Genomic DNA, 110,281 nt, shown 5'->3' with positions numbered 1-110,281 from the left:
CACATGAACCTGAGCCTCTGTATAAAAAAGTACAAATACAGTTGATTAAACCAATGGCAGTTGCAACATCATTAATATCAAACAATGTGGAATCATTCCATCAATCAGTCTTTAAAAAAAGATAAGCTTTGCCACAGCTTTGATATGTACAGATAAAGAAAAATTATTTTGTCCACACTATAACACAAAAGGACTTCATGGACACTGAACCTGCAGGTGCAGAACCTTTAGTCTGTTATGAAGTAAAACAGCAATGACAAAAAAAATGTACAAGTATTCTTTAAATCCTACAGATTCTTCTACAAACACCAGAATATGTGGTGACCTCATTCTACTGCAGGTAAAAACACGGACTTAAACATCTGGGTGACCTTTAATTGATATTTCAGGTGTGTGTTCATTACACAAATTAGCAAAAGACTTGTTTTCTGATCCCTTTGTTTTCAAATACACAAAAATCTTTACTTTTGAAAACACTTTTAAAGGGCTCATATTTTGCTAAACCCACTTTTATTAGTCTTTAAAGGGCCATTCCATGGTTTCTTTTCTGTCTGTTTTAGTCACATGATACACACAGGAGTTATGCTGCATTCCAGGCAACCCGTAACTCGTGTTTTTTCATCCTTCTACTGGTGAAAATGCACTGGAATGTCAGTCAAACCTGTGACTTCCCACCGGTGAACTCGTTCTAGATCCATGTACTCCCAGTTCTGATGTCACATAGCAATGGCGGCCCCCATGAATGTGGTGTTTATGCAAATTGTTTATTAAAACAAGGTATTGCTCTGATATTATTTATCTGCGAACATTCTGCGTAATCAGCAGCAGCTCTAGCATTAGCTAGTTTTCAGTCCATTGAGTGCAAGAATAAATTAATACCAAATACGTATCCAAATATACAAATAACAGAACATGAAAGGTAGAACAGCTTCTCTTGCCTTATGCGCTGTTTTTCCTCCTCTGTTTCCCTCAAATAAGCAAAGAACAAACAGCTTTAGCGATAGAAATGATTGTAAATGAGCATAACGTACAGTCCACCATGCTGGTTTGTTTACATCTAACTACCACACTTCCTTGCGCTCAGGCAGTTTGGCGTGACTTTCCTGGAACGTTACAAAGTCATAACTTACGGGCTCAAAAAAACGGCCTGGAACGCATCATTAGAACTTGATTGCATAACCATTGTTTTGAGGACTTCTGATGGTCTAATCCAGGGCTCTCAAACTCATTTTCTTCAGGTTCCACATTCAGCCCGATTTGAACTCCAGTGGGCCGGACCAGTAAAATAATAACATAATAACCTATAAATAATGATAACTCCAAATTTCTGTCTTTGTTTTAGTGCAAAAAAAACCCCATTAAATTAAAATACTTACTTTTATAAACTATCCAAACAAAAAAGATGTGAGTAATCTGAAAAAACTAAAATTTCTTAAGAAAAATTAGTGCAATTTCAACAATATTAGGCCTCAACTTATCATTTCTACATGTGCATTATGGATCAGATCTACAAAGACACCAAACACTTAGTAACAGGCAGAAAATAGTTAAAATTGTGCTTAATTTTCTTTAGACATTTCAGGTTGTACATATTTGTTCAGGTTATTCACATTTTATTGTTACAGGGAAGTTTGTAAAAATAAATATTTTCATAATTTAATGTTATTTTTTGCACTAAAACAAAGACAAAAATTTGAAGTTGTCATTATTTATAGGCACAATGTAATTTATTTATTTTTTCTCACATCAACCCGAGAAGAAAATATGGAGTCATTATTTTTTGTCGGTTATCTGCTGTTATTATTTGACTGTAGATCATACTGGTCTGTATGTGGAACCTGAACTAAAATGAGTTCAACAGCCTTGATTGTGAAATTTTTGCACTTTGCAAATTCATCGCATTTGGCCCTTCACTGTAAGCCCGGAATTTGTATTTACTAAAATGCTTTAATTGCAATGCACTTAAATGATTTAAGTTTTATGATGTTACTATAAAATGTTCAGTATATTCTACTAATTTGTAGACATAGTTGAAAGTACAAAAAAGTTGAAGTTGAATGGAATTAAATCACTAAGTTTTAGTCATGACCACACCTTTTTATCTCTGCATTGCATTGTGGGTATTGGGCATGTTGTTGAAAATGTGTTATTTTTTTGTGCAGGGGTTCAGCGAGGTTGTGGTGTTAGTGTTAATTTGGATTTAATGTGTGTGTGGCAGTGTTTATTGGCCTTTTTGTGTTTGTTTCTGTATTTTTGTAGAGCTGCACCATGAGTCAGAGCCAGAGGAAGAACAATGGCTTTCCTGTTCATCTAGGACTGTTATTACCTCCACCAAGGAGGTTATGTTTTTGCCAGGGTTTGTTTGTCTGTTTGTTTGTCAGTCTGTCCGTCAGTTAGTGTGCAACATAACTCAAAAATATGGACAGATTTGGATGAAATTTTCAGGGTTTGTTGGAAATGGGATAAGGAAGAAATGATTACATTTTGGTGGTGATCGGGGATGGGGGGGCCACTGATCAGCCTTGGCGGAGGTCTGCGCTCTCCGAGTGCTTCTAGTTGTACAATGGAAATCTTAAAATCTCATCAAATTAAAAGTTCTTCCTGTACTGGCAAATGACATTGAGCTAACTTCCATTCATGCTACAATATATTAAGTTGATTAATTTCGTAACTATTTTGGTCAGGAGTAGGATTTTGAGTTTGACTAACTTGAACAAAGTTGTTTAATCAATGATAAATTAATCTGGCTGAAATTGAGAAAATGAGTCAGTGTAACCTAAAATGCTGAGTTGAATGGTTGGATAGTGGGGTTGATTTTACAACAGATTTAAAGTACAAATAACTTGTCTTTTAGTGTTTTCTACTTAATAGTTTAAGTTCAATACTTTTAGCATTAAAGTTTAACGTACTTAAACCAATTGATTAGTCGATCATTACTCAAATCATTTAAGTGCAATCACTTGCCTCAAATTTTTTGAGTAAACTCTACTTATCCAGGCTTACAGTGTTGGGCCGCTTATTTGAGACTCCTGGTCTAATCATTTTTTCCGTGACTGTATGTAGGATAAGAGTGGAATATTCATTTGCATATAATATACTATAAGGGTACGTTTACACGGCAACACTCCGCAAAGATTTCTCCTTTGCGTTATAAAATCATTCCGCATTAAGACGAAGCCGCTATGATAACGATCTGCGTTAACATGAGTCCGCGAGGACGGCTGAATACGCTGTAGTGGCCATGCCAGACCAGTAGCTGGCGATGTAGAGCTGTAGTGAAACAGCGACGGTAAAACATGCGCCTGCGCACAAACGATATCCGGTTTAGACAGCCTTTAAATGAGGAGAAGAAGAAGAAGAAGACAAAGAGGCAGACAACACTATTTACAAACAACAATGGCGAGTGGTCGTACAAAGACGCAGGACTTCTGTGTCTGGACAGACGAGCTGAGCACAGTTAGCAGCACGAATGTTGTTCTGAAACCGGCCATTGTTGTTGTGGTTGTTCCTTCTTTTTCTGCAGGTTTGTGTCATAGAGGCTGGCAAACCAGCTTGGAGGCGCATTACCGCCACCAACTGGCCTGGAGTGGGTTAACTGGCGGATCTTGGCTGCGCGCGCATGCGGTGACGTAATGTTTAACCCCGGAACGCTCCGATTCGCGTTAACACGGAGCTGAAATGCGGAGCGTATCGATAACATTCCACCCTGGACCCTGGTATCAAAAGTTTCCGGATTCAGGCACTCTAGGCACCGTTTCCATGTTAACAGAAGGCTAATCCGCCATGAAATCTTCCCGGAGTCGACTGAATCCTACGCCGTGTAAACGGCCCCTAAGATATGATATTGTATGTACTGGACGACACGGTGGTGCAGTGGTTAGCACTCGTGCCTCACAGCAAGAAGGTCGTGGGTTTGATTCCAACACCAGTTGACGGGGGGTGGGACCTTTCTGTGTGGAGTTTGCATGTTCTCCCTGTGTCTGCGTGGGTTCTCTCCAGGTACTCTGGCTCCTCCCACCATCCAAACACATGCACTAATAGGTTAACTGGTTAATCTAAATTGCCCATAGGTGTGAATGTGACAGTGATTGTTTGTCTCTATATGTTCAGCCCTGAGATGAACTGGCAAAATGTCCAGGGTGTACCCCGCCTTCGCCCGTAAGTACCTGGGATAGGCTCCAAGCGACCCCCGTGACCCTAGTGAGGATAAAGCAGGTTCAGAAAATGAATGACAATGAGACACAGTTGGTGTGTAATATATGAAACCTTTATTCAGTAGCAAATACACAAGAACACATTTCAGTCGACCTCAGCAGTTTTTAGAGCAAATAGAAATCGATCAAAGTAGCGATGGACACTATTGTCAGTATATGTAATAAAATGGAAACTCCATTTCCCACCAGTGTAAGTGAATCACTGCAAAACAGAAAAGCAGCGGTTTATTTACAGCCGACACGCAGTAGTTCTGGGTTTTGTTAGAAGGTGCTGGTGGTTGTTAATCCGTCAGAAATCGATGCTCGACTGTGACCCTGAGCTCTGATGAAAGGCAGACAAAGGCGGCTGCAGCCCACTTCACAAAGCAACTGGATCAGTTCGTTACGAAACCGCACCCCGACAAAGGCGTAGAGGAAAGGATTCAGGCAGCAGTGACAGAAAGCCAGAGTCTCCGTCACAATTTTGGCGGATTTCAGCGAGATTCTGAACGGACAGTTGATATCCTGAATGACGCTCAAGTCGTCCATGGTAATCATCAGCAGGGCGATGTTGTAGGGGAGCCAACAAAAGCAGAAGACCAGCGTGACCAGCAGCGCCAGACGAATGGCCCCTTGTTTGGATTGACTTTTCTGACTCTTGAACAAAGTCCCCACTATCGCCGTGTAGCAGTAGGTCATCACAACCAGGCAGGAAAAGAAGCAGGCGTGGATTAGGACTCTGTTGGTCAGAACCCAGTTGTTTGCGTGGATGTTTTCTTCGTGGTAGTAGCAGGAAACACGCGATAGAGACGAGTTCGGGGCCTCATCCTTGACCTTGAGGAACACGGCGTTGGGTATGGAAAACCCCAAACAAACCAACCACAGCAGAACACAGGTCAGGTGGACGGTTTGGGTGCGTCGACTCTGCATGCTGGGAATGGCGTGAACGATGGCCAAATACCGATCGAATCCGATGTAAGCGAGGAGGAAACTTCCGCAGAAGAGGTTGAGGTTCTGCACCAGGCCCATTAGCTTGCACAGGAAGTTCCCGAACAGCCACCCGTGGATAGTGTGGGCGACGTCGAAGGGGAGCGTGCACAGGAGCATGAGGTCAGCCACAGCCAGGTGCAGCAGGTAGATTTCGGTGATGCGCAGGCGGTGGCGGCGTCTCAGCAGGACCGTGACCATCAGGCCGTTTCCCGCGACGCCCAACACGAGGATCAAACTGTAAAAGACCGGCTTGAATATGTTCTGAAACACCTGCATGTCCAGCTCCTCGACATCGCAGGTGTCCGTTGTCAGGTTGTAGTCAAAGTACGAGTAGTTGTCGGATTCGTCCATGTCTGAATCCTGAAAAACAACCAGGGAACGTTCAAGGAATGGAATCATCAGCATTAAGACTGTAGAGCAGGGGAGTCAAACATGAGGCCCGGGGGCCAAATCCAGCTCGCCAAATGGTTCAATCCGGCCCGTGGGATGAATATGTGATACAAAAATTACACTTAAGATATTAACAATCAAGGATGTTAAAATAATTTTAGGTCATTTAATTCCAAAGTGGATCAGACTAGTAAAATATTATCATAATAAACTATAAATAATGAAAACTGCAAATTGTCTCTATTTTAGTGTAAAAAATGTAAAATTACACAAAAATGTTTACATTTACAAACTAGTCTTTTACAAAAAAAAAAAAAAAAGTGAATATCTGAAATGTCTTAAGAGAAGTACGTGGAATTTTAATAATATTCTCCCTGTTATTTAATGTTTGGTGTATTTGTAGATCCACTGTGATCTGTAAGTTGTGATTCACATGTAGAAATGATAAACAAAGGCATAATATTGCTAACACTGCACTTATTTTACTCAAGAATTTTCAGGTTCATATTTGTTCATGTTATGTTCAAGTACAATTTGTAGATGTAAACATTTTAATTACGGAATTTTAAGTGTATTTTTACGTGTATTGTAGGATATTTAAACATATTTAAGTGTATTTTTTATTTTATGGAATTTACTTTTTTCACTCAAAAGTTCTTATCCTATTGTTTATATTACTTCACTGGTCCGGCCCACTTTAGATCATATTAGGCTGAATGTGGCCCCTGAACTAAAATGAGTTTGACCCCCCTGGATTAATGGATCATCAGGTATTATACTGCTATATACTGCTGATCAGTAGATGATTGCGGTCAACAGTCGATGTTTGGGTTAACCCATAACGACCCAAAATCCACCAGTGATCAGATATGACCCATTTGGATGTTCAGAGGCTCAGTAGTTACCGTGGAAACACTGTCATCTTCTACAACATTGATTCACCAGTAAAACTCATGGAGTTGGATCAATGACAGTGGATGGACACACTGGGTTTATGTTCAATTAATGAGAGATTTGCTGAAAAAAGTCACTTTTTTTCCAGTTTTGTCTGTTTTTGATACAATAACCATCTGAGCTTTTATGAACATCTACATGATCAATAAATTAGATGTAAGACAACACATGATTTTTACTGAAAAATGCAAAATACAGAGAATAATATTATAATAAATGGTGATAAATGCCTTAGAAAGGTTAAAATCCTTCAATACTAAGTGTTTTTCCTCAGAAAAAGATAAAAAAAAGAGTTTCTTTTTGTATAATTCTATCTTTTCTTCTAATAATATTCCATTTTTCTCTTTATTATGCTCAGTGTGACCCTGTCGCTGCTTTAATCCTCTTGAATTAGTGAGTTTGAACAGTTTGAACAGACTATATTTAGTGCCGTTCTCAGTCTGATGGTTCAACAGGAACAACTGTGGAGACCAGATTGTTTTCACTTCCCTTTAACAGTCATCACCATGTGTTTCAGGGTACGTCGACCAAAATGAGTTTTCTGCTCAGTGTACAGTCAGACTGTGGTGTTAATGCTGTTTCTCCTGGATAGTTCAGTTTTTGAAACCTAAATTGTGATGTTAACTGAAAGATTCAATCAAGTAAAACTGAAGGAATGAGTTTCTAGTTTAATGAGTTAGGCTCATTTCATGACAAATAATACAATCATTTTAGACCAAGGCATGAATTATGACAATACAACGAAAGATTTTAATGTCTTTTTATACATATTTCAGCATTAAACATGACACAACATATACTGACTAGTGATCAGACGTGTGCATTATGTAAAATAACATGTAACAGTCATTTTTTAGACCATCTGGGCTTATGGAAAACTAACGTGGAAGGCCCCAAATCTGTGCTTTTAAGACAAGATAAGACTTTATTGATCCTGCAGTATCTCAGCATTTACAGAAAAGTCAGTCAAAACAGCAATAATATGAATAAAATATGAAAAATATAAAATAAAAGTCTAAAATAGTAACAAAAAATCAGCACATATAGATATCTACAGACCAGTGAGGAAAGCATACGGTGGAAGTTTCTGTTTCTTGCCTTAAAACTACACTTTAATTTTTTCATTTATTTATTTGTATCAGACATGTAAATAATTACAGTCCATAGAGTATGATAAATATAAAAAAAACAGAAAGAAAAGATATTAAAGAAAAGTTGAAAATTAAAATATTCTAAAACTACCTGAACTTATTATTGGTGTTTAGAATAAAGAGCGGCAGAATTCAGTCAAAGATGCCAGTGTATTGGATAATAGAGATATGACCTGAATTTATTTATGTGACCACTAGAGGGAGTAGTGAGTCACTCTTTCAGTCTCCTATGGCGAGGAAAAACTAACACCACAGCCGACTTGAGGATGAGAACCCTTAAGAAACAACTGTCAGAGTCACAGAAAAGAAGTGATAAAAATAGAAGCTGTTGTTTTCACCACTGGACATGGATCTACAGTCACGGAAAAAATTATTAGACCACCCCTTGTTTTCTTCAGTTTTTTGTTCATTTTAATGCCTGGTCCAACTAAAGGTACATTTGTTTGGACAAATATAATGATAACAACAAAAACAGCTCATAGTAGTTTAATTTCAGAGCTGATATCTATCCATTTAACATGTTTTCTTGATAATAACCAAAATCACTTCAGTTCTTACATCAGTATCTATGGCATTGTACTGACAAAAACAGTGCTTTTAGACATTCCATGTTTTCTTTTGTCTGTTTTAGTCACATGACACACACAGGAGTTAGGACTGGATTGCAGAACCATTGTTTTTGAGGACTTTTGATGGTCTAATAATTTTTCCATGACTGTAAATGAAAAGAATGGAGTTTGAAATGTCAGTGTTTCTTCTACACAGGTGAGTTTGATTATGATTCATATGCAGGTGTAAAGTTATTATGGGATGTTATTATCTTTGCAAAGTTGCTGTTTGTTGATCCACGGCTCAGACTAAACTGTGACAAGTTCTGACACTGTTTGTTCGATTCCAAACAGATGTTCAACCACAGACAACACAAACTGTGCAGAAAACAGGTGATAAGTGTTTTACTGTGGCTGTTTTCAGTCTAAAAACAGAGCTAAGCTAACAGAGCTAAGCTAACAGAGCTAAGCTAACAGAGCTATAATGTAAACCAGGGGTGTCAAACTCATTCTGGTTCAGGGGCCATATTTAGCCCAATTGGATCTAAAGCGGGCCAGACCAGTAAAATAATGACTTAATAACCTACAAATAATGACAAATCCAAGTTGTTTTTTTTTTATTAACCTGAACAAAACAGAAATTTCATTTGAAAAATTAGTGCAATTTTAACAATATTATGCCTCAACTTATTATTTATACATGTACATTACACACAATGTTCCATAAATATTTGGTAACAGGCAGAATATTGTTAAAATTTTGGAGTTTGGAACTAAAATTTGAACAATTTCTACAATATTCCATCTCTTATTATTAACACAACCACAGATCACAGTGAATCCATAAATGCACTAAACATTTAGTAACAGGCAGAATATTGTTCAAATTACACATTTCAGGTTGTTCATCTTTGTTTTTATTTATGTATTTATTTGCATTTTATTGTGAAAGAATAGTTTTGTAAATGTAAATATTTTCACAGTGTAATATTATTTTTTTCACTTCAATTTTTTCCACAGAATTTTTCACAAAGAAAATTTGTCGTTGTCATTATTTATGGGTGATGGTGTTGTTATTTTTACTGCAGATCACATTGCTCTGTATGTGGAACCTGAACCAAAATGATTTTGACGACATTGACTTTTCAGGTTAATTTTTGCACTTTCATCCGACGGGCTGGAATGGACTCTTTGGTGGGCCAGATTTGGCTCCTGGGCCGCATGTTTGACACCTGTGATGTACACTATCCTTGATGCAGCACATGAAGAGTATAAGACACAGCATTATTTTGAGAGTGGCTGGAATGACAACCTTCATTAGCAACTTTAACACATTAAACTTTTCAAAGAATATTATGTTGTACAATTTTAACTTGTAAGAGTTTTCTTTTATAGAAGATTTTGCAAAATAATGCTGCAATAACTCAGCTTGTTTGTAAGGATATTTGACAGTTACATTTCTATGCAGCTATTTTTATTTACATTTGGAAAAAACCCTGCATGGGAACACCAAAAATACTGCAAAAAATACCAAACTATGTGAATATATGCAATGGAAGTGTTCATTTCATTTAAAAAAAAAAAAAGCATCTGAAAAGGACTTTAATTTAGGAAAAATGTAAGGCTTTATATCATTTGATTTGTAGTTTTTTACTTTTTACTTTTAATTATTATTTCAGTTATGTTGTATTTTTATTCTTTATTTCTTTTTTGTGTATTATTTATTTCCAGGGAGATATTTATGTTATTTTTTTTGGGGGGGTTCTATCCTCTCATGCACAATGGTGCTAATTGCATGATAATTTATTTATTAATTTTTTCATGTTGTCTATAGTTGCTTTTCCGTTGACCCCAAAATTGCGTAAATATAACTTGCGCGTAAAAATTGACCTAATGGAAAAACTACAATTTCGCCAAAAGTCTCGTTTTCAATTAAAAGTTTTTGTGCTGGCAAGAGGTAGTTTTTCGTGCGTAGCGAAATGCCTTTATTTGCAACTAGAGTCAGGTGAATTCAAAAAAACGTATGCTGACGTATGTTACAACAAGCAAAGAAGAAGAGTTTTAAAAGAAACATGTCGCGGTATGTGTGGACACCAGGAAACCCGATCATTTTTTAATTTAGTACGAGATAGAGGGGTAATATATAATAATAATGAATATATCTGTAAATCAACACCATATTTACGTTTGTCACCATGTTTATGGAATGACTTCTTGCATCAATAATAAATAAACAAATCATCGCATTTGTGATTTAATGGAAAAACCGACATTACGCACTTCTGTTTTTTCGACATTTAGTAAATATCAGTAAAGTTTTGCGCAGATGTCCAATGGAAAAGCGACTTGTGATATGCAAATTATTTAATACTAAAATACTAAATACACTAATAGCTAATACAAGAAACAAACATAAGTGTCATAATAGACAGAAAACTGCAACAAAACACTGTGAAACTGAGACAAAAACAAAGTGCGGAAAGATTTTCTAGATGATCCGGATCTGAGGTTCAGTTCAGGACAGAAAACTTAAAACCGACTTCATGTTTTTGTTCAAATGAAAACCTGATGAACCACCTTTTCGTGGATGGAAACTTCACACTTTCTTCTACTTGGCTGTAAATGTGTGATGTGCATTTTTATTTTCCACCATATAAAAGGATTAAAACCGTGCCATACTCTTTTGTTTATTATTGGTGGCCCCGGTTAGAAAGTCAAAAATGAGTCACACGAGTTTCCTTTCTTTACCCAAACTGGAGGATGTGTTGCATCATGTGCAGGTTTGGTCGAACACAACACCCAACGTTGCATAATGTGTGTGTTTAATGCAACACAAATGACTAAAGAGGGTGTAGGACAACTGCAGCTACTTCTGATATGATGACCAGGACTCAGACTTACTTTAAAATAAAAAAAAACAAACAAAAAAACAGACTGACCATCTCCTAAACAGAAAAAGAAAACTATGTGTAGCAACACTGGTGCATTAGTAAGATAAGATAAGATAAGATAAGATAAGATAAGGTACATTTACATTTACGCATTCGGCACATGCTTTTTTCCAAAGCGACTTACAGGGGAAACACCAAAATAAAAGAATAAAATACAAGAATAGATTAAAGACATAAAACAGCTGTACAATTAAAAACAGTGTCGTACAGAAGAATAAAAAAGCAAAAAGGTTAAAAAAAAAAAAAAAAAAAAGGGGGGGGGGGGTAAGGTAAGATAAGATAAAATAAGATCAGTTAAGATAAGACAAATAAAGTTAAGATTAGATAAGATAAATTAAGATAAGATAAAACAAGACAAATTAAGATAAGATAAGATTTATTGTCTCTGCACTGGGGAAAGCAACCGTGTTACAGCAGTAAAAGCAAGAAAATATTAACAGCAAAAACTCTAAATCTCTATATTATAAATGATAATATATAGAGGTAAAGGCAGCAAAATAGCAAAAAAAAAAAAAAAAAAAAAAAAAAGAATAGAAAATAAGCATAATGCGTGTAAGGGAATTTAGCCCATAACTTCAACACAAGCTAACTCCCTTAAAAAAAAAAAAAAAAAAAAAATTAAAAGCATGAATTCTTCATAATAGTACAAATTGAAGATATGTATAATATATATAGTACAGTAATGTAGTAATATTAAAGACCCAGAACTATTTACAAATGAATTTAACTTACTAAATGATTTATTAACATTTATTATATATAATATTATTCTTTGCATTTTGCATTTTCACTGAAAATCAGGTATTTTCCTGTATTTCATTTATTGGTCATGTACTTTCATAAAAGTTCAGAGTAAATTCATTATTATGTCAAAGAAAACTGAAGAAAAAGTGAGTTTTTCCTCCAAAATATATCATTAACTAAACATAAAAACAAACGTCTACATCCACTGTCATTTATTAAACTCCTGTGGATCCACCATGAACTGCCATAGATCTATGTTTGATAAGATAAGATAAGATGAGATAAGATAAGACAAATTAACATAAGATCAATTAAGATAAATTATGGTAAGGTTAGATAAAATAAATTCAGATAAGACAAGTTTATACTGCCTCCTACTCCTTTTCGACCATGCAAAATTCAGACTTCTACGTACTTGAAGACAGATTCTGTTCATTTAAATGTTATTTTGTTTTAAATAAATAAATAGTTTGGATAAGATAAGATAAATTAAGATAAGACAAAATCAGTTAAAGATAAATTAAGATAAGATAAGCTAAGGTAAGGTAAAATAAGATAACATAAGATAGCATATATTAAGTAAAGATTAGATAAGATAAATTATGAAAAGACAAATTAAGTTAAGATAAGATAAGATCAATTAACATAAAATGGGATAAATTAAGGTAAGATTAGATCAGATAAATTAAGATAAGACAAGTTTATACTTCTTCCTACTTCTTTTCGACCATGCAAAATTTAGACTTGTACGTACTAGAAGATAGATTCTGTTCATTTAAATGTTATTTTGTTTTTGTCTTAATTTGCTTTGTTTTGTTTTTTTTCATTGCATGTTCGAAATAACTAACTAACTAACTAAATAAATAAATAAATAAACAAATTAAGTTCAGAAAAGAAAAATTAAGATAAGACAAAATAAGTTAAGATAAGATAAGATTTTATCCCACCGTGGGTAAATTTCACAGTTAACACAAACATACAACAAGCAAGTGCAGAGAAAAACACAGGTAGAAAAATCCCTTTTCTTTTCCTAATGACTCATATCATTTTTTTTTTTACTTTGCTTTCACTTTGTTGCATCTTGAAATGTTGTTTATATTATTCATTTGTTGCTAAAACCCTCCTTCTGCATTTCATGTCTCCAGAGAGGTTAAAAATGTTTGTTTCATCAGTAAAAATGCACTCGTATATCACCCTTCTACTGTATACTTTCCAGTAAAAACACCTCAGGTCTGACTCTGACTCTGGAAAACACAGTGTTAAAAAAATCAGTGATACTCGTTGTGGTATATTTACAGTCAGTATGGGTTTAAGAGCTGAAAGTACAGTCAGTGTGATGGTGCTGAGGACGTGTCCCCACCTTCTGTATGTAAATCTGTAGATCAGTGTTCACACCTTCTGAGCAAAAATGTGCCATGAGTAAACAGGAAAGAAGAAGAAGAAACCACATCTGATCCAGCTCACTAACTCACACCACTGGAGTTTATGCAAGTGGGTTTCTCAGCTGTAGTATTTATGTGTTTGACTCAGAGGAGGCAAATTCACAGGATGACAGATACAGTTTATTTATAATGGTTGAACTGGTTTTACTGGTTTAACTATTACAGTCCTAAAACATCTACTGATCTAAAATATATTTAAAAAAAATTGTTGATCCACTAATCCTATTAATACATGTAAATAATTGGTGTAAAATACAGTTTGTCGTCTTTTCACGGTCATCACATATGACCCATTTGGACGTTCAGAGGCTCCGTAGTTACCATGGAAACACCGTCATCTTCTACAACATTGATTCGCCAGTAAAACCCATGGAGTTGGATCAAGGACAGTGGATGGAGACACTGTTTTTATGCTCAGTTCATGATAAATTTGGCAGAAAAAAGCCCCTTTTTTAATCAGTTTTCTCTGTTTCTGATTTAATGACATTTGAATTTATGCTGAGCTTTTACAGACATCTGCACAATCAGTGAATTAAACATAGGAAAATACCTGATTTTAACTGAAAAATACAAAATGCAGAGGATAATATTGTAATAAATGGTTATAAATCAAACATAAATATGGAGCTTACAGACATTAGATTTTGCTGAAAAAGTCAGTTTTTACTCAAATTTTCTCTGTTTTTATATAATAACCTTTGGATTTACTTTGAGCTTTTACAAACATCTGCATGATTAGTAAATTAAATACAGGAAAATACCTGATATTTACCAAAAAATGCAAAATGCAGAGGATAATATTGTAATAAATCACTTAAGAAATGTGAAATGTAGAGTTAAATTCATTTGTAAATAGTTGTAGATCAACATTACTGTTCTATATACGCTGTACATATCTAATACTTACACTGTTTCTGTGTATTGTTGTAGTTTGTGTTAAAGTTCTGATCTAAATTCCCTTTTTTTGTGCTATTTTTCTGCTCTTACCTCTATCGCTTACTATGTTTAAACACACATTTTCACTTAAAATATGCAAAATGCAGAGGATAATATTATAATGAATGGTGATAAATCACATAAGAAAGGTTAAATGTAAATAAAGACTCATTCGGAAATCGCTGCAAAAATAGTTCTGGGGCTTAAAGGGTTAAAGAAAAATAACTAAATCAAGTCTAAACTGAGGTTGAAAATCATGTCTGTTCTTTTGAGGTTAATTAAAAACATGCAAAAATTTCAATATATGCAACAGAATAATAAGTAAATATGCAGAAAATATAAGGATTTAATCCTAAACAGTAAAGACAGAAGTATTAAATAGTCCTGGACTCTGGTTTATTTGATCAGATCTTACCCTCAAACCAGTGTCGATGTTCTTCGTGGGTGGATGTTCTCGATCAGTGACTGTAAAGTTGTCGGTGCTTGAACCTTCTTCACTGTGACTGAACTTCCTGTTAGTTCTGGTTCTCACTGACACTAAGGGTTTGTCTGGTACAAGTTTACACCTAGCCTCTACTGAGTCTATGATAACACAACAAACAGCAAAACAAGTTTATGTAGAAGCAGAAAGGTCAGTGTATCTGATGGTAACTGGATTTTCTCTTCAGAAACAAAAGAAAAACCGGCGGTTAATTGATTTTTGTTTTAAAATGCAAGAATTAAAGTTGAATTTCAAGGTGTTTTTTTCTTTTTCAGTGTCAAAACAAATAAACCAAATTTCAAAAACAAATGGATTTTCATTTTTTCTGTTTAATAATAAAAGGAAGTTAGTATCTGGCAGAAATGGAAAAACGGACCAAAAACACCTGTTTTTTTTTTCATTTTCTGAGACCGGATGTTGTCATTTTTAAGTAAAGAGCACTAATGCCATTGTACGAAATCTGGACATTGTAGACATGCTCCCCCCACGAATGTCTATGAGCTCCAGATTTTGTACAAATTGGAAGATTCGTACAAACCCATCATTTGTAAGAATCAGTGGTGGCTGCTCGTCTTTCAGACAGGGGAAGCTCATGGTCGGCTTGCATAAAAAATAAAAAATATAAAAAAAATTAAGAAAATGCTCAGTGACCTTATCGTACCAAGTAGGCGTCTTTTCCAGGGACTGGACCAGTGTCCTCTGAATGTCCAGCAGAGCTGGGCTGCTCAGACGGCCTTGGCCCAGTGTGTTGTGGGTGTAAGACTTCAGCCTTTTTAAACTACAGATGCTCCTTTCACTCCGACTTAGCCGACAGTTTGATTGATTTAACTATCTACAAAACGATATTAAACTCGAACAAGAAATGATTAAATGATGTAACTGAAACAAGAAAACGCTGAAATTATGTTAAATTGAAACAAGGAAGTACAATGAGTGTGTTTTATTTACAGTGCAAGAAATGAACGAGTAATTTCGTAGTGGTTTCTCTCTTGATTTCACAGCAGAATGCGCGACGGTATTAAACTGAACTGTGTCAGTGAAGGAGGAGGTCTGAAAACAGCTGTCAATCAAATGGGATTCAGCCTTTCGACTGATCCTCCAATCAGCATGTGGGATTCTGGCGTCCAGCCCGGCCGAGCTCCGCCCACAGCTCCATTCACCCCCAGAGACGCCCGGCGTCCGGGGGCGGGACAACATCGTGGTATTTATCCAATTACCGTCCAGTTTTGAGGCAATGAAAAAAACTGTTCCACTCAGTCCCATTGAAGTGCATGGACGCTGAGCGTCTACGGACAAATGCACTGAGCAGAGATCGAATGAGAAAACAGAGACATGGAATGGATGAGAAGTGAACAACATCACGTCCGTTGGTTTGTGATAAAGCTGATTCTGAACGAACTCGTCTGTGAGATGAACGTGTTCTAGCACATTTGTAGTCAATGAAATGTCAACACAACCGTACATATTTAACCATTTAATTTTCGTAATTTTAGGGGAAGCCGGGCTTCCCTTGCAGTCTATGAGAAATCGCCACTGGTAAGAATCTGTGTGACCTAAGCATTAGCGCTCTTTCCTTAAAAATGACAACATCTAGTCCCAGAAAATGAAAAAAACATCCATTTTTGGTTTGTTTTCCCATTTCTGTTAGGTAACAACTTTCTTTTTTGTTATTAGAAGGGAAAAATCAATCTGTTTTCTTCAAATTTGGTTTATCTGTTTTGACACTGAAAAAGAAAAACGCCGTGAAATTCAATTTTAATTCTTCTATTTTAAAACAAAAATCAATTAACCGCTAGTTTTTCTTTTGTTTCGCAAAAGAAAATCCAATTACCAACAGGTTCACTGACCAAAGAGCGCTAATGCTTAGGTCGCAAAGATTCTTACGAACAATGGGTTTGTGCAAATCTTCCAGTTCGTACGAAATCTGGAGTTCGTAGACATTCATGGAGGGAGGTTAATGTAATTTTTTGGTAACTGGATTTTATTTCAAATCTAGGGGTTAATTGATTTTAATTTTAAAATAGAAGAATTAAAATTTAATTCCAAGGCCTGTTTTCTTTTTCAGTGTCAAAACAGATAAACTGAATTTAAAAAACAAATTGATTTTCTTTTTCTTTTTCTAATAATGAAAAAGAAAGTTATCATCTGGCAGAAATGGAAAAACGCACCCAAAACAGCTGTTTTTTTTTTTTTTTTTTTTTTTTTTTTTCCATTTTCTGAGACTGAATGTTGTCATTTTTAAGGTAAGAGCACAAATGCAGAGGTCACAAAGGTTCTTATGAACAGTGGGTTTGTATGAATCTTCCAGTTCGTTCAAAATCTGGAGTTCGTAGACATTCATGGAGGGAGGTTAATGTATCTTTTGGAAACTGGATTTTATTTCAGAAACAGAAGAAAAACTAGTGGTTTATTGATTTTAACTTTAAAATGCAAGAATTAAAATTTAATTTCAAGGTGTTTTTTCTTTTTCAGTGTCAAAACAGATAAACCAAATTTAAAAAAACGGATTGATTTTCCTTTTCTCTTCCTAATAACAAAAAAGAAAGTTACTATCTGGCAAAAATGGAAAAACACACCAAAATCAGCTGTTTTTTTTTTTTTTTTCATTTTCTGAGACCGGATGTTGTCATTTTTAAGGAAAGAGCACTAATACTTAGGTCACAAAGATTCTTAGGAATGATGGGTTTGTATGAATCTTCCGGTTCATACAATATCTGGACATCGTAGACATGCTCCCTCCATGAATGTCTACGAACTCCAGATTTCTTATGAACTGGAAGATTCGTACAAACCCATCATTTGTAAGAATCTTTGAGACCTAAGTATTAGCACTTTTTCCTTAAAGGAGTGATATTTTGCTTTTTTAAATGGAATTCTTCATTTCCAAACATTTCCCTGTGGTCTACATAAACTGTAAATGCTCTGCTTGGGTCTGAATTCTTCATTAATTCAACTCCACAGCTCCATCTTCAACCCTGTTTCTGAGTAATGACACCAGAAAGGTGGTTTGGAGCGCTGGCCCTTTAAATGCACATGAGCCACTTCAGGCCCCGCCCCCTCCAGGTTGTTAGCTGTGCTACTCTGTCCTGTTCAACCAACAACTGAATATTTTAGGTAATCGGCTCAACATTTGGACATATTTCCAGTTTTTACTACAACCGCTGCTGCTGATAAACAATTATGTCGTACTCAGAGAAATGTTCGTCTGAAGTCTTGACCTTATATGTGCAAATATCGTGATGTAACTAGTTATAAAATGCAACAAATTAAGCAGGAATTAAAACAGGTTGTAGACATCCACTTGATTTTTGTTAGAATGAATATAAAGATAGCTTTGCAGCACCTGGAGGGTTCAAATTCAAACTGTATGAACTATTAGGGTCCAAATACACAAATAAATGAACCACAGACTAATAATAAAAGTGGGTTTAGAGAAATATGAGCCCTTTAAACACTTTATTGTTTATGGGACAAAAAAGAAACTTGGAGCTGTATGGTGATGTGGGTTTGTCACATGGTCCTAAACTAACCTAAAACAGGATAACTCTGAATGTGATTGAAACTGGTTTTGCTTTTTTGACGTGTGTGTTTTGTTCAGAGCTGTGGGAGGCACATCATTTATAGAGGAAAATTCCAGTTAATGACGTGCAGCTGTTGCACAGTGTTACAAACTGGACTGTGTTTGACTTCTAGTCTTTTCTGTTCTTATCTCACTGATCATGTCATTTCTGTCTGAAGAAATCCACTTGATTTTTGCCAAAATGAATATAAAGATAGCTTAGCAGCACCTGGAGGGTTCAAATTCAAGTTTTATCAACTATTAGGGTCCAAATACACAAATAAATGAACCAAAGACTAATATATGACCCCTTTAAAAATGACAACATCTGGTCTCAGAAAATGAAAAAGAAAAAAAAAAAAAAAACAGGTGTTTTTGGTGTTTTTTTCCCACTTCTGTCAGGTAGTAACTTTCTTTTTTGTTATTAAGAGGAGAAAAACAAAAATCAATCCTTTTTTTTTTGTTTATCTGTTTTGACACTGAAAAAGAAAAAACACCTTGTAATTAAATTTTAATTCTTGCATTTTAAAATGAAAATCAATAAACCGCTAGTTTTTCTTTTGTTTCTGAAAATAAAATCCAGTTACCAAAAGACACATTAACCTCCCTCCATGAATGTCTACAAACTCCAAATTTCGTACAAACTGGAAGATTCGTACAAACTCATTATTCATAAGAATCTTTGTGACCTAAACATTAGTGCTCTTCCCTTAAAAATGACAACATCTGGTGTCGGAAAATGAAAAAAACAGCTGTTTTTGGTCCATTTTTTCCATTTCTGTTAGGTAACAACTTTCTTTTTTGTTATTAGGAGGGAAAAATCAATCTGTTTTCTTTAAATTTGGTTTATCTGTTTTGACACTAAAAAAGAAAAACGCCTTGAAATTCAATTTTAATTCTTCTATTTTAAAATGAAAATCAATTAACCACTAGTTTTTCTTTTTTTTCTGAAGAGAAAATCCAATTACCAAAAGATACACGAACCCAAACCAATCACTGGTAAGAATCTTTGTGACCTAGACATTAGCACTCTTTGCTTCAACATGAAAACATCTGGTCTCAGAAAATGAAAAAAACAGGTGTTTTTAGTCTGTTTTTCCATTTCTATCAGGTAGTAACTTTCTTTTTTGTTATTGGAAAGAAAAAATGAAAATCAATGTTTTTTTGTTTTTTTTTTATTTGGTTTGTCTGTTCTGACACTGAAAAAGGGAAAGAAAAAAAAGGAGAATGCCTTGAAATTCAATTTTAATTATTGTATTATAAAACAAAAATCAATTAACCACTACTTATTCTTTTCTGTTGGATTTCTGCTGAAATTGGATTTTATTTTATTTTCTGAAAACAAAATCCAATTACCAAAAACACACTGACCCCTAAACGACTTGGTTCATTAATGATTATTAGTTTTTTTGCATCCAAATTGTGAAACCTGTGCATCTGGAGTCTTAGATGATGTCTGTGTGTTACCGTGGTGACAGGATGGTGCAGTTAAAGACCAGGCAAAACCCCATCATGTTCTGTTCTGTACTTTTATTAAACCATGGCTGATTGGACCCAAAATGCATGCACAGATTTATCTTTTTTCTTTTTTTGTTGTTGTTGAAGGTGAAGCATTAAAATCCTCCTATCCACATCCAGGAAAAGAAGGTGTGTAAAAGTCGACCTGAGTTCCAAGTTGCATGAATATGATCCGAGTATACGAGCATGACTAACACACTTTGCATTGCACTGCAGCCTGATAACCCTGCCTTTAGTTCTGCCCTCCCCTGGGTAGCAACACCGAACTTAGTCAGAGCCTCAGGGGAAGTCAAATATTTCCAGATCTGTTATATTTAAATGCATTCCCACGCATGTTTCTCAGATTTCAAAGCAGAGTCGACGTGTTCGAAACCAGCTGGGATTTAAACACAGTCAGAGTTTCAGAATGTGTTTGTTCCTGTTAGAGGGAGGAGACGGCAGACCAGTCCAAAAAAAAAAATTATTATTATTATTATTATTATTATGACCTTTATTTAACCAGGAAAAAAAATTATTGAGATTAAAAATATGTTTTTCGAGATAGAGTTTTATTAATACTTGTCTGTGACTAATATCTGAGTCTCTTTTTTAAAATTTATTTATCATTTAATTTTTGTATTTATATATGTATGTATAAATTTATATGTTTATTATTATTGTTATTTTTAATTAATTTATTTAATTTTTATGGTGCAGCAGGGTGGGAGTGTTCATGGGTTTGGGTATAAAAAAGTGATGACTGTATTATGCTTTTGTAGATGACTCAATGTGTAATAAAAACACTTTGAACAACTACAAAAAAATTATCTTTTTATTCTTTTTTTTTTTTTTTTAAATAATCTCTTTATTAGTTTTTCAGATTTTATGAAGATTAACAATAGACAGAGCAATGACTGACAAAACATACAACAAGAAAAAGAAAATCCCACCCCAAATTAACAACGACCATAAATTCAAAAAGTTAGATAAGAGAGAAAAAAGGTAGATAGATAGATAGATAGATAGATAGATAGATAGATAGATAGATAGATAGATAGATAGATAGATAGATAGATAGATAGATAGATAGATAGATAGATAGATAGATAGATAGATAGATAGATAGATAGATAGATAGATAGATAGATAGATAGATAGATAGATAAAATTAAAGGGGGAATCTCTTTTTAAACAGTGTCCTGACCAAAACAGCAGCAGCAGAACTTACACAAAATACAACTCCCACCCACATTAAAAACATACATAAAACACAATAAAAGTCCGTTTTAAAACCAGACATAAAACACCAACATAAGAACATACATATAAAACACCATCAATAATTTAAAAGGTACTAAAGTAAAACAACAGTGTTCCTTAAAAGCATCTCAAAGCAGAACTTCATTCATTCAATTAGAAAAACATCTACATCCACATTTAATCTGTTTCCCATTGATTTAAACTGTTTTTGAATATATTTAAACTAGACCAGTTCATTCAGTTTTATTTCCTCTAAGTTGTTCCAGGCAGTGGGAGCAGAACATTTACATGAACTCAACTCCGAAAGACCTGGATGGAATTTTTTACCAGCTTCCAAGTAAATTTTCTCTACATTTAACATTTCTTGATTGATTTATCACTATTTATTATAATATTATTCTCTGCATTTTACATTTTTTGGTGTAAATCAGGTATTTTTCTATATTTAATTCACTGATCATTTGGAAAAGCTCAGAGTAAATTCAAAGGTTATTACATCAAAACAGAGAAAACTGAAGAAAAAGGGGCTTTTTTCTGCAAAATCTATCATTAACTGAACATAAAACAAGTGTCTCCGTCCACTGTCATTGATCCAACTCCATGGGTTTTACCGGTGAATCAATGTTGTAGAAGATGACAGTGTTTCCATGGTAACTACAGAGCGTACAGACAGACAGACTTTATTGATCTTGAAGTGGGAAATTGTGCAGCAGCAGCAGCAGCAGCAGCAGCAGCATGACAGGCAGTAAAAACAGAATATAAGATTAACAATAGAATACATAAGCAAACACACTACACACAATAAATTAAAACAAAAAAAAAAACAGAAATGGTAGAAAATGTGGCCAATAAAACAGTAAGGCGTAACAATAAACTGTAATGTGCAAAGTAAAATGTAATTTTTCAGTAATATGTACATAATAGGTCATATCTGATGGCCATGAAAAAATGACCAACTGTATTTTACCTGAATTATTTACATGTATTGATAGGATTAGTGGATCAACAGGTATTAAACATATTAGATTAGTAGATGGTTTAGGTTGGCAGTGGATGTTTAGGTCTTTATGGATTAAAGGAACAACAAAGCTATTAACTTAATGAGTACAGTTGCTTTTTGTATAAAACAGTACCCAAATATTAAAGTTCTTTTCCCCCTAAAATGAACAAAAAATGCAAAAAAAAAAAATCAACTGTTTATATGGAAGGATGGAATTATTTTACATTGACAGAATGTGCAAAAGTCACCAAACCACTTTTTATATGAGAGTAGGACTTTACTGCAGCTTCAACTACATGTTAATCGCAAGAAAATATACTTTTTCTGCAAAACATATCATTAATTGAACATAAAACAAGTGTCTCCATCCACTGTCACTGATCCAACTCCATGGGTTTTACTGGTGAATCAATGTTGTAGAAGATGATGGTGTTTCCATGGTAACTACAGAGCCTCTGAACATCCAAATGGGTCATATCTGATGACCATGAAAAGATGACAAACTGTATTTTACACCAATTATTTACATATATTGATAGGATTAGTGGATCAACAGGTATTAAACAGTTTAAATCAGTAGATGTTTTAGGTCTTTAAGGGTTAAAGGAGGAAGGGTGTTTCTACATGGATGGAATGTGCAAATGTCACTAAATCACTTCTCTACATGTGAATATGATTTTACTTTAACCTCAACTACACATTAATCACAAGAAAGATTAATTTTTCTGTAAAATATAGTGTGGATGAAATAAATTTGTAAGAATAATAAAATCTTTCAGTCAGCAGAAGGCTGAACAGTGGGTTTACAAGGACATTTTCAATAGAGAAGAATCAGACACAGAACACAAAGTGTGAGCAGTGCACGTCCAAAACCCAGGAAAACCACAGTGGGAATGTCAGAAGGACCATTTTCACAGACTCGTCCCTTTCAGATTCTTTAAATTCTTGTCTGAAACACTAGAGGTTACACTCTGAGCTCAGTTTGGAGGGTTTGGTGATTTCCAACCTGTAACCTGCCTCTGAAAGGTATTTACACAAACACTGACTCGTGCATGTCGTAAACACAGCAGTACCCAGCAAGGTTATTATCGTTAACGAAAAGTAACGAAATGACGAAAACTAGAATTGTAAAAACATTTTCGTTAACTGAAATAAATAAAAACTATAATTAAAAGAAAAAAAAAACTATAACTAACTGAAACTGTATTGTGTGTTTACAAAACTAACTAAAACGTATAAAAATTCTGGATAAAATTCCCTTCGTTTTCGTCTTTGTCAATGTCAGATTGATATGAAATAGATTTATTTCCCTCAACCAATTTTAGCTGCTGGCACCATATGATATTTAACGGTCCGTCACTTGTGGTCACTTGTCGTTTCCAGTCGTCTTCTGGTCCCCACTCTACCTGGAAACATGGAGACTAAAGTTGGGAGAAAGCAGCAGAGTCCTGTCTGGGATTTATTTGAAAATGACAGTGAAGAAGAGAAAAGATATAAAGAAACTAAAACTAAACTAAAACTAAGCATTTAGAAAATAACAAAAACTAATAAAAACCAGAAAACCTGCTCTAAAAATGAATTAAAACTAACTGAATTAGAGGGGAAAAAAGTAAAAACTGAATAAAACTAAACTATAATGAAAAATCCAAAACTATTATAACCTTGGTACCCAGCATGCCCTCTGTTTTAAATCTATGTAGGTATTGACTTTACTCAACACTGCCACCTTGTGACCACAGTTTGTACCATTCAGTAAAGTCCAGACAGATTCAACATGTTTTACAGTTGGTTTTCAACACCTTAACTGGGTAAAGTGGGAATAAATGTATTAATATGTTTAACAACTTGAACATATGAAGGAACTGATGTTTACATTCTGTCAAATCCTGTTGCACTTTATCCACTTTATCCATACAGTTCAGTCTTTTTACATATATATTTATGGTACAGCTTTGTTATTTACTGTACATAGCTGTTCATATTATATTATATTATATTATTCATTCATTCATTTCCTGAACTCGCTTTATCCTCACTAGGGTCACAGGGGTCGTTTGGAGCCTATCCCAGCTACATAGGGGCGAAGGCGGGGTACACCCTGGACAAGTCACCAGTTCATCGCAGGGCTGAACATATAGAGACAAACAATCACTCTCACATTCACACCTATGGGCAATTTAGATTAACCAATTAACCTATCAGTGCATGTCTTTGGATGGTGGGAGGAAGCCGGAGTACCCGGAGAGAACCCACGCAGACACGGGGAGAACATGCAAACTCCACACAGAAAGGTCCCACCCCCCGTCGACTGGTGTTGGAATCAAACCCAGGACCTTCTTGCTGTGAGGCACGAGTGCTAACCACTGCACCACCGTGTCGCCCTATATTATATTATATTATATTATATTATATTATATTATATTATATTATATTATACTTTATTTTCTTAGATTTCTTAGATTTCTTTGGTTGTTTAAAGTATCATGTAATCATGCTGCTCATATGTGCCTTTAAATTGCCCCTGAGGACAAATAAATAATGATGTTTGAACTTAATTGAATTGTAATTCTACTGTTGAATGGATAAAAAATTGAAAAGAGTAAATCACGTCACATGTTTTCTGTGTTAATAGGAACAAACTGAAAAGCCAAAGCACCATGTTTACCATACTGGTATGTGTCATTTCCATTACCATTGTCGGTATGTAATTATTGTTGAAATATATTGTCTCATAAGTTATGCAGATTATCAGTTAGACAGTTACTATGTGTAATATATATGTTTTCCCAATCTGTTTTCTATCTTTAATTTACATTTTTAGGACTCTAAACAGATGTAACTTTATCATTAAGGAAACCAAAGTAATGTGTTATGTTGTATAAATGTGAGATGGGGGTGGGATTCAATACGTTTTCTTCTTCCCACTCTTTTTCAAGCAATACTGAACGTTTAAGTGTGTGACAAACTGCTACTGATAAAATACAAATTGTATTCTATTCTCTAGAACCCACATGGTCCCTTCTGTGACATAATCCCTCTTGAAACACATCCAGGACACGACATGTTGAAATTGTCGAGAATTTAGATCAGTTATTTTTTCTTGTTAATAGTAATTGACAAAATCAGTTGCTTTGCTTTATTTGTGTCTGTCTGATGCAAAAAAAAAAAAAAAAAAGGTTCTTCTGCAAATATTTCATGATAATATTTCAGTTTGTGTAAAATTCTAAGGGTCTATGGTAACATTTTTCTTCTACTGTAGAACTTTGATAAATCAGATGGTGCAGTGTGATACTTCATACTTTGGATTCTTTCTTAATGTTTAGTTGCATCTGTATGAGTGAAGCTGCAGCTGCTCACCTCAAAATACAACAAATGAGTCACTGTTTTTTTTATTGTCTGTTTTGTGCTTTTGATTAAATGTATATTAACTATGGCCAACATGTAAATATACTAGGTGACTGTTATGCACCTTAAAACCAAAAAAATGAAGTAGTACTGGAAACATGTTCATGACGTCAGCCTGCTCCTTCTGTAGATTTTTTTCTCGTTAACAGATTATGCTGATTTTTTACAGAGCTCTCTTAGACAGCCTCATCAGATATGACATCACAGCCTGGTATGGTAACCTATCAGTCCAACTGAAGAACAGGCTGGACAATATGCACAAAACAGCAATGAAGATTACAGGTATGAGTGAAGATCAGTCCAGAGATAATCTGTAGAACCAGTTGGTCATGAAACAAGCAACAAAAATCTCTTCAGACCCGACTCATCCATTGTCCTCTGAATACGATCTTCTTCCCTTAGGAAGAAGATTTCGTATGCCAAAGTGCAAAACTAACCGCCTCAAATTATCATTTGTCCCAACATCCATTAAGCTGCTGAACAATGTTAAGAACTAGTGTAAAAGAGCAACGTGCAACAAACACACAGCACTTTAGCACTTAGCACCCTTTACTCTTTTTTTTTCTCTCTGCACTTTAGGCGTCTCTGTATGTTCTGTATTGTGATTGTCAAATGTAGTCCATGTCTGTTTTATATGACAGACTAACTGTCACTGTTAGAGTGTGTCCATGTGATGATGTTTTTTATCTTGTCTTGTGAAGCAATGATATGTAGCACCGTGCCCAAGAGGAATTTCCCCCAGGGGACAATAAAGTTTATTTTACTTCACTTTTAACGCCCTCTCCATGTTTAAGACTAGGTTAAAAACGTTCTTTTTTGATGAATCTTATAGTTAGGGTGGCTCAGGCTGCTCTTAGTTCTGCTGCTATAGGCTTAGACTGATGGAGACTTATCTGGATACACTGAGCTCTTCTCTGCTCCTCTTTCTCCCTGACCTTTTCTCTCCTAATTTTCTTTTCTATTTACTCCCCAGTGAATACATGTTACTGACTTGACTTCTTCCCTGGAGTCTCTGTGCTTTATCACCTCACAGGTTTTCCCTGGATCATCTCTGGACCTGCTGCTGTGGTACTGCCTCTCTCCTCCTTCATAGTCATCACTCACTTATCCATGTAGTGATGATAGTGTTTATTATACAGTTCCATAGATGTTCTAGTTCAGTTTTCTGTGCATCAACTGCATCCGTGCCCCCCCCCCCCCCCCCCAGTCTCTCTCTATCTCTATCGCTCTCTCTTTTCTCCTCCTTTACTCTCTCTCTTTAACCCCAACTGGTCAAGGCAGACGTCCATCCTCCACAGTCTGGGTCTGCTCCAGGTTTCTGCTGTTAAAGGTAGTTTTTACTTCCACTGTCACCAGTCACTAGTGTTTGCTCCTGGAGGATTCTGTTAGGTTTCTGTAAATTGGCTTAGAGTCTGGTTCTGACCAACTCTATATGTAAAGTGTCATGAGATAACTTTTGTTATGATTTGGTGCTATATAAATAAAATTTGATTGATTGATTTTACTTTACTTTACTTTAAAAATAAATAAATCATTTGCATTTGTTTGTGTCTGTCTGATGCAGCCACTCGTATTCAAACACAAAAGACTTTTACCGTGATAGTAGTTGAGATTGTGTAAGATTATCTACATTATGACGTCACCTTTGTTTTCATTGTTTCATATGAACTGTTGTGCACAAAACAGTTTCTGTAAAGTGAATGTGAAAGTACATAGTTGATCCGTGAGTCAGATGAGAAGAAACAAAAACATGACAATATTATGTGTTGAATCATTCACTATGATTTGACAATAACAGGGAAAAAGAAAGTGATCTGGACAGATGTACTGACAGAAAACAGCTCTGACACTGGTGATCATCTGCTGCAGTGGGTGCACAAGGTAAATATTCTGTTTTAATGTGAAACTTGTGTGTGATTGAACTGGGATCAGCTGATGAGTGCTGGGGGGGGCGGGTTCAAATACGGGTGGGAGCCATCTTGAACGGCTGCTGGACCAGACTCTTTCGTAGTCAGCTAAAAACCGAATACACCTTCAAACACCTCAAAGGGAGCCGGTTATTTCACATGTCTAAGGTAACTGCCTCTACCTTTACGCACCCTCGTCTCATGGGTAGCTCTTTATCAGACATTTAACTGTTCTACATTGAACCTAAACCCGAAGCTGCTAATGTTATTTCGACATCGGTAGCCAAGGCTGTTAGCTAACTAGCTAGCAGCGTTAGCATGATTTCTCCAGAGCGGCTGGTTAACTGACGTTCACTAACATGATCCATATCCGGCTTTCCTATTAAGAAATCACACAAACATACATCGTCCATAACTCTTAGTGTAGTTATAGTCGACTTTGCGTCAATATGTAGGACCAAGTAAATCTGCGTAACAGTAGCGTGAGTTTAAGCTAGTTAGCGTTAGCCTGAGGTCGGTAGCTAGCTTTAGCTTATTCGAGCTAATTCTGTGTTGGTTGGATTACACATACGGCTCTGAAATCCATCGATTTTTCAAGTTAACACACGTTCATCCACTAGAAATAGTTGACGAAGGTTAATGTCAGACTAAATAAAGGTTATATTTTTGCTAGCGCTGGTAATAAACCTAACTTGTATACACTGACGACGTTCCCACATTGTTAGCAAGGGTTAACTAGCTTTAAATAACACTACGAACTACAGTCACCGCTAAAGGTGCTCACTAGCTAACACTGACTTTATAAAACTACTACGGTAACGTACAGATAAGCTTTGCCATATATGTATATTATCTCTACTGGTGTTTCTAACTCTGCTTCTCGTATTTTTCAGGGTTGGGAAAACCTGAGAGGACGCTACGGCTTGGTAAAGCTAAGCCAGATGGCTAGCTGAACAGTGAGCCTGTACTTGGAGCTAGCTGAGCCCTCCTGCTATATGGTTTTCCTCATAGCATCGGCGAGTGACACTTATGCTAATCCCCAACTTGCTAAATATATCCACGCTTAGCAATTTTCTGAAGATTGGAAAGAGGCATTTGTTTGTTGACACTTGATGACCCAGAACGAACAATACTGTTGTGGAGCCTGCTGAGAAGGATCAGCACAATTTACTTAAGAGATAGCTAATAGTCTGAAGAGGAGGACAATCTCTCAAACTTGGAGTGGTCCCAACAGAGAGGACTCATTCCATCAGGCGACTGTTAGAGGTTTCATTGTGACTGGTACAGAAAAGTTTTAAGTTTAGTAGTCATGAGCACCGCAGGAACAGAGAACCCAGTGATTCTGGGCCTGTCCAACCAGAATGGACAGGTTATATGTTCAGCGAAGACTGCTGGAGCACCAGGTGGGGGTGGAGGAGGTGGTGGTGGCGGCGGTGGCGGCCCACAAAAACCCCAGATAAACCAGATGAAAGGCACAATTAACATGGGCAATTCTGTGTCAGCCCCTACACCTAATGCTGTCATCAGGTAAGTTTTATGAAACCTGCATAATCGAAATGAAGTGTTGTCTGAATTAACCCATAAAGACCCAAACATCCACCTGTGACTAAAACCATCTACTGATCTAAACTGTTTAATAACTGTTGATCCACGAATCCTATCAATACATGTAAATAATGTAAAATACAGTTTGTCATCTTTTCATGGTCATCAGATATGACCCATTTGGATGTTCAGAAGCTTCATAGTTGCCAAGGAAACACCATTCATCGTCTTCTACAACATTAATTCACTAATGAAATCCATGGAGTTTCATAAATGACAGTGGATAGACACTTGTTTTTTATGTTCAGTTAATGATATATTTTACAGAAAGTCACTTTTTCTTTTGTCTGTTTTGATACAATAACCTTTGAATTAATTCTGAGCTTTTATGAACATCTACATGATTGGTGAATTAAACATAGGAAAATGGATGATTTCCACTGGAAAAAAATGCCAAATTCAAAGGATAATATTGTAATAAATTATGATAAATCACTTAGGAAACATTAAATGGAGAGAAAAATTCATTTGGGAACTGCCACTAAAGTCACACTGGGTCCCTATGGGTTAAAATATTTATTTAGCTCTATTTCTAAACAAGTTTTACCTTCTACAGGCCTGGAGATGACTGGAAGAAGAGCTTGAAATTGCCCCCAAAGGACATGAGGATGAAAACTTCGGTTTGTAACTTAAACAGAGATAATTTGGATGTAGAACATGTAGGATCAATGCAGTTGCTTAGTTAGTTTTTGTTAGAAGTATCTTTTTACTTGAATATGTAACGATGTAAGCAAGTACCTCTTCTGTTACTGTTATCACTCAGACTTTCCAGCCATGCAAAAAGGGACTAAGAAAATTCTCCTTAAACTTTTGTTTTTGGTGGGAGGGAATATAATTCAAATTTTTTGTATATTTCTTAGTAATATATTAACACATCGTTTTGTTGTCCATTAACAATTATGTAGTCATTTATTTCCACACTGATCTTAATGTTAACTACAATGTGAGTTATATAATATATAAAACTTGGAAGTCAAGTCCTGTAAATCTCATACTACTTAATTCTAGTGGGAAATCTACATTTTTCAGCAGCAGTGTTCTAACCACTAATGGTGTAATTGAGGTCAGTGTAGTTGAGAATTTACAGCTGCTCATTTTGTCATTGGTCTGACGTCAAGAGGATATGTTTGGATTAAGTATTTCAGAATTTCACAACACTGGGTGGTAATTTTCTTTCATGTATCTTTGTGCCCTTTAGGTTTGAAATGGATGATATTCATTAGTTTAAAAGCCCATAAGTTTACATCAAGGTTTATTCATTTTAACCTATATGATAAATTACAGGATGTGACTGCAACTAAAGGCAATGAATTTGAAGACTACTGCCTAAAGAGAGAGCTGCTCATGGGAATCTTTGAGATGGGCTGGGAAAAGCCATCTCCAATCCAGGTACACCTTTGTTTGCACAGCTTTCAAAGTCCATATCCAATCAGTCAGTGTATGTTTATTTTCTAAATTTTGGTAGCCGTAGTTTTCGTATCTGTGTGTTGTGGATATTTTTGGAAGGATGCAGCTTAAACCCGATCTATACTGAGATCAAGTTGTAGTGGTTTCTAGGTGAACTTGTTTACACGCTTCAGAAATCGATGAGCTGTAACTTCAGAAGTTTGTTTTTCCCATATGTTCACTCTGTTATTTTTAATGACTAAACCTTTAATGTAAATATCTGAGAAGTAACACTTCTTGTCAAACTGTTCCTGCTTCTTGTGCAGGAGGAAAGCATTCCCATTGCACTGTCAGGAAGGGATATCTTAGCCAGAGCCAAGAACGGCACGGGAAAGAGTGGAGCCTACCTCATTCCCTTACTTGAACGCATTGACCTGAAGAGGGACTGCATACAAGGTGAGAAAGATGCTCATTTATCAAGAGGATTATGGTGACATGGGAATGGATAAAGGAATATATATAGATTCTGTTTTTGTTTGAGTTCTTCCACAAAGTCTTTGGTTGAGTGCAAAGTCTGAGGCAGTTTTTGTTTTGGTCTATTTGTTAGCTTTAAAGACTAGAATCAAACACGCTCGTTGGCTCCTGTCTGTACATTAAAACATCGTAACTAGAGCTGCTGTTATCAAATATTTTTGTAAATGATGAATCAAACTAATTTTTGATAAATGATTATGTTAATAGGCAGAAAATGGTAATTGTGAAAGACATGTTTGAAAGTGACAAACTACTTTTCTTTTATTCCAGAACCAGCTGAAACAACCACAAAAAGTATGAAAGTAAAATCATATGTATATAAAATACGTATACAAATAACAATAACATAATTATGTATAAAATATTTTCTCGCTGTATGAATGACAAGTCAAATGACATCTACAAACAATATGTGGTCTTCAACAAATTTATGTGTAACTTACAAACAAGATGGAATTAACATACATTTAAAAAAAAATAAAGCCAAATATTTTTAATGTTAGTGTGAATACTGTAAAGTTTAAAGGAGTAAGTGATGGTTCCATTGAAGAAAAGTGAGAGATATTTCCTGCCTTTTATCCTTGTCTTTAGGTTGTTTGTATTGATCCTGGCGTCATTTGCGTCACAAAAAACATCTGTGTGAAACACAACAGCAGAACCATTGTTTAGCAGCAGCAAAACTTCAATTCAGGAAAATTGCAGTCGAATAATTTTTTTTAAAAAGTTTTGAGTCAATGATTTCAGCCTTAATTGTCATGCCAAACAGCTGATACTTAGCCTTGTTCCTGTCACAGTTGGACTAAGGTTTTCTAAGTTTGTGTGTACAATTCTAAAACCTTTATCTGCAAAAGAAAGTTCACACCATGGACGGACTCTGAACAGCTGTCGCCAGGCAGACGATACAGAACAATAAAGACAAGGACAAAGAGATTTAAGAACAGTTTCTACCCAACAGCAGTCACCACATTCAATACAGGAAAACACATCTGATGTGTAACATGTTTTAAAGGAGTCAGTGGCAAAACAGAATTTATGTTTGTGTGTGTGAGGGGTGGCTGCTGGTTATTTTACCTGAAACCTATTTAACTGTTGTAATTTGTATTTTATATGAGGTTTTATATATGATGTACAGATTGGATGGCCCTTTTTAAATTTTGTTGTACTTATTAAAATGACAAGAGATTCTATTCTAAATGTCACCTGCTTCTTTTTCCAGCTTTGGTCATTGTGCCCACCAGAGAACTGGCCCTGCAAGTAAGCCAAATATGTATCCAGGTCAGCAAACACATGGGCGGGGTGAAGGTAATGGCAACCACAGGTGGAACCAACCTACGTGATGACATCATGAGACTCGACGAAACAGGTAAACTTACAATTAACTGGAATCTGTGCAGACACAGCGTTTCTCTGCTTCGGGTCATTACTGTGTTAGGCTACGTTTAGACTGTAACGGTCTGAACCGAAATCACAAAAGTGGCGTTGCGTTCTAACTTTTAGTTCTGTGGATAAATCTGCATACAGACGGACACGCAAAAGTGTGGGAAATTTCTTATTTATGGTTGTAGTCGTATGTACACCAGGTGGCTAGATGACATCACCACCACCAAGACCAAGCACCTGTGTAGAACCTTTCTACTTCTCTTCCTGTTCCCTCCTAGCACGAAATACAATCACAAAACAGGAAACAAAACACTACTCTATGTAGATTTGTGTCAAGTGCTGAAACGACTCTTGGATGTAAATTACAGCGACTAGGGCAAATTGAAGGTCCGTCGCAGGGAAATAATCTGACATGTTTTCCTGTACTGGTGCGTGCCTGTGATGTCAACTTTACGTGATGAGAAAATGCAGCTTTACATTTTCAACCCTTTAGACCAGGGATGTCAAACATGTGGCCCACAAAAGGTTCCAATCCGGCCCGTGGGATGAATTTGCAAAGTGCGAAAATCCCACAGTCAAGGCTGTCAAACTCATTTTAGTGCAGGTTCCACATACAGACCAATATGATCTACAGTAAAATAATAGCATAATAACCTACAAGAAAAATTGACTTCATATTTTTGTTCTCAGTTTGATATGAATAAAATATTACCATATACCTATAAATAATGACAATTTCAAATTTTTGTCTTTGTGTTAGTGAAAAAAAACAGATTATGGAAGTATTTACATTTTCAAACTATTCTGTAACAATAAAATGCGAATAACCTGAACAAATGTGAACAACCTGAAATGTCTAAACAAAATTAAGCACAATTTTAACAATTTTCTGCCTGTTACTGTTTAGTGTCTTCGTAGATCCGATCCATAATGCACATAAGTTGAGGCATAGTATTGTTAAAATTGCACTTATTTATTTATTTATTTATTTTTTAAAGAAATTAAATTTTTTTCAGGTTATTCACAGCTTTTTGTTTGGATAGTTTATAAGTCAGCATTTTCATAATTTCATGTTTTTGGTTTGTTTTTTTTGCACTGAAACAAGACAAAAACTTGGAGTTGTCATTATTTATAGGTTATTATGCTAGTCTTTTACTGGTCCGGCCCACTTGAGATCAAATCAGGCTGAATGTGGCCCCTGAAAGAAAATGAGTTTGAGAGCCCTGCTTTAGATGGTGACACAAGAGTGGAGCGTTTTTAAGATCTCCACTCTGGAAGGTGGTTCACTTTTTTTGCGCTTTCAGCCCCCCAAAACGCCGTAGCCATCTAAATGAAAGGTACATCTGGTAAAATATTTTTTCACCCTAGAGCATTGTCGCATGAAGTGGATCTTAGTCATTCTTAACCATCCTATTCATCAGTCTGTGTTTTTGTTAGTTTTTTATTATATAACTAAGATGCGCAAGCCATCGGGAAAACCTGTTCACTCTTTTCACCAGAGGCATTCCTAGATCCTCATGTCATTGTTTATATTGGCCTTCTAAATTTGTCTCTTGAAAGATCAGAGCAGGTTTATATAAATGTATGTAGAACGTTTTGTTGAACAGATCTGTCAGTCTGGCTCATCTGTTCTGTCTGTATTGAACACGGATAAAATTCTTTACTTGGATACTGGAAATGACCCCCAAAATATTCTGTATATCTTCATGGCCACATCATTAAAACACGGTGGTTCTTGTCTTTTTATGGCAATAATTAGGATTCTGTTTCTGTACCAGTGAAATATATTCTGATATTTTATTTAGCATTCACATTAGTTTTGGTTTTTATGTCATTTTGATGCTGAATGGGAATAATTGTCAGTTGAAGGTCGGAGTTTCAAAACGGGTGAATATTCTGTGGCCTTGGGATAGTTTTTAGATGAAAAATGTTATCCATATATGCACTAAACTGGAGTCAGTGGTGTTTAAATCCCACCAATACATCCTCTACATGAATCATCTGTCTTAAAACCGTATGATCACTAGTCTAAGGCTGTAGTTGACCTCAACATGCTTCTAATTGTCTATAGTTTTGATTCTGGGCCCTGTGTGTTCATATGTGCTGATGATCTGATGTACTTTCTCTTTTATTTTTATTTTTTTAAACAGTTCATGTGGTCATTGCAACCCCTGGGCGTATTTTAGACCTCATCAAGAAAGGAGTGGCCAAAGTCAATCAAGTGCAGATGATCGTTCTAGATGAAGTGAGTTTGACTTGTTTTCTACATTCACCACAAACTGTTCCATTATGTTTATGGCTGAGAATATTTAGACTTTCCAAAACAAGTACTGATATTTGGCTCCACAGCCGTACTTTTATTTATGCCAATTCTTCATTTTAACAAACGGCTGCTTTACACATGATGGTACAAATCTGTAGTTTGAATATTCTGCTCATATATATTTTTCTTACACTTAAAGCACAAAACCTTTTCCAACAGTGTAGTTAAAGATCAGTTGTCATTGTCCTTTCTACAGTTTTATTTCTTTTTTTCATTGAAAGGAGTTTCCCAATAAAATGCCGTTGTCCACAACTTGAATTTGTTTAACCCTTTAACCCCTGAGACATTATTTCAATGAAATGAGCTGCTTGGAATTTGCAGCTGTAGAAGTGTCATAAAAGCTGCTGCAAGTATGTGCTTGTTCCTTTTCTTTGCTTTACCGTGTGTTTTAGGGTCAAAACAGGGCAGATTAACAGAAAAAGACAGAGAGGGAATTGAAGTTTGACAGGTTTTTACCAAATAAGGCACTCAGAATGTACATCAATAAGACATTTAGGATGTTGAACATGAACTGTGAACTGGAACACACTGAACAACAAAGATTTGAATTTTGGCCCAGTAGGTTTTGTTTTCGGAGGCGTTTTTTTCTTAATCAGTTCAGCTGCTTTTTGGCACCCGGTTGAACTTCAAAAACAATTACATGATTAAAACTCAGGGGCGTTTGGGAGAATCACAACACAGCAAACAGTAAAACCTAAAAACAAGGAAAACAGCGTTAACAAAAAGCCCAAACCGTCTATTTTTATAGTGAGTCGGTCCCACTCACTGCTCTGTTTTGCCCTCAATTCCACAAATGGCATGGGGTACACTGAGCATGCTCAAATGTCCATGGATAGAACATGGTCTATTTCATCTGCACATTTTGAGATTTCGGTTGAATTTTTAGGAATATTTAAAATCATACTCTACAATGCATCTCGAACAACAACACTTAATTCACTGTTTTTGTTTGTTTGTTTTATGGTAGTTTCATTCTACCCTACTTACATTTGTATATTCTAATTTAGATTCTTTTCTTTATTCTTTATGTTCTTATGCTAAAACCCAGACCTGGTTAACTACATTTCATTCTATCATGTACCATTGATCGAATGACAATAAAACTGAGTCAGTCTGAAATAAATCTCACATGCAGAATGAGCCCCGAAAGGGTTAAAGGATTAACTTAATACCATTAAATAAAAATGTGTTGACTCTGCGTACATATGTCAGTCTGATGACAAGACATTTTTCAGTATTTGCTGCTGTTGAAACCCTGTTGTTGGTGCCACAAACGTATTGAATTTAACTTTTTTGTGTTCAGCCCAGATTAAGTTACAGTTACGACCTCACTCGGGGTCAACTCTCACCCTGGCCTCTTTTCTTTTGTCCTCTACAGGCTGACAAACTCCTGTCTCAGGACTTCGTGCTTATGATGGAGGAGATCCTAGGCTTTCTCTCCAAACAGAGGCAGATTTTGCTGTATTCTGCCACCTTCCCTCTCAGTGTGCAGAAGTTTATGGTACTTAAATCAATCTGTCACCTGATAAATGAAACTGATGATCTGAAACTCGACCTGGATGTGACTCCTCTCATCTTTGTCTTCCAGACCTCGCACTTGCAGAAGCCCTACGAGATCAACCTAATGGAGGAGCTCACACTAAAGGGTGTGACTCAGTATTATGCTTATGTAACTGAAAGGCAAAAAGTCCATTGCCTTAACACCTTGTTCTCCAGGGTAAGTGCAGCGTTCCTGCTCTTGACGATCCTGTTCTAATTGGCCTTCAGCTGTATCATAAAAACACTCCTGTAAAAGCCCTGTTATTTGGCTCCTATACAAACTTTTAATAAGGTCTAACACATACTTTTTTGCAAAGGTATGTTTTGCATATTATTGTTTATTGGAAAAATTCAAAATTGGACACTCAAAACATAATCAGTGCCTTAACTATGAATCTTTTGGCTAAGGTTTGTTGTTGCTTCTTTTTCAGCTCCAGATCAACCAGTCTATAATCTTCTGCAACTCCTCTCAGAGAGTAGAGCTCCTTGCCAAGAAGATCTCTCAGCTCGGTTATTCATGTTTCTACATTCACGCTAAGATGAGACAGGTCAGCACTACACACACACCACCTTAGAATAACTTGTTTACAAGTCAAAGTGCAGTGGATCGATGCCAGATCAGATGCTACTGTTTCTTTGGCTGTGCATGTGATGCATTCACGTAGATGTGTACATGCCTCTGCTTGATGTGCTGCATAGCTGCCTCTGAAATGTCACTGCACCTTTTAATCCCAAAGAGGAACAACACAGTTACACATCTGAGTTCCCTCTGAACTGTATGAACACATGATTAACATCATTTGTTACTTTACAAATTCACATGGTACTAGGCTGTTGTCTTTAAACTGTTGGAATATTTGGCATGAAAGAGTGTACTTGATGTGCTGCTGTGATGGACCTTCTGTTTGTTTCCCTTTGCTGTTCCCTCCAGGGTTTCACAGGTGTTTTTTAGGACCACTGCAGTTTCCTAAAATGCTAGATTTTATGGCTGCTTATGTTAGAAACTGCAACACATGCAGCAATGTTTTAAGTGGTATCTGCACTGAAATTATAGGATTAAGTGAAACCTGCAAAATAAAAATAACCCAAGGCAAGTTTTTTCAGTGAGGAGGAAAAAATTTACTTTTTAGTGTTCTAACTCCAGTAAACTTATGGACAGGGTTTACAAACATCCTATTTGTAAATAAAGTGCATTGTAGGTTGTTTTTTTTTTATACTGGAAAGCAGTAAAATCTGTCTACAACTCAAACCCAAAATGGACAAAATATAAAATTTGCACAACACACTAGTGGCTTTTCCATTGGACATCTGTGCAAAACTTTACCGAGATTTACTAAATGTCAAACAGAAGTGTGTAATGTCAGTTTTTCCATTAAATCACAAATGTGATGATTTGTTTATTTATTGCCAGATGACACGAGAAGTCATTCCATAAACATGGCGACAAACATAAATATCACGCTGATTTACAGATATATTCATTATTATGAAATATTACCCCTCTCTCGTACTAAATTTAAAAAATGATCAGGTTTCCTGGTGTGTCCACACGTACTGCGCCATGTTTCTGTTAAAACTCTTCTTCTTTGCTTGTTGTAACATTTGTCAACATCGGGGTTTTTTTGTTATTCATGTGACTCTTGTCGAGGAAAAAGGTCTTTCATTGCAGTTTTGCGTAATATATCAATTTCACTATGCCCAAAAAACCACCTCTTGCCAGCACAAAAACTTTTCATTGAAAAATGAGAATTTTGGTGAAAATGTTGTTTTTACTTTAGGCTAATTTTTATGAGCAAGTTATATTTGCACAATTTGAGGGTCAGTGGAAAAGCGACTAATGATAGTCATTAACAGTGGCAAACGTTGCTCTTTTCACTCTTTATGACCACGTGAAAATACCAAAAAATGTCTGCATGAGGACATCTTTGGTGATTTATGGTCCATATTTTACAGAGGACAGTTCTTGTTAGTCAAACTACATTAGTTTAATGTGTGTAATTGCTTGATCATAACTTCCTGGGTGGACTGCTGTTATGTTTTTGGATTTCCCTGAGGGGAATTAATAGCTTCCCTGTTGTGATCGTAATAAATGTGTGTTCCAAAATATCGCTTACTGTGCCCTCCAATCAGTTTTTATGTTTATTTTGTTCAGGAGCATCGCAACCGTGTGTTCCACGACTTCAGAAACGGCCTCTGTCGGAATCTTGTCTGCACTGGTGAGTTGTAAAGGCTCATGTCGGAGGACTTGTGTTGTATGTTACTGACCCCGTACTGTGAGGCTGTTCAGTCATGATCACTGGTAAATATGTTTTGTAGCTAAAGCTTTGAGTTTCCTGTGGAGTGGCAAGGTACACCATCTGTTCAGTTTTGAGAAAGTTTGATCTTTTATTTTTATTTATTTATTTTGGACGACCATTTGAAGTATTAAAAATTTGCCTTCACTTTTAATGGTCCATATTTTAATGGTTTCAGATATTAGTATAGTTACTGTTGATCACTGATAGGAAGTCATAAAGCCACAATTATTAGCCCCCCCCCTTGTGAAATTAAACAAAACTCTTGATTTCTTCATGGAAATGCCAGGTAACAACAAGTGTTTGTAGTGTATTTGTAAAACTCATCTTAACTTTTCAAATGGTCATGGGTGCCATTGAAAGGTAATGATGAGTTTTGGAAGTCAGTGCTTTGGTCTGATGACATTAAACTAGAACTGTTTTGGCACATGGATGTTGCTTATGTTTGGCGAAGAAAGGGAGAGGCCTTCAACCCACAGTTAAACATGGTGGTGGGAGCATTATGCTGTGGGGCTGATTGGCAGCCTCAGGCACAGGGAGCCTTGTTTGGGTGCATGGCATCATGACAAAAGAAAATTCTGTTGAAATTTTGAGGGATAATATGCGGAAATCTGCTCGTAGTCTAGCCTTAGGTCATCGCTGGGTCTTCCAACAAGACCGTGACCCAAAGCATTCATCGAAAATGGTCCAACAGTTCCTGAAGGATACCAAGTCCAAGGTCCTGGAGTGGCCTTCTTAGAGCACAGTCCTCAGTCCTATTGAGAATCTGTGGCAGGTGCTCAAAGTGAATGTCCATGCTCGGAAACCACACAATTTGGACCAGCTGGAACAATTTTCAATGGAAGAAGGGGCCAGAATCCCTCAGGAGACCTGTGCCAACCTTGTAAAGAACTACTCTGAGGTTGATGTTAGTTGTGGCTCAGAAAGGGTCCACTATTGACTATTAATGGCCAGGGAGCTAATAATTTTGGACGTCTCATTTTTGCCCTTTCTTGTTTTAACTCAGTATATCAAAGTATCTTAAACAAACTTAGTGGACATTTTATCTGTTATTTTGGAAACAACTACACTATAAATAGTTGTTGTAACAGTCATTTCCACAGAGAAATCAACAGTTTTGTCTAATTTCATAGAGGGGGGGCTAATAATCTTGGCCTCAACTGTATGTGGACTTTGATTTAGTTTGAGTTCACCTCCAGTGAAAGTACCACCTACTTCTATTGGGAGATTGATCTCCTGCATCAAGACCACAGGACTCTAACATAGCAGCAGAAAATGACAACCTCGCAAATTCAACTTGGAATTGATTCTTGATGGAAAGTGCTGGTGAGATACAAGGACATGGGTCCTGTTTTGCAAACATGTAGTGTTTTAAGTGGTCATAGTGCTTTAAATCACCTTCAGGCAGCATGTCTAATCGTAAGTAGGAACTATAAATCAGTGGCATTTACTCAAACAGTGTATATTTAGAGTTAATATTATCACAATAGGTACTTAAAGAAATATAAACTAACCTTGAAACAAAAAAAAGTGTTGTTTTTCCCATGATATGTTTGTAAAATAAAGTGAAAGTGAGGTCAGACTCATACTCTGCATAATTATGACACATGCCTTTTTACCTCCACTTCACTGGTACCACAGGCCCGTCAGGTTATTTCCAGTCGACTATATTTATTCTCTGAACAGCTTAGTGACTCATGGGGATTTGTTGTGATGCTGTTTCTTTCAGACCTCTTCACAAGAGGAATTGACATTCAGGCTGTGAATGTTGTCATCAACTTTGACTTCCCTAAACTGGGAGAAACATACCTTCATCGCATTGGGAGATCTGGTAAGAGCATCCATCGGTGACGTCTTACAGTTTGAGAGTAAAAATGCTTCAGACAAGTTTTTTTTTAAGTTGTTGCCGTCTTATCGTCCAGGACGTTTTGGACACTTGGGTCTCGCCATCAACCTGATCACTTACGATGATCGCTTCAACCTGAAGGGGATCGAGGAGCAGCTCGGAACAGAGATCAAGCCCATCCCTGGTATCATCGACAAGAGCCTATACGTGGCAGAGTACCACAGTGAGAGTGGTGAAGAAGTCAAGCCATGAGCCAGTGAGTTTGTCACAGAAAACAGGTCAAGGTCAACTTTATTTATATGGCACATTTACAACAACACAAAGTCCTGTAGAAAGATGTAGGTAAAAATACAAGATAGGATAAAACTACTTAAAATACATATATACAAGATGACATGTACTAAAACATAAGCAATAATGGGATAAATATCTAAAAACACAACCAGAAGATAAAACAAACATGTCACACACTTGTATTAAAACAAGTTTTACGTTTATTCCCTTTGACATTTTAGTATCAAATGTAATAAACTAAGCCCAACATGTGGCTTTAAGAGGACTGGGTCATAAGGTGTTTATTCTGCTAATATAGAAAATTATCAGCTGTGATTTAAACTGCATTGTTTACGTCCATATGGTGGAGATTCAGGCAAAAAACAAATGGGAACAGTTTCCGAATATAAGAGAATCAGATGTGGTGAAAGCAGGGTTCCCACGGGGTCTTAAGTCTTGAATTTACAAATCTGCATTTAATACCTTAAAGTCTTTAACCTCCTAAGACCCAGCTGTGGGTTTTCTGTCCACATTTGTTGACAAGAGTTTCACGGCTTTATACAAAAAAGAAAACTGTCCACCACAAAGGGCATTCCATAAAGATTTTAAAAACTGCATCTGAAAAAACTGTTGCATGATGTCTCAAATATAGGCACTTATTTAATAAAAACAAACAAAAAGCTTGTACTTTGCGGACATTTCCTGGGTTTCAGGAGGTTAAAAGGTATTACATTTTATACAGTAGGTTTTAAGTTATGTTGCCATAAACTTGTTCGCTGTGTTGTGTTTAACTGAGTCTGTGAAATGTCTAAACTGAAAAGAAAGTGACGTTAGTCGACTCGGTTCCAACTCGACTATTTATTTTGAAATTAGGAACCAATTATTTCTAACTTAGCCCCCAGTGAGAAATGACTCGAATGGTGGGAATTAAGGTGTTGGAGTAAATGAATACATTTTCCTAAATTCTAGGAGTCACAAATTTTTACCAGTATGGCCGAGAAATGGGTATTAAATGCTGTTCAAAGTAGTCTTAAAGTCTTAAATTTAACTTGTAGAAACCCTGTGTAAGGCTTCAGGCTTGTGTTTAGCTATTATTTAATTGAATTATCACAACAATTCCAACATGATTAGGATGATTATGAAACTGCTGCTGTAGAAGACTTTGGCTGTATTTGTATTTTGATCAGTCTTCAGTTGTTAAACAGGTTTGGTTTCATCAGGATAAGACTGACTTGAATTTTTATGATCACTGTCGGTAACTGTACTGTTATCGGCACCAAACAGGAAGTAAATGTTTAAAGACCTGTTTGATTTTTGTTTACCTGTTTGATTGAAACAGAATCCAGTTTGACGTGAAGTCTCTAAAAACGTGACTGGACCAGTGTAGACGGTAAATCAGTCTGTTCTTTTAATCCAGTATTTTTGACTCACACAGGTTTAAGAACTCACACCTCAAATCAACAATCTCCACAATGTATTCTCTAAGTCCTCCAGTCTGATGATCTGTCCTCTCATTGTTGTGTGAAGGTCAAGCTCAAACAGAATCTAGTCTGAGTCCTCCCAGTAAATACCCTTCAGTCTAGTGTTGTATGATCAGATCAGTTAGTAGTATGCAGAAATGAATAAACATGAAATGAAGGAGCTTTAGTCTAGAACAGTGGTCCCAAACATGTGGCCTGCGGGCTAAAACCAGTCCTCTAAAGGTTCTAATCTGGTCTGCAGGATGAATCTGTAAAGTGCAAGAGTTACACTGAAGTCAGGGGTGTCGAACTGGGTTTAGTTTAGGTTTCATATACAGACCAATGTGATCTAGAGTAACATAATAATGGCATAATAACCTATAAACAAGTGGTGCCAGGCACTAGAAACCCCGCCCCTTACACATATTTCACCCTTTATAAGTAAAGGGGAAGATTTTTTTTTTTTTTTAAATCCTAAAAAATTTAACTTTGACCTACTTTTCCCAAAATGTAATGACATCTATTCCGGGTCTCTGGCAATCTATAAACCCAGTTTGGTATGAATTGAACCAATAGTTTTGCTGCTAGTGTTAACAAACAAACTGAACAAAAACAATAACTCCAAATTTGCATCTTGGTTTAATGTAAAAAATAAATATATATATTTTTTACATTATGCCTATAAATAATGAATTGATTTTTTTTGTTTTTTCTTTTAGTGCAAAAAACCCCCGCATTAAATTGTGAAAATATTTACATTAACCTACTATTCTTTAACAACAAAATGTGAAGAACCTGAGCAAATATGAACTTGAAATGTCTAAAGAAAATTTAGGTAAATTTTACCAATATTCTGCCTGTTTCTGAATGTGTTTTTTTTTTTTTTTTTGTAGATTTGATCTGTAATGCACATGTATAAATAAGTTGAAGCATAATGTTGTTAAAATTGTACTTATTTTCTTAAACTTCAGTTTTTTTGAGGTTATTCACATCTTTTTTTTTTTTGTTTTGTTTTGGATAGTTTGTAAATGTAAATATTTTCATAATTAAATGTTTTTGGCACTAAAAGTGAAATATTTGGGGTCGTTAACTTGCATGCTAATATTTTACTGGTCTGGTCTACTTGAGATCATGTGACCCCTGAATAAAAAAAAGTTTGACACCCCTGATCTAGAAATTTATTAAAACAGGTACTTTATTTTAGATGATCGCTAATGTATCTTCTTTTTTTTTTCTCTACAGATCAGTCCATCCTTCATTCCCCTGTGTACCCCTTGTTTTCCTCCCCTCAACCCCACCGTATTGGATTTTTTTTTTTTTTTTTTTTTTTTTTAATGTACAGTTCTGTCTGTCTTCTTTTTTTTGGATGCCACCATATGGAATGTGTATTTGGATGGAAGCGTTTTTGGAAGAACTCATTTGCCTTCATAGGGCTCTGTGCTGCACCACCACACGCTGAAGACATGAGCACTGAGAGGAAAGCATGGGACCAAGTAAAAGAAAAAAAAATGATGTATCGATGCACATTGTGACGACTCATATCCACCGACGACACAAAGCCAGCACCAACAGACCACCGTACGACACCCTCCATTCTCCACCTTTTATTTTAGAAATTTTAACCAATTTGTATCAAGTGCCTTAACAAGCAGTTCAACTTGTTCTAAAGTAATAACCCTCCATCACACGTCATCTTTCACTCTTCATACCATACACTCACGTTCACCTAATGGGAAAATTTGTCAAACTACTGTAACGTCTGAGTACGTAGGTGAATTCATAACTGTTGGGTTTTGGTTGGGCCATCTGTTTGCAAACAACGGAGACAATTGGGAGGGCGGTCGGTGGAGTCGCTGTTCTGCTGGCGAAGATGCACATAAAGTCTGGCTGATGATACAAACGAGGACAAACTTGGATTTTCCATGGACAGAGATACTGGATTTTTCCAAGAGACAGACTGTTCAGTCGCTTGTTGAAGAAGCTCGTGCTTCTAAAAGACCCACACACTTTCCTCTGTCTTCAGTATCAGAACACTAAACCAATAAGCACTCAGCAGCCGCTCAGCACCGCGAGTCATGAGGATTCCTGTTCTAGTGGAGACGATCGGAGGGAACTCTTTCTTTCTTTTTTTTTTTCTTTCTTTTTTTTTTCTTCAAGTCCCATGTTTCACTTTCCTATGGATGGCCATAATCTGATTCTGTGAGATGTGCAGCCGACATGTAGGCGGCACTGTGTATATACCTTAATTTTAAGATTGTTTTAAACAAGTTCAAAAGGCTGGCTGACAAAGTGAAAAGCTTTTTTCTCCCCCTCCCTCTTGTTAGCACTGGAGATCGCTTCCTTAACTGCCAGTTTGTTTGTTCTGCAATATTGGCCTGTGAATTTATTTATAATTTTAGAAACTGCAGAATTTATTAGACTCTAAAACATTGAAGACCATGTGCGTGACATGTTCTTCGGAAGCTCATCACTGATAATCTTTTAGCCCCTCCAAATTTGAGGGAAGGTGCAATGATTCGAAGCTGCACTTAAACTAAGATTGTTGAAATCATTGCCCTGTATTCTCCCGGTACCAGTGTTAATGAGTGTTCAGTGTAGACAGATGGCTTTCTTAAGCTTGTGCATTTGAGTATTGAATTCTTTGTTGTCACCAGCCTTAACTTGTAAAACTTAATCTTGAGACACTTGCCAAGATCTTCAGTCTCAGCGGGTGATGTGGGAAGAGAAAATAATGTTCTATCATGTAGTCGTACTACATCGCTGCAGTGCAGCAGAATTGGCAGAGAATTAGTTGTTTTTTGTTTTGTTTTTTTTCTCGGGGGAGGTATTTGCTGTTACGTTGATCTTTGTGCTCTTTAAAACGCAGCTACATTACTTCATAAATATTTGGTAGGAAGCTGTGGTTTTATTTTTCCCTCCTCCCCCCCCGTTTTGAAGAATGTTGGCCAAGTGCATCAGGACGAAACCATCTTTATCTAAAAAACAAAAAAAATGTAGCAGGAATTCATGCTCTGTGCATTGCAACTTGGCTGGCTGCACTGGAACCAGCCGACAAAACGACGCTTCACTTCACACGACCTTCTGAGGTTGAGGCTGCACTTAAACGTACAGAGAGAATGGGTTCAGGCAATAACGGATTGCACTGCTTTTTTCTAAACTCACGATGCCCAAATGGCAGCGAAGTGTACGTCGCACGGAGCATTTTAAGAATTGGCAAAAATGGGGTGGGGTGGGGGGGGGTGTCTTGAAGGATTAGGAAAAAAACTATTAGCGGGACTGCTTGTTTAAAAACAGAAAAACAAACTGGACACCTCAGACTGCTGAAGTTATGGCTTATTTCTCTGCCCTTTTATTGGTAAAAAAGTTTTGAGTTTGGGTAATGGTTGCATTCGGGGGTTTCATGCAACAGGATTTCAATCTTGCGTGAAGGTTTCAGTTCATGCGGAGCCTTTTTGCAAACATTTCCCTTTGTGGTGAGATGCTCCTTTGACTCCAACCAGTGAGTTTTGCACATTTAAGTTCAGCTCTTTTTAAGATTAACGTGACCGTATGTCATTGAATTCTTCTGGTTTTGGAGTACGATCCCTGTTCTCTCAGCTCTTACGTCCCCGTGTCATCCTGCACGTCTGATTTGGCTCATTTGGCTTTTTTTTTTTTTTTTTTTCAGGGGGGGTGGGTGCGTCTGCGTTTGTTCAAACCCTAAATCGTGCATCGTATGAGTGAACAGGGATCTGACTGTGCAGGCGTCTGGCAGCTGCCTGTTTCCTCGTCAGCCCGCAGGCGGTAATTAAGCCATTCAGAAAAACAAGAACCGAGCCGCGCCCTTCGGGGACGCTGCTTTACCGCCAGCGGCTGCCGCGGTGAGAACCTTAAAGACTGAAACGAGAGCATCTTGCCTCCCATTGGCCGATTCCTGGAAGTAAATTGTCTCATTCTTTAAGGTCTTTTTTAAATTTGCGGGGGGTTAAATTGGCGCCGTCGCTGCCCTGATGCAGCTGCTCATCCACTCCTCAAACGCAACCAACACAGATTTTGTGTCGAATCGGGCTGAATCGCATCTAAATGTCAGGAAGGAAGTGGAAGCGAATGCCGAACAGCTGCATCAGTTAAACAACAGGGGGTGGAGCCTTCGGGTTTACAGAAACAAGATCACATGATCTAAAGATCCAAAGTTACGGTTATGGGTATAAACATGTTTGGAAAGGATGCCCTTAGATTTGGATTGTCTTTTTTTTGTTCTGTTTTTTTCCAAATGTTCAAGTGGAGTTTTGAAAGTCTCCAAATTTAAGTGAAGAATTTAAAGCCTGAGTTCTTATTTTTTATTTGATGGAAATTTGGTCGATTTAATTGGCAGATTTTTTTTCAGTGGAGCTAATTTTACAATAGACTTAAGTTTACAGAATGTCATTGGATACAATTGAAACGTTTGGTTGAAAATAAATAAAGCTCACTGAAATTTCCTGTTGGCAGTGTTGTGGTGCTTTTGTGTCCCCTGCATGCACAGCTGTTCTTCAGCCCAGTCACAGCCAGGTGGCAGTACGGAGCCGCCTTCGGTCCAGGCCTGATCCGGTTTCCTGTAAACTATGACCTGGAGACGCTGCCCAGACTGTTCAGTTCTGAGGTTCCAGACCAGGATGCAGGACGTCGGGGTGTTTAGTCTGTCTTTAACACTTCTACTCACATGTGTAAACTCTGCTGTTCCACCGCCGTGTGACAGGTGAGGAAACAGAACCCAGGCTCCTGCTGGTGGACTCTGACCACTGTCACCACCGCAGGGTTTAGTCTGTAAACAAGACAAACAGAACATTTGTCTAATGTTTCAGTTTCAATTTTACACCAAAATGTTAAATCTGTTTTTTTTGTTTTTTTTTAAATGTCATCTGCTTTAAATAAACATGTTGACCTGCCAGAGCTGGAATGGAACCAAATACTGAGTTCATCTGCAGGATTTCCCTTTGACATTACTTACAGAACTTCAGATCACTGCTCCTCTGTGTTCTTTTTGTGAAGCGTCTTTGAGTGTCCAAAAAAGCACCATACAAGTGTGATGTAGTAATAATAATACGTCACACTTGTATAGCACTTTTTTTGGACACTCAGACGCCTCACAATGTCTTAATATTTGTACTGTATTTCAGAAGAAAGCCCTTTTACTGCATTTGTTACTAGTAGCTTTTTACAAAAACGTTCTTTCATATTTCAGTACCATTAAAAAGGGTTCCTCCGGGGTCTTAAGATGTCTTGTATTACAAATCTGCATTTAATACCTTTTTAAAAAGTCTTTAAAAGGAATTAAATTTGATACAGTAGGTCTTAATTATGTTGTCATAAATGTGTTTGCTTTATTGTGTTTAAATGTTTCTGTTAAATGTCCAAGCTGCAAAGAAAGTAACATTTGTCGACTCAGTTCCACCAGTTCCAATCTGACAATTTATATTAAATTACAGGGTTCATACGGGTGCTGGAAATCCTTGGAAAGTGCTTGAATTTCAGTTTAAGTGCTTGCAATTATAACCAAAGCTACTTAGAGAGGTGATACATTTTGACAAAACTTTCCTGTCAAAAAAGTAAATTCTCAGGTGTTCTCGGGTACATTTTTATCTTAATCTTTATCTCTGTGTGTGTCTGAAGAACACTAAGTGGCTTCCCTTTTTTTGGAAAAAACTTTGTGTTCTCCTTTAATTTGTAAACTTTTTGCTATTATGAACATACACTGAACAAAAATATAAACGCACCACTTTTGTTTTTGCTCCCATTTTTCATGAGCTGAACGCAAAGATCTTAAACTTTTTCTATGTACACAAAAGGCCTATTTCTCTCAAATATTGTTCATAAATTTGTCCAAATCTGTGTTAGTGAGCACTTCTCCTTTGTCCTTTGCTGAGATAATCCATCCACCTCACAGGTGTGGCATATCAAGATGCTGATTAGACAACAGGATTATTGCACAGGTGTGACTTAGGCTGGCCACAATAAAAGGCCACTCTAAAATGTGCAGTTTTACTGTACTGGGTGGTCCAGGGGGGTCAGAAAACCAGTCAGTATTTGGTGTGACCACCATTTTCCTCGCACAGTCTTCTTCATGAATTCTCTGAAACAGCTTTGGAGATGGCTTATGGTAGAGAAATGAACATTCAATTCACAGACAAAAGCTCTGCTGGAGATTCCTGAAGTCAGCATGACCAGTGCATATTCCCTCAAAACTTGTGACATCTGTGGTATTGTGCTGTGTGATAAAACTGCACATTTTGGAGTGGCCTTTTATTGTGGCCAGCCTAAGGCACACCTGTGCAAAAATCCTGCTGTCTAATCAGCATCTTGATATGCCACACCTGTGAGGTGGATGGATTATCTCAGCAAAGAAGAAGTGTTCACTAACACAAATTTAAACAGATTTGTGAGCAATATTTGAGAGAAATAAACCTTGTGTGTACACAGAAAAAGTTTTAGATCTTTGAGTTCAGCTCATGAAAAATGGGAGCAAAAACAAAAGTGTGGCATTTATATTTTTGTTCAGTATAGTTTTAGATGCTTATAGCATAATACAATGTACATGATTGGGATAAAAGGGAAAAATCATGAGTAGATGTATTCCTGTACATGTGTATTTTTTAAGGTGTTTGCTGGAAAAATTAAAAAAAAAAAAAAAATTACCCTTAAAAGTGTGTCAATTTCACCTTGAAAATGTGTACAAACCCTGGAATTGGGAACCAATTTATCACCAACGTTTCAGCCCTCAGTAAGAAATGATTCGTCACAGCGGGAATCAAGTTGAACTGAATAAATATATTTTCCTGAATTCTAGGACTCTCAAATTTTTTGCTAGAATGGCTGTGCAATGTGGATTAAATTCTGTTTTTAGTATTCTTAAAAAGGTCTTTAAAAAAAAAAAAGTCTTAAATGTAATTTTAGAAACCTGTAGGAACCCTGATGAAAATTCTCAGTAGTGCTTAATTTGTGTGATATTGAAATGCAGTTATGTGTGTATTTAACCCTCCAGTATCCCATCCACCAAGGCCCTTACTAAGCACCAAATGTGCCTTTTTGGCACACTTGTGGAATAATGTCAAGAAAAATTTCATACAGTTTGTTTTTAATTCTTTTACACTTTTTTCTATTTCATCAACTTGAGCCGTAAATAAAAATACCAAATACTCAATAATTGTCACATTTTTTAACCCTTTAAATGCTGTTTGTAATGTAAACAAACCATTTTCCATGCAAAAAACACAAAATTATTTTTTTTCAAAATGCTAAAAAGTGGATCATAAAAAGTGGATCACATATTATTTGATGTTTTTCATCCTGGCATATGTCAATGATTAACTCCAACATTGGTTAATTTGCATTATTATTTTTGGCACTAGGTCAAATGTTCAAAAATACTAGCATCTGTCACCAAGTGTGCATAAAATGCACACCTATAAATCAAACTATTAAATATATATTGATTTATTTTTCTGCTCTAATTTGATTTTATTTTTGTAACTCAAGCTCAGCCCTAATCATACAGATCAAATGGAAGAAATAGCGCGTTTTACGCACAGTTGGGAGATAGATGCTAGTCTTGTAATTTTCTTTTGTTTACAATGTGCACATTTTAGTTGGTGGCTGAAATTTAAAAGATCGTGCAAAAATAAACAACTTTTGAATTCTTACCTTATTTGAATTGTGAAAAATAATATGAAGTTTTTTAACACGAAGTCCAAAGTGTGCCTAAAAGGTGCACCCGGATACCGGAGGGTTAATGAAGACAAACAGGATATTGTAGCGTAGAATCACTGTTATTTATTAAGTAGGGACTACGGATGACAATTAGCAATGACGCTAACTCCAGCATATTCACATGTTTATACTGAAATGAAATGTATAAATATGTTCATTAATGTGCACTGTCCCGCCTAAATAAAGAGAAATAATAATGATCATAATAATAAATAAAAGGCCTATCTACGGAGTACATCTTAGATTGTGAAGTATATTTTGATTGTAAGTATATTTTATTATGTTCTGTTATTTTTCCTGGTGTTTTTTATTTAAAGGTTCAATATCGTCACCTTCCTAAATGAACTGTTTAATAAGTCACTTTTTCAGGTTTTGCAGGAAACAAAAAAATGTAACCATGCCTAAGTCCCACTTTTGACGTAGACAATTATCTTATGGGGTAAAATTCCATAAATCTTTTCATCTGAGAATTTAGGCAATTTTACCAGAGGTGGGCAGTATTATAAGGAGGTGATTTATAAAAAAAAAAAAAGGCACTTATTTTAGGAGGGTGACGATATGGAGGATTCAGATTAAAGTGAAGTTTAACGTGTTTTGTATTTTTAGCTACTTGGTATTGTCGTACCCTAAACTGTCCGTCTGTTTGTCAGCATGAACGTGATTATACTTCAGCAAATCAGCCAATTTCCTTCATATTTGTATTTTTTAAATGTTTTAATATATTATTATTATTTTATTTATTATTATTATTTTATTTATTAACTATGTTTGTATTTCGGTGCAATTTGGGAAGATCTCGGACAAGTTCTTTGGGCCTTGACCTTCATTTTCAAGGTCAAATTGGGGTCAGTGTGACAAATTATGACACCAGTGTTGACCTGTTTTTCAGGTGTTTCGCGGTCACAGGGGCTGACAGATGAGGTGGGGGGACAGTCAAAAAGGGAGGAGTCTTTACAATGTTAAGCTAACTACATTTCAATGCTAATGGGAACCTTAATGTTGCTGCTGTAGAGGAGCTGAAGAGAAACAATGGAGTGATTTTTCAGGACTTTCACTAAAAACAGTCCTTTACGTTGAGTTAAAGGCTTTTTTTTCTTGTCATTAACTTAAATATGATCAAATCCCAGAACAAAACACTGCAACGTAAACTTAATATTTGAACATATAAATAGCTAGATGTACTTAATTGATCCTAAACTTGGAAATTAAAGTATATGTATCTACATGTACACCAACAGTCTTCTGTCCTGAATCCACCTCCATCAGCAGAATTCACTTTCCTCTTATTATCCTTTTGAAGTTTGTATTAAACTGGACCTTTGCACAGTCTGAGACGCTGATATGGTTTTATTACTTATTGCATGTTTAATAATTTACAATCTCTGACTTCATTCCAGTGAAATTTACTGCAGCGGGCCCGTCTTACATCAGGTCCAAACAGCGAAACTGTTCGATGATGACAAGTACTTTGTTGACATGAAGCTGAAGGCACATCCTGGTAAGTCAAAGGAAGTGTTTTAGAAAATAAAAAATAAAACAAAATAAAAATCTTTTTGTTGTTTTTTCAGATTTTAGAAAGAACAAATGACAAAAAACATACAAAAAGAAAAGGAAAATCCCACCCCAAACTAACAAAGAGTGCTGCCTTAAATTCAAAAAGTTAGATTGAAAGAGAGAAAAAAATAAACAAATAAAAAAATAATAATAAAATACAAAGAAGGTGTTTTGATGTGTTGCATTAACCCATAAAGACCCAGTGCTGCTGTTTTGTTTCTCATTTCTATCTTAATTGATTTATCACCAATTTTTTTTATTTTTTTTATTATCGTCTTTATTTGGCATTTTTTGGCGTAAATCATGTATTTTCCTATATTTAATTCCCAGATCATATAGATCAGGGGTGTCAAACTCATTTTGGTTCAGGGGCCATATTTAGCCCAATTTGATCTCAAGCGGGCCAGACCAGTAAAATAATGACTTAATAACCTATAAATAATGACAAATCCAAGTTTTTCTTTTTGTTTTATTACAAAAAATAAATTAATAAATTTAGAAAATATTTACATTTTACAAAAAAAATGTGAATAACCTGAAAAAACAAATTTCATTTGAAAAATTAGTGCAATTTTAACAATATTATGCCTCAACTTATTATTTATACATGTACATTACACACAATGTTCCATAAACATTTGGTAACAGGCAGAATATTGTTAAAATTTTGGAGTTTGGAACTAAAATTTGAACAATTTCTACAATATTCCATCTCTTATTATTAACACAACTACAGATCACAGTGGATCCATAAATGCACAAAACTTTTAGTAACAGGCAGAATATGGTTAAAATTGCACATTTCTGGTTTTTCATCATTTTTATTTATGTATTTATTTGTATTTTATTGTGAAAGAATAGTTTTGTAGGTATAAATATTTTCACAGTGTAATGTTGTTTTTTTCACTTCAATTTTTTTCCACAGAATTTTTCACAAAGAAAATTTGTCGTTGTCATTATTTATGGGTTATTGTGTTGTTATTTTTACTGTAGATCACATTGGTCTGTATGTGGAACCTGAACCAAAGTGATTTGGACAACCTGGACTGTTAAGGTTAATTTTTGCACTTTCATCCTGTGGGCCGGAATGGAACCTTTGGTGGGCCAGATTTGGCCCCTCGGCCTCATGTTTGACACCTGTGTTATAGATGTTCATGAAAACTGAGTAAATTCAAAGTTAATTATATCAAAACAGAGAAAAATGAAGAAAACGTGACTTTTTTCAGCTAAGACATTGCAAACTGAATAGAAAAACAAGTGTGTCCATCCACTGTCATTGATCCAACTCCATGGGTTTTACTGGTGAATCAGTGGTGTAGAAGATGACGGTGTTTCCATGGTAACTACGGAGCCTCTGAACATCCAAGTGGGTCATATCTGATGACCGTTTGCTTCAAACTCGGCACATATATGGAGGAAATTGATATACTGACATCAGCTGGATCGATGCCAAACACTCTTCTAACTTCTGGTCTAAAATGGAAAAATATATCATCATATCTAAAAGTAATGAAAAAATAACTATAACATCTCAAAATGTAATTACATATTTTGAACACGACATTCGGAAATTAGAATTTGTTGTAAATTTGATCATTTTATTTGGAAAATTTCATATACACAAAAATAAATATACCAAAACACACCCAAATCTTACAATCTTCCTGATGGAATTTGAAAAATAAATTAAATCTTTAGAATTTATCTTTAACAAAAAAAAAAGCACTAGCACCTTGACTATTTATAAAGAATTCTTTAAAATAGACTGAACTCTCGGATGTATTTATTTATTTATTTGTGTTAGATATATTGTTTTTTTATATACTATTATTTGTCTATTCTGCCTTGTGTCTTTAAATCTATGGTTTTTTTTTTAATTTTTTTATTTATTTGTTCAAATGCTTTTTCTGTCTGACATCTTGATGTTTGTTCAAACTTTATATGTTTTGTGTACCTGAATATTTGAGTTTCTTGTTTCCCAGTCGTTCATGTTCTTCTGTTGTTCATCTGTTCTCTTCCTGAAGATGTGGTTTTATCAGCCTTCCACAACCTTTCCAGTCAATCACCAAACATGACCGTCTCGTCTGAAAACCTGCGACACTTCCTCAGTCTGTACTTTGACAAACCAGGGACAGAGTTCGAGCCGTGGACGCCACCGGACTGGCATGACAAGTGAGTTATTTCCACATGCTAACTCAACATTTACAAATGCACTAAATCTAGTTTTGTAATATGCTAATTGTCGTTTTAATCTCAAATTTTTACTGTTTTCTCATTCATTAATTATGGTGTTTTATACTAACATGCTAATTAACTTCCCCAAACATCCTAATATTAGTTTTTGTAACATGCTAGTTGGGATTTAAAATGCTAAATTTTTAGTGTTTTCTCATATGTTAGTTCTGGTGTTTCATGCTAACATGCTAATTAATTTTCGCAAACATGCTAATTTTAATTTTGTTTATTCTGGTGTTTCATGCTAATGTGCTAATTATTTTTCCAAACATGCTAATTTTAGTTTTTATAGCATGCTAATTGGATTTAAATGGCTAATTTTTTTTTGTGTTTTCTCATTCATTAATTCTGGTGTTTCATACTAACGTGCTAATTAATTTTCCCAAACATGCTAATTCTAGTTTTTGTAACATGCTAATTCTAATTTATTTCTACATTCTTAATCGAGATTTCCTAACACACTGAATTTTAGTTTTTGTAACATGCTAATTGGGATTTAAATGGCTAAATTTTTTAGTGTTTTCTCATATGTTAGTTCTGGTGTTTCATGCTAACATGCTAATTATTTTTCCAAACATGCTAATTTTAGTTTTTGTAACATGCTAATTGGGATTTAAATGGCAAATTTTTAGTGTTTTCTCATATGTTAATTCTGGTGTTTCAAGCTAACATGCTAATTAATTTTCCCAAACGTGCTAATTCTAGTTTTTGTAACATGCTAATTGGGATTAATTTATAAATTCTTAATTGAGATTTCCTAACACATTGAATTCTAGTTTTTGTAACATGCTAATTGGGATTTAAATGGCAATTTTTTTGTGTTTTCTCATATGTTAATTCTGGTGTTTCAAACTAACATACTAATCGATTTTCCCAAACATGCTAATTCTAGTTTTTGTAACATGCTAATTGTAATTAATTTATAAATTCTTAATCAATATTTCCTAACACACTGAATTTTAGTTTTTGTAACATGTTAATTACCTCCGCCAAGGAGGTTATGTTTTTGCGAGGGTTTGTTTGTTTGTTTGTTTGTTTGTTTGTCTGTCCATTAGTGTGCAACATAACTCAAAAAGTTATGGACAGATTTGGATGAAATTTTCAGGGTTTGTTGGAAATGGGATGAGGAAGAAATGATTAAATTTTGGTGGTGATCGGGGGTGGGGGGGCCCACGGGGGGGGCCACTGATCAGCCTTGGCGGAGGTCTGCGCTCTCCGAGTGCTTCTACTTGGGATTTACATGGTTAATTTTTAGTGTTTTCTCATTCATTAATTCTGGTGTTTCATGCTAACATGCTAATTAATTTTCCCAAACATGCTAATTTTAGTTTTTGTAACATGCTAATTGGGATTTAAATGGCTATTTTTTTTTAGTGTTTTCTCATATGTTAATTCTGGTGTTTCAAGCTAACATGCTAATTAATTTGTTTCCCAAACATGCTAATTCTAGTTTTTGTAACCTGCTAATTGTTATTAATTTATAAATTCTTAATTGAGATTTCCTAACACACTGAATTCTAGATTTCGTAACATGCTAATTGGGATTTAAATGGCTATTTTTTTGTGTTTTCTAATTCATTAATTCTGGTGTTTCATACTAATATGCTAATTAGTTTTCCCAAACAAGCTAATTTTAGTTTTTCTAACATGCTAATTGGGATTTAAATGGCTAATTTCTGGATTCTTAATCTAGATTTCCTAACACACTAAAGTTTAGTTTTTTTTAATATGCTAATTGTGATTTTAATTGCTAATTACCTCCGCCAAGGAGGTTATGTTTTTGCCAGGGTTTGTTTGTTTGTTTGTCTGTTTGTTTGTCTGTCCGTTAGTGTGCGTTAGTATAACTCAAAAAGTTATGGACAGATTTGGATGAAATTTTCAGGGTTTGTTGGAAATGGGATAAGGAAGAAATGATTACATTTTGGTGGTGATCGGGGGTGGGGGGGCCCACGGGGGGTGGCCACTGATCAGCCTTGGCGGAGGTCTGCGCTCTCCAAGTGCTTCTAGTTTATTTAGTGTTTTCTCATACGTTAATTCTGGTGTTTCATGCTAATATGCTAACTGTAATTTTTCCAAGCATGCTAATTCTAGGTTTTGTAACATGCTAGTTGTAGTTTAAAGTTTTAGTGTTTTCTCACATTAATTTGTGCTAATAATCTTTCATTCTAATTGTAATCTCCATAACTGCAGGTCTTGTTGGGTCTTCCTGGTCTTCAGTGGGTACATTCTACTTTATTTCCCCTACTTCCTGTTTCCATCTCATCCCCTTCAGGGTTAAACATTTACTTGCAGCCTCATTTATCCAACCTACTGACATGTGGCAATACAATAAAATAATCAGTATCATTACCACTTCATCTGTTCAGGGGTGTAATGTTATGGTTTACTGGTGTGTGAAGTAATATTGCATCTCTATGACGACAGGCTGCAGTAATGGTGGAAATGTGTAGAGCATGTGTGGATTTATTGCTGGTGTTATTTGTGCTGTTGTTTATGGTATTTTGTTCATGTTGTCTTTTGTTTTTTTTATTCAACGTGTTTTATTTATTTCATGTTATTTTATTTTGTTTTGCTCAGTTTACTCGGCTCTTGATATTATCATGATAATTATCACCATGGTTGTACTACATAAACATAAAAGGCCAAAAAAAACACAAAAAATTTAAAATCCAATTTGAAAAATGTATATAATGTATTGCATAAATAACACAAAGATGCTTGATGAACATTTTCAAAGACTCTAAAAGTGAATATTGGCTCCAAATATTAGGTATATAACATTAAAATTGTAATAAATTAAAACTATACTCAAATACTTGACATAAAAGCATATCTTTACACAGGTGTTTTCTCCAGTTTTCTCATTTTTTTTCCGTTTTGAAAAAGTACAAAAAATTACGAAGATATGGTAAGAAATATAGCGTCCTGTAGAAGCCGAGAGAAAGATATTTTATCACGGTTATATCTAATAAATGTAACTTAAATACAGTCATATTAATATATTATTACGTTATTGGCCCAGTAATTAATTCACAAAGAATTTTTTTTTTTTACCAGGACAATACCGTAATAAGTCATTACATTATTGGCCAAAAGTTATTATGTTATCGGTTCAAGACTTTTATTACGTTACTGGCCTATTACATTTTTAAAAACAGCAAATTTATTACTTTATCGGTCGATATTACATCATTGTCTTCTACACACCCGCCCCACCTCATTTTCATACTTTTATTCATGTTTCTTTGCTCTGGTTTCAAACCGTCATATCTGTGGTTGTATTTGCTCTGTCAACATCAAATAAAAAGTGGGAGAGTGTTTCTGAATGCACTTGTCCCATGAGGTCTACGTGACTGACTTCCAACGCTACGACGTGTTGAAAATGTTATGTGATTCAGTCACAGGGCCGTGACTGCGGACCTCTAAGGCAGTGGTTCCCAACCTTTTTTGGCTCGTGACCCAATTTTAACGTCACAAATTTATGGTGACCCCAGACCTTAAAAACGGAAACTTTTTTGTTTTTTTTAGCTAAATTGAATTTGTTTTCGATCATGTAATAGTCTGCTATACTATGTTGCAAATAAACGTTAATTTTAGACAACATTTAGTCTATATAATGTATATTATTATGGACGGAGGCAGTAAAGCCAGGTGTAGATTACTGCACAAAGTGAGAATTTTATTTTCCTTGGTCAGGATATGTACAGTCAGTCCGGCTTGGATTTCCAAGGCTGACAATTAATACTGAACAAACAAGAACTCAAACTATGAATTATGAAAGAGCTGCAGCATCTGAAACCGACCACAATGAACATTTGACAGATAAACAGAACCACAGTGCTTCAGTTTCAGCTTCACAGTTTGTCTGTGATTGTCTCTCTCAACTCATCGTATACTTTTTATTAGTATTTTTTAAAAATTATTTTTATCAACTACTAGAAATTTCAGGCAACCCCACGTGGGGTCCAGACCCCAAGGTTGAAAAACACTGTTCTAAGGGTTAAAGAAAAAAAAAAAAAAAAAAAAATGTAGCGCTGAGATCATGTATATTTTCTTTCAGGCCACAATTTTTGGGAAAAATCAAAGACCAACAACTCCAAACCTGGGCTGAAAAGATCCATCATCTGTGGAAGTTACTGGGCAAAAAGGTGATTTTAATAAGGTTCACTCAGTTCTGCAGCAGTAGGTGCATTTACGCTCTAATGAGTCTGAATATTTCTAAATTAATAATGACTTTTGCTTCAGATTGGTGCCGGTGTTAAAGATCACCCGGAGCTCTACTCGCAGATATACACTCCACATCCTGTCATCGTGCCTGGGGGGCGCTTCAGGGAGCTCTACTATTGGTGAGTTACTGTGTCTGAGCTGTCTGTCTGAGCTCCCACAGCCTGGCCCGGTCACACTGATGCCAGATCAGAGCTCGGCTCAGCCAGGGGCGTCCTCTGCTGGGGGGGCCCCCGACCGGGCTCCATGTGGGTGACGTGAGCCTCTGTGTGTCCGACAGGGACTCCTACTGGGTCATCAACGGGCTCCTGCTGTCGGAGATGACAGACACAGCCCATGGGATGATCCAAAACTTCCTCCACCTCGTCAACAGGTACCCCTTCAAACACCTTTCATCCCTCATAACGCTGGGAAAAAAGCACAAAAAAAAAAAAAAAAGTCCATCAGTTCGCCGCGGGTCGATCCACAGACTCATTTTGAATAATAAGTCATTTAGCAAGCCAAGCAGTACGCTTTGGAAATGGAGCTCTCCAGGGGATTTGGAGATTTGAAGAATAAAAGACTTTCACTTTCCTACAGATATGGCTTTGTTCCAAATGGTGGGCGGATTTACTATGAAAGGCGCAGCCAGCCTCCATTCCTCAGCCTAATGGTGGAGAGCTACTATCAAGCAACCAAGGATAAAGACTTCCTCAGGTGATATTTAGGCCCGAGCTGACGTCCTGCCAGACACATTATCATTCTTCAGCGGCCTCGTGGCTTTTACAGAATAAGTGCAAGTCGTATTAGACGTCAGACCCTCAGAGTGTTTTATTATGTCTCTGATCAGCGGCATTTATGTCCTCGTGTCTCAGCGTCTTCTGGTACAAATGTCCTCTTATGATCCGGTTTCAAGGTCACTGTCACTTTTAAAAACATATATCAGCCTTAACTCATGGACAACAGAGAGTTACTTTATAGAAAAAAAAGCAATTTGATATTTTCCTAAGCTAATTATTGTGTTTTGAAAATTTCTACATATTTTTTCTTTTTTTTTCCACAACTTTTTTCCACTTTTTCAGCAATTTTATCAATAATTGAACATCAGCCTTATTATTTATTTAGCACCACCTTAATATAAAGCATTACCAAACTGAACATATGGCAATATTGAATCTTCAAGTCAAACTAGATTAAATATAACATTTAATTAAAGAACTAAATTCTATAAATATTGTCCATTAAGAAAACAATATACAGTACATAAATAATCAGTCAAAAAATACCAAGGTTATCCTCACCCATAAAGGCCCAGTGCTACTTTTGTGGCCATTCCAAGATTAATTTTTCTCTGTATTGAACCTTTTTTTTTTTTTTAAATTGATTTATCAGCATTTATTGAAATATTATCTTCTGTATTTTGGGGGGTTTTCAGTAAAAATCTTTTTTTTCCTCTCATATTTAATTCATTGATCATGTAAATGTTCATTAAAGCTCAGATTAAAATTGAGGGTTATTATATCAGAAGTGGACAAAACTGAAAATAATATGACTTTTTCTGTAAAATCTATCATTCACTAAACTTAAAACAAGTGTCTCCATCCACTGTCATTGATCCAACTCCATGGGTTTTACCGGTGAATTGATATTGTAGAAGATGACGGTGTTTCCATGGTAACTAGGGAGCCTCTGAACATCCAAATGGGTCATATCTGATGACCATGAAAAGATGATAAACTGCATTTTACACCAATTATTTACATGTATTGAAAGGATTAATGGATCAACAGGTATTAAACATTTTACATGACTAGATAGTTTTGGTTGCCAATGAATGTTTGGTCTTTATGGGTTAAAAGACCTACTACTACATTGGTAACGTCAGAATGAATTTTTCTCTATTGAAACTTTTCTCTCCTGATTTACTGTCATATTATCCTCTGCATTTTTCAGTGAAAATCATGCATTTTCCTGTATTTAATTCACTGATCAGAGTAAATTCAAAGGTTATTATATCATGAATGAATGAATATTTTAGTTAAGTACAAAACACATACATATGTAACCTCCTAAGACCCAGGAGATGTCAGTAAAGTACAAGTTTTTTTTGTTTTTTATTAAATAAGTGTCTATATTGGAAACATCATGATGCAACAGTTTTTTCAGATGCAGTTTTTACAATTTTTATGGAATGTCCTTTGTGGTGGACAGTTTTTGTTTCTTTCTTTTTTTTTTTTTTTGTATAAAGTTGTGAAACTCTTGTCTATGAGTGTGGACAGAAAACCCATAGCTGGGTCTTAGGAGGTTAAATTTTTGAATCAAACACAGACAAACAATTCTCACAGCTAACAAGAGGATTAAACAAACCCCAGTGCTCCTCTGTTTAAACCAGGTCATCGACACTTGTACATTACATACAATAGAAAAAATAACATCACACCTTTATATACAATAAAATAAAATCATAGCAACAAAATGTCAACAGACATAGAAACAAGATCCACCCACTTCATTCGCCGTTTTCTTTGTGTGATATGTTTACATTCTTAACTGTTAACACAAGTTTGGCTGAAGTCCTAACTAGTTTTTAAACACTACATTTCACAGTTTTCTAACATGGCAGTTCTACTTTTATCGACTAAATCAGGGGTATTCAAATGCGGTCCTCGAGGGCCGGTATCCTGCATGTTTTAGATATTTCCCTCTTGTTCAGTTAATGATCAGCTCATTATCAAACTCTGCAGAAGTCTGATAACAATGTAATGACTTCCAGATGTGATGGAGGAGGGAAATATGGAAAACATGCAGGATACCCAACCTGAAGGACTGGATCTGAATACACCTGTACTGAATTCTAGTTTTCATCCTATGTTAGCCACTTATTACTTGTAAGTTTAACATGCTAATTACTTTTAAATACTAAATTTTTGTCTTTAATTAGTTTAATTACTAGATTTTTGTCCCCTAGCATACTAATTCTAGTTTCAACAAATACATTTTACAATTTTATTCACATATTAAATACTTTTTTGTTTAACATGTAAATTCTAGTTTCCCTGACATGCTAATGAGTTGAAAAACTAAGTTAGTTCTCCTAATTCGAGTTTTAACTACAAAGTTTTAGAGTTTTGTTACATGCTAATACGATTCTTCCTTAAAATTTTAGTTTTTTTCTAGAATTCAAATTTTAGTTTTTCCAAATCTGCTTATTATTCTTACATCTTATATCTAAATTTTATAACATGTTAATACAAGTTTTGCCTAAAATCCTAATTAGATTTTAAACACTAAACTTTTAGAGTTTTCCAACATGGTAATTCTATTTTTAGCTACTAAATTGTAGTTTTCATCCTTTGTTAGCTACTTATTACTTGTAAGTTTAACATGCTAATTACTTTTAAATATTAAATTTTAGTGTTAACTAATTAGTTTAATTACTACATTTTTATTTTCCTATCATATTAATTCTAGTTTCAACAAATACATTTTACAGTTTTATTCACATGTTTATTAGATTTTTGTCAAACATTTAAACTCTAGCTTTCCTGACATGCTAATGAGTTGTAATACGAAATTTGACTAAATACTTGATATTTAGAATTCTGTTACATGCAAATACTATTCTTCATTAACATATTAATTCTAGTTTTAACTACTCTTTCCTGGTTTTCTAAATATGTCATTTGTAGCTTTTTTGACTAAGCTAAATTTAGATTTCCTAAGTTGCTAATGCTAATTTTTGCAGTTTTAATTACGAAATTTTAATTAATTCTGTTGTTTTATAACATGCTAACTAATTATATAACTACTTACTAGAATTAACGTACTAATTGTCCTTTTAACAACTGAATTTTAACATTTTCTGATGTGTTGTGTCTGGGGTTCATAACATGCTAATGCTAGGGCTTAGCCACATGCTAACTCTAGTTCTTCACATACTGATTCTAGTTTTAACTTTTCTAACATGCTGTTTCCAGTCTTTCTTAACATGATGTTTCTAGTTCTTTCCTAACATGCCGTTTTTTTTTTTTTAAGCATTAAAGAAGTTTTTGTTTTTTCTCAGATGCTAATTGCAGTTTTTCCGAAATTGCTCCTTCTACTTCCTCCCACCATCCCTTATAACAAACTAATCCTCATGTTTGGTGTTTATGTTAAACTAATCTGAATTGCAGAGTTTGAAGTGACCGTTTCTGTTTTTTCCGTCATGTTTCAGAGCAGCTTTACCTGCTCTGCAGCGTGAATACCAGTTCTGGATGCAGAACCGCTCAGTGGTTTTGAGGGTAAATGGGACAGAGCATGTACTGAACAACTTTGACGTGCAGGTGGGGTTACCCAGGTACGTCCGAAACTCAACCCAATGAATAATAGAGACATATTTAGGAAACGTGGAGGATAAAATTAAACTGGCTACAGTGAGCGTGTCATTTGTTCTCTTCTAGGCCTGAGTCGTACACAGATGATCTGGAATTAGCTGAAGGACTTACTGATGGTAATGACTTTTTGGTGGCTCCATAAATCCAACTGTATGAGCAGGGGAAACATTACCCTGCTGCGGTCATGGGGGAAAAAAAGTAAAAAAAAGGGATACAGCTGCGGGGCATCCTGCTCTGAATTAATGTACAGTAGTAAATGCTTCAAGGATCATCTGTGCAAAACAAATTAGTTCTGAAAATACCTCAGTACTTTGTAGTAATGAATATTTAATATTGAACACATACATTCTTCAACTGGCTGCTCAACAGTTTGACTGCATATAATGAGAAAAGTAGTTTGAGGAGAAAACACTGTTGTTGTCTGAAAGGTTGAACACTTTGTACTAAAATTCTATCAGTTCATCATGTTTTAACCAGAAGCCAAACATCAATTCATTCAGTTATTTTTTGTCCTTAAGGATTACCAATTCATTCTGCTGCATAATGTGGCAAACATATTAAATATTATAAAATCCTAAATAAAACAGACATTATAGTTGACTCTATTCTTTACCTATTTTTGACTACTGAATTTTAGTTTTGCTACATGCTAATGCTATTTTTCCCTAACATGCAAATTTAATTTTAAGTACTTGAGTTTCACTAATGTCTGTTTTAGTTTTTCTTAACCTGTTCATTGTTATTTCTGTAAGCTAAAGCTAGACTTTTAACATGCTAATTCAAGTTCATTATCAATGTTAATTAGTTTTAACTGCTACATCTTAGTATGTTTTAACATGCTAATTCCTCCTTTTGTTAATATGCAAATTATATATTTTAACTACCAAATTTGACCTTGTACAGTGATTAACCTCAATGTAAGAAGGTCCAGGTCAGTCTAAATTATCTGCAGCTAATATGTCAGTGTTGTGATGAGCTGGTGACATGTCCTGGGTTAGGGTTACATAACATAGCATAGCATAACACAGCATAACTTATTTTGGCATAACATAACATAACATAGCATAGCATAGCATAGCATAACATAACATAACATAACATAACAGCATAGTATAGCATAACATAACATAACATAACAGCATAGTATAGCATAACATAACATAACAGCATAGTATAGCATAACATAACATAACATAACATAGCATAACATAACATAACATAGCATAACATAACATAGCATAGCATAGCATAACATAACATAACATAACATAACAGCATAGTATAACATAACATAACATAACAGCATTGTATAGCATAGCATAACATAACATAACATAACATAGCATAACATAACATAACATAACAGCATAGTATAGCATAACATAACATAACAGCATAGTATAACATAGCATAACATAACATAGCATAACATAACATAACATAGCATAGCATAGCATAGCATAGCATAACATAACATAACATAACAGCATAGTATAACATAACATAACATAACATAACAGCATAGTATAACATAACATAACATAACATAACCCTGCCTTCACCCAGTTTCAGATGGAATAGGTGTAAACCCCCCATGACCCTTTAGTTCAGGGGCCACATACACTACCAACTGGACAGTGGAAAAAAATAGCATAATAACCTATAGGCAACTCCAAATTTCTCTTTGTTTTTAGTGCAAAAAAAAGTAACAGTACATCATGAAAATGTTCAAATTTACTAACCGTCCTTTCACAGAAAATGTGACTAACCTGAAATTTCTAAAGAAAAATATGTGCAATTTTAACACTATTATGCCTCAGTTTATCACTTACTCATGTACATTAAGAACTTTCAGATCACAGTGGATCAACAAGTGCACAAAACATTTAATAACAGGCATTATACTCTTAAAAATGTACTTAATTTTCTTTCGACATTTTAAGTTGTTCGTATTTGTTCAGGTTATTCACATTTTATTGTTAAAGGATAGTTTGTTAATGTAAATATTTTCATAATTTAATGTTATGTTTTGCAGTAAAACAGGGAAAATATGGAGTTTCCATTATTTATAGGCATAATGTAATATTTTTTTGGATTAAACCAAGAAGAAAATTTGGAGTCATTATTTATAGGTTATTATGCTATTATTATTTTACTTGATATTATATTAATTGGTATGTAGAACATGAGCTCAAACCAGTTCAACATCCTTCACCTTTAATATCTTCAGGTTAATTTTTGCACTTACACATTCCTCCCATGGGCTGGATTGGACCCTTTGGTGGGCTGGTTTTTGCCTGAATGAATAAGATCAACGTTAATGCTACAACAGCTAAGCTTAGAACAGTGTATATATAAGTAACAATACATGAGTAATAAACAACTGTACAAAGTGAGAAACTGATGAAATGAAAGCAATGAAAAGAAAAAGACAGCAGCATCAAACAGATCAGAGCAGTGTTTGGACCACAGCGGTGTAGCACAGTTCATAAGTGTTCCTGCCTCTGGGTAGAAGCTGTGTTTTCCTTGTTGTTCTGGTCTTAATGATCCACTGCCTCCTGTTCGAGGGGGGGTCAATCAGCCAGTGGGTTGAATGGGTGGGGTCTCCACTACTGTTGTAAGTGTCCTCAGTGGAAGAGAAGCTGCTTCTAGATACATGTTTATATCTGAAATTATTGTGAACAGGATATTTTACAGCTGTAGACATGATGTGTCCCAATATTTTTGTCCATATAGTGTATAAACATCAATATTTCCTTAAAGTTTAATGGGAGATTTTTCTTCCTCAGTGAGATGTGAAGAAAGTAGATGGTTAGTTGTGGTAGAAAATTGCTATTTACAGTCAGAGCAGGAAAAATATTTTAGAAATTTAGAGGAAGAATATTTAAAATCAGAGTCATAATGATAAAAAAAAAACATGGTCGTGTCATACACTATATGGACAAAAGTATTGGGACATGTTGAATTCAGGTGTTTCTTTTCTAACAGGGGTCTGTGAAACAAAACAATCATGACAAATGTCAGAATATAGTTTTATATATCGTGATAAATATCATATTTATTATCAATATTAACATTTTTTAAAATCTCAAATCATTATGAACAGGACATCTTACAGCTGTAGACATGATGTGTCCCAATATTTTTGTCCACATAGTTTATGAACATCAATATTTCCTTAAAGTTTAATGAGAGATTTTTCTTCGTCAGAGCACGAAAAATATTTTAGAAATTTAGAAGCAGATCATTTCAAATCATAGTCATGTTAAAAAAAAAAAATCAATGTTGAGAGAAATTAAGTCAAAACCATCTCTGAGGCATTTTGGAAGCAAAGATAATAATTTAAACTTCAAACTAACCAATGCAATGATATTTATCACAACATAAAACTATATTATGACATTTGTCGTTATTGTTGTGTTAGAAAAGAAACACCTGAATTCAACTTGTCCACATACTTTTGTCTATATAGTGTATGACTACGGCAATTATGCTATGAGGCTAACGATATGTCAAATAAACTAATATGTAATCTACAAACTAATTAATCAACACAACCATTGAAAGCTACTGTACTGTTTTTTCTTTTTTTTATCCATGACTATGATTTTAAATGTTCTACCTCTAATTTCTAAAATATTTTTCATACCCTGACTGTAAATAATCATTTTCTACCGTAACTAACCATCTACTTTCTCTTTTTTTTTTTTTGTTTTTTACATCTCACTGAGGAATTAAATTTTAAGGAAATATTGATGTTTATAAACTAAATGGACAAAAATATTGGGACACATCATGTCTACAGCTGTAAGATTTGAGATAAAAACATCGATCTTGATAATCAATATGATATTTATCCCAAAATAAAACTATATTCTGACATTATTGTTTTGTAACCCAGGTGCCTGTTAGAAAAGAAACACCTGAATTCAACGTGTCCACATACTTTTGGCTATATAGTGTATCAACATCAATATTTCTTTGAAGTTTAATGAGAGATTTGTGCTCATCAGAGCGCGAAAAGTATTTTTAGAAATTTAGAGGCAGAACATTTCAAATCATAGTCATGCATATAAAAAAATCAACATTGAGAGAAATGAAGTAAAAACCATCTCTGATGCATTTTGGAAATAAAGATAAATAATTTAAGCCAAACTAACCAATGCAATGATATTTATCCCAATATAAAACTATATTATGACATTTGTCATTATTGTTTTGTTAGAAAAGAAACACCTGAATTCAACGTGTCCCAATACTTTTGTCCATATAGTGTATTAGTTAGTCAGTTATGCTATGAGGCTAACGATATGTAAAATAAAGTCACTAATTAATCAACCCGACCATTGAAGGCTACTGTATTGTTTTGTTTTGTTTTGTTTTGTCCATGACTGTGATTTTAAATGTTCTACCTCTAAATTTCTAAAATATTTTTCCTGCTCTGACTGTAAATAATCATTTTCTACCACAACTAACCATCTACTTTTTTTTTTTTTTTTTTACATCTCATTAAGGAATTAAACTGTAAGGAAATATTGATGTTTATAAACTATATGGACATAAATATTGGGACGCATCATGACTACAGCTGTAAGATTTGAGATAAAAACATCAATATTAATAATCAATATGATATTTATCCCAATATAGAACTATATTCTGACATCATTGTTTTGTATCCCAGACCCCCGTTAGAAAAGAAACACCTGAATTCAACATGTCCCAATACTTTTGTCCACATAGAGTATTATGGGGTGTCCAAACACTGTATTTTCTCATGTCATCCATCGTTCCCCCTCAGGTTCTAAGGAGCAGTTGTGGATGGATCTGAAGGCCGGTGCAGAGTCTGGCTGGGACTTCTCATCCCGTTGGTTCATAAACAGTGACGGCCACAACAGCGGCGTCCTCAGAGACACCCGAACCAGCCAAATCCTGCCCGCTGACCTCAACGCCCTGCTGTGCCGCAACGAGAAAACGCTCGCTTCATTTCACCGCATCCTGGGTGAGAATGCGAGCCCCCCCCTCCCCGACCTTGGATCTAAGTTGGTGCTGGTGCTTTTAGCTCCTAACTGGTGTTATGTAACGGTGATGTGCCTCTTTCTGACAGGTGATGGTGACTCAGCTGCACTGTACGACCAGGCTGCCGAGCGCAGACTGGAGGCGATGGAGGCGATGCTGTGGGACGCTGAGAGGGGGGCCTGGTTCGACTACAGCCTGATGACGCACTCCAAACACTTGGAATTTTACCCCTCCAACCTGGCACCTGTTTGGGCAGCGTGTTATTCTCAGCCTGAGATGGCAGAGAAGGCAGTGCAGTATCTAAAGGTTAGTCCACATGGGAGGATTTGCAACAACACACTATATATTAACAAAAAAACCCACTGGGATCACAGATTCACTTCATTATGCACTAACAGCCTGCCTGAACGCAGTGTATGATGCATCTGAAACATGTGCAGTGAATTACAGCAGTTATTACAGAACATGAGCTCCAGCACATACATTTTGAATAAGGTCCATTTGGGAAAGATCAGCGCTGTAGTCAATACTGCTAAAATAAAAACATAAAAGAGTGTTTCCAGGTCGATTTTTCACACAGAGTTACTCAAACTGGATGCATTTGTAAGATAAATATGAGAAAAGGCTGAGATTTTTGACCTGGAGTCACTGAAACTGGCTGTATTTATAAGATGATTACAATCAAATGCAGATATTTTACCACATAGTGACTGATTTTGGATGCATTTTTAAGATAAATATGAGAAAAGGCTGAGATTTTTGACTTGGAGTCACTAAATATGTCTATTTATAAGGTAAATACAATAAAATACAGATATTTTACCACATAGTCACTGATTTTGGATGCATTTATAAGACAGATACGAGAAAAGGCTGAGATTTTTGACATGGAATCACTGAAACTGGCTGTGCTTATAAGATAAATACAATCAATTGCAGATCCATTTATAAGATAAATATGCTAAAAAGCTAATTTATTTATTGAAGATGGGTGCATTTGTGCACTAAAAACCACAGAGGCTGCCTTTATTTATAAGATAAATATGATTAAAACTACTTGTTTTAACATAGAGTCATTGAATTTGGCAGTATTTATTGGAGGCATATCACTGAAATTGCCTTTATTTATAGATAAATATAAAAAGCACAACTTTTGACATGGAATCATTAAATGTAGGTGTATTTGTATAATAAATATCACTGAGGCTGCTTTTATTTACATGATAAATGTGATTAAAAACATGATCTTTCTCCTTTTATGTAGTGTTTTAGACTAAGATTAGCATAGATTATGACACCGACCATTAACCCTGTAACACCAAACGTATCATATTTGGTACATGACTTTTGAAGCCCTCTACATGATCAGTGTGATATTTTTTTCTTGAAAAACCTGATGTATACAATTAGATACATGCAATACACAGATAATCCACCAGGAGGAGGAATTCGTTCACCAGAGGCCTTTCCAGTGACACTACAAGACTGTCAATAATGAGGAAGGAGGAAGAACTCTGACAATTTTAAAAAGGAATTACCAATTTGTTAGACATGTTTGTGTTATATTATAGTTTTTTTTTGTTCAAAAATACTAATATTTGAGAATTGAGGCCTAATGTATCAAATATGATACAAACCTGAAACTCATACATGGAAATTGAAATTTGAAAGAATGTTTTTTTTTTTTCGGTTCTTCAGAAGGACCAATAAAGACTCCAGTTTCAAAGAAATGGAATTTTCTGTCAATAATTTAATGGTTCAGGCTTTACAGGGTTAAATTAGCTTCAGCTTAATTGTAAAAAATATAGTGTGTACAGATGAAGGTGTCCATTTTGGGACAATATGTAAGAACTCATTAAAAATGCAGCAAAATGTAGTGGATATTACACATATTCTCAACTTGTTATGCGATATGTTTTTATATAAGGCCTAATTGTAGCTTAAATACATAAACATGCAATAATGCTTTTTTATAAAATACATAATACTTTCTATAAACACTACTTGTATGAGTTTCATTTGGAAAAAAACAACAAAGAAAACGTTCTTCTCAGACAGTTCTCCAGTTACTGACTCCATCACATTAACACGCTTTCAGACTGACTTTATTTTTGCTGGAACGTACAGTATTTTCAGCAGAAAAGTCTCATGTCTTAACTGCGCTCCTCTGCTGTTTTGGGTCGACAGTTGAATATTAGGCAAAATCATGTTGAAACCTGAAACCCAGACTTAGTGAGAGGGTGATTGACTGTGTGGTTCTGCTGTTGTACTGAGTCAAAGAACCTTTAAATGTGTATTTATCCAGATGAGGCCCACAGAGCGCAGATGATTGATGTAATATCTGTCAATACAGCTGTATCCATTCACAGCTGCTCAGTGTGACTAGCCTTCTGTAAACCGCCGAGCAGCCCCGCTAACGGCTCCGACTATAAATATTTTGCTGAAGTACCCCTCAACAGTTGCTGAGGGAGGAGAGATTGTTATTCATTTTATATCCTCATCAGTATCTGAGCTGTCACCCTCCTCCTCCTCCTCCTCCTCCTCGTCTTTGTCTCCTTGTTGGGAGTCACATGTGTCATGAACGTGTCCCTCTTTGCTCCAGTAGGGGGCATTCACACACTGTACATCAGTGGAGCTCAGCTGGTCCAGACTTCAGGACCCACTGTCACCCCTCAATGACAGGCCCCGACCCACACTGATAAAAGTTAAACCCTTCAAATGTGTTTAATAAAAGATAATGTGTTTTGAACCTGAGATGATACAGAATATGACAGTATGAAAACACAGAAGACAAGTTTAACCCTGTATCGGGCAAGTGACTGTTATTGGTCATTTCCGCAGACGTTACAAAACAGTGATAGTAACAGTTACAGTGAGGAAACAATCTCAGGTCCAATGTGGTCTACAGGGTCTGTGAGGTCCACCTCTGCATGCACAGTGAGTGGACCTGCTTTATAAGATAAGATAAGATAAGATAAGATAAGATAAGATAAGATAAGATAAGATAAGATAAGATAAGATGAGATAAGATGAGACAGGAGAAGAGAAGATGAGATAAAATGAAATGAGATAAGATGAGAAAATAAAATGAGATAAGATAAGAGGAGATAAGATGAGATAAAATAAAATGAGATAAGGTAAGATAAGAGAAGATAAGATGAGATGAGATGGCAGGAGATAAGATAAGATGAGATAAGATGAGACAGGAGAAGAGAAGATGAGATAAAATGAAATGAGATAAGATGAGAAAATAAAATGAGATAAGATAAGAGGAGATAAGATGAGATAAAATAAAATGAGGTAAGATAAGATAAGAGAAGATAAGATAAGATAAGATGAGATAGGAGATAAGGTAAGATAAGAGAAGATAAGATGAGATGACAGGAGATAAGATAAGATGAGATAAGATGAGATAAAATAAAATGAGATAAGATGATAAGAGGAGATAAGGTAAGATGAGATGAGAGGAGATGATATAAAACGAAAGGAGATGAGATAAGAGGAGATAAGATAAAAGGAGATAAGATAAGATAATAAGAGGAGATAAGATAAGATGAGATAGGAGATTAGAGGAGATAAGGTAAGATAAGATAAGATCAGATAGGAGATAAGGGGAGATAAGAGGAGATAGGATAAGATAAGATGAGATAAGATGAGACAGGAGATAAGAGGAAATAAGATAAGATAAGATAAAATAAGATGGGGGATATTCAAGTGTGTCCAGCAGCACAAGACAGTGTGCATCAAATACAATAGAAAAATAAAGTGATCAAAACTATAAAAAAGTTTGTTAAAGTGACTAAAGTGTCAAAAAAATAGCAATAATAATGATGAAGTAGCAAGTGTGCAGTCGGTGACTTTTTACAAGTGTGTCAGTGAATGGCATTGACAGATGCAAACGACTGCTTAGGTACCATGAAGTAATGGTACTAATGTAAGGAATGATGTTTAACAATGTGGATGTGGTCAGGGGTCTGGGTCTGCACTTATGTTGGTCTAATGTTCTTAAATGCATGTTCCTTTCACCTTACATGTGTTTTTCCTGTATTTTTTATATATGCTACTTGGATTTTTTTTTTTTTTTGCCACTTATGGGCAAGGGACCAAATATGGTAACTTCAATGACCTTGATTTTCTACATGACAATTAGAAGTTTGACAAAAGTAATAAAGTCTTGTTAGGTCCTCCAATAACACACTAAGGTTGAAATTTAGAATTTTCAAGTATTTCTATGAATGACCTGTAAAGGATTTTAACCCATACAGACCCAAACATCCACCATCAGCCAACAGCATCTACTGATCGAAACTGTTGATCCACTTATCCTATCAATACATGTAAATAATTGGTGTAAAATACAGTTTTTCATCTTTTCATGGTCATCATTTATGACCCATTTGGATGTTCAGAGGCTCCATAGTTACCATGGAAACACTGTCATCTTCTACAACATTGATTCACCAGTAAAACCCATGGAGTTGGGTCAATGACAGTGGATGGAGACACTGGGTTTATGTTCAGTTGAGAGATTTTAATGAAAAAGTCCCCTTTTCTTACATTTTTTTCTGGTTTGATGCAAATCCTTTGACTTTACTCGGAGCTTTTATGAACTTCTTCATTGTCAGTCAATTAAACATAGAAAAATAGCCGATTTTCACTGGGAAAATGCAAAATTCAGAGGATAATATTATAACAAATGGTGATAAATCACTCAGGAAAGGTTGAATAAAGAGAAAAAAAAATACTTGGGAACTGCCACAGAAGTCACACTGAGTTAATGGGTTAATGATAAATCAAACTGACCAGCAGGTGGCGATGCTAAATATGAAAATATTCCCTTTAACATTAAATTAGCTGCATTTTAACCAAAAACAAAAATGTGCACTGAGTTAAAAATTAAAAGTGCATTCAGTCACTTATTCAAGAATTAAACACACTGAGGTTTTTGTCCTCAATGTAGGTAAAAACATATCTGATGTAGTCATTGTCATATATGAATAAACGCTTCTGGTTCTTCTTTGATGCTGTGAAATGTCTGGTGTTTATTAGCATTACAGCACATTACCACCACCTACTGTTGGGGTGTGTGAATGGACGAGGCTCAGCTCTGTAAAAAACAAAGCACGATTGGTTATTATTATGATTATTTGTATTCAGACAAAGCCCGATGACACCCACTGAAAACAGGTATGTGACCTACTGGTTGAGAATCACTGCTGAACATCCTCTTCCTCCTCACAGGGGAGTGGTGCCCTCCAGTTCCCAAATGGAGTTCCGACGTCCCTCCATCAGTCTGGGCAGCAGTGGGACTACCCCAACGCTTGGCCCCCATTACAGCACATGCTCATTGAAGGTACGTGACTGAAGAAACTGCTATATCTGCCTCGGGTTTGACCATCCTGCACCGTACTGTGGTTGGATGTGGTTCAGGAGGTGGGGGTCATCCTCAAAGTGCAGGGTGGGTGGTAGGGATGGGTACTTCAGGGAAAAATGGTCTAAGGCTACGTTCAGACTGCAGGCAAATGTGGTTCAAATCAGATTTTTTTGCCCATAAGTGACATGTATATGATCTGTTAACCCTTTTATCCCCTGAGACATTATTTCAGGGTGAAATACCAGAAAAAGACAAAGAGAGGAACTGAAGTTTGACAGGTTTTGACAAAATAAGGCACTAAGAATGTACATCAATAAGAGATTTAGGATGTTGGACATGAACTGTGAACTGGAACACACTGAACGACAAGGATCTGAATTTTGGCCCTGTAGTTTTTGTTTTCTTTTTTTCTAAATCAGTCCAATTGCTTTTTGACACCTGGTTGAATTCAAAAAGCAGTTACATGGTCAAAACTCAGTAAAAACACAGTTAAAAAAAACAACAGTTAAGGAAAATCACCACAACACTGCAAACAACCGTAAAAACAATAATGGTGGGTGGTGCACTGAGAATGCTCAGATGTTTATGGAAAGAACAAGGTCTATTCCATCAAGACATTTGGACATTTTGACTATTGAGCAACCGGTCCAATTTTTATGAATATTCAAAATAAATTGTACATTTAGAACGTGTCACCACAGACATCCATCCATCCATTATCTGCCGCTTATCCGGGGCCAGGTCGCCGGGGTAACAGTCTAAGCAGGGATGCCCAGACTTCCCTCTCCCCAGACACCTCCTCCCGCTCTTCCGGGGGGACCCCGAGGCGTTCCCAGGCCAGCCGAGAGACAAAGTCTCTCCAACGTGTCCTAGGTCTTCCCTGAGGTCTCCTCCAGGTGGGACATGCCCAGAACACCTCCCCAGGGAGGCGTTCAGGAGGCATCCCAAACAGATGCCTGAGCCACCTCAGCTGGCCCCTCTGGATGTGGAGGAAGAGCGGTTCTACTCCGAGCTCCTCCCTGGTGACTGAGCTCCTCACCCTATCCCTAAGGGTGCGCCCAGCCACCCTGCGGAGGAAACTCATTTTGATCGCTTGTATCTGGGATCTTGTCCTTTCGGTCATGACCTAAAGTTCATGACAGTAGGTGAGGGTAGGAACGTAATATGACCAGTAAATCGAGAGCTCTGCCTCTCGGCTCAGCTCCTTCTTCACCACAACTGACCGATATGACTGCATCACTGCAGACGCTGCACCGATCTGTTTGTCAATCTCAGGCTCTATCCTTCCCTCACTCGTGAACAAGACTCCAAGATATTTAAACTCCTCCACTTGGGACAAAGACTCTCCGCCAACCCGGAGAGGGCAAACCACCTTTTTCCGGTCGAGAACCATGGCCTCGGATTTGGAGGTGCTGATCCTCATCCCACTCGCTTCACACTCGGCTGCAAACCGCCCCAGGGCACACTGAAGGTCCAGGTTCGATGAGGCCAACAGGACAACATCATCTGCAAAAAGCAGAGATGAAATCCTGTGGTCCCCAAACCGGACCCCCTCCGGCCCCTGGCTGCGCCTAGAAATTCTGTCCATAAAAATTATGAACAGAACCAGTGACAAAGGGCAGCCCTGCCAGAGTCCCACATGCACCTGGAACAGGTCTGACTTACTGCCAGCATTGAAATGCAACAAATGTCACAATTTGGTGTCCCAGGAGTGTTACTTTGGTAAACACAGTGCATGCCTGCATGGTCATGTATTAGGTCAGGACCTCTTTTGCACATGCGGGTCACTTCAGGGTCTCATTCAGTTCATACTCAAAACTGGCAGAAGTCGCATTTAATGTGTCATATGAAAGAGCACACACAAAAAAAAATCGGATTTCACCAAAAAATCCAAATTGTGCATTAAGACCTGCTGTCTGAACATATCCTATGTCATACATGAAAGGGTTAAATTCAGGTTTTTGTTCATGCTTTGAACTCCATGACTCCAGATCTTTACATGATAAACTGTGCATTCACATACGTTTAACCAGTGGAGTCCTGTTATTAATTACACTATCTGTTATTTTCACCTTTGGCCTCGAGTCAAACATCTACGAGGCGTGACGTTAGTTGAGCAGCACAAAGAAAACAATATCATTATGGTTAGCAAAAGGCAGTTTAAACAAATGAAGCCCGTCTAATTATCCTCAGTGCGGGAGAGAAATGGCAGAAGAAAACACTCCCATACACACTGCCAGTTGTTTCTCAGGGTTGATTGGTTCGTGTGTTTTCTCTGGATGTGCGGAGCTTCTTCAGCCAGAAATCAGACTGGAACACGCTCATGAAAAATACTATCTTAAAGGAGTGATATTTTGCTTTTTTTTAAATGGAATTATGCATTTTTAAACGTTTCCCTGTGGTCTACATAAACTGGAAATGCTCTGCTTGGGTCTGAATTCTTCATTAATTCAACTCCACAGGTCCATCATAGACATGCTCCCTCCACAAATGTCTACGAACTCCAGATTTCATATGAACTGGAAGATTTGTACAAACCATTGTTCGTAAGAATCTTTGTGACCTAAGCATTAGCGCTCTTTCCTTGAAAATGCCAACATCCGGTCTCAGAAAATGAAAAAAAAAAAAAAAAAAACTGCTGTTTTTGGTCTGTTTTTCCTTTTCTGTCAGGTAGTAACTTTCTTCTTTTTGTTATTAGGAAGAGAAAAATGAAAATCAATTTATTTTTTAAATTTGGTTTATCTGTTTTGACACTGAAAAAGGAAAACACATTGAAATTCAATTTTAATTCTTGCATTTTAAAACGAAAATCAATTAACCACTAGTTTTTCTTTTGTTTCCAAAAATAAAATCCAATTACCAAAAGATATATGGACCCAAAACCTTTGGACTTGGAAACAAAACTTTTCAAAGGACAAAACATTTTGGCGTGCAAGCAGAAGTTTCAGATTTGAAATGAAGAAAATGAGAACACAATAGATTTTGTTAAGCTAAAAAGTCTTGAAACCTTCACTTTTGTTTTCAAATCTTAATTTTTTGTTTCAACACTGTATTCTTTGTTTGCCTTTTTTCCCTTTGCTAGCATAATAAAGGCACAAAATTATCTTCATAGTCTATAAGTTAAAAAAAAAAAAAAACACCTCCAGAATAAAAGTACTGAATCTTTACCAAGTCTGAGTCACTGATAAAGAAAAAATTAGTCAAAAATGCTGGTTGGTTGGAGTTTCCAAAATACAGTTTTGGGTCAAAATGTGAAATTGTGAGAATGTGTTTTACTCCATAGGAAAGTTTGTCTTATAGCTACTAGATCTACTTCAAAACACTGTCTTTACATCACAATACATTCACTTTACAGGCTCTGTATACTGGAATATTTATAAATGTATTGTATAAATGGACATAAACCAATATATATGTACTAACACTTCATCATGTAAATTGAAGACACCAGCTAATCAGCACTTTGGTCAGTTATTTTCAATTCATCTTATTAAAATATGTGAGATTTAGCACATTTTGTCAGATAATTTGTAAAAAAAAAAAAAAAAAAAAAGTAGACCAGTGTAACTGATCAACCAACAAGTGTCACTGCAGCATAATTTCTATAAACTGCACAGTTCAGTCAAATTCACACAGCGGTCATACCTGTTTGTTGTTGTAGCTTTGAACTTAAAGACAGATTTATGATTAAAAAACCATACATTCAGTGTCTGACAGTCTAATAGGACAGAGTCCTACAAAGTGGTTGTATTTAGTATCTGGAATCCGATCCTCCAACCCCCAGACACCATCAAACGCTTGGTCTCCATCCTGGTGATGCTTTGCCAAACCTTCAGCTCCATCCAGAGGCACACTCTGTTTATTCCACTGGCGTTTTGCCTTCAGTCTGATCTACAGCGACTGAAGCACAGGATGATTCTAAGGGAGATCTGTGACTTTGGGAAATCAGACAAATCTGATTCTAAAAACACTTGATCCCGTCATTGAAGAGGTTCACAATAACATTATACAATTACAGTAAGTATTGGGTGGTTGAGGACAGTGGAGGCTGAATGGTGAGGATAAATGACAGTTTATGGTGGAAATTATGGAGGGTTGTGTCAAAATATAAGAATAATAAGTGGTGCCAGGCACAACAAACGCTGCCCCTCACATATACTGTAGTTTATTATACACCACTGTTGTGATAATGTTCATGAAGTTGAAAAAATAAATGCACTGTATATTTTCATGACTTTTTTTTATTTTGATATTATTTTCTTGATATTATTTCAAGGTCACAGACAAGGTTATAATCGTTAATGAAAACGAACGAAATGACGAAAACTAAAATTGAAAAAATATTTTCGTTCACTGAAATAAATAAAAACTCTAATTAAAAGAAGAAAACGATAACTAACTGAAACTGTATTGTGAGCTTACAAAACTAACTAAAACGTATAAAAATTATGGATACAATTCCCTTCGTTTTTGTCTTTGTCAATGTCAGATTGAGATCAGATTGATTTATTTGGCTCCAGCAGTTTGAGCTGGTGACACCATATGACACTACAGTCTGTCATGTCTGGTCACTGTGGTTTCCAGTCTCTTCTGGTCCCCACTCTACCTGGAACATACAGACTAAAGCTGGGACAAAGCAGCACAGTCCTGTCTGGGACTGACTTTAGTGATGAGTGGGGTCGGGTTTTTTGTTTGTTTGTTTGTTTGTTTGTTTTTTTTGCTCACAGTGTGTGCGCGTGAGTGACAGAGACAGAGCGGAGCTAACTGACAAACAGTGTCAGACAGGGATTTGAACTAGCATCCAGGTAAAAACTGGAGAGTTTATCACCATGAAAAGGCCTTCCAAGCCCTGAACTGCACAGTTTAGAAGAGGAGAGAAGAGGAGGATGAAAACTAATCCAATTACAGAGGTATGGAACCTGTTAGAATGGTAAAAAACGTTTGATGTTACAGCTACAGTTAGCTAAACTGAACTGAAGCACAGTTAGCTAATAATGGAACTGGAGATGATTAAGAGATGAGAGATCTGCTAAGGTGTGGTTTACTGATGAGGAACTGGGTTATAAATGTTTACATATGTTTCTATGCGGTTTAACTGTTGGTTAGCTGGTTTATATATGTTTCCATCTGCTTTAACTGCTGGTTAGCTGGTTTATATATGTTTCCATCTGCTTTAACTGTTGGTTAGCTGGTTTATATATGTTTCCATCTGCTGTAACTGTTGGTTAGCTGGTTTATATATGTTTCCATCTGCTTTAACTGTTGGTTAGCTGGTTTATATATGTTTATATCTGCTTTAACTGCTGGTTAGCTGGTTTATATATGTTTCCATCTGCTTTAACTGCTGGTTAGCTGGTTTATATATGTTTCCATCTGCTGTAACTGTTGGTTAGCTGGTTTATATATGTTTCTATCTGCTGTAACTGTTGGTTAGCTGGTTTATATATGTTTCTATCTGCTGTAACTGCTGGTTAGCTGGTTTATACATGTTTCTATCTGCTGTAACTGCTGGTTAGCTGGTTTATATATGTTTCTACCTGCTTTAACTGCTGGTTAGCTGGTTTATACATGTTTCTATCTGCTGTAACTGCTGGTTAGCTGGTTTATATATGTTTCTATCTGCTTTAACTGCTGGTTAGCTGGTTTATACAGGGGTTGGACAAAATAATGGAAACACCTTCACCTCAAGATGATAATGCCCCAATCCATACAGCTAGAATTGTTAAAGAATGGCATGAGGAACATTCTAATGAAGTTGAGCATCTCGTATGGCCGGCACAGTCCCCAGACCTCAACTTTATTGAGCATTTATGGTCAGTTTTAGAGATTCAAGTAAGACGTCAATTTCCACCGCCATCGTCTCTAAAAGAGTTGGAGGGTATTCTAACTGAAGAATGGCTTAAAATTCCTTTGGAAACAATTCACAAGTTGTATGAATCAATACCTCGGAGAATTGAGGCTGTAATTACCGCAAAAGGCGGACCTACACCATATTAAATTATATTTTGTTGATTTTTTAAGGTGTTTCCATTATTTTGTCCAACCCCTGTATATGTTTCTATCTGCTTTAACTGCTGGCTGCTTTGTGCATCTCCTCTCACACTTTGCACATCTTCACATTGTTTTCACGTAAATGACATTGTGTATGGATCACACCCTCCCCCAACCTGCTCTAGGGAATTTATACATTGTACTGTACATGTGTTTGTGTCTCTGCTCAGTCAATAAGCCGCCCTAACCCCACCCCCAAATAAAGTGTCCAGGGTAACCTGCTGATTCACACCTCACTAATTTCTTTGAATAAAATGGTGCGGAAAATAAAATATATGAAATAACTAAAACTAAACTAAACTAAAACTAAGCATTCAGAAAAAAACGATAACTAATAAAAACTAGCAAACATGCTTTAAAAACTAATTAAAACTAACTGAATTACAGAAAAAAAAGTTAAAACTAAATAAAACTAAACTATAATGAAAAATCCAAAACTATTAGAACCTTGCTCACAGACTCTAACCTTAACCCCCAATGGACCATGAGTTAATTTGAAAGTACTGTGTCTGGCATTGCCTTTGTCATCATCTTCGTTGTCGTCTTCTTTAGTAATTTCTTCAAATATCTTCTTACACGCAACTACCAATTCATCAGATTCATGCCAAATTTTATGTGTTGCTTCCTTGGGACAATGTCTACAAAGCAAGGTTATTATCGTTAACGAAAACGAACGAAATGACGAAAACTAAAATTGAAAAAACATTTTCGTTAACTGAAATTAATAAAAACTCTAATTAAAAGAAAAAAACGATAACTAACTGAAACTGTATTGTGAGCTTACAAAACTAACTAAAACGTATAAAAATTATGGATACAATTCCCTTCGTTTTCGTCTTTGTCAATGTCAGATTGATATGAAATTAATTTATTTGGCTCCAGCAGTTTGAGCTGGTGACACCATACGACACTTCACAGTCTGTCATGTCTGGTCACTGGTGGTTTCCAGTCGTCTTCTGGTCCCCACTCTACCTGGAACATACAGACTAAAGCTGGGACACAGCAGCACCGTCCTGTCTGGGGTTTACTTTAGTGATACATGGGTCGGGTTTTTTTTTTTTTGGCGTACCGTGTGTGTGCGCGTGAGTGACAGAGACAGAGCAGAGCTAAAGGACAGAGTCAGTGTTGAACTAGCATCCAGGTTAAAACTGGAGAGTTTATCACCATGAAAAGGCCTTCCAAGCCCTGAACTGCACAGTTTAGAAGAGGAGAAAAGAGGAGGATAAAAACTAATCCAATTACAGAGGTATGGAACCTGTTAGAATGTTAAAAAAACGTTTGATGTTACTAGCTACAGCTAGCTGAACTGAACTGAAGCAAAGTTGGCTAATAATGGAACTGGAGATGATTAAGATATGAGATATCTGCTAAGGTGTGGTTTACTGATGAGGAACTGGGTTATATATGTTTATAAGTGGTTTATATATGTTCCTATCTGCTTTAACTGCTGGTTAGCTGGTTTATAATAGGTTCCTATCTGCTTTAACTGCTGGTTAGCTGGTTTATATATGTTGCTATCTGGTTTAACTGCTGGCTGCTTTGTTCATCTCCTCTCATGCTTTGCCCATCTTCGCATTGTTTCACATAAGTGACGTTGTGTATGGATTGCACCCCCCCTCAACCTGCTATAGGGAATTTATACATTGTACGGTACATTGTGTCTCTGCTCAGTCCATGAGCCGCCCTAACCCGACCCCCAAATAAAGTGTCCAGGGTAACCCATATCCACGCCTCACTAATTTCTTTGAATAGGATGATGAGGAAGATAAAATATATGAAATAACTAAAACTAATACTAAAACTAAACTAAACTAAAACTAAGCATTCAGAAAAAAAACGATAACTAATAAAAACTAACAAACCTGCTCTAAAAACTAATTAAAACTAACTGAATAAGAGAAAAAAAAGTCAAAACTAATTCAAACTAAACTATAATTAAAAATCCAAAACTATTATAACCTTGCTACAAAGCTTGTTCCTAATTTTATTTTTGCATTTTTGAGGAATTTTTGAAATATAAAAAAAATTTCCTTTACTTATTATGGTCCATATTTTGATGGTTTATAACATGGAAATGGCTAGAGATATCAATATAGATACTATTGATCACTGATAGGAAGTCACATATGGACTTTCATTTGGGTCCATGAGCTTTGACCTTGAGTGATCTTGAAAGGTCAAACTCAAGGTCACCAATGTCTAAATTTCAGCAATCTTCTCTGAAACTACTGGTTGGATTGATTTCTAATTTTACATGTAGTGTCATTGGGACAATGTCTGCAAAGTTTAATCACAGTTTTGAGAAATTTAGATTTTTGAATTATTTTTTTTTTGTTTTACTTTTTTTTTTCAATATTAAAAATTTGCTTTTGCTTACAGTGGTCCATATTCTGATGGCTTATAACATGTAAATCAGGGGTGTCAAACTCATGTTAGTTCAGGGGCCACATACAGCCTAATATAATATAAAGTGGGCCAGACCAGTAAAATAATATAAATCATAGGATAAGAACTTATAAATAATGTCAACTCCAAAGTATTTTTCTATGTTTCTGAGTGAAAAAAGTCAAACTCCGTAATGAAAACGTTTACATCTACGAACTGTACTTGAACATAACATGAACAAATATGAACCTTAAACTTCTTAAGAAAAATCAGTCCAATTTTAACAATATTACGTCTTAGTTTATCATTTATACATATGCATCACAACTTACAGATCACAGTGGATCTACAAATACACAAAACATTTAGTGAGAGGCAGAATATTGGTACAATTCCACTTACTTCTCTTAAGAAATTTCAGGTTATTCACATTTTTTGTAAAAGGCTAGTCAGTAAATGGAAACATTTTTGTGTAATTTTACTTTTTTTTTTTACACTACAATGAAGAGAAAATTTGTAGTTTTCATTATTTATAGGTTATTATGATAGTATTTTACTGATCTGACCCACTTGAGATTGAATTGACCTAAAATGATTCTAACATCCTTGATTGTGAATATCGTCAGTGTAATTTCTGCATTTCACAAATTCATCCCAAGGGGCCGGATCGGACCCTTTGGTGGGCCGGATTTGGCCCCCGGGCCGCATGTTTCACACTTGTGATGTAAATGGTTACAGAGATCAGTAACTATGAGCACTGATAGGAAGTCATATATGGACTTTCATTTAGTTTGTTGAGTTCTCCTCCAGTGCAATCAACCAACCAACCAACCAGTCAGTCAGTCAGTCAGTCAGTCAGTCAGTCAATCAAACAACCGGTCGGTCGGTCGAAGTTCATTTATGTAGCCCTTTATAACAACACAAAAAAGACCAACGTGCTTTACATCTAAAAACATGATCAAATGATAAAACAAAACAGTTTGTGAAACTAGTGAAAGTACCACCCTCTTCTACTGGGAGGTTGTTCTCTTGCATCAACACCACAGGACTCTACCATAGAACAGAACCGGACAGGTTCAGAGGATATATGAGCCCAGTGTGAATAAAGGTTGTGAGATGAGCCGCACCTTTCAACCACTTCCAAACCTCCAGTCTGTGACGCTTTAAAACCTGCAAATTCAGACCAGTGCAACAAGATGAAACAGCGCGTCTTGTCAATAGCAACAACTCCGTGTTCCTCCATTTCTAACTGACGGCTTCACAGGCTTTTCTTGTAGCTGGGTATAATCTGTAGCATCTTAAAATATGAATGAGGACATTGACAGTGAGTTATTTACTACAGCTGCATTTCTGGTGCTGATGAAACTGAGAAAACACAAAAAAAACAGGGTTGATGCTGTCTCTGGGCTGTTACTGGAGCAGTTGTGTTGTTTAGAGGAGTCGCTGTCGCCTCTAATAAGCAGAGAAAACACACAGTATGGAGACAGGATTTACTGAAAGGACTGATAGTACTGGGGAGGCTGCAATAGTGAGGAATAAAAAAACACAACATTCAAGCTGAGACTGGACAGGTCTGAAGTGGTTTCATCATCTGCTGCAAATTTGTCCACCAGAACACACATAAGACTATCCAAACCACCAACAAATCAACCCTATGTATCCACAGACAGTACCACTGAATAAAGAATAGAGGTCATTGTTTACACACATCTGTATTTTGGTATTGTCAAGTTTTCTTCTTCAAACTCAAACTCATAGATACTTATTTTAACAGTCAGTCAAAATAACACTAGTCGCTTTTCCATTGACCCTCAAATTGCACAAATATAACTTCCTAATGGAAAAAACGACAATATCATCAAAAGTCTCATTTTTTGATTAAAAGTTTTTGCGCTGGCAAGAAGTGGTTTTTCGGGCACAGCGCAAATGGTATATCATGGAAAACTGTATGGAAAGACCTTTTTTTCGCAACTAGAGTCAGAAACGGATGTTGACGTACATTACAACAAGTGAAGGAGAAGAAATATATCGCGGTATGTGTGGACACACCAGGAAACCCAATCATTTTTTAATTTAGTACGAGATAGAGGAGTAATATATAATAATAATGAATATACTGTATCTGTAAATCAACACCATATTTACGTTTGTCGCCATGTTTATGGAATGACTTCTCGTGTCATCTTGTGATAATGAATAAACAAATCATTGCATTTGTGATTTAATGGAAAAACCGACATTATGCACTTCTGGTTTTTTTTTTGGACATTTAATAAATATCGGTAAAGTTTTGTGCAGATGTCCAATGGAAAAGTGACTACTGTCTTATAATCTTCATGTGCTGCATCAGCTGATAGTTTACATTACAGTTCTGTTAGCTTAGCTCTGTTTTTAGACAGAAATCAGCCACAGTAACATCACAAATCACCTGTTTTCTGTACAGTTTTCCAGGAGATGTATGAATGTAGGAAAAGTCAGTATAGCCTCAGAGGAACCAGCATTTTTAAAAAAGCTAAGGCAAGAACAAATAAAAAAAAAAGTAGATGTATTTCTGTTAGAGGGGTTAATCTTTGGAATGGCCTGGTAGATTGATTCAAACAGTCTAAAACTATTAAAACTTTTTAAAAAAATGTAAAAACAAGTGTTCAGAGAACGCAAACCTCCGCCAAGCACCCTGAACAGTGTGTATGTGTGGATTGAGTATTTTTTTTTAAACTATGGATGTGCAAAACAAATTTCATAATGATATTTCACGAATTGCGTTTTTTATGATTTTTTGAAAATGGTGCATAAAAAAATAACAAAAGTCAACAGAGCATAACGGAAGAGAAATGGAGAGGAACAATATTTTGTACAAACTTGAAGCTTGGTACCAGTCATGTGTATGTCAAATTATGTTAAATTCCAATCAATATTTGTTGAGTTATAATGAAAAATGTGTGGTAAATGGGATTTTCAATGTTAAATTGAAATGTCCACAGAGTCCTCATTCCACAGTGGATGTGGACAATTTTGTGCCAGATACAAGATATTGTTATAAGCTACGGGTGGATCAAATTGGAGGCTAATCAGAGTCGTTTGGAATTTTTCATGAATTTTCAAGAATTGCTCAATGATGGGAGATAGGAAAATTGTAGATTTTGTGACCTTGCTGTGACCTTGAACTTTGGCCTACTTGGCCCAAAATTTAATGGGTTGGTCCCAGGGCCTAGGCCTATCTGTGGGTTCAATTTGGTAAAGATGGTTGTAACAGTTTTCCTGTAAAGTTGCTAACAAACAAACAAACACACAAAGCAAAGTGATCACAATACTTCCTGGCGGAGGTAATGAACTATTATTCAAAAATCTAGAGCTCAGGATTGACTGAAGAAAATATTTGGTTAAAAGACAAGGATCAATATTAGTAGTTGAGATGTGGACATGATTTACCTGAATTAAAATTAAATATGTATTCTCTTCTGTTGTATATCTAGCAATGATTACATTGAATTTTTTTTTTTGTTTGTTTATTTGTTTTTCACGTGGAAACATTGTGTTAATTGTAAATAGGGTTAGGCAAAAAAAGTCTTAACTTCAGCCTAAACCCTTTCGGTTGCATTGTATATGGAACAATAGATATGTTGTTTTTGTTTGTTGTTTAAAGTAATTAATGACCAAATGTTTATGTTTATGTTTATGTTTACGCATTTGGCAGACGCTTTTTTCCAAAGCGACTTACAGGGGAAAACCAATTAAATCACTCAATCAATCAAATTTTATTTATATAGCGCCAGATCACAAAAAAGTTATCTCTTGACATTTTATGTATAGAGTTGGTCAAAACCAGACTCTAAGTCAATTCTACAGAAACCCAACAGAATCCTCCTGGAGCAAACACTTGTGACTGGTGACAGTGGCGAGGAAAAACTTCCCTTTAACAGGCAGAAACCTCGAGCAGACCCAGACTCCTGGAGGATGGCCGTCTGCCTTGACCAGTTGGGGTTAAAGAGAGAGAGTAGAGAAGGGGAAAAAGAGAGAGCGATAGAGATAGGGACTGGGGGAGAGGGGGAGAAGGGGGGAGTAGGGGGAGACACATGGAGGCGGTTGAGGATAAGTGAGTGGTGATGATGAGGGCAGGGAAGAGGCCGGACCACCGCAGCAGGTCCAGAGATAATCGTGAAAGAATCTGTGGTTGTCCTGGGAAAAACCTTATTAGAATATTTAAAATGGAATGTTTGAAAGTGCTAGGACAGGAGGTGCTCTCGGAAGAGCTGGGTCTTCAGGAGCTTCTTGAAGATAGGCAGGGATGACTCTGTTCTTGTAGCACTTGGTAGAGCGTTCCACCAACGTGGAACGACCCATGAAAAGAGCCTGGATTGTCTTGTACAAGGTCTGGGGACCACCAGACTACGTTCCCCAGACGAGCGGAGTGGTCGTGGGGCGACATAAGCTTTTATTAGTGCACCTAAGTAGACAGGAGCAGACCCACGGAGAATTTTGTAGGCTAGGATTAAAGATTTGAATTTGATGCGGGCAGCTATGGGTAGCCAGTGTAACTCAATGAGTAAGGGGGTGACATGTGCCCTTTTAGGCTGATTGAAGACCAGACGCGCTGCTGCATTCTGGACCATCTGTAGTGGTTTGACAACACAAGCTGGGAGGCCCGTTAGAAGAGCATTGCAGTAGTCAAGACGGGAGATAACCATAGTCTGCACCAGGAGCTGGGCGGCCTGTTCGGTTAGGTATGGCCTGATCTTTCTTAGGTTGAACAGAGTGAAACGGCATGATCGGGTGACAGAGGCAACGTGATCCGTGAAGGTCAACTGATTATCAATCATGACTCCCAAGTCATGACTCCCAAATAAACTACTACTGCAACAGTTTGTGTTGTCAGTAGCTGAAGTAAAGATCTGTGTTGGAATGGAACAAACAATCCATCTCAGGGAAATTTGTCTTGGACGAAGAAGAAGAAGAAGAAGAAGAAGAAGAAGAAGAAAGAAGAAGAAGAAGAAGAAGAAGAAGAAGAAGAAGAAGAAGAAGAAGAAGAAGAAGAAGAAGAAGAAGAAGAAGAAGAAGAAGAAGAAGAAGAAGAAGAAGAAGAAGAAGAAGAAATTAACGTTTTATTATTATTGTTGTGATTTGCTAAAAACAGTCTGACATTACACTTCGTATTTATACCAGACATTTACATTATAGTTAAAACTGGGTTAGTTCTAATTACTTTGTCCTGGAATGACATGTTTTGGTTTCTTTTAATCCTCAGGTTTATCCAAACTGCCTTCAGAAGACGCTCAAAACCTGGCATTTGATTTGGCCCAGAGGTGGATCCGGACCAACTGGCTGACCTACATGAAGTACGAGGCCATGTTTGAGAAGGTGAGTCCTCTGAAGGTTTCATTATTTCAGACCTTGTGTGGAGCAGTGATAACACCGGCAGCTCAGAACTTGTCATTTTCTCCATCCTGACAGTACGATGTGAACGGAGATGGCAAACCCGGCGGAGGAGGGGAGTATGAAGTTCAGGTACTTCCTTTCATGTTCTGTAAAACGAATGCACTTAGAGTCACATGAGTCTGTTCTAATTTCATGCTAGACGCTGTCAGTCCTCTCCACTCAGTCCTGCGTCTTCACATGAACACAGTGTATTTGCACATTAATGTAAACTCTAGTTAATGTAAACTGTAATATCACCACTTCACCTTTCACACTGTTTACGTTTACTACCCTGTTACATTTACTCTGTTACATGTATGTTTACACTGTTTATTCTGTTTATTTCTATTTTACTCCATTCTGTTCTATTTCATTCTATTTTGTTCTGTTTGTTCTATTCCATTTTATTCTCTTCTAGTCTGTTCTATTCTATTTTATTTTATTTTATTCTATTCTTGTCTGTTCTATTCTATTTTATTCTGTTCTCTTTTATTTTATTTTATTTTATTCTATTCTATTCTATTTTGTTCTGTTTTCTCCTATTTTGTTTTATTCTATTCTATTGTATTCTATTTTGTTTTCTTTTGTTCTTTTCTCTCTATTCTGTTCTATTCTATTTAATTCTATTTTACTCCATTGTGTTCTATTTTATTCTATTTTGTTCTGTTTTGTTCTATTCTATTCTATTCTATTCTATTTGGTTTTTGTTTGTTCTATTCTATTCTATTCTATTCTATTCTATTCTATTCTATTCTATTCTATTCTATTCTATTCTATTCACTTAATTTGGACTATTTTAATTTCTTTTCCACTCTGTTGGGTCCTTCTTCCATTTGTACATTTTCAACCAGCCTTAATTTTTCTCTTCATTGTTTTTATCATTGGATTTTTTTCACTAATGTGCTGCGTAGATGAAAGTGGGCGCGAAGTACCAAATTCTATCATTTACTTGTTTTTTTCTTTAATTTTTGGCATCTTTTCTCACCTTAATTTACTGGAAAACCACTTTTTCACCAGTAGATCAGAGTCGTCTTTAAACACAGTTGGTTAATCATTGCTGAGATAAACACACACGTCGTAACTCGAATCGTATGTAAATATTCTCACACAATCACAGTGAATAATAAATGAGATACTATCACAACTGATGTAACAGGTCTGGGATCAGGATGCCTAAAGAGACCCGGTGCTGCTTTTGCACATTACGTTGTGTTATTAGATTAGTTCATGTGAAGCTCATGTGTAAATGATGTGTGTGAATTAACTGTGTGAAGTTCTAGTGGAGATGATGCTAAAGAGAGAACGAAGCACAGGAAATGAAGACGACACAGAGTGAAAACTGCTCTGGGATCCTGTATGCATCACAGGGATGTCAGTAGTGTCGTTAACGCTGTATTAATGTATGTTTCAGGAGTAAAAAGCATGTGTTAAAGCTGGAATGTCTACGATTTACAGGAAATGCAGAAATGGAATAGGAATTTTTAGAACATTTTCATCCGTTTTTAATTGCCTGAAAATAAAAATAATTGCATTTTTGTATCAGAAAATGTCCTGTTTGCATCTTCAGAGCCATGTTGTCCTGACCTGTTTCTACAATAGTTCTGAACAGACTTCGTGTTCTCCGTTTTATAGAATAAATTAGCTCCTTCATTGGTTCAGTTAGCATCAACATGAACAAACCACCATTAAATCAGTTTAGTTCAAGGGCAGATGGGCCATGAGTTACTGTGACGGCGCTGTGTCCAGTGTTGTCTTTGTCATCTTTGTCGTTGTCTTCGTCTTAGTTGTCCACTTCAGTCGTCTTCACTGTCGTCTTTGCCGTCGCCATCTTCACCATCGTTGTCTTTGCCGTTGTTGTCTTTGCCATTGTTGTCTTTGCCGTTGTTGTCTTTGCCGTCATCTTCACTGTCATCATCTTTGCTGTTGTCATCATTGTCTTCACCGTCATTGTCTTCGCCGTTGTTGTCTTTGCCGTTGTTGTCTTCACCGTCATTGTTTTCGCTGTTGTTGTCTTCACTGTTGTTGTCTTTGCCGTTGTTGTCTTCGCCATCGTCTTCACTGTCATCATCTTCGCTGTTGTTGTCGTTGTCTTTGCCGTTGTTGTCGTTGTCTTCGCCATTGTCATTGTTGTCTCCGCCGTCATTGTCTTTGCCGTTGTTGTCTTTGCCGTTGTTGTCTTTGCCGTCGTCTTCACTGTCATCATCTTCGCTGTTGTCTTCGCCGTCGTTGTCTTCGCCGTCGTTGTCTTCGCCGTCGTTGTCTTCGCCGTCGTTGTCTTCGCCGTCGTTGTCTTCGCCGTCGTTGTCTTCGCCATCATCCTCACTGTCATCATCTTCACTGTTGCCGTCGTTGTCTTCGCCGTCGTTGTCTTCGCCGTCGTTGTCTTCGCCGTCGTTGTCTTCGCCGTCGTTGTCTTCGCCGTCGTTGTCTTCGCCGTCGTTGTCTTTGCGTCGTCTTCACTGTCATCATCTTCGCTGTTGTCGTCGTTGTCTTTGCCGTTGTTGTCTTTGCCGTTGTTGTCTTCGGCGTCGTCCTCACTGACATCTTTGCTGTCGTTGTCGTTGTCTTTCCCGTCATTGTCTTTGTTGTCATTTTCGTCATCGTCTTTGTTGTCGTCTTCCTCTTCTTCGTCATCTTTGTGTTTCTGTCATCTTCGTCTTCCTCTGCGTTGTCATCTTTGTCTTCACTGTTGTCCACTTTGTCGTTGTCTTTGTCATCGTCATCTTCATTATCGTCTTCTTTGTCATCTTCCTCTTTGTCGTTGTTGTTGTCTTTGTCATCGTCTTCCTCCTCATCACCATCTTCGTCATCTTTGTCCTCTTCTTCATCATTGACTTCATTGTCATCTTCATCACCTTCCTCTTTGTCATCTTCTTGGTCGCCGTCTTCGTCATTATCTTTGTCATCATCTTCGTCTTCGTCTTCATCGTCATCTTTGTCGCCTTCCTCTTGGTCGTCATCTTTGTCATCATCTTCGTCTTCATCGTCATCTTTGTCGCCTTTCTCTTGGTCGTCATCTTCGTCATCATCTTCGTCGTCATCTTCGTCGTCGTTTTCATCGTCATCTTCGTCACCTTCCTCTTGGCTGCCATCTTTGTCGTCAGTTTCTTCCAACATCTCCTTCAATTAAACTACTGATTTATAAAAAAAAATTAAAATACTGATTCATGTAAAATTTTTTATGTATCTTCCTTGAGACAATACAACATACAAAGTATGTTCACAGTACTGAGATATTTAAACTTTTGCATTTTTGACGAATTTTTAAAATATTAAACATGTGCCTTTACATGTAACGGTCCATATTTTGATGCTTATAACATGTAAATGGTTACAGATCTCAGTATAGTTCCTATTGATCACTGACAGAAGTCATATATGGACTTTAATTGAATTAGTTCAGTTCTCCTTCAGTGAAAGTACTGCCCACTTCTATTGTCAGGTTGATCTCTTGCATCAGCACCACATGACTCTAACATAGAACAGAATGTGACAGCCTATATATATATTTTTTTTACAGTGTAATATGTGTTTTCTGGTCCTTGACGCTGTTTCCTTCCTGCAGCTGGGTTTCGGTTGGACCAACGGCGTGGCCCTGCAGCTCCTGGACCAGTACGGGTCCACTCTCACCTCAGCTAGCGGACATGTGTCTTCTGGACTCCTGCTGCCTCTGGTCTTCTCAGTTCCCATCATGCTCCAGTGAATCCGAGGTGACAGCGGAGTCTACCCGAGGGTGGGAGTTTCCTTTTCCAGGTTTCGCTGCACTACATCACTCCTGTTCACTGACACTTCAGACAAACGCAGGCAGGAAAATGTCTTCTAACGCGGCCTGACAGCTTTTCTACTGCATATACGATCAGGACGACGTCTACGCTCAGAAGGAATCGATTAGAATTAAGAATCGCTTTGGCTGATATTTTAATATTTAGCTGCTGAGGTCGATGATCTCTGGGAAAAAACAGAAAATATGATTATGTAAGCAAATGATCAGGCTTGAATTACAGCAGTAATCTACAAAAAAACAGCTATCGATCTCATGATGAATTCAAATATCAGGAGCTGAGTCTTTGTACCTTCGCGACAGCTGAGGTTGAAATTTTTGTCATTTGCTTATTTTGCACAGGATTGTGTTGAAATATGTGCTGAACATCCAGAAAATCCTAAGAATCTCAGCCAAATGTTTTCATGTAAATACTTGCTGCTGAAATCAAATAAATAAAAAATACACTAATTATTTGTCATCAGACTTAACAACCTCATTTTCCATAGATTTTGCTTTTTTTTTTTTTTTGGAACCAAATATCAATTCCATGTCGTGTTAATCCATAAAGACCCAGTACTACTTTTGTGGCAGTTCCCAAATGAAATTTTCCTCTTTATTTAACCTTTCTTAAGTGATTTATCACCATTTATTGTAATATTATCCTCTTTATTTTGCATTTTTTTCAGTGTAAATCGTGAATTTTCCTGTATTTAATTCACTAATCATGTAGATGTCCATAAAAGCTCACATTAACGTTGAAGGTTATTATATCAGAAACAGAGAAAACAGAAGAAAAAGTGACTTCTTCAGCAAAAATATCTTTAACTGATCATAAACTCAGTGTGTCCATCCATTGTCGTTGATTCAACTCCATGGGTTTTACTGGTGAATCAATGTTGTAGAAGATGACGGTGTTTCCACGGTAACTACGGAGCCTCTGAACGTCCAAATGGGTCAAATCTGATGACCATGAAAAGATGACACACTGTGTTTTACCTGAATTAATACAGCGTACTGATAGGTTTAGTGGTTCTGAGGGTGTTAAACATTTTAGATCAGTAGATGCTGTTGGTTGCCAGTGGCCGTTTGGGTCTTTATGGGTTAATATAGTTCTATCATTTCTTCAAGTCGCATCAAAAACGGAGCCACAGGTTTTTCTAAATGTAGCTTCAGACCAAAAGCTGATTAAAATACCTGCAGAACATTAAAAAATAGGACCAATGGCCCTGTAGCTTACCGGCCAAATGAAAAGCTTTGGGAAATGTATCCAGATGCCATTTATCATCACCCAGTTCTGTGTATTTATTACATGACAGAAATAGCCCATGTTTTGGTCATATTCCAATCAGATCTGTAAAAAATTGAAATTCCATCTTGATATCATTGATACTTACTGATTTATTGGATCAATCCACTTCCTATCTCTTATAATGGGAAAATGTTTCAAAGTGGCACCAAATCCAGAATCAGATCCAGATGGAAATAATTTCAATACCTTGTGTTGACATCATCATACAGAAGCTATATACCAAGTTTGAAGTCAATTGGAATTGTAGTTTTGGAAAAGAAGACGATTGAAATTTTTGTAACAGATGACAGAAGACGACGACGGACGACACATGACAACAATAGCTTATGGCCTGTCGGCTGGTAAGCTAAAAAGTAATGGTAATAGTCATTGTAGATATGAGTCAAAACACAGTATTCAAAATCTCTCTGACGGGACATTTTAGAGACAATCTGACAGATTAGTGTTGCTAAATGACCCACGTTTTTTTAGCTTACCGACCTAGCTATTGTCGTCTGTCGTCCGTTACAAAAATTTCAATCGTCTTCTTCTCTGAAACTACAATTCCGATTGACTTCAAACTTGGTATACAGCTTCTTTATGATCATATCAACAAAAGTTAGTGAAATTATTTGGATCCGGATCTGATTCTGGATTTGGAGCGACTTTGAAAAATGTCCCCATTATAAGAGATAGGAAGTGATCGATGCAATAACTCAGTAAATATAAATGATATCCAGTGTAAATTTCTACAGTCCAGCCCTGATGGGGAGATGACCCAAACATAATGTCCACATGCTGATCAGGATCTTCTTCTGGATCCGGGAACTTACGGAAAATTTGACATGGGCTCTTATGGGGAAAAAATTTCAATTGTCTTCTTCTCTGAAACTCCAGTTCTGATTGACTTCAAACTTGGTATACAGCTTCTGTATGATGATGTCAACACAAGGCATTGCAATTATTTCGATCTGGATCTGATTCTGGATTTGGTGCCACTTTGAAAAATTTTCCCATTATAACAGATAGGAAGTGGATTGATCCAATAAATCAGTATCAATGATATCAAGCTGGAATTTGAATTTTTGACAGATCTGATTGGAATATGACCAAAACATGGGCTATTTCTGTAATAGAATAAATACACAGAACTGGGTGATAATAAATGGCATCTGGATACATTTCCCAAAGCTTTTAATTTGGCTGGTAAGCTACAGGACCATTGGTCCTATTTTTACTTTTAAATTCATTTTTGCTTTAGTTGGACCAAAAGGGATTATCCAAAACAAGGAGCTACTTTATATTGAAATAAATGTTGGAATGACAGTTAATTGAAATTCGCTCTCTGATGGGACATTACTGTGTTTTGACCCATATGTAGAAATATTATAGATTTTAGATGAACAGATTTTTGAGACTTTTGTATTTTTTTTTTTCTTCTGTGACTCATATTGAAGCTGTTTTTCACTGAGTTCAGCTTCTAATGGCTTGAATTTTTGCACATTACTCGATTCTTTCTTAGTCTGAACGTATAAGTCTTAGTTCATCACCTCAATATATACAGATTTTAACCTGATTACAAATTTTTCTGACATAAACTTGTAAGATTACCTTTTTTAAAACATAAATTCTCAAAACTCTGAAAATGTCATGTAATTTGTTAACTAGTTTGTCAGTCTGACTTCTGTTTTGTATGATTTTAATTGTTTTTGCACATGCACAGATGTAAAAAAACAAACAAACCAGATTAACCTGTATACAAGCATACATGAGTATCAAGGTGAAATCCAGGTGTATTAATCTGATTTCTCATAATCAGATTACTGCTGTTTTCCGATAAAACATATCCGATTATACTGTTTGTATGATCAATAATGTCAAATAATCTGAAATCGGATAGAGATCGGAGTATTCGTGTGCACACAAACAGGCTCAGTGTAACTTTACTCCAGTTCTAGTTCTACCACCGAAAGTGCAGAAAAAAAAAACAAAGAAAAAAAAAAGAAGGCACAGCTGCTTTTTATAGCATGAAAAATATTTAAATGCAACTCAAACACACAATGCACGAGCCATTAATTTAAAAAGAAACAAAGAACCGTCTGCATATTTTCCCATTTATTTATTTTTTTTATTTTTCTTTATCGCTGTGGCGTGGAAGTCATTCTGTCTGCGCCGTTCCTGCTTACATCTATGCTGAAATGCAGGTCAAGCATGAAATTAAGTCCATATAGATATTCAAATGGTTGTCAGGAAAAAAAAGTAATGAGAAATTTGCTTCTTAAAGACCAAATTGCATCCCTCGTGGCTGCCGAGATATGAGGTCCGAGTCGGGATTTGACTGCATCTCTCTCTCCTTAGCGCGAGTGCACGGAACAGATTGACTGTGCATCTTGACTGGGTAAAAGGCCAATAGGTGCAGTGGTGCGTAGCCCCCCCCCCCGATCACAGCCTGGTAATGTGCTGTTGTGAGTCTGCATCTACAAATCGTATCGTTGGCGTTTCTTTTTCAAAACCCACGCTCTAGAATGACACCCATACTGTAACAGCCGTGTGCATTCTGCAGTGTTTGGAAAGCAACACTGTCATTACACCAGGATGCCGAGGTGGATTCATGTGTTCTGTGCAAGAAAAGAGTCACAACATGTCTTCAGAACCCATTCTTCTGTACCTTTGTTTTCAGGAAGAACTTAACTTTCAACTTTATATGTATATATTGTATATATACCAAAAATTAACTCTGTCCATTTCATAACAGCATTATATACCAAAATTAACTCTCTCCATTTCATAAAAGTATTATACACCAAAAATTAACTCTCTCCATTTCATAACAGTATTATATACCAAAAATTAACATAGTCCATTTCATGACAGTGTTATATACCAAAAATTAACTCAGTCCATTTCATAAAAGTATTATATACCAAAAATTAACTCTGTGCATTTCATGACAGTATTATATACCAAAATTAACTCTGTCCATTTCATAACAGTATTATATATCAAAAATTAACTGTCCATTTCATAACAGTATTATATACAAAAAATTAACTCTGTCCATTTCATGACAGTATTATATACCAAAAATTAACTCTGTCCATTTCATAACAGTATTATATACCAAAAATTAACTCTGTCCATTTCATAACAGTGTAACACATATTTTGTGGATAGCGTAAACGGTTCAGTAGTCACAGTCATTTAAACACTGTAAAGTGTTAAATGCAGCACCGGACAGGTTTGGGATGTTAAAGGGTTAAGCAGCGGGCAGCAGCAGTCATTATGTTTCCAACCCTCTCTGACAGCAGTAACTCAAGTAGAACCTGCTCCTTTTGATAACTCACACATTACCGCGCTGTTTTAGCACAAATGTGTTGTGTTCACTTAATGAGATCGAGCTACAAAGTGTGGAGGAACTTGTCTGGCAGTTAAACGGTGACGGGGCGAAGCTGAAGCGCCGGTGTGTGTTTCTGCGCACACGCATTCATTACACAAATCCAAGCGTGTTATTGTGAGGAGCACGTTGCATGGGCGGTGCATGAATTGTAAAGCAGCGGTGACAAGTGCATTACATGTTGTCGAGGAAGTAAAAGGTCAGGGTGTCTCGTCCTCGCCAGTCATCCACAGTAACTACCTCTGCATACAAACAAGCATCTACAGACAAAAGAGTTTATGGATGTGTTTTTATAGCCTCTGGAAGTTTGGTTTAAAGAGTTAAAATGCATATCGGATCATCGAGTGGCAAAGTAACCCTCAAATGACTATTTTTGGTAATTTCCACAAACATTAACTCTTTATTGGGCAAGTATTAATGTTTGCAAAAATAGTCACTTGCCCAATAAAGGGTTAGCATTTGTGGAAATTACCAAAAACAGTCACTTGCCTGATAAAGGGTTAATGTTTGCGGAAATTACCAAAAAATTTTACTTTCCCTATAAAGGGTTAATGTTTGCGGACAATACCAAAAATAGCCACTTGCCCGACAAAGGGTTTGTGGAAATAACCAAAAATAGTCACCTTCCCAGTAAAGGTTACTGTTTGTGGAAATTACCAAAAATAGTTACTTGCCTGATAAAAGGTTAATTTTTGCGGAAATTACCAAAAATAGTCACTTGCCTCATACATCTTTAATGTTTGTGAAAATGACCAAAAATAGTCACTTGACTGATAAAAGGTTAATGTTTGTGGAAATTACCAAAAATAGTCACTTGCCCAGTAAAGGTTACTGTTTGCGGAAATTACCAAAAATAGTTACTTGCTTGATAAAAGGTTAATTTTTGCGGAAACTGCCAGAAATAGTCACTTGCATCATAAAGGGTTAATGGTTGTGGAAATTACCAAAAATAGTCATTGGGCAAGTGACTAATTACCAAAAATAGTCACTTGCCCAATAAAGGCTTAATGTTTGCGGACATTACCAAAATAGTCACTTGCCCGATGATGTTTGCAGGCATTACAAAAATAGTCACTTCCCCGATAAAGGGTTAATGTTTGCGGAAATTACCAAAAATAGTCACTTGCCTGATAAAAAGTGAATTTTTGCGGGAAATTACCAAAAATAGTCACTTGCCAATAAAGAGTTAACTGTCAGTTTAACTCCTTTTAGCATTCACTTCATTAGCTACAAGCTACAGACATAAACAGTTTTAAAATGTCCTACAGGCGTTCTCCATCGTTAAAATGTTAACTGTTAGCATCATTTTATGCTTTTGACTAAATATTCAAATAGTTAGCCAATTTATTTCATTATTAATTATTTGTCATTTTTACATTTTTTAACTACTTCAGATACTTTTAGCTAACTTTGCTTTAGCTAACTTTTGCTTGTTTATGTCGGTCAATCTATAATTATCATATATACATTTATGTTAAGTATAACCAATATATAATATGCTATAATTTCTAATTATATACAACCTTCTTTATGATTTATACTATATTTCACTATCTCAGTTATGTCTTTCCACAAAAAATATTAGTTTATCTTAATATAATATAGAAAAAAATATATTCCATATATTCCACTACGTATGACTTTTATGATACTTTACATTTTTAGTTTTTATAGTATTATTAATGTACGATAGCCACAGTTTTAAATGTTCTGCATGTTCGGTCTCTGCTGTTACTGTATATTTTATAGAAACAGCTCTTATCATTAGCCTTGTTTTAGCTGTTTGTCCATATATGTACTGTTACATTATTCATGTCAGCCTATATGTTCTGTCAGTTTAACCCTTTAGGAGTATTTACTGTATTCGGTTACTTTTAACTATCTGTGTGACCAGTTCTGCAGATGTGGCTGTTTCAAACTTCTAATGGTTTATGATTATGTATGTATCGGCTGGCTTTAGATATGTAAAAAAAAAAAAAAAAAAAAAAAAACTGCTACTCAGGCACCTCATTTCCATCCCAAGAATTAGACGTGGGCTGATGTGTGAAATCATATCAAACACCAGTGAAAGTGGAAAAAAAAAAAACAAAACACATGAGCTGGGAACAGTCGAGGTGGACGTGTGTGTGTGGTGTTCGACGGAGGCCTGTGCTTCATTACTGTTCCCGGACCGAGCCTTCACCGACCCCTCCAGCACATCACAAAGACGCCTCATTATCCGCCGAGTCCTGGTGCTGCTGCCGATGGATCCTACTCGTGCTGTCAGGATAACCCCCCCTGCCCCCCCCCCCCCCCCCCCCATCCTCCCATCGAGGGGATGTGCAGGCGGGTTGGCTGTCTGTCGTCTGATGGCAAATCAGAGCTGCAGATCTGGTTCTTCAGCTCCCACTCGTTCACACTCTCTAATCAATAACCCATTGGATGATCACGCCTGGCTCCCCACCCCATGCATTTCCTAATTATGACCAAAAAAAAAAAAAAAAACGGGTTTGTCTCTGACTTAGCAGCTAAATTGTTTGGAGATTAGGCCGACTCCTTGACCTCTAAACTAGAAGGATAACTGAAGGCGTTCTACGGGTAGATATGAGACAGCTTAGTAATATCGATTCTGCACTGTCCAGAGATATCAGGCCTTTTTATAATCAATAACTCTTGAGGAATTGTTCCCATAGAATTTCTGCTGCTTTAAAAGACATTCTAAAATTCAATCAAATGAGGCTGCATCCATCAGTCGGGGGAAATTTAATATTGTCTCAGCTGATCTGCTGACTTCAACTCAACAAGGGGACGAATCTGTCCAAAAGGGAAAGTGGATAAACGGCAGATCATCACAGTTCTGGAGTTTTAGTTCCATATATGAGGGCCAGACTTGGACGATATACAGTCACCCAAAAGGTTATTAGACCACCCTTATTTGGACAAATATAATGATAACAAAAATACATTTACTATTAGCATTACTTAGATATGTGTACAGTACTGTGGAAAAAACTCAATAACCACTAGTAATATGTTATTTTGACAAAGTTATTATGGATATATATATGTATATATATATATATATATATATATATATATATATATATATATATATATATATACATATATATATAAATAGATATATAGATAGATAGATAGATAGATAGATTAGGCCTGTAACGGTACACAAAATTTTCAGTTCGGTATGTTTTCGGTTTTGAAAGCCATGGTTTGTTTTTGTTTTTTTGGTTCAGTATGGGAAGAAAGAAAACCCCTCAAAATGTCTTTAATACATTTATGAATTTTTGAACATTTTTCCCAAAATTTTTGGAGACAATGGAATATAGAAGAACAGGAATAATATAATTCTACTGCTTTAAATCAAATAGAAAATAAAATAAAATAAATATTACTAAATGTATTTTGAACATTAGTATTGCACTTTTCCCTGAAAGGTAGTTTTGAACAAACAACAAAAATCGAATCACAGTTCTGTCAGTTCACATTCTGCATAAAAATAACATAAAAATTCCACATGAAGTACAACATTAACAAGAGGACAAACTCATATTCTCTTTTAACAAACTGAAGAGCTACACTGACAACAAAATTAACCAAATTATTTATTTTAGGGTAGTGAACAAACTGTTTAGGACACTTTGTGTACTTGTGTCTGTGTGTGCAGGGTGCGATTCGTCAGAAACACCGGGGGGGGAGGCTGTCGGAGCCGAAGGGGGATGTGGTCTGTAACTAACGGAACTAACGCTGGCGTGAAACAAAAGTGAAACTTTACATACTTTACATGTTATACAGTGTGTGTGTGTGTGTGTGTGTGAGAGAGAGAGAGAGAGAGAGAGACAGACAGACAGACAGAGCTAGAGTGTTTTAGAACTACCGTAGTTCCTAGGGGCCAAACAGCGTTCGTCTTATCTTCTCTTTCCTCGTTATTGTCTTTCACCGGGACCTGATGTGATTCCAAACAGGACTGTAATGATGGATGTAAAGGTGGAGGGTCTTCAGTGTCTTCCTTCCAGGTTGACATCATATTTGTTGTTTTTTTTTAACCTTATATTAGCTGCTATTTCATATTCGGGTCATTGTGCGCTCGTTCCACATGTCCGTGTAAAACTGCGTGGATTTAAAGTTCCGCATCGATCGACGTCTTTCGTTCCTTTTTGTTTTTGTCATCATACTGTGCCGTTTCGGTACAGCTGTGTACCGAACTGAACAGGTGTGTACCGAAATGGTTCGGTTCGGTACGTGTACCGTTACAGGCCTATAATATATATATATATATATATATATATATATATATATATATATATATATATTATATATATATATATATATATATATAAAACTAAAGAATGGACCAAAGAGTTTTTCAAGAAAAAAAATATCACACTGATCATGTAGAGGGCTTCAAAACTCATGTATCAAATATGATACGTTTAGGCATCACAGGGTTAAGTTCTTACATCAGTATCTATGGCATTGTACTGACAAAAACGGTGCTTTTGGGACATTCCATGTTTTCTTTTCTGTCTGTTTTAGTCACATGATACACACAGGAGTTAGTACTTGATTGTATAACCATTGTTTTTGGTGACTTTTAATGGTCTAATAATTTTTTTCGCGACTGTATTCTGGTTTTATGTCCTGGTGAAGTGGAGTGACTGTTCACTCAGACTCTAAAAATCACAGGCGTTACTTAGGCTACGTTCAGACTGCAGGTAAATGTGGCCCAGATCTGATGTTTCTGTCCATATGTGACCCTGTATCCGATCTGTTAAAGACACTTTGAACAGCACAAATCAGATTTTTCAAATTTGAGCCAGATATGCAGATATGATATGCAGCCCTACATCCGATACGTATCTGATGTTTTGCAATGCGACTTCAGTCTGAACAGCCAGGTCGCATTTATCCGACCTTTACATCATTGAAATGCGACAAACATCACAATGCTGTGTTCCAGGAGGAGGAGCGGCGGTCATGTATTACGTCAGGACCTCTTGGTGCATGCGGATCACTACAGGGTTGCATTCAAAAATGAATAGATAAGTAAGTAAATAAATAACTGAGTAAGTGGATAAGTAAGTAAATAAATAGATAAAAAATAGGAAAACAACAGCAGTATTGTACAAGTCAAAAGTCTTCTTATTCATATCCAGTTTTTCTGAAGTCTGTAGAGGACATACGTAGGGGGTTTTGATAATGACGGACAAAAATTATCATGTTTTTCAACAAAAAAACACACTAATTCCAAACTAGGGGCAATAAAAAAATAATAATTGGCTATAATAAGCTAAAAACTTTTTTGAAAAGGTGGCCTTCTTGGTTAGGATTCTTGTACCTTTAATGATTGTATTTATATTATTTGGATTATTATGATTGAATTTGTTTATTTCATTCCAGCTTCGGGTTAATGTACAGTTCTTTTTACTGTGTTAAAGCCCAACATTAGGTTTGTTGGTTTAGTAAAGCTCTAATGACCACACGGGCATTTGTCTGTATTTAGATCCGATCTAATATATGTGAAGTATGTACAGCAGGAAAAACTAAAGTTTCAGGGAAAAAAAATGCTTCTATAAACCAGCCTTAAAGACACACATAAAACTGAACTAAATGTGTTGAAAAGGTTAAAGTCAGTATTTATTGTGACCCCATGGCAAATAGCAGCACAAACAATTACAAATATCTGACATGTGTTGAATGAAACCTGGTAGAAAAAACATCAGGAAATTAATGCTATAAATCTCATATTGTCTGAACAACAGGGTTAAAGACATGTTAAATACAAAAAGAGGTCACACTAAATACAAACACTTTAGTTTATAGAAGTTTTAGTTTTCCTGCTGTTCATACTTCACATATATCAGATTGGCTCTAAATGTGTATGTGTGGACATTAGAACTTTAATAAACCAACAAACCTAATGTTGGACTTTTCCACAGGACTGTATGTCTCCAGTGAAAACACAAACTGTCCTGATGTGAAAAATCCCACTTGAGTTTTCATTTCATGTGTTTTTAAGGGTTTGATGTTTTATAATTGAAATGCTAAAATATTGGACTCAGCGTCTGGTTGGAATTCACTGATTTTCTTCAATTGAGCCATAATGATCTCTTTTTATTCCAGTGGTGGTTTTGAAACTGGACTGCATTATTCAAGGCATAAAAATTAATTCTCAAAAGAACTCAGGCTTTAAAAAAGTGATGTTTTCTTGTTTGTGCAAACTGAGCATTTTTCTGATTAAAAACTACACAGAAGCTCCTGTTTGAGTACTTAAAAATAATGCAAATTTATACGAGACATCGCCGGTTAAATCCAGTAAGACCTACAGGGTGGGGAAGCAAAATTAACAATATTTGAGGCAGGTATTGAAAAACAGTGTATGACCAATTAGTTTATTGAAAGTCATGAGAATTTAAATCTTCAAATCATATTTTACTGCATTTCTAACGGTCTTGTTGTCTACCTCAAGTTCAATTGCCATTTTTCTCATGGATTTGGTTGGATCCTTTAGGATTTTGGATTTGAGAGCTTTAATAAAAGCTTTGGTACGTTTTTTGTTGCTTCCTCCACTTCCAGACTTTCTCGTAATAGTTTTGCTCATAGTCATTCTCTTCTTTCCATTATAAACAGTCTTTATGGACACTCCAACTATTTTTGAAATCTCCTTTGGTGTGACGAGTGCATTCAGCAAATCACACACTCTTTGACGTTTGCTTTCCTCATTACTCATATGGGCAAAAGTTTCTGAAAAGGTATGGATAATAGTGTTAGGTATGATTATGACATCAGTATATGTTTGGTTTCAAAACAATTGACGTAGTGCAGGGGTCAGCAACCCTGGTCCTAGAGAGCCACTATCCTGCATGTTTTAGATGTTGCCCTCTTCCAGCACACCTGACAGTGGTTATCAGGCTTCTGCAGAGCTTGAGGATAGGCTGATCATTTGAATCAGGTGTGTTGGAAGAGGGATACATCTAAAACATGCAGGATAGTGGCCCTCTAGGACCAGGGTTGCTGACCCCTGACGTAGTGCCTGCTGAGAAAAAACAACTAAATGTTCATTGTAAATTTTGCTTCCCCACCCTGTATATCTAAAACTACGTTCAGACTGCAGGCAAGTGTGGCCCAAATCTGATTTTTTTTTTTTTTTTGCCCATATGTGACCTGTATCCGATCTGTTGAAGACAGTTTGAATCGCACAAATCCAATGTTTTCAAATCTGACCCAGGCCACTTTCATATGCGGTCCGAAATCCGATACGTATCTAATATTTTGCAATCCGACTTCAATCTGAACAGCCAGGTCGCATTTATCCGACCTTTATGTCACTGAAATGGGACAAATATCACACTTCTGTGTCCCAGGAGGAGGAGCGGCAGAAAAAATATATTTACTTCCGTAAACACAGTGCGTGCCTGCATGGTCACGTATTACGTCAGGACCTCTTTTCTGCATGTGGGTCCCTTCAGTTCATACTCAAAACTGATAGAAGTCGCACTTAATTCGTAATATGAACGAGCACAAAAAAAAAAATTGGATTTCATTAAAAAATCCAAATTGTATATGAATACCTGCTGTCTGAACGTAGAGTAAGCGATGCGCAATTTATAGTAAACTTTATCATACATGAACTTAACAGATTCGTTTTAACTTCATATTAACCCTGTAAAACCTGACCAATTAAAAACTAGCCACCAAAATTTTGAATTTTTTGGAATTGGAATGTTTATTTTTCCTTTTAACATAATGCAAACAAAAAATTTTACCATATCATTTTTTTAAAGATATATTTTTTGTATCACATTTGATATGTTGGGCATTCGGTTCATACTCAAAACAGATAGAAGTCGTATTTAACCCATAAAGGTGGGTGCATCTTCTGTAGCAGTTTCCAAATGAATTTTTCAGTCTATTTTATCATTCTTAATTGATTTATCACCGTTTATTATAAAATTATTCTTTGTATTTTGTGTTTTTTCAGTATAAATCATCTATTTTCCTATAATTAATCATCCGATCATGTAGATATTCATAAAAGCTCAAATGACAGATGTGTTTTATTATATCAGAAAAAGAGAAAACTGAGTTTTTCATTAAAATCTATCATTAACTGAATATAAACCCAGTGCCTCCATCCACTGGCATTGATCCAACTCCATGGATTTAACTGGTGAATCAATGTTGTAGAAGATGATGGTGTTTCCACGGTAACTACGGAGCATATGGGTCATATCTGATGACCCTGAAAAGATGACAGTGTATTTTACACCCAATTATTACATGTATTGATCAGAGTAGTGGATCAACAGGTATTAAACAGTTTAGATCAGTAGATGGTTTCGGTCGACGGTGGCTGTTTAGGTCTTTATGGGTAAATATTTAATATGAACAAGCATACAAAAAAATCAGATTTCACCAAAAAATCCAAATTGTGCATTAAGGACATGTATTTGAACGTGGCCTAAATTCATGATGGATGATTAACCCTTTATAGGGCACTGGTAGAAATACTCTGATATTCAAAATTTCAATCTTAGTGTGTTATTATTGGAGGACATGAGACTTTATTACTTTTGTGACATAAAAAAAATGTTATTATGTAGAAAATCAAGGTTAATGAAGTTACCATTTTTGGTTCCTTACCCATAAGTGGCAAATGAAATAAAACACAAGAAGTATGATTAAAAAATACAAGAAAACACGTGTAAGGTGAGAGGGACATGTATTTAGAACAGTAGAACAACGTAAGTGCTGTCAACATCCACATTATCCCATTATCTCTATCACTTTCTTGTAATATATTTGGAAATTACCAAAAATAGTCACTTACCCGATAAATAGGGCACTGGTAGAAATACTCTGAAATTCAAAATTTCAATCTTAGTGTGTTATTATTGGAGGGACATTAGACTTTATTACTTTTGTGACATTAAAAAAATGTTATTATGTAGAAAATCAAGGTTAATGAAGTTACCATATTTGGCTCCTTACCCATAAGTGGCAAAAAATAAAATAAACACAAGAAGTATGATTAAAAAATACAAGAAAAACACGTGTAAGGTGAGAGGGGACATGTATTTTAGAACATTAGAACAACATGAGTGCTGTAAACATCCACATTATCCCATTATCTGTATCACTTTCTTGTAATATATATGGTAATTACCAAAAATGGTCACTTACCCGATAAAGGGTTAACAGGATTTAAAGGTGACATTGTGGTAAATCCTCAACAGAATTTCTATAGTTTTATTTTTTGTTTTCACTGCTGTACATCCTTCGCATACACACAATGTAAAAATGTAATAATAATAATAGTAATAATAATAACAAATCACACTTATATAGCACTTAAATAATGGTAATCTCTACGTTTTCACTGCTTGTTTGCACATTGGTTATTTCAGCTGGACTATTTTACGTTTTTTTGTTTTTTTGTTTTTTTTTCATTTCATCATAGTGCACATGCAGTTTTCCTCCTCCATCCTCCTCCAGTCTGTCATTACTTCCTCCATACACCACTGTGGGGCAGTAGAGCTCTTCTGTTGCCCCTGACGATCTGCCTTGTTTTCCTAGTCATGCCATTTCACTCCGGTGGGCATGCAATCATTACGGGCGCCACAAAAGCCCATCAACATTTACAATGTGGCACAGCGTGGCCGCCTGCTGATGGAAGACTTTTACCAGACACTTTACATGGACTGTAGACAAAACCAATCACATACTCGGCGTTTGACTTCAGAGACGGTTTTGTTGTGTTTGAAGACGACTGCGCACAATATTTCACACTGATTTTTCCATTATCCAGCTGAGTGGGATGTCAGTATGATGACTGGCTCAAATCAATAGTCTGCTGTTGGTGAGGACTTCAATTGTTAGTTCCAGGCCCGAAACGGTTTGGGTTTTGTAATAACGGAGAGTGATCGTGTACCTTGAACGCGATTCGACGAGGGAACACATAAGGTTATCGCGTTTACACTTGCGACAAAAGATGATAGTGCTATTGTGTTAATCCTTTATAGGGCACTTGTAGAAATTCTCTGAAATTCTAAAGTTCACCTTAGTGTGTTATTGGAGACTACCATAACAAGTACTAATTTTGTGAAATTTTTTCAATTTTTTTATTGTTATGTAGAAAATCAGGGTCAATGAAGTTACCATATTTGGTTCCTTACCCAAAAGTGGCCAGAAAAAACCCCCAAAAACCAAGAAGTATATATAAAAACACAAGAAAAACACATGTAAGGTGAAAGGAACATGTATTTTAGAACATTAGACCAACATAAGTGCTGATCCAGACCCCTGTCCACATCCACATTATCCCTTTGAACATCATTCCTTACATTAGTACCATACCTCATGGTACCTAACAAAGCAGGTACACTCACTGTTGATGCAGAGGTGGACCTTACAGACCCTGTAGACCACACTCAATACTCTGAAATTCAAAATTTCAGCCTTAGTGTGTTATTGGAGGACCTAACAAGACTTCATTAATTTTGTGGAATTTTTCAAAATTATTTATTATGCAGAAAATCAGGGTCAATGAAGTTACCATATTTGGTTCCTTACCCGTAAGTGGCAAAAAAATAAAATAAAATTTAAAAAAATCCAAGAAAGTATATATAAAAAACACATGTAAGGTGAAAGGAACTTGTATTTTTAGAACATTAGAACAACATAAGTGCTGATCCCTTTGAACATCATTCCTTACATTAGTGCCACTAGTTGGCATTGTACCTGTGGTGCCATTGTACGTTAGCATGAGAGGCTAAATTGCCCAGTATACCTGACAACATTTGAATACGGACATAAAATTGTGCCTAGTAGGTAGTCGGGTAATGTTTCTATTCATTTGGCGAGCTTGGTGGCAATTGGGCCTGTGAAGGTCTGTGGTGAGCTGGACTTGGTCTGAGGTGAGCTGGAACCCGGTCCGAAGTGAGCTGGGACCCGATCAGTGGTGAGCTGGGACCTGATCTGTGGTGAGCTGGGATCCGGTCTGTGGTGAGCTGGGACCCGGTCTTGGTGAGTGGGATCCGGTCTGTGGGAGCTGGGACCCGGTCCGAGGTGAGCTGGGACCCGGGTCTGTGGTGAGCTGGGACCCGATCTGTGGTGAGCTGGTACCCGATCTGTGGTGAGCTGGGACCTGGTCTGTGGGGAGCCGGGACCTGGTCTGTGGTGAGCCAGGACCCGGTCCGAGGTGAGCAGGGACCCGATCTGTGGGTGAGCTGGGACCTGGTCTGTGGTTAGCTGGACCCGGTTCTGTGGTTAGCTGGGACTCGTTCCGAGGTAATGCTTTGTGTGTGTGTGTGCTAGTAGCATTGTACCCGTGGTGCCATTGTACGACTGCATGGGAGGCTAAAATCGCCCAGTATACCTGACAACATTTGAATACGGACATTAAAATGGTGGCTAGTAGACAGTCAGGTAATGTTTGTATTCATTTAGCGGAGTTATGACGGCGATTGGGCCTGTGAAAGGCTGAGGAAAACCCGCCCACAAAACGCCCTCCTGCGCTGCACATCGATCGGACACTGGACGCCCGGACACAGAATGTGCATTATAGTTTGGATTACTTCATGTACCTAACAAGCAGGTCCACTCACTGTTCATCAGAGTGGACCTTACAGACCCTGCAGACCACATTAGACCTGAGATTGTTGCTTCACTGTGTCTGTTGCTGTCACTGTGTTATAATATATGCAGAAATTACCAAAAATAGCCACTTGCCCGATAAGGGGTTTAAGTGTTCTGGCTTGTACTGGGTGACACATGCATCTGAGTCCTTTTTTTTTTTTTTTTTTTTTTTTTTTTTTGCACATGGAGAGTCTGGGAGCGCCGCCGTGGGATGCAAAGAAGTCAGTCAAACATCCAGGCAGGGGAGGCCAACGCCTGGAGAGGGAGGGAAGAGGACGAAAGCATGGCAGCGAAAAGGCAGCGCATGAGGAGTCCTGCTTATTACAGCTGCACAGATGGTGCAGCAGATGAGATGGGAGGGATAGATGGATAGATAAGGAACCCGGGTAAGACAGGGAAAGAGAGAAATGGCACTAGAGCACGTGTTTGACAGTGTACATAAGGACTGCCGGATTGGAGAACTTCCAAGGGAAACACTTAATATTTATTGTTCTGTGGCTGGTAGGAAAACTTTCTTTCCACCTCCAATTCGTCAGCAAGAAAAATGGCCGAGGAGCCGCCCGTGAAATATTAATTCCGTTGCAGAGAAGCGTCAAGACGCTGAAGGAAGGAAGGTAGGAAGGATGGAGCGGCATATGGTTGTAGGAGATCCTGAGGGAAAGAACAGCGGGTTGGCCAATCCACGAGACGATGCGAGCGGGTCAGGAAGTGAGGATAGACGAGGAGGAGAAGCAGGGAAAGGAGGGAAATTAAATTATAGGGAGGAGGGGGAGGAGGAGGGGGAGGATTCACTGGGGCTCATGAGTCTGCATTTGCAACGGGAGCTTTTTTTTTTTTTTTTCGTTTTGGAATGGGCCAGACTTTGTGCTTCGTAAGCTGTTATTCCAGGCATAGTCAATATTCATTCAGCCTACCAGTGATAAATGCACAAGTAGTAAAGGGAGGCGGCGTTACTCACTGGTATTAGAAGAACCAAGAATAAACCTAGACCTGAGATTCAATTCGCATCTACTTTTACATCCAATGATCAATGCCACCCCGCTCTATCGGGTTTAAACTCCAATTCAAAGATGTTAATATATGTACATCGTACTGTAACTTGCCACTGGGCGTTAACACCCAATTTCTTCTGTATGTGTGAAAAGGCAGCTTACGTCGCAATGATTTACAATAAACGTAGAAATTTGAATAATATAATTAGGGATGCACTGATACCACTTTTTTCCAGACCAAGTACGAGTACTTACATTTGAGTACTTGCCGATACCGAGAACCGATACAAGTACTGAATAATCCCATTCCAGTTCTTAGTTCCTTTTGTAAATGTGCTTTATTGTCGTTGTCATTAGTCTGACTGGAACAAAGTGCTGCTACTGACATTTAATGTGTTGGAATGAGTGTTTCTCAATTAATCCACCAGGGGGCGCCGCTCTGAATTAACCGTACTGGACAAATACCACGAAGAAGAGTAAAGTTTTTGGAGGAGAAGAAGAAGAAGAAGAAAGTCAGTAATAACAAACATGGAGACACAGAGGTAACACTAATGTGATACTAATGTTGCAGCATTTTCGCTATTAAGGTTTAACAGCTTAGCTTCAGCAGAAGAGAAAAGAGAAATGAGCCATAAGTTTGGTTTTCACTTCTGCTGGCGGTGGTCCGCACTGCTCCGTACCCCCAGCCCAGACCTGGGTAGTTATCCTAAATGTGTCAGTAGGGCTGTGCAATTAATCAAATTCGATTACGATTTCGATTATTACATGCAACGATTACAAAAATTATGTAATCGAGAAAAAAAATTATTAATTTTGAGTTGTTTTAATTCACGTGCACGCAAGCTACCATGAGCTGCTCTGCCCCGCCCCCCTCTAAGCTACTGCTGCTGCTAGCCGGCAGGTCCACCCCAAGAGGAAAGTTGTACCAGCGACCTGGAAAAACGGCAGGAGAATCCCAGCAGAAGTGCTTGGTAAACAAAAAAGGCAAGTCAAATTCAATTGTATGGAATCACTTTGGGTTTGATGAAGAAGACGAAGAGCAAAAACACATCACGTGCAAAAAGTGTTTGGTAGTTGTGTCCGCACCGACCGCTAACACAACAAACCTTTTTAACCATCTGAAGTTTAACCACCGCCACCTTTATCGTAATCTTATGAAAAACTAAAACACATAAAAACAACTCCGTTTACAACTTCGGCCGCAATGCAATCTTCAGTCTCCGAATCTCTTTACGCTGCAACTCCTGTATTAACCTAACCCGTATAACCCTAACGTACGTATTCTAGATGGCTGATGTATACAGAAGGCCTGAACTGAAACCTCACGGCACGCCACTGAATTTACTGTTTCATACTACATTGAACATACTTGAATTTATAATTTGCACTTTACGTGAGTTTTTTTTTTTATTGCTACAGTTCTATGGCAAGTCTATAGCAGTTTAATTACAGTGCACTATTTATTTAGAAAAGGAAACACTTGAATTTACAGTACACTATTTGCATTCAAAGATTTTTTTGTTTCGTACGAAAGTGAACATACTTTGTTTTAGTGGTTAAAAGCTTTATGTTTAAAGAGTATATTTTACATTGTTTTGCAAGAAAAAAGTAAACAACTTTAAGGTTAACAAATAATCATTTTTAATAATCGTGATTTCAATTATTGCTAAAATAATCGTGATTATTTTTTTTTCCTATAATCGAGCAGCCCTATGTGTCAGTAGTTTTTTCTCTAACTCACACAGTGGCTCTTTGAACAGATCCTCTACCTCCACGGTTCCACTGGTATTCTCCATCTGGGTACACATCCGCCAGCACCTGGAAAACAGATGGAATGTATGCAGAGGACGGACAGAACGCTGCGTCTGTATCTGTCTGTGTCTGTAACGTTACTTGCAGTCAGCGTTACTTTTATCACCATCATTTATTTTGAAAACTCTCCACACTCTTCACACTCCACACATTATTCCTCCTCCTTGTACCTGCTGCACTGAACTGTGAATGTCACACGGCCGTAAGTGGTATCGGTGCATTTGTATCAGATATCTTTTACGAGTACAAATACGAGTACACACACTGAGTATTGGAGCCGATGCCTGATACTGGTATCGGAATCGGTGCATCACTAATAATAATAATATCTTCAGTTTACTGGTTATTTTCAAACCTCTACATTTATTGTAAATAAATGTAAACTGAATAGAATCTCCAATTTCATTTAATAATATCTTTAGTTTACTGCTTAAATGAAATTAGAGATTCTTTGTTTTTTTCCACATAAGGGAGAGTGGTCGTGTATCTTGAATGCGATTTGATTATGAAGACCACAGCTCAATAAAAGATCCTCTGATATGACATCACTTCCTGTTTCCTAAGTGGGCGTGGTCATGTGGATTGCAAACATCATGCAGATCAATGAAAGTAGATGAAGTATATCTAAATACAATAATGATAATAATACTCCAATACTACTTATGTTAACTCATCAGAATTAGCATCAGTGTTAGCTTGCAGCTCATTTTTACTTCCAGTTGAGATTTCATCCATTTCTTCCTAATCCGTGTGTTTTAAAAATGTTGTTTCAATGTCAGGATGTTCAGAACATTTGTGGCTTGTGGAAAATGGGTCTAAAATTTATTTGACTTTATTGACAAAAGAATTGGGCTAAATTTGAAAATCTCACTCACTCCAATTGGAAAGAATGGGACAGAATCAACCATCAGTCTCTGAAATGGGTGGAGCAATGGAGAAAACATGTGACGCTGAAACAGGAAGTGGCTCTCCAATAAACCTTGTTTGGCTTAATTCAGGAAAAGCTAGCATCAAACTGA

The 110,281-nt window shown here is 36.4% G+C and overlaps 3 protein-coding genes across 4 annotated transcripts; 2 read left to right on the top strand and 1 right to left on the bottom strand.

The window, feature by feature from the left end:
* Positions 1–4,248: 4,248 nt before the first annotated feature.
* cxcr5 (chemokine (C-X-C motif) receptor 5) lies at positions 4,249–14,748 on the bottom strand. The gene is made up of 2 exons (XM_030152534.1): positions 14,715–14,748; positions 4,249–5,543 (listed from the first exon to the last, which is right to left on the bottom strand). The coding sequence occupies exon 2, from the start codon at positions 5,532–5,534 to the stop codon at positions 4,476–4,478; it is 1,059 nt and encodes a 352-aa protein (XP_030008394.1). The 5' UTR covers positions 5,535–5,543; positions 14,715–14,748; the 3' UTR covers positions 4,249–4,475.
* Positions 14,749–27,474: 12,726 nt separating this feature from the next.
* Positions 27,475–46,507, top strand: LOC115431513 (probable ATP-dependent RNA helicase ddx6). Its single transcript, XM_030151919.1, has 14 exons — positions 27,475–27,576; positions 28,302–28,935; positions 29,570–29,633; positions 30,298–30,402; positions 30,726–30,855; positions 32,150–32,296; positions 34,464–34,558; positions 36,015–36,137; positions 36,225–36,353; positions 36,607–36,723; positions 38,328–38,391; positions 40,199–40,300; positions 40,392–40,571; positions 43,291–46,507. Exons 2-13 carry the CDS (start codon positions 28,718–28,720, stop codon positions 40,565–40,567), a joined length of 1,470 nt encoding a protein of 489 aa, XP_030007779.1. The 5' UTR covers positions 27,475–27,576; positions 28,302–28,717; the 3' UTR covers positions 40,568–40,571; positions 43,291–46,507.
* Positions 46,508–46,610: 103 nt separating this feature from the next.
* treh (trehalase (brush-border membrane glycoprotein)) lies at positions 46,611–90,618 on the top strand. Of its 2 annotated transcripts, XM_030151917.1 has the most exons (15): positions 46,611–46,765; positions 51,171–51,271; positions 53,352–53,499; positions 57,623–57,710; positions 57,808–57,908; positions 58,067–58,159; positions 58,366–58,482; positions 61,979–62,101; positions 62,205–62,254; positions 66,940–67,140; positions 67,246–67,463; positions 72,399–72,510; positions 86,210–86,322; positions 86,416–86,469; positions 89,945–90,618. In XM_030151917.1, the coding sequence occupies exons 1-15, from the start codon at positions 46,632–46,634 to the stop codon at positions 90,080–90,082; spliced, it is 1,791 nt and encodes a 596-aa protein (XP_030007777.1). In that variant the 5' UTR covers positions 46,611–46,631; the 3' UTR covers positions 90,083–90,618. The 2 variants fall into 2 exon arrangements, with proteins under 2 accessions (XP_030007777.1, XP_030007778.1); XM_030151918.1 differs by lacking the exon at positions 89,945–90,618 and having other exon boundaries at positions 86,389–86,469.
* Positions 90,619–110,281: the final 19,663 nt, after the last annotated feature.

The sequence above is a fragment of the Sphaeramia orbicularis genome, chromosome 13 (assembly GCF_902148855.1).
Source record: "Sphaeramia orbicularis chromosome 13, fSphaOr1.1, whole genome shotgun sequence".
NCBI classification, from domain to species: domain Eukaryota; kingdom Metazoa; phylum Chordata; class Actinopteri; order Kurtiformes; family Apogonidae; genus Sphaeramia; species Sphaeramia orbicularis.
This window is presented reverse-complemented; position numbering and strand designations above follow the sequence as displayed.

Excerpts from the sequence above, each read along its gene's own strand:
- cxcr5 (XM_030152534.1), bottom strand. The coding sequence starts at position 5,534 with ATGGACGAATCCGACAACTACTCGTACTTTGACTACAACCTGACAACG.
- LOC115431513 (XM_030151919.1), top strand. The coding sequence starts at position 28,718 with ATGAGCACCGCAGGAACAGAGAACCCAGTGATTCTGGGCCTGTCCAAC. Across the intron at positions 29,634-30,297 it reads ACATGAGGATGAAAACTTCG|GATGTGACTGCAACTAAAGG; the intron begins GTTTGTAACTTA and ends GATAAATTACAG. Across the intron at positions 40,301-40,391 it reads TCATCGCATTGGGAGATCTG|GACGTTTTGGACACTTGGGT; the intron begins GTAAGAGCATCC and ends CTTATCGTCCAG.
- treh (XM_030151917.1), top strand. The coding sequence starts at position 46,632 with ATGACCTGGAGACGCTGCCCAGACTGTTCAGTTCTGAGGTTCCAGACC. Across the intron at positions 46,766-51,170 it reads GTTCCACCGCCGTGTGACAG|TGAAATTTACTGCAGCGGGC; the intron begins GTGAGGAAACAG and ends ACTTCATTCCAG. Across the intron at positions 58,483-61,978 it reads AAGGATAAAGACTTCCTCAG|AGCAGCTTTACCTGCTCTGC; the intron begins GTGATATTTAGG and ends GTCATGTTTCAG.